The sequence below is a fragment of the Hyla sarda genome, chromosome 4, assembly GCF_029499605.1.
Source record: "Hyla sarda isolate aHylSar1 chromosome 4, aHylSar1.hap1, whole genome shotgun sequence".
NCBI lineage: Eukaryota > Metazoa > Chordata > Amphibia > Anura > Hylidae > Hyla > Hyla sarda.
Genome location: NC_079192.1, coordinates 304,945,463 through 305,089,641, shown reverse-complemented (window position 1 = coordinate 305,089,641; position 144,179 = coordinate 304,945,463). Strand labels below are relative to the sequence as shown.

The 144,179-nt window shown below is 42.9% G+C and overlaps 1 protein-coding gene and 1 long non-coding RNA gene across 4 annotated transcripts; one reads left to right on the top strand and one right to left on the bottom strand.

The window, feature by feature from the left end:
• The first annotated feature begins 45,424 nt into the window (after nt 1-45,424).
• On the top strand, nt 45,425-142,869 carry PPARGC1B (PPARG coactivator 1 beta). 3 transcript variants are annotated; one of them, XM_056574746.1, is made up of 13 exons: nt 45,425-45,511; nt 113,069-113,236; nt 116,370-116,564; nt 118,822-118,935; nt 119,367-120,011; nt 120,174-120,405; nt 122,893-122,929; nt 126,593-126,657; nt 127,926-128,640; nt 129,188-129,266; nt 135,925-136,043; nt 136,145-136,299; nt 137,397-142,868. In XM_056574746.1, exons 1-13 carry the CDS (start codon nt 45,440-45,442, stop codon nt 137,498-137,500), a joined length of 2,700 nt encoding a protein of 899 aa, XP_056430721.1. In that variant the 5' UTR covers nt 45,425-45,439; the 3' UTR covers nt 137,501-142,868. The 3 variants fall into 3 exon arrangements, with proteins under 3 accessions (XP_056430721.1, XP_056430719.1, XP_056430720.1); XM_056574744.1 differs by having other exon boundaries at nt 119,367-120,405; nt 137,397-142,869; XM_056574745.1 differs by having other exon boundaries at nt 119,367-120,405; nt 129,191-129,266.
• Nucleotides 70,647-127,102, bottom strand: LOC130369451 (uncharacterized). Its single transcript, XR_008892759.1, has 3 exons — nt 126,758-127,102; nt 116,722-117,138; nt 70,647-71,283 (listed from the first exon to the last, which is right to left on the bottom strand). It is a non-coding gene; the product is annotated as an uncharacterized LOC130369451 (long non-coding RNA).
• Nucleotides 142,870-144,179: the final 1,310 nt, after the last annotated feature.

Here is a 144,179-nt window from a genome sequence, read left to right as displayed (position 1 = left end):
CACCCCAACACAGTGACTTCACTGTATATTTACTCTATACTGTAACATCACTGTGTGCATTATCTTAGGGGTTATCCCTGTAATGTGACATCACTCATCACTGTGTATTATCCCTGTACTGTGTGCATTATCCCTGTACTGTGATATCACTGTGTGTATTATCCCTGTACTGTGACATCACAGAGTATTATCCCTGTACTGTGACATCACTGTGTGTATTATCCCTGTACTGTGACATCACTGTGTGTATTATCCCTGTATTGTGTGCATTATCCCTGTACTGTGACATCACTGTGTGTATTATCCCTGTACTGTGACAACTGTGTGTATTATCCCTGTACTGTGACATCACTGTATGTATTATCCCTGTATTGTGTGCATTATCCCTGTACTGTGACATCACTGTGTGTATTATCCCTGTACTGTGACATCATTGGAGTTATTATCCCTGTACTGTGTGCATTATCCCTGTACTGTGACATCACTGTGTGTATTATCCCTGTACTGTGACATCACTGTATGTATTATCCCTGTACTGTGTGCATTATCCCTGTACTGTGACATCACTGTGTGTATTATCCCTGTACTGTGACATCATTGGAGTTATTATCCCTGTACTGTGTGCATTATCCCTGTACTGTGACATCACTGTGTTTATTATCCCTGTACTGTGACATCACCGTATGTATTATCCCTGTATTGTGTGCATTATCCCTGTACTGTGACATCACTGTATGTATTATCCCTGTACTGTGTGCATTATCCCTGTACTGTGACATCACTGTGTGTATTATCCATGTACTGTGACATCACTGTGTGTATTATCCCTGTACTGTGACATCATTGGAGTTATTATCCCTGTACTTTGTGCATTATCCCTGTACTGTGACATCACTGTGTGTATTATCCCTGTACTGTGACATCACTGTATGTATTATCCCTGTACTCTGTGCATTATCCCTGTACTGTGACATCACTGTGTGTATTATCCCTGTACTGTGACATCATTGGAGTTATTATCCCTGTACTGTGTGCATTATCCCTGTACTCTGACATCACTGTGTGTATTATCCATGTACTGTGACATCACTGTGCATTATCCCTGTACTGTGACATCATTGAAGTTATTATCCCTGTACTGTGTGCATTATCCCTGAACTGTGACATCACTGTGTGTATTATCCCTGTACTGTGACATCATTGAAGTTATTATCCCTGTACTGTGTGCATTATCCCTGTACTGTGTGTATTATCCCTGTAATGTGACAACTGTGTGTATTATCCCTGTACTGTGACATCACTGTGTGTATTATCCCTGTATTGTGTGCATTATGCCTGTACTGTGTGTATTATCCCTGTAATGTGACAACTGTGTATATTATCCCTGTACTGTGACATCACTGTGTGTATTATCCCTGTACTGTGACATCATTGGAGTTATTATCCCTGTACTGTGTTCATTATCCCTGTACTGTGATATCACTGTGTGTATTATACCTGTACTGTGACATCACTGTGTGTATTATCCCTGTACTGTGACATCATTGAAGTTATTATCCCTGTACTGTGTGTATTATCCCTGCACTGTGACATCACTGTGTGTATTGTCCCTATACTGGGACATCATTGGAGTTATTATCCCTGTAATGTGACATTACTCACACAGACCCTGTAGAAAATTGAAAAAGGGGAAGAGGCCCAAAAAGGCACCTAGTGCAATACCCTGGGAGATCAAAGGTTCCCCCCAAAAAAGTGGGGGTGGGTAAGGGGTCTAATGAATGGCCTCTCTACTGGAGCGTATATTATATACGCATGTAACCTCTATCTGAGGTAAGAGGACGATTCTGTGCAAGCCTGCAGGTGCCAGGATGGATCCAGAGGGAGATCCTGTTGGTAGACTTGGTACAGCGAGGAAAAAGTGACCTTAGTGCAGGCGCTCGGAAGTCCAGAGAGATCTCACAGTCAAGTCATGGAAGTGAATTAAGTTCAGGCTTTATTAGTTCATAGCATCAATAACGAGTTTCGGGGTGTACATAACCCTTCTTCATATTGACAGATTACTCACACAGAAGCCTGCTGGGGTCAGAGGAAAGATTTGAGACAGTTCACTCAAACAGGTTTGCCTAGTTAAAACTAGTTTTAAAGGGGTATTCCAGGATTTTTTTTTTATTTGACTATGCTACAGGGGGTGTAAAGTTAGTGTAGTTCATAATATAGTGTCTGTACCTGTGTGTGATGGTTTTATCACAATTATGATGTAATTTTCACCCCAATATTTATTTTAACAACATACAAAATTACTGTTGTGTCAGATTTTTCCCAGGTTGCAATGCGGACAAGACCTGACTCACTAGTTTATGTTTCAATTGGTGGGGTGGCTGATGTGAGGAAAGGGAGGAAAATGGAATTATGGGATTTGTAGGCAAAGAAGAAAACTCAAATAGGAAATACCATTCACAAAAAGCTAGCCACAGTGTTATGGTAATCTCACAACATAGCCATTTAGCCCCAAGACAAGTGCAGATCCTTCCTAAACATGTCCATTACTGTCTGCCAGGTACATACAAAAATCACCTTATGGTGGATAATCCCTTTAACCCCTTCCTATCTACTACCTACAAGATATTATGGAGACTAACTACCAAGCTAATAGGAGGGCTACCTACTACCTACATAGCTTATATGAGGGTTTCCATTTATGGGACATCTATCTGGGGAATTTACTTTTACATTCATTATGTTTTTTAGTTTTTTTTTACATATATAGAAAAGCCCTTCCCTAATAAAAACTGAAAACATCCCCTTTTTCACATAAAACCTGTCACATGACTTTTAAAATAGTATCGCAATTGGTGAAAAAGTATCAGTACTCATACTCAGTCTTAAAAAAATGGTATAGGGACATCCTTAATAAATAGATTTATTTGGCTTGACTATCTCTCTTACAAGTACAGCGGTCCCTCAACATACGATGGTAATTCGTTCCAAATGAACCATCATTTGTTGAAACCATTGTATGTTGAGGGATCCGTGCTATGAAAAGAATAGGAAGTTATACTCACCTGTCCCCGCCGCTCCGGACCGTCACCGCTGCCCTGGATGTCGCCCTCCATCGTTGTCACCGCGTCCCCGGGGTGTCCCCGCCGCTCCGGACAGTCTCTGCTGCCTGGGATCGTCGCTCTTCATCGCCGTCATCACATCGCTGAGCAGTCCGCTCCTATTGGATGATGGGACGGCGTGCGCGGCGACGTGATGACTACGACGGAGAGCGACGGTGATGCAGGGGATCCCGAAGAGGACGGTCTGGAAGGTCGGGGACAGGTGAGTGATCATCTCCGGACCACATGGGGCACCTTAAACGGCTATCTGGCGGCAGCTGAAGTAGTCTGCTCTGCCGGATAGCCGTTTATGCGATGGCCCCGACATACAAAAGCATCGTATGTTGATGCTGCCTTCAACATGCGATGGCCTTTGAGAGGCCATCGCATATTGAAATTATCGTATGTCGGGGCCATCGTAGGTCGTGGGTCACTGAAGAGAATTTCTAATCTAGAATAATGCCAAAAAAACTACTTCATGTATCAACAAAATTTACTACTAATATAAAGTACAATATGTAGCAAAAAAAAAACACTTTCAAGCTAAAATAAAAAAAACTGTCAATTCTAGTTTTCACAAGTGCATAAATTCTAGTTTGTACAAAGGCATTCAGTAAATATTCTAGTTTGTACGAAGGCGTTTAGTAAAAAATGGTGTTTTAACAAAGGCATTCAGTAAAAACTGGGGCTAGGAAAAAGCAGTCAATTCTAGTTTTCACAAAGGTGTTCAGCCAAAATTAGTTTTCACTGGGGAAGAGCAGTCAATTCTAGTTTTTATAAAGGCATTCAGTCAAAACTAGTTTTCACAAAGGCATTGAGTTAAAACTAGTTTTCACTAGGAAAAACTAGTTATAACTAAAAACTTGTTTTAACTGTAACATATATAAAGAATAATATACTGCTCTCTTTGCTGCACTATTTTGTTATATTATACTCTGAAGCAGGCCATATTACTTAATGTGATATATATATATATGCAGTACAGACTAAAAGTTTGGAAACACCTTCTCATTCAGAGTTTTCTTTATTTTCAGTACTATGAAAATTGTAGATTTACACTGAAGGCATCAAAACTATGAATTAACACATGTGGAATTATATACATAACAAAAAAGTGTGAAACAACTGAAAAAATTTCATATTCTAGGTTCTTCAAAGTAGCCACCTTTTGCTTTGATTACTGCTTTGCACACTCTTGGCATTCTCTTGATGAGCTTCAAGAGGTAGTCACCTGAAATGGTCTTCCAACAGTCTTGAAGGAGTTCCCAGAGGTGCTTAGCACTTGTTGGCCCTTTTTGCCTTCACTCTGTGGTCCAGCTCACCCCAAACCATCTCGATTGGGTTCAGGTCCGGTGACTGTGGAGGCCAGGTCATCTGGCGCAGCACCCCATCACTCTCCTTCTTGGTCAAATAGCCCTTACATAGCCTGGAGGTGTGTTTGGGGTCATTGTCCTGTTGAAAAATAAATGATGGTCCAACTAAACGCAAACCAGATGGAATAGCATGCCGCTGCAAGATGCTGTGGTAGACATACTGGTTCAGTATGCCTTAAATTTTGAATAAATCCCCAACAGTGTGACCAGCAAAGCACCCCCACACCATCAAACCTCCTCCTCCACACCAGCACACCTGTGAAGTGAAAACCATTTCAGGTGACTACCTCTTGAAGCTCAACAAGAGAATGCCAAGAGTGTGCAAAGCAGTAAACAAAGCAAAAGGTGGCTACTTTGAAGAACCTAGAATATAACATATTTTCAGTTGTTTCACACTTTTTTGTTATGTATATAACTCCACATGTGTTAATTCATAGTTGATGCCTTCAGTGTGAATCTACAATTTTCATAGTCATGAAAATAAAGAAAACTCTGAATGAGAAGGTGTGTCCAAGCTTTTGGTCTGTTCTGTGTGTATATATATATATATATATATATATATATATATATAAACTGTGGTATCATTCAAAGATACAATATTGAGCTCAACGATTAGTATATAGGTTTACTCATTGAATTCGTAAGAAATTAACTTCCAGACATTTCTATTGTGTATGATTCATCAGCTACATTGCTGAAGGATACAAAAGTACTCAATATTTTATTACCATACCACAGGGTAGGGTGAAGTACTTTAATCTATTATAGATCTTAAATAACTGAATTCTTATAATTTTATTTAAAAGGGTTTTCTAGAGTTACCGTATACATTTTGGTAATAGCTGATTTGTTTCTTATATATTAAAAAGGCCACTTACTAATCTTTTAAAAAATAAAGCAGTACTAACAAAAAATAAGCAATGTTTAAACAATCTTTTTTTTTTTAAATATCTTATCATTTTGTGGCTATAGTTATTATGCAGATCTATGTGTCTCAATAGAAACTGCCTACAAACTCTGTGTAACCTGTTTCTGCAGACATACTCTGGTTTATCTGTCCTATTCTTATTAACCAACCAAATGTGCATTACAAAGAAGTTGATGACAAAGGGGAAGAAGCATAACCACGGGATCAGACTACACAGAGTTAGAGTTTTCGGTTTGGAAATGCATAAATTCGCAACATAACTGCACCAGCCATCAGATGTTTGATAGCACTGATCACAAACATTTACCACCATGCACAAAGACACAATTGACAGCTTATCAGATACACTTAACAAGGGTTTAGGTTAGGCACAAACTTTTCATTGATCAATAGTACAAGCAAAGCTAAGAATCTTTGTTATATATACCATTAGACCAAAAATTCTCCTATTACAAAGTGTTATCAATTCCATCTGTTGTGTGCATGATGGGCCTGCAATTCATTCTGAGATTAATTTTCAGCTGCCCATACAAGTCTATGGAAGGGGGGAAGAGAGAGAGATCGATCGAAGCTGGAGTGCCTAGAAAGATAGAGACAGCAAAGAGACAACCGTGTTAACCCCTTAAGGACTCAGGGTTTTTCCGTTTTTGCGACATCAGTCATTTTACCCAAAAATCAACGGCAAAACGAAAAAAAAAATCATTGTGCAACAAAATTGAAGAAAAAACGCCATCTTGTAACTTTTGGGGGCTTCTGTTTATACGTAGTAAATTTTTCGGTAAAAATGATACCTTCTCTTTATTCTGTAGGTCCATACGATTAAAATGATATCCTATTAGGTTTCATTTTGTCGTACTTCTGGAAAAAATCATAACTACATGCACGAAAATGTATACATTTAAAATTGACCTTTATAAAATCTTCTGACCTCTATAACCTTTTTTATTTTTCCACGTACGGGGTGGTATGAGGGCAAATTTTTTGCGTCATGATCTGAAGTTTTTAGTGCTAACATTTTTGTATTGATCAGACTTTTTGATCGCCTTTTATTTATTTTTTCATGATATAAATAGTGACCAAAAATATGCTATTTTGGACTTTTTTTGCGTGTACGCCATTGGCAGTGTGGTTTAATTAACAATATATTTATATAATTCGGACATTTCCGCATGCAGCGATATCACATATGTTTATTTAAATTTTTATTGACAGTTTTTTTTTTTTAATGGGAAAAGGGGGGTGATTCAAACTTTTATTAGGTAAGGGGTTAAATGATCTCCATTCACTTTTTTTTTCCACTTTTTTTTTGCAGTGTTATAGCCCCTATAGGGCACACACTGATCTTTTACATCGATCTTTGTTATCTCATAGGATAACATTGATCAATGATTCTGCAGCTTGACTGCTCATGCCTGAATCTCAAGCACTGAGCAGTCATTTGGCGATCGGCGTAGCAGGAGGCAGGTGAGGACCCTCCATGTGTCAGCCAGCTGTTGGGGATGCTGCAATTTCGCTGCGGCGTTCCCGAACAGCCAGCTGAGCTAACCGGCAGTATTTTCCTTTAACTTTAGATGCAGCGATCATCTTTGAACGCCGTGTGTAAAGGGTTAATAGCGTGCGACACTGCGATCAGTGCCGTGCGCTATTAGCCACGTGTCCCGGCCGTTGTTAGAGACCAGGCCAAACCCGCTATGAGATGGGGCCACGCCATGGCCCGCGTTATAGAAAGGGTGCGGACTCAGGGTACGTCCTGCGTCCTTAACCCCTCGAGGACGGAGCCCATAATAACCCTAAGTCACTTTAAGCATTAATAACTCTGGGATGTTTTACTTATAAATTTGATTCCGAGAATGTTTTTTCGTGACATATTCTACTTTATGGTAGTGGTAAATTTTTGTCGATACTTGCATCATTTCTTGGTGAAAAATTCCAAAATTTGATAAAATTTTTTGAAAATTTTGCATTTTTCTAACTTTGAAGCTCTCTGCTTGTAAGGAAAATAGACATTTCAAATAAATTATATATTGATTCACAAATACAATATGTCTACTTTATATTTGCATCATAAAGTTGACATGTTTTTACTTTTGGAAGACATCAGAGGGCTTCAAAGTTCAGCAGCAATTTTCCAATTTTTCACAAAATTTTCTAAATCGGAATTTTTCAGGGACCAGTTCAGGTTTGAAGTGGATTTGAAGGGCCTTCTTATTAGAAATACCCAACAAATGACCCAATTATAAAAACTGCACCCCTCAAAGTATCCAAAATGGTATTCAGTAAGTTTGTTAACCCTTTAGGTGTTTCACAGGAATAGCAGCAAAGTGAAGGAGAAAATTCAAAATCTTCATTTTTTACACTCAAGTGGTAATAGGAGAAAAAGCCTCCAAAAATGGGTAACCCAATTTCTCTTGAGTAAGGAAATACCTCATATGTGTATGTCAAGTGTTCGGCGGGCGCAGTAGAGGACTCAGAAGGGAAGGAGCAACAATAGAATTTTGGAGAGTGAATTTTGCTGAAATGGTTTTTGGGGGGCATGTCACATTTAGGAAGCCCCTATGGTGCCAGAACAGCAGAAAACCCCACATGGCATACCATTTTGGAAACAACACCCCTCAAGGCATGTAACAAGGGGTCCAGTGAGCCTTAACACCATGCAGGTGTTTGACGACTTTTTGTTAAAATCGGATGTGTAAATGAAAAAAAAAATGTTTTCACTAAAGTGCAGTTTCTTCCCCAAATTTACTATTTTTACAAAGGGTTATGGGAGAGAATGCCCCCCAAAATTTGTAACCCCATCTCTTCTGAGTATGGAAATACCCCATGTTAGGATGTAAAATGCTCTGCGGGCGAAATACAATGCTCAGAAGAGAAGGAGCGCCATTGAGTTTTTGGAAAGAGAATTAGTTTGGAATGGTAGTCAGGGGCCATGTGCGTGTACAAAGCCCCCTGTGGTGCCAGAACAGTGGACCCCCCACATGTGACCCCACTTTGGAAACTACACCCCTCACCGAATTTAATAAGGGATGCAGTGAGTATTTACACCCCACTGGTGTTTACATTTTTCATTTTCACGGATCACTGTTCCAAAAATCTGTCAGACCCATGTGGGGCATAAATGCTCATTGTACCCCTTATTACATTACACAAGGGTGTAGTTTCCGAAATGGTGTCACATGTGGGGGGGGGGGGTCCATTGTTCCGGCGCTATGGGGGCTTTGTAAACTCATGTGGCCTTCAATTCCGGACACATTTTCTCTTCAAAATCCCAATGGTGCTCCTTCTCTTCTGAGCATTGTAGTTTGCCCGCCGAGCACTTTACATCCACATCTGGGGTATGTTCTTACTCAGAGGAAATGGGGTTACAAATTTTGGGGGTCTTTTTTCCTATTTTCCCTTGTGAAAATGAAAAATTTAGGGTAACACCAGCATTTTAGAGAAATTTTTTTTTTTTCATTTTCCCATCCAAATTTAATGAAAATTCGTCAAACACCTGTGGGGTATTCAGGCACACTATACCCCTTGTTACGTTCCGCAGGGGGTGTTTTTTCCAAAATGGGGTCATATGTGGGTATTTATGTTTTTGCGTTTATGACAGAACCACTGTAAAATCAGCCACCCCTGTACAAATCACCAATTTAGGCCTCAAATGTATATGGTGCGCTCTCACTCCTGAGCCTTGTTGTGCATCTGCAGAGCATTTTACTCCCACATATGGGGTATTTATGTACTCAGGAGAAATTGTGTTACTAATTTTGGGGGTCTTTTTTTCCTTTTACTGCATGTGAAAATAAAAAGTAGGGGGCAACACCAGCATGTTAGTGTAAACATTTTTTTTTTTACATTAACAGGCTGGTGTAACCCCCAACTTTTCCTTTTCATAAGGAGTAAAAGGAGAAAAATTCCCCAAAAATTTGTAGTGCAATTTCTTCCGATTACGGAAACACCCCATATGTGGCCCTAAACTGTTTCCTTGAAATACGACATGGCTCCAAAATGAGAGAGCGCCATGCGCATTTCAGGACTAAATTAGGAATTGCATAGGGGTGGACATAGGGGTAGTCTACGCCAGTGATTCCCAAACAGGGTGCCTCCAGCTGTTGTTTAACTCCTAGCATGCCTGGACAGTCAGTGGCTGTCCAGAAATGCCTGGAGTTGTTGTTTTGCAACAGCTGGAGGCTCCGTTTTGGAAACACTGCCGTACAATACGTTTTTCATTTTTATTGGGGGGGGGGGGGGTAGGACAGTGTAAGGGGGTGTATATGTAGTGTTTTACCCTTTATTATGTGTTAGTGTAGTGTGGGGTAGTGTTTTTAGGGTACATTCACACTGGCGTGTTACGGTGAGTTTCCCGCTAGGAGTTTGAACTGCAGCAAAAAATTTGCCGCAGACCAAACTTGAAGCAGGAGACTTACTGTAAACCTGCCCGTGTGAATGTACCCTGTACGTTCACATGGGGGGGTCAAACCTCCAGCTGTTTCAAAACCACAACTCCCAGCATGTACTGACAGACCGTGCATGCTGGGAGTTGTAGTTTTGCAACAGCTGGAGGCACACTGGTTGGAAAACCTTCAGTTAGGTTCTGTTACCTAACAGTATTTTCCAACCAGTGTGCCTCCAGTTGTTGCAAAACTACAACTCCCAGCATGTACTGACATACCGTGCATGCTGGGAGTTGTACTTTTGCAACAGCTGGAGGCACACTGGTTGGAAAACCTTCAGTTAGGTTCTGTTACCTAACTCAGAATTTTCCAACCAGTGTGCCTCCAGCTGTTGCAAAACTACAACTCCCAGCATGTACTAATCGCCGAAGGGCATGCTGGGAGATGTAGTTATGCAACAGCTGTAGGTTACGCAACTACAACTCCCAGCATGGTGAGACAGCTGTTTGCTGTTTGGGCATGCTGGGATTTGCAGTTTTGCAACATCTGGAGGGCTACAGTTTATAGATCACTGCACAGTGATCTCCAAACTGTGACCCTCCAGATGTTGCAAAACTACAAATCCCAGCATGCCCAGACAGCAAAGAGCTGTTTGAGCATGCTAGGAGTTGTAGTTTTGCAAGATCTGGAGGGATACAGTTTAGAGACCACTATATAGTGGTCTCAAACTGCAGCCCTCCAGCTGTTGCAAAACTACATATTCCAGCATGCCCAAACAGCAAACAGCTGTCTGGGCATGCTGGGAGTTGTAGTTTTGCAACATCTGGATGGCTACAGTCTCAGACTGTAGCCCTCCAGATGTGGCTAGGCAACTTACCGGCTTCCGTAGGATCCAGGGAGCCGTCTTCTTCTGCCGCACGTCGCACGCGCCGATCTTCTTCTTCCGATCTCCGTCGCCGCCCGCCGATCACCGTCGCCCGCAGCATCCGGAGGGGTAAGTGGACCTTCGGCGTTCGGTCTCCATCATTTCCCCGTCCGGACCGCCTATTGTGGGTGGGCAGGACGGGGAAAACAAAAGTAAACCCCTTCGCCTCCGATTTGCTATTGGTGGTCACGTCTAGACCACCAATAGCAGAGATAGGAGGGGTGGCACCCCTGCCACCTCACTCCTATCGCTTTAGGGGGATCGTAGTTGTCTTAGACAACCGCGATCCCCCTTCTATTCCGGGTCACCGGGTCACCATAGACCCGTAATGACCCGGAATCGGCGCAAATCGCAAGTGTGAATTCTCCCCTGGGCATTTGCACGAGGTGCCTGCCGATAGATATCAGCAGTCACCCCGGTCCTGTCCCCGCGCGGCGGGGACCGAAATTCCCATGGGCATATGGATATGCCCTTCGTCCTTAAGTACCAGGACGCAAGGGCGTATCCATACGCCCTTTGTCCCCAACAGGTTAAGGGGTTAAAGGGGTACTCTGGTGGAAAACTTTATTTTATTTTTTTAAATCAACTGGTGCCAGAAAGTTAAACAGATTTGTAAATTACTTCTATTAAAAAATCTTTACCCTTCCAGCACTTATTAGAAGCTGTTTGCTACAGAGAGTAGTACAAGAGCGGTGTACTAATCCTTCCGTTGGTAACACTTTTGAATGAATAAAATTCACACTTACACTTGGTGAGTGGTTACTAGAACCACTCACACACTTTCAAAAGCCCGTAGATACAACCAGTGATCTCTTATATCAGTCCTTTCTCCGCATCAATCCTCCTCGGCAAGTGACTCGTCACTCCGAATTATATAATGAAGAAACACAAAAACAAATATAGGAGAGAGGACAGGATCGATATTCATATGCAGCCACTTTACAACTTTCCAAGCGCAATTTTACTTACTTCGGCGAGAGGGTTTTTTTCGTCCTTACACCCCCCCTCAATCCGGCTAGCCTTCGAACAAGTTTGTTTCCACCACGCCGTCCAGATATATGGCACACCGTCAATCGATCACTTCTTTTTCGGATCCGTCCCAAATTTTTCTTTAAAATCACTGCAATGCACTTAACTTCATTCGAAATAATAATTTATTTCATAATCCATACAATCCGACGCGTTGCGGGGAGAAAATTCCCCTTCCTCAGGAATGAATGAAGTTAAGTGCATTGCAGTGATTTTAAAGAAAAATTTCGGACGGATCCGAAAAAGAAGTGATCGATTGACGGTGTGCCATATATCTGGACGGCGTGGTGGAAACAAACTTGTTCGAAGGCTAGCCGGATTGAGGGGGGTTTAAGGACGAAAAAACCCCTCTCGCCGAGGTAAGTAAAATTGCGCTTGGAAAGTTGTAAAGTGGCTGCATATGAATATCGATCCTGTCCGCTCTCCTATACTTGTTTTTGTGTTTCTTTGTTTGCTGCAGAGGAAATTCTTTTCTTATTGAATTTCTTTTTTGTCTTGTCCACAGTGCTCTCTGCTGACACCTGATGCCCAAATCAGGAACTGTCCAGAGCAGGAGAAAATCCCCATAGCAAACCTATGCTGCTCTGGACAGTTCCTGACACGGACAGATGTGTCAGCAGAGAGCACTTCCTGTGGAACACAGCAGCTGTTGGGTGTGTCTGACTTCCAGAGTTTTCCAGAGAGAGAGGATTGAAGCAGTGTTTCCTACAGCCTTTTCCCCAGGAGGGTGGCAGCTTCCTTGGGAGAGCCTCCTGCTATGGAGCCCCAGACTTCCACCCCTCGAACTAGGCCAGCGGGGAGTGGGAGTGAGAGAGCTACGGCCGATTCCCAGGACAGGGTGAGAAGATCCAGCAGGCTCCGCAGTAATGTGGAGCCCACTCCCCCGTCCGTCACTGGAAACATCAAGGCGTCCGGTAAGAAGCTTATGATTATGTCTTCGGGGACTGTGTCTGATATTGTGGAATCCCAGCAATGGGGGGTGAAGGTACCAGGGAGTCGCTAGCTACTTTCGGTTCCCGCATGCAGGCAAATCTTGTAGAATATGAGCAGCTGGGAAAAAAGCTGAAAATCATAAGGGAAGACCTGAAGTTTGCTCGCTACCAAACAGATAACTCTGCCAAGGCTATGAGGGCTAAGCTTGCTGCCAGGGTGTGTGAACTGAAGGCAGAGGAGCAGGAGGTGGTGAGAGCCCGAATGCTGATTGTAGAGGGAGCAGGCATGTTTAAAGAAAAATTAAAGAATGAAGACCGCTATAAAACCATGCGGACCCCTGTGAAGGAGGAAGAGGATAGTCAGGGGGAGGAAGAGTGCTTGTGTGTCACAGAGGAGAAGATGGAGGAAGGTGGTGAGGGAGATGGTGGCAGTGAGGGTGATGAGAGTGAGGGGGATGTGTGTGATACCCCGTGTACCCCTAAGACCTCTGTCACCCCGAGTGCGGATTACATCAACCCTGCCCAAGTCGCCTTACCAGCCACCTCTGAGGAAAGTGACAGTAATGATGGCGGTGACAGTGGACTGGTCTGTGGGGGGCTCCTGCGGGCCATAGTGATGTAGGAGTCACCCACTCGTCTGGAAAATTTCAGTTTTGGCCAGGACCTGGGCCCTGAGGAGAGGAAGAGGAAGAAAAAGAAGAAGAAGAAAAAGGCTGAGGAGCAGATAAAGTTTGTTTTCTCTCCTATCCAGCAGTCTGGGCCACCTGAAAAGTTAGTTCAGGCTGCTGGGCCCCCCACCCTGCCAGATTCCGCTTCTGCTGTGGAACGGGACCAGCACGGGGGTACAGTGCTGCATCCAACATGGCCGCGGGTGCTACAGTCACGCGTCCTGCTGGTAGGGAAGAGCAGGACGGGCTAATAGTGGGCAATAGTTATGCGGCAGTTTGCAAGGGGAGCGGTTCCCCAGGTATTGTGGGCAATGTTACTAGCCCTGCGGGGCACTTCCCTGAGAGGGGGGGGGAGTGTCCAGGCACCTGAGGTGTGTGGTGAGATCTGCTCGGGGTGCGGTCCCCTGGGTGCTGCTAGTAGTGTCTGTGCTGCGGGGCACTCCCCTGAGAGGGGGGGGAGCGTCCAGGTGTCAGAACCTGCTGCTGAGCCTGTGCGGTTGGGCGCAGTGTGTGGTGCAGGCACTGCAGGGATCTCCCATGTGAGAGAAGGGAGTCCCTGCATATCAGTGGCAGGAGGAGTGGTGGAGGTGCGCCCGGAGGGGCAGCCTCAGCTTCGGGAGGTGATGTCGGCGGTGACATCTCGAATGGAGGAGGAGTCAGCGTCGCCGACAATGGCAGCCGCCGGTGACCTGAGAATGTACAAAAAGGCCAAGCTAAAGCATGTCCAGGCCAGCCCAGAGGTAGTGGGTGAAGCAGCTGCTGATCCCAAAAATGCTGTCAATAAAACCAATGTTAATACAGGGCGTGTGAAAGATGGGAGTGGTAGTGCTGTGGATGAGAGGGGTGTATGTGGCAGTGGTAGTGGTGCAGATGGGAGGAGTGGTAGTGGTGTAGATGGGAGCAGTGGTAGTGGTGTAGATGGGAGGAGTGGTAGTGGTGTGAATGAGAGTGGTGATAGTGGAGTGAATGAGAGGAGTGGTAGTGGTGCAGATGGGAGGAGTGGTAGTGGAGTGATCGGGAGGAGTGGCAGTGAAGTGAATAAGAGTGGTGATAGTGGAGTGAATAGGAGGGGTGGTAGTGGTGTAAATGAGAGGAGTGGTAGTGGTGCAGATGGGAGGAGTAGTGGTGTGAATGAGAGTAGTAGTAGTGGTGTGGATGGTAGGAATAAGAGTGGCTTTTGTGGCAGTACAGGTGGCCTAGGCGGGGATGTAGGTAGGGACGGTGTCTGGTCCGGCTGCCCCCCCGGTCGTCAGGAGTTATGCAAGTGTGGCGGCTGGGGGTTCAGTAGGATCTTTACCTCCTGCATCTGGTGAAGGTCAGTTGCAACGGCACCTCCTGGAGGCACTAAAGAGAGGAGAAAGGACGCTCCAGGTAGAGGGAAAGGAGATGGACCTGTCTTTTTGGGTGGAGAGACATGGTCTGGGAGCGTTCCGAGAGAGGAATGGGGAGACCGTATGGTCCCTCCAGACACCCGGGCAGGAGGTAGGTCGCAGGAATGTGGCCCGTTTGGTCTGGAAAGGCGAAGATGCGTGCCCCCAAAGGGGCAAGGTGGTGGAGCTTCTTTTCCAGATGGGTTTCAGGGCTGGGGACATCTTTGCCCTGATTCACCCCGTCGGCTCCTCCGAGTTTGACGTCAGTTTTGTTAGGCCAGAAGGACTAGATCTCTTTTGGTCTAATTATGAGCTGATGAAAAGCGAGCCCGGATGGCGAGATTTTGCTGTAAAAGCGGTATCTCGCCAGAGTATGGTAAAGAAAGTGACCGTTTTGACCCGTAACGAGTCACTTTGTTGTTATTACATTATGACCTGGCTGGGCAGGTACGGGGAGGTGACGGACGTCCCCCGGAAGAACTTTGACGAGCACAATATATGGTCTGGGGCCTGGAAGTTTTCCGTTCGTCTCAGGCGTTCAGGGAACACGGTCACCCACATCCCTTCGGCCGCCTTTCTGGGGCGCGACAGGATTCAGATCTTCTACCAGGGGCAGCCGAAGCTGTGTCACAGGTGTGGTGACCCAAACCACTTTAGTGCCAACTGCACTCAGCAGATATGCGCCCTCTGCTGTGGGGTGGGTCATCTGGCGGCCACCTGTGGGCAGATTCGGTGTAACTTGTGTGGTGACTTAGGTCACCCATTCAGCCGGTGTCCACGCTCGTTCTCTAACACTGTGACCGCCCCGGCTGGGGAGAGCCTAACGGTTGCCCCAGCGGGGGAGGGGACTAGTGGAGGAGAGGGGGCACCAAAGCCAGTGAAGGAAAAACATAAGACCCCCTCTATGCGGAGGCGAGAGGAGAAGCGCAGGTTGGAGAGGGCCCTTGAGAATGCCCAGGTGCCAGGGGTGGCTCGGGGTCCCACTCCAGACACTGGCTCAGAAGGAGGTCAGAATAACTCTGAGGCTTTGGGTGGGGCCGAACTGGATGAGGAGATAGGGAGACTGCGTAGGGAAGAAGGTCAAGATGCTCCTTCCTCCAGTCATGCCTCTGAATCCGAAACTGTGGATGAGGAGGAGAAGGAGGGGCAGACATTAAATGGTGGCCAGGAAAAGAAGAAGAGGAGGAAGAAGGGTAAGAGTAAGGCAGCGCCGTCCTCCTCTTCAGTTGTAGCCTCAGACCATAGAAGGAACAACTCAGTCTCTGACCCTCTGATCGTCCTTTTAAATCGATATGAGGCCCTTGGGAATACCATCTCCCCTCCTCTTCTCGAGGGTCCGAAGGCAGTGCGGCCTCCAGGAGGTGCCGAGCCTCCTTCTTCTGGGGCAGTTTCCTCAGGGGCTGAGGTAACACCAGATGCTGGAGATAAAGATCCTGGGATGGATATATCCCTGAGTTTAAAAAGAGGCAAAGGGTCTTCCTCCGATTCAGATGGGGGTGGAGGGAAGGAAAGGAAGAAGGTTTAAGGGGTGAGGCCATCTAACTCAATCACCCGGGATGGCGGCACTCACCCCACTGATGTTGGCATCCATTAACTGTGCCAGCATAAAATCAGATACGGCTAGATTCGCAGCCTTTGATTTTCTCGGCCGTGTTGAAGCCGACATTTTCTTTTTACAAGAGACCAGGTTGTCAGATCTAGCCTCTCTGGTAAAAGCCAGAAGAGAGTGGAGACGCGGTCCCTCCCACTGGTCTCTTGCGGCTGAGCCGTATAGTGGGGTGGCGGTCCTTTTTACCGCTCCTGTTGAATGCAGATGGGTTATTGAGTTAGAAATGGGGAGGTGCCTGATCTTAGATGTCTTCATGAAGGGACAAGAGCTCCGGCTCATTAACATCTACGCCCCACAAACTAAGCAGGGCCGAAAAGATCTCTTTATGAGGATTAAGCCCTTTCTTTTTACGAGTCGGCAAGTGATCTTTGGAGGGGACTTCAATAATGTCACGAGGTCCCAAGATAGGAGAGGCTCCAATGGTCCGCTGACTTGCGATAGTGTGGCACTGATTAGCATAGCTAGAGAAGCTCGCCTAGAAGACGCCCACATCCGGAGCCCCTCAGGCCACACGGGTTTCCCCTATCATCAAGGTAGTCGCAGGTCTAGGATAGATAGGTTTTATTTAAAGGAGGAAGCCGTCTCTTCCGCAGTGTCCGTGGTTGAGGTGGAGTTCTCCGACCACTGTATGATTTTGTTTTCCCTGAATGTTTCAGAGACCCCCCGGATGGGAAAAGGTTATTGGAAGCTTAATTCGTTCCTCCTGGAGGAAGCGGAGATAAGACAGTCCTTTGAGGATTTTCTTCAGAGTCAGGTACCTTTACTGGGCCTATGTAGTAGTAAGTCAGAGTGGTGGGAGATATTCAAGAAGCGGGTTGCGGGGTTCTTCCGCCAGCTCTCGAGCCTCAGGTCCCTGAACAGGTATCGCCTGTATCAGGGTCTGAGGAGGAAACTCGAGCTTCTTGTCTCGACTGGAGGTAGCCGTGAGGATATCTCCAGAGTGAAATCCTTGCTGATGGGGTGTCAGTACGATAGGCACGCATCTTTGGTTTTTGAGAGGGATTTCGGGAAGTACCGCTCGCCCGACCCTTACAGAAACTGTAAGATGTCAGTGAGTAGTAAAGTCATTTCAGGACTGATTGATAGTACAGGATCTCTGAATCGGTCCAGATCAGGGATCTTGGAGGTCGTCAGATCCTTCTACTCGCACCTCTTGGGGAGGAAGGATCTAGATCGAGACAAGATGTCGGCTTTCCTGGCTGAAACCATTCCTGAGCCAGGGGTAGACCCCTCTCTTGATGTTTTGGCAGAAGAAATCAGGGAAGAGGAAGTGAGACTGGCGATCGAGGGGCTCGCCCCTAAGAAGTCGCCATGTCCGGATGGCTTAACATCCGAGTGGTACAGGACCTTTAAGGAGTCTTTAGCTCCCCTCTTGACTGAGGTATTCAATGAGTGTCTCTCCTCGGACACTCTGCCAAATTCAATGAGGAGGTCAGCCCTGATTCTTCTGTCAAAGGGTAAAGATTCCAGCCGTATTGAGAATTGGAGGCCCATAGCTCTTCTCAATACGGACAGGAAGCTTCTGGCCAAGATACTGTTTAATCGGCTGGTGAAGTTTGCACCCCGGCTCCTTTCGGGAGCTCAGCACTGCTCTATTCCAGGCCGAAGCACCCTAAGTGCGGTCCTTAGTGTCAGGGAGGCAGTGGAGCGGAGTAGTGCGGGTTTCTGGAAGGGTTACATGCTGTCCCTGGATCAGGCCAAAGCGTTTGATCGGGTGAACCACGAGTACCTCTGGTCCATCCTCCTGAGATATGGCTTACCGAGTACTTTTGTTAATTGGCTTAAGATCTTGTATGCAGGGGCAGAGAGTTTCCCACTGGTGAACGGTTGGTCTGGCCACTCTTTTGAGGTGGGGTCCGGAGTCCGTCAGGGTTGTCCTTTGAGCCCGCTTTTATACGTGTTCGCAATCAATCCCTTCGTCCGGAGGGTAGATTGTGGGCCGTTGGCAGGAGTCGGGATGAGTCTGGCGGAGCTGGATGTCGCCCAGAGAGTGGTGGCGTACGCTGACGATGTCACCATTTTCGTGTCCTCGCGAGAGGAGGTCGATGTAGTGATGTCGGAAGTGGACCGCTACTCGGAGGCATCCGGGTCTAAGATCAACCGGGATAAGTGTGAGAGTCTCTGGCTGGGAGGGGGAGATCCCACGTTTGATCTCCCGGACACCCTTCCAGGGCCCCAAGAGTCAGCAAAAGTTTTGGGCATCATATTCGGCCAGGATGATTATCCCACCAAAAACTGGGATGGTAAACTCCAGGATGCCGCTCAGAAGGTGGACCAATGGAAGGGTTGGTCTATGACCCTCAGGGAAAGGGTACACCTGATCAAATCGTACCTGCTCCCCTTGTTTATCTATCTGGGCAGCGTATGTATCTTGCCAGAGGCTTACTACTCTAGGATCTACAGCCTGTTTTTCCAACTGTTATGGGGAAACAGGATGAACCTAGTCAAGAGGGAGGTTACGTACCGCACGAGGAGACCAGGGGGTTTATCTATGGTAAACCCTGTGGTGTTCTTAACCAACACCTTCTTGAAAGCTAACATCTCAAACCTCTGGTCAGAGAGGGCTTCTCCGTGGGTACTCTCCTGCAGGGAATGGTTTCGGCCTTTCTTCCGTACGCCCCGTGGATATCTTCCGGCTTACGCTACCCCGACTCTGAAGGCGATACGTCGTTGGGGTCTGGGAGTGTGGGAGATCAGGACCCAGTCAAGGCAGTTCCTTGACAAACGGGTTCTGTTGACCCACTTCCAGAAGCCTCTGGCGCTCAGGGACTGCCCAGGTCGGGATCTGAGGGTGGGGTTGTTCCTTTTAAACATGAAAATGATCCCCCAGAAGTTTTGGGACTTGGCCTGGCGCTGCTTTCAGGGGAAGCTATATGTGAGGGACAATTTGAAGTGTAGAAACTCTGATGACCGGGGATGTCCCCGAGAAGAGTGCAGGGACATGCTGGAAAGCATGGACCATTTCCTGCTTCATTGTCCTTTTAATATAGGGGTTTACAACAGGGTGGGTGCTTCCATCGGCTAGAGTCAACTTGCCGGCCTTACCTATCAGGAGTGGGCTTATGGGGCATTCAGGAACCTGGGTGGCCGAGATCGGGGCACTTTATTCTTAGTTAGTTTAGTGGTTAGGTACTACACGTGGAATGCATGGTGTTTAGTGTCGACTCAACAGAAAATCCTCTCCGAGGTGGAGGTCTGTAGGAACATCACCGGTGACCTCGGGAAGATCAGGTCTTTGGAGTATGGCAGTCTTGGTAACAGTAGGGCTTCTCTCCTATGGAGAGGGTTTTCTTTTGATGTGCCCTAGGTACTAGACCTTTAAGGTAGAGTACCTTTATTTTGGTTAGGGACAGTGTTACAGGGATAGAGATAGGATGAGAACAGGGTTAGTTTGAATGGAGGGATAGGATTAGGGAGAATTGTAGGGGGAGTTAGGGAAAGAGTGTAAAATTATTTTGAATGTATCAAGTCTGCCATCCTTCTCCCTGGTGGTGGGCTAATGCATGTGCACGCTAGCTTTTTGTTTTGTTTTTAAGCTGATATGGTATGAAGGGCTTACAGGCGACCAAACTTGGGCCTAAAGTGGGTTGTGGTTCAGTGTGTATAAGTTTGTGTTTAAGTTGGTTGGGAGGAGTGCTAGGTGGGGAGGGTGTGCTTGTGGGTGGTGGTGTTCATCTTTGGGGGACCTGACATGGGTCAGTTAAGGACTGGACTTTGTGAACTGTAAGAACGGTATGGACTCTGACCCATGGACAGGAGGGGTGGTGTTGGTGAGGGTACAGTTTTAGTGTAGGGTTTTTCCCAGGGTTTTCTATTGATTTTGTAGTTGTTTTCTGTAGTGCATATATTTTGTTTATATTATATTTTATTTATATAGTATATTTAGTAATTTTGTACCTATATTGTGTTATATCTATATTGTTTCATATTGTTTCATGTCATAGCGTTATGGTAACCGGACCAGTTGTTGTGTTGATATGTGGTTTATTTAGTTTATTTCAGTTATTTGGTCTGTTTTATGTTTTCTTTGGTATTTTCATTAGTCCCGGATAGAGGATCCAGTTAATTTGGAGGTTTTTTAAGTGAATGTATGTGTGATATGATTATTTTGATTATTATTACTATATTTATTTATTTTTTATAAAAAAAAAAAATATATATATATATATATATATATATAGAACATCAAAGAAAAAACCAGGGTATTCAGGGACACAAATTTCAAACTTTATTGTTTTAGAAAAAAGGACATACATTTAAAAACATTTTAAAAAGGGGGGTACAAAATACCAAGATGGTCCTACAGATGCACAACCGGAGGTCCATAGAACAAGAGGTTAATCACCAAGGAAATACCTATATATACAGATGGCTATAAAGAGCCTACTTTGTAATAGCAAAAGTGTCCCAGCTAGTGGCTATATTTAGTAAGGTAACAGCCATGTACATTTATACACATAGCAAGAGGTTGTTAGTTTCACCTTCTAAGGACACACCAGGACCTCCGTCACCCAACGTTTCGCAATTAAATGCTTCTTCCGGGGCGTAGTTTACTGTGGGTCTGCCACCTATTTATACACCTAAATAGCCTATCATATGTGTCAACGTAGTATTGCCTCACCTCCGGGTATGCGTCATCCCTGCTTCCTTATTTCGCGCCGTGTCACATGACCCGTCGTGCCATGTGACTGCTTATCGCGAGATCTAAGGGTCACGGGATTCATTATACTATCGCGAGATCCTACCATCGCGAGATCCTACCATCATGTGGTATCCCGCTGCCTGAGCCGAGGACATGTCAGGTGACCATCCTGGTCACATGACACATCATAGATTAAAGCATAATACGGGGAACTAACTCCCAAACCATGGGGACCACATTAATGATGATCTCCCTCTATATTTGTATATATTGGAGACTCCGATAGAGTGCTACCTACAGGTAAAAAAGGTGAAAGTTTAAGAGTAAAAAAGTGCAATAATTGTCGATACCGATAAGTAAAAATGAAAGGTGCAAAAGTGCAGTGTTTGCCGAAATCTTTAACTCAGCTATTGGGACATGTAAAACAGTTATTATAAACTGTAAGTATAATAAAGAATATAGAAAGTATTAAATAAATAAACCAAATGACCTATATATATCATCCTGTGTATTACAACTAATGACCTATTTCATATTATTCTCCCCCTTCTCCAACAATTCATTACTCATATATATCATCCTATATATAGTTAGTATTATTCTCCCCCTTCTCCAATAATTCATTACACATAAAAAATTATTATATACAATACCAACAATAAATTACAATTTCATATTATGTACAGTCACAACCCTATATACAAACAATAGTGACTTAGCACCTATAGAGTTATGTTAAAAGATATGGCTCGCACCACAGGTACAAATATACTCATGGTCGAGTCATATCATGTAACACCCAGTGTACAAGGTGAAATAATTTTATATTAATTTTCTTTTGTTTAAGATGGAGATCAACCCGTCAAAAAGACAGATAATACTCCAATGGCCAAGTTAAAAAGAATGTGTGATGTGTGAGTATCATGGTGATTAAAATAAATGTGATTGTAATTCCACATATAACACATACAAAGACATACAGGGCCCACATTTACACATTAAATTCCACACATCTAAAAGCACCACGTCACAAACAAACAAATAACGACAAAATAATATAAATTACAAAACACCACGTGAGGTACATACCGTGACCACCACCATAGTGAAAAGGCGTGACATATCTTGCGCTGTACTGGAAAGAAAGGGGGAATAATTATTCGTGTTCATAAATATGTTGACATGTTAAAATACCTGTTCTAAACGAGTCACTTGGTATAATAAATAATCCCCATTTGGGAGAAGTGGGTCCTGATATTGAGCATCTTAGATACATTAATACCATATGAAGGAGGGGGGGGGGGGGAAAGAGGAAAAGAAAGGGGAGTAAAAGAGGGGGGAAGAAGAGAGGAAAAGGGGTGGGGGGGAAGAGAAAGGAAGGGGGGGGGAAGAAAGGAGGGGGAAGGGGGGAAAGGGAATTGAGAAAGAAAGCAAGGGGGAAAAAGAGGGGAAGGGGGGAAAAAAAGGGGGGAAGAGGGGAAGAAAAAGGGAAAAGGAGAGAAAATAGAAGGAAGAAGAAGAAGAAAGAGAGAAAAAGGAAAAAAGGGGGGAAAAAGAAGGAAGGGAAACAGGAGGAAAGAAGAAGAATAAAATTACCCCGTCATATGGTGAACAGAACATTAGGGTTATATGGTCCACAGTATATTGCATGAACCCCATTGGGTAATACCAAAGGTGTATTGCAGTTAATCAGGTCATGTATAGAAGTCCCAATTCACAATGCGATATTACATATTGCACTTAATCCATAGGATATATATTGCACAAACGTCCAAAATATTCTTCTTATGATCGCAATTATATGTTTGATCTTGTATAAGGTATATCCCATAATTCAAGGAACCATGTGCCGCACCATCCAAAGATATTCATTACATTAGGCTAATAACTCAATATTCCTAGGTAGAAAGGGAGGAAAAGCAAGGTGTAAATTCAATTAAAATTATTTAAAAAAATGAAAAAAGGTTAAAACCCTATGTCAGAGATCTCACATCGCACCCAAAGTCTACAGAAAGGGGACAAAGCTGTTAACCTCATTTAGGCCTTGGGGAATCATCGTGTCAAGTTGAAATATCCAGCGTGTTTCACGTTGGGCTACCACTTTCTGCCAGTTCCCTCCTCTTGGGCCAACAGGTACATGGTCAATGCCTCTGAATCTCAAGAGGCTAGCATCACAGTCATGTTTGATCTTAAAATGTCGGGGGATAGTTTTCACACATGGGCGAACTGGTTGCTCTAGGGCCATTCTTATGTCAAGCACATGTTCCCGAACCCTTCTACGGAGCGGGCGTATAGTTTTGCCAACATATAATAGCCCGCAGGGACACGTTGCAATGTAGACGACACCTTTGGTTGCACAGTTGATGTGATGTCTAATATCGTATGTGTGGGAGTTTGTAGAGTTTTTAAAGGTAGTACACCTATCCATGTTTGTGCATGCAACGCAGTTACCACATGGATAGCTTCCCATTTTGGGTCCCCTTGAACCAAACATGTAGGGTTCAGATCTAATTGTATAGTGGCTTTGTACAAGTTGATCCTTCAATTTTTTTGCACGTCTAAAGGAAATGGATGGCCTTGCCCCAACAATATTGTTAAGTGTTTCATCATTTTGCAAAATTGGCCAATGTCGGCCCAAGATTTCCCTTACTTCTGCACTTCGTGAGTGAAAATCAAATATGCACCTCACCTGTTTAGAAGGTTGGGTGGCAGATTTTGGTAAGTGAAGTAAAGTGGTCCGATTGCTTCTTTTAGCACGCCAGTATGCTCTGTTGATGACACGATTGCTATAGCCTCGTTCTCGGAATCTAGTTTTTAGGTCCTGTGCCTGTTGTTCAAACAAACAATCGTCAGAACATAATCTCCTGGCCCTTAAAAATTGTCCCACTGGTATATTCCTTACCAGGTGATCCGGATGTGCTGACTTAGCATGGAGTAGGGTGTTAGCGGCTGTTGCTTTTCGATGTAAGTTGGTTTGTACTGTGCCATCTTCCGCCACCTGTATACCAATGTCCAAAAAGTCGATGTTAGTTTTATTGCATTTATATGTAAGGCGTATGTTCAAATCATTTTGATTGAGGTAGCCTATAAATTCCTCCAATTCATTCACTGTACCCTGCCAGACAATCAAAATATCGTCAATATAACGGCCCCACGAGATCACCTTGTCGAGGTGAGGGGCCATGTCCGACGTAAAGAGGGTCCTCTCCCACAGCCCCAGGAACAGGTTAGCGTATGAGGGCGCACAAGACGCCCCCATCGCTGTGCCCTGGCGCTGCAGGTAGAGGACCCCCTTAAACATAAAGAAATTTTTACTGAGAGCAAAGGTAAGTAGTTCAATAATAAATGCACATAAATCCACGTCAGTGTTGTTTGCCTCCAGAAAGAATTTTGTTGCTGCTATTCCATCTGAGTGACGTATAGAAGTGTACAGTGACTCAACGTCACATGTCACTAAGAACATGTTATCTTCCAACTGTAACCCCTCCAGCCTTTTTAGGATGTCATTGGAGTCTTTGATGTAAGATGGTAATAGCTCCACTAGTGGTTTAAGGTAAAAGTCCACTAACCTGCAAGCTGGTTCTGTTAAAGAATTGTTGCCAGATACTATTGGCCTTCCCGGAGGTGTACTCGGGTCCTTATGTATCTTGGGGAGCAAATAAATTGTTGGAATTTGTGGGTGTTCGGGTAGCAAGCCCGCCATCTGTCTCTGAGTTAGGATACCCTTTTCCTTGGCATCATCCAAGATCTGGCCTAATTGTTGCCTAAAGGAGGATAAAGGATTAAATGTAAGTCTCTGATAACATTGAGTGTCCTTTAGTTGTTTATACATTTCTTTTTCGTACAGAACCGTGGGCCATAATACCACGTTACCTCCCTTGTCGGAGGGTTTTATCACTATATTGGTCATCTCTTGCAATTCCTTAATCGCCTTCCTCTGGCAGAATGTCAAATTGTCATATATATATATATATATATATATATATATATATATATATAAAAAGATAAAAAAAATATAAAAAATAAAATGTAAAAAACATATAATAAATTTTTTTTTTTTTTTTGAGGTGTGCTTGCTACGTTTCTGTTTAGTTTTCTTGTTGCGTGTTCCCAAGTATGGATGGTTTTGAGTTATAGTCGGGTAATGATAACTTTTATGTTTATATTTTGACAAGCCAAGTTGTGCTATTTTATTTATTGATTGATTTTTCTCATGTTCATTTTCGGTAAGCGTGTGAGTGTTTGATTAGATATTTTGGGCATATTTTCATATCTTAGTATTTTAGTATCTTAGTAAAGCTGGGCTGGCCGGTTAGGCAGGGTTTTGTTTATGAGATTTTGTTTTTGGTTCTAGAGTATTTCTTATTTATGTTATAGCTGGTTAAGCTTGCTTTGTGTTTTGTATTTGATAAGTTTTGTATTTTTCTAATAAAAAGAGTGTCAGCAGAGAGCACTGTGGACAACACAAAAAAGAAATTCAAAAAGAAAAGAAAAGAATTAGCGTACAGCTGCTAATAAGTACTGAAAGAATTGAGATTTTTAAATAGAAGATATTTACAAATCTGTTTAACTTTCTGGCGCCAGTTCATTTAAAAAAAAGTTTTCCACCGGAGTACTCCTTTATGTAAAAGATCTCACCCCAGGGCTGTATTGCTACTTTATCATGCTTTCTATGCTGCTGCTGCCCTTTAAACTGTGTATAAAGACACAGGTGCAGGATTTCCTTCTCTGTGTGTAGCCAGTGTATGACAGACACCGTAGATGTTAGGCTCCACCCAGGGCCCATTCTGCCCTTCGTACTGTAGAATTACGATGGATTTTACCCTTATGCACAGAAAAAATGGAAATCAATTAAATATCCAGAGCATAAAGAGCATGCTGCAGGCTGTAAATCTGCAGGTGAAATTTGCATCAAAAGTATTAGCTCCCAAAACACTGTTGCCCCAGGAACAGGCTCACAAGTGCCTAACATCATATACAGGTATATAATGGCCAGAAATAGTATCACTTCTTATGCACACACACTGGGCAGTTTATCCTGAAAAGGTATGTGGATGGAGGGGGAAAAAAGGCCATAGACCATGTCCTATACTTGGTTCTGGCAGCTGTTATGCCCAGGGCCGGCTTTTGCGGTGTGCGAGCTGTGCGGCCGCACAGGGCGCCATAGCAACAGGGGCGCCGGGCGGCTGACACAGCTTGCAGCCCCCGTCATATTCTGGACATCCCTGTGTCCCGAAAAATCTTTTCAGGACACAAGGATGTTCCGGTTGCTACCTCTCTGCGGTGGCCCCCGCATTAACTTTAAAAATGCAGGGGCCACCGGGAGGTAGTGCACGCGTGCGCCCATAGGAGAAAAGCAGAGCGGAGCATTGAGGAGGATGGGCGCATGGTAAGTCACCAGCGACACGTCGTCTTCAGTGTTCCGACCTCCGCTCCCCGGTCCCGCGACCTACTGCTATGGCCCATACGCCATAACAAAAGATCATGACCCCGGTCCCCGGGGTCCCCGAACCGGAGAAGCGGTGGTCGGAACACTGAAGTGAGGCAGTAAACAGGCATACAGCCTCCAGCCATACACTATATTGCACCTAATGTGGGGGAACTATACTGCACCTAATGTGGGGAACTATGCTGCACCTAATGTGGAGAACTATACTGCACCTAATGTGTGGAACTATACTGCACATAATGTGGAGAACTATACTGCACCTAATGTGGGGGAACTGTACTGCCAACCTAATGTGGGGGAACAGTACTGCACCTAATGTGGTGGACTGTACTGCACCTAATGTGCGGAACTATACTGCACCTAATGTGGAGGAACTGTACTGCACCTAATGTGGGGGAACTGTACTGCACCTAATGTGGGGAACTGTACTGCACCTAATGTGGGGGAACTGTACTGCACCTAATGTGGGGAACTGTACTGCACCTAATGTGGGGGAACTGTACTGCACCTAATGTGGGGAAACTATACTGCACCTAATGTGGGGGAACTGTACTGCACCTAATGTGGGGGAACTGTACTGCCAACCTAATGTGGGGGAATTGTACTGCCAACCTAATGTGGGGCAACTGTACTGCCAACCTAATGTGGGGGAACTGTACTGCCAACCTAATGTGGGGGAACTGTACTGGCAACCTAATGTGGGGAACTGTTATGCCAACCTAATGTGGGGGACCTGTACTGCACACCTAATGTGGGGGAACTGTACTGCCAACCTAATGTGGGGGAACTGTACTGCCAACCTAATGTGGGGGAACTGTACTGCCAACCAAATGTGGGGGAACTGTACTGCCAACCTAATGTGGGGGAACTGTACTGCCAACCTAATGTGTGGGGACTTATACTGCAAACCTAAGTCTGATTAAGGGGGACTGGTGAAGGGGGGAGGGTCTGATTAAGGAGTGAAGGGGATGGTCTGATTATGAGTGGCAGGGGACTGAGTTATAAGAACATGGGACTGGTGAAGGGGGGGCTGAGTCTGCTTAAGGGGGACTGGTGAAAATATTTGTTACAAAGATAAATACTGACCAAAAGATGGCAAAAAAAATTCTAAACAAACTGAGTGGGAACATAGCCGTACGTGTCATTTATGTATTATTCAGGCTTGATGTGTCTTCCAGAGCAGGAACTGCTCTCTGTTCTAACTTACAGAAGGTGGTCTTGAGGAAACATAAGAAACAGCCTTTCCTCTGTGACATTCATACTGACACAATAATGACATAGTAGAAAAGGACTGCCATTAAAATCGCTTCAGTGTCATAAGGGCTGAAAAGGGTAAAACAATACCTCCTCTTTTGAGCATTGCACAATAGATACCTTTACGAATATGTTGACTATTAAGTAAGACAAAGGTTACTTTTGTAGCCCAGTATTTCTGGTGTCCTGTTAACAACAGTACATATCAAAAACAGGACCGTCAACAAGTCTATGTATATAGTGATATTGCCACAACATATGAAAAGAACTGATGGCTTTTCTAAGAGGATTGAGAAACAGGACATGTGGTTGGAATAAATAGTCATTAGGTCACGTGAAAAAAAACATAAGAGGAAAGTAAAGATCTGAGAGTAATAATAAGAGAAATGAAAAAGAGCAATACCAGTAGAAACATTGATAGGTGCATAGCATCCCAGTCAGAGGCATAGCTTGTAGCTTCGGGGCCCCGATGCAAAATCTGCAACAGGGCCCCATATGCCAATTATTAATTATTGTACTGCTCTCTTATGGGGCAGATGTGCTTTGGGACCCCCTTGGTCCCAGTACCAATTGTCCAGCTACTATCCTTAAAGGGGCACTCCAGGATAGGGGATAAGTGTCCAACCGCTGAGACTCCCCATGTTCTCCAGAGCTCAGCCCCATCGCTACCTGTGTATGTGGTATGTCAGCACGTGCTCCATGCACTGTCTATGGTAGAGACAGAGATAAGGGAGCACAAGGCTCAGATATCTGTGGTGCTCTGGGGATAGAGGAAACTATCAGCAGATATATGTATATGCATTGCATTACTTTGTTACCATACACTGAGGTATACAGAGTGTAAAGGTTTAACATGTGTGCATTACAGTATCAGATGAATGAGGTCTTGGTCATATGATCCTCCCAATCAATGTTTTTTGGAGATGCCCCTAGTCCAGCTTCCCTCTCTTAGGAGAAGGAGTATACCCAAACTTGTTAGTCAGTAGTCTGGGCCTGGCACATTTCAGTGCCACACGTGCCTTAGCTCAGCTTTAGATGAAATCCTATCTCTGTTTAAGTCAGTGTTCCTGTCTTTGCTTTGAGAATAAAGTGCTCAAGTTCTTTGACTCCAAGAAGTTTATCGTCCTCATCAGAATAAGGATGAAAAGGGTTTCTCTTCAACACACTCATCTCTTCAATGGCCAACAGTTGGAATTAGTGCTGGTAGCGTCATGTTATCGAAAGTCATCCTGCCCATGTCCCTATGAAAATTGTGTTGCAAACCAGAGTCATTTGAGCAAAGCAATTCTACATTTTGCACCACTTGGCCAACCTGTGAGGAGTCTCATCAGTAGTTTCAGTAAATTAGACTAAGAACTTTAAGAACTGTAAATATTTACATCTGTATCTATTTCTGCATAAGTCATTACATGTACACACAGAGCCAGTGTGCATACTTATTATAGAGGCTGTGTACTTCACTGCTATGGGGCTCAGAGGACAGCAGGCCTGGTCAGAGACCAAAAACCCCACCCTACAAGCCATTCAGCGCCAACAAGCTGTTGGTATAGGCCGCAGACAGCTTTACGCATTGTTGGCGCTGTTTCATATGGTCTCTCATGCACATGACTGATGGCTTCTGCATGCGGTGCTACCCACACAAAGGGCTTCTGAGGGGGTAATTCTGATTTTTGCTTATTAATTCTAGGTGCACCCCTGGTCAGAGCTGTTTTCGCAGCATGAGGGGGGTCCACACATTACTAGGTAGGTGTTTTTAATTTACTGTATAGCTTATCTGCCTATATTTTCTGCAATCACCCACGAGATTCTTGCCAGGAAAATGGTGTGGGGGCATACCACTAAATGATGACTAGTTTCACGACACAAAGATGCTTCTTCTGGTCAGTAGTACTACTGACCGGAAGAAGCGTCTTCTTGATGTGAAACTAGTCGTCATCTAGTGGTACGCCCCGCACCTGAGAGCTGCGTCTCTCGCTCCTCGCTCATCTAGCTCCTGTTTGCCTTCTTGGAAGACACTTCAATAAACTCATTTTCCTGGCAAGAATCTCGTGGGTGAGTGCAGCTTCTTTACGTTCTTTTGGGATTTTCGTTTGAATCACTAGCTACTTTGTGAAGGCCAGCACCCCCTTCCAGCCACAGAGTATAGAGACTATACTACACATAGCAACCTAGGTGTTGTGAATGCCACAGGTGCAGTGCCTTATTGCCGCAGTGTCTTTAGTCTTTGTCTGTCTATATTTTCTGCTTGAGCCAGGACATCAAACCTGATTTTCTACGCTAGCTTGCAGAAAGCTTTGGATAATGTGCTTGTGCTTACTACACAGGACTGGAAGATGGAGTAGTTTAGCAGGTCTGGAGGCCACTGTTGCACTACCCCCTGCTGTGATAAACCGTTTCAGAAGCTGCTTTTTGTTTATAAACAAGACAGGTTCAACTAAACCTACTGGAAGTGCCACCCCAACGGTTAGCCATCAGCACAAAGGGCTGTCAAATGCTGCAGACACTTGAGACATTTATTTTTTCATTAGTTTAAGATGGCAGTTCCTCAGCATAAGCCATTGTTAGTAGTTCATAATTCGCAGTAGGTGTCAAAGGAGATTCTGGGAAATATTTTTATTGTGTCCAGTCCAAACCACATGCCAAAGAATAAAAGGATTGTCATTCACATAAAATAAGTAATAGTGCAAGCAATGAAAAATGAAGACTTTGTGCATTTTTTGTTTAAAGGGGTATTTCCAGGAAAAAACGTTTTGTTTTTTTTAGATCAACTGGCTCCAGAAAGGTAAACAGATTTGTAAATTACTTCTATAAAAAAAAAAAATTAATCCTTCCAATATTTATCAGCTACTGAAGTTGAGTTGTTCTTATCTGTCTGGAAACATTGCTCTCTGCTGATGTCTAAGGAACTGCACAGAGTAGAAGAGGTTTGCTATGGGGATTTGCTTCTACTCTGGACAGCACTTAGACAGAAAAGAACAACTCAACTTCAGCAGCTCATAAGTACTGAAAGGATTAAGATTTTTTTTTAGAAGTAATTTACAAATCTGTTTCAAGGAAAACTGTCAGATATTTTCTCCCGCATTAACCACAGGTACTGATGGATAGTGCGGGAGATGCTGATTCCAACTAGCCCTACCTTGCCCGGATCCGCCCGGCCATTTGCCCGCAATTGTAGTTTTATTATATGTGTAAATCTTGCTGTACCTGGCACGGGCGGGGCTTCTGCAGCTAACTGGCACTGACGTCAGCGCAGCTTATGAATATTCATCTCCCCTCCCTCCAGTTCTCCCTCTCTTCGCCGCTCCTAACTGAAGGGAGGGGGGATGAATATTCATAAGTGGCGCTGACATCAGTGCCAGTTAAGCTGCAGAAGCCCCGCCCGTGCCAGGTACAGCAAGATTTCCAAATATAATAAAACTACAATTGCGGGCGAAATAATCCTATTTTATTGTAACAAATTTACTAAATTTGTGAATATTATATTTGGAACAACTCAACAAGCCATGTTAGATTGCTGGTGAAAATGTATACAATTTTTTCATCATCAACATACAATATTATGGTTCCGGGACGACCATTTTATATTGAGTCAGTAACTATACCTGGTAGTTGGTCCAGAGTCCCGAAAAGTCAACCCAAAGTGAGATAGCATGAAGAATGAAGGAAAGTGCAGATAAACTGTCCTGTTCTGCAAGGCGTTCTGCAGCACTTAAAGGAAATCTGTCATCAGTATCACCAACACTAACCTGTCATACAGGCTTATGGTGCGGGTGATACTGATCAAAATGATACTTAACACATCTTGATCCATCGCTCCGTTCTGCAGTAATTCTTTTTCTGTATATGCAAATTAGTTGCTTGGGGCATGGGCAGAGCTACGAACCCTGCTTCGGGCACTGTGATGTCATCTTCGCCGGTTGGGCGCTCCGCCCAGTTCCTCCATCTTCATAATTCCCTTCCCTGCTTGCTCGGTGTACGTTACTGTTCGGCACATGTGCCGCTCCCTGGGTACACCCGCATTCAGCGTTCAGGCATGCAAGGACGCTGGAATGAAGGTCAGCCGTATATCACTTCCGGGTGTACCCAGGGAGTGGCACATGCGCCGAACAGTAAGAGGAGCTGAACGGAGTGCCCACCCGGCAAGGATGACATCACAGTGCCTGAAGCAGAGTTAGTAGCTCCGCCTGTGCCCCAAGCAACTAATTTGCATATACAGTAAAAGAATTACTGGGGAATGGAGCGACGGATTAAGATGCGGTAAGTATCATTTTGATCAGTATCACTCCCACCACAAGCCTGTATGACAGATTAGTGCGGGTGATACTGATGACAGATTTCCTTTAAAAACAAAACAAGGGGATGTGTCTGATCATGGGAGGGGGTTGGGCTGCTGAGAACCCCTGCAATCTCCAGTTCGAGGCCTGGCTCTCCCCATTGTATGAAGTGCTATGTCAGCACTCACTCCATGCATTGTCTATGTGGTGTCCCGATACCGTATTGCATACTGTACCTAGTGTGGTGGTCCCCAAAGTCAGAGTAACTACGCTCAGCCCCTAGTCGCCTCTTCTCAACTCTAATTCTATACTGTAAATATATGTATATATTTAATAATACTGTGTATCTAATATAATGTATAGTACTTACCTTGTTTAGCGTCGCAGGACCTTCGGTCATGTGACCATGTTAATATCCTCTATGGTATGTTGGAGGACCTTTGGAGGTCTTTGGGTCACGTGTTACCCACAATCTTTTGTAATGGTGATTGACACAAGTATTGGACCAATTAGCACTAGTCCAGCCCATGCCCATATAAGGGAGCTGTAGCCAATTATCGCTCTCTTGGGTTGCTGCTCTCGTGGATGCCGGACTAGCAGGACAGATGTGCGCAACTTGCAAAGACACGCTAGGCCAGAAAACCTACCGGCCTAAGCTGAACTAAACCGTGAGTTCTAAACTACAAGCTAAAGCTAACGTAACTACTGGACCGCAACTAATCCCCTAAATCCAGTGGAACAGCGCATATTATCCTAAAGACTCTAAACTGCTAAGTCCAAACCTTTGTCAGTCTCCAAAGAAAGCTTGCATGTATAGCAACTGTTCCGGTTATGAAGCTTGCATAAAATCTTCAGTAAAAGTTACAACTGTTTCAGAAAACTGTCCGGTTGTGGACATTCCATTATTCTATACCTCCCTATCGCTCTTGGGAAGAGTGGCGGTAGGACAAGCATTACAGAGGAGCCCTCACCCTGGCGTCACGAATAGCAAGGGTTAACAAGCACCCTTTAGTCACCGCACAGCTACACTCCCCATACCCAACTCCCCCAGGCTATCACATCTACATGAGCGCCATTGATACCCAAGTACAGCACAGGGGCCCTGTTCTCAAGATTGCAGGGGGTCTCAGCAGTCGGACCCCTCCCACAATCAGACACTTATTCGCTATCCTGTTGATAGGGGATAAGTTGTTAAATGGCCACTTTCTGATTCAAAAACTTTTTAAATGCTGTACATCTTGGCAAAACATTTACCTTTCTAATATACTTCATAAGAAATTAAGGTTAATGTTTTGCCAAGATGTACAACATATAAAAAGTTTTTGAATCTGATAGTGCCCCTTTGAGTGTTGAAAAACCCTCAGAAGGACTGTTTTACACAGCTGCAATGAGAACTACAAACCTCAGTAGGTCTTGAAGGTCTGCACTGTTACGTCGAGCGCTCCGGGTCCCTGCTCCTCCCCGGAGCGCTCGCGCCGTTCTTCTCTGTGCTGTGCTGACCGGGAGCGCTGCACTGGTATCACCGGCGGGGATGCGATCCGCGTAGCGGGACGCGCCCGCCCATGGGTCACATCCCAATCTCCTCACCTGCCCCGTCCTCTTGCTGTTCTGTCCCAGCGCGAGGCCCCACTCCCTAGGGCGCGCGCACCGGCTCTTTGAAATTTAAAGGGCCAGCGCACCATTAATTGGTGCCTGACCCAATCAGTACCTACACCTGCTCTATGTGTATAAAAACGCACTTCCCCTTCCTGTCCTTGCCGGATCTTTTTGCCTTGTGCCCTGTGAAAGCGTTTAGTGTGTTCCCAAGCCTGTGTACCCAGACCTTCTGCTGTGGCCCCTGACTACGACTCTTGCTGCCTGCCCTGACCTTCTGCTACGTCCGACCTTGCTCTTGCTCTTGTGTACTGCGCCTGTCTCAGCCGTCAGTTGGGGTTGAGTCGCTATCGGGTGGAACGACCTGGGGGTTACCTGCCGCTGCAAGTCCATCCCGCTTTGCGGCGGGCTCTGGTGAAAACCAGTAACCCCTTAGACTCCGCTCCCCTGGTACGGCCCACGCCATCACCCCACTGACACAGAGGATCCACCACCAGTGTCCTCGCTGCATACCAGTCCGGATCCTGACATGCACTCTGCAGCAGTCAGGACATGTCAGTTCTCCAATACAGGGGGAAAGTAAAACAGTGTGGTGCCAGCTGTTGGAAAACTACAACTCCCAGCATGCCTGGACAGCCATTGAATGTCTGAGCATGCTGGTAGTTGTAGTTTTGCAATAGCTAGAGGCACACTGATTGGGAAACATTGGTGTATGGGTGTATTGTATGTGATGTTTGACATTACATACAGTAAATACCTGCACTGAGGAACTGGGACTGCACTTCTGCGGTGATCCTTACTTCACACTAGAGCACTGGGAGCACTAATGCCTGGGATGTAGGAATGGGAGGGAAGCCCAACAGCCCATTGGATGCCTGCAACGTGAAGGATCATTGTAATAAATTTTGCAAATGCCATGCATCTTTTTTGTTGCATTTTCCAAAAGTATTGCCACTATTTGTTGCACAGTATTACTTTTTACAGTCGCAGACGACAACGTTTTTTAAATACATGGGATAGAGACCCCCCCCCCCCCCCCCCCCCGCACAGCCCTAAACACCCATGTATGAATAAATAAGACAGACAACCTATCGGGATAAAAGGCCATGGCCGTTTTATTGAGGGGATAATAAATACTTAAATTATTTATTAAATAAATAATAATTTATTCATAGATAACTATATATAAAACCATAACTGTATATCAATTAAAACTTCCGTTAACTGAATATATAAACTCACCATAAAAGAAACCAGCTGTCCACCCAGAACATTCTGGGTGACCCCCACTAAATCAGCTGTCCACCCAAACTCGGGTGACAACCCTCAAAAACAGCCGTGACAAGGGAGGGGGTGGGGAGGGCAACTGGATCCTCTTCTTGTCTTCCCAGGAATGATCCCAGTGCTAGCAAGTGTTTGATTATATACACAACCAGGATTCCCGCCGATGCTATAACCGCCAATCAGCTGCTTGCTCCAATCTGCCCAGCAACCACCGGCCTGTAAGAGATCTCAGCACCGCCATGAGTAAGTTATAACAAACCTTAACCCTTAAAGGGGTACTCCGGTGAAAACCTTTTTTCTTTTATATCAACTGGTGGCAGAAAGTTAAACATATTTGTAAATTACTTCTATTAAAAAATCTTAATCCTTCCTGTACTTATTAGCTGCTGAAGACTACAGAGGAAATTATTTTCTTTTTGGAATGCTCTCTGATGACATCACGACCACAGTTCTCTCTGCTGACGTTATAATAATAATAATGCTTTATTTATTGTTGTCCTTAGTGGGATTTGAACCCAAGTCCCCCAGCACTGCAAGGCAGCAGTGCTAACCACTGAGCCACCATGCTGCCCTTAGCATACATCTGCTATGCATCTGCTATGCATGGTTGCTAAAATGGACAGAGATGTCAGCAGAGAGCACTGTGCTCGTGATGTCATCAGTGTTCCAAAAAGAACGGAATTTCCTCTGTAGCATTCAGCAGCTAATAACTACTGGAAGGATTAAGATTTTTTAATAGAAGTCATTTACAAATATGTTTAACTTTCTGCCACCAGTTGATTTAAAAGAAAAAAGGTTTTCACCGGAGTACCCCTTTAATATGCTAATAGGCCTGAATAGCTATATCTGTACTAAAGGCAAGGAAAGGGCAGGGGGGGGGGGTGCCCATACCATGTGGCCCCTCCATTATCCTCCTGGGCCCTAAACATTTGGGGCTGTAGTACCCTCTAAATCAGTGGTCTTCAACCTGCGGACCTCCAGATGTTGCAAAACTACAACTCCCAGCATGCCAACGGCTGTCCGGGCATGCTGGGAGTTGTAGTTTTGCAACATCCGTAGGTCCGCAGGTTGAAGACCACTACTCTAAATTGTTCAATGGTAAACATAATATTACAAAGGATTGCATTTATTGGGTTTACTCAGCACCATTCTAACTCATAGAGAAGCAGGTAAATTCTCTAACCAAGGCTACAGCTCTGCGGCCACTTTGGTCATCCAACAAGAAGTATGTAATGTAATGTTGCACTGAGACACCACATGTAATAACTGACAATGTGGTTGTGTTGTCGATCCTGATATAATGGGACCAAGACATAACAGTTGCCAAAAATCCAAACCTACTAAAATTTTGTCATAATACACTGCGGTGTTGCGTGCAACCTTTGTGCCGTGGGCTGTTTTTTAACAGCAGCAGCAAGTCATAGGTATGTCATACAAAACTGTTTAGGTGCACTTTTGGGATATAAATGCAGACGTGTTTCGGATACAGTTGGCTCCTTAGTCATAGCATGACTAAGGGTCCATCAGGAAGCTGCTGGTTTGGTTACTTGTTTTATACATTTAAATAAGGCCCTGATTCCAAACCAGGGTGCTGTCAGCTGTTTTAAATTGACAACTACCAGCATGCCCGGAAATCAAAGTGTTGTATTTTTGCAACAGCTGGAGGCACGTTGGTTGGGAAACACTGGTCTGAATGATCTCTTCTACACACACACTGAGGGCTCATTGCTTCTGTACAGTCTTGTGTCTTTCCTGCAATAATCGTACTGTAAAATCACCACAACCCATATGAAGCTTTTGCCCTTTTGGGACCAAAAATAAAGAGTCGTGTTAATCTTCTTTGATCATGCACAGTAAATTCACTTCCCTGCAGACAGCGGGCCACATTTTCTGATGACATAAACGCTGTCCTACAACCTGAAGTTCATCTTTGCTATCACACGGACAGCCTAGTTCCAGCAATGTGACAGGGAACTGAAATCTGCATGCACTGGGTCACCATAGAAACCCATGACATCATAATGACATCATGGGATTTCTGTTTTTATGTGGTAAATGGATGAATTGCAAGGAGTTGCTAGCACCCAGTTAGATCACTGCTATAAGTCAGTTGTATAGAGAGAAAAAACATGAGGCACATTTAATATCTTTACAGTATCTTTAGCACAAAATAAAAAGGAGAAATATAAAAGTAAAAAAACAACAACAAATAAACAACAAATAAAAGAACCATATAAATGCCTACCATCTCTAATCTGCTGTTAGGAATCTTCATATTCTTCAATTCGGGGGTAATGTGTGTATCTTCAAAGAACGTTTTCCAGCTCAACTGAAAATGAAAAAGCAATGCATAAAAGGACAATCAAGAGGTAAAACATAAAGGAGGGCTCCAACATCAGGGAAAAAAATATGTATATTGTAGAAGCATATAACATTGCTTATGATAACATCTGCTTACCACTTCTGAAACTACCAAAATCGGTTTGTTTTGAGGATCTTATGGGGAGATTTCCCGTTGACTCCCATGTTTAAAAAAAACATATACTGTTTAATACGGTTTTTCACCCGGACCAAAAACCGTGGTAGGCCACGGTTTTCTGTCCGGAAAAAAAAGTAAAAAACCGTATGGTTTGAAAAACGTAGACAATCGTATAGATTATGGTGCATACGGTTTTGAATGGGAAGTCTATAGGCACGGTTTTCTGTACAGTTGCATACGTTTTTTTTTTATCAAACCGTATGCCAAAATCGTGGTGTGAACCCACCCGAAGCAATGTGATTGGTTGCTATGGACAACTGGTCAACTTTTCCCTCTGCATAGGTTTTGATAAATCTCCCCCTTTCAATTTCCTGTTTGAGCAGTTGCTTAGTGCTACAATTCCCAGAATGCATTGCTTTCCCACAGCCCTTGATTACAGTCCTTCCATCCTGCCCACTCCGTTCCTACAGCACTTCTGCCAGTTCTTCCCCAAAAGCTGTTGCAGAGCATTTCAATTCACAGTAGACTGTTGCACAGTGAGGCTGTAGCTCTCCTGTATTCAATTCCTGTATATTCCTCTGCCTGTGGCATTGCTTAGCACAAGGCAATAAGCTTAATACACACCTCATTCTCCCTAAGGGCAATAAGCTTCATACACACCTCATTCTCCCTAAGGGTATGTTCACACTACGGAATTCCCGCGGAATTCCTTGGTGTGAACTTAACATTAGTGTGAATGGGTCTCCGCGAGACCCGTTCACACTGCGGAATTTCCGCCGCTGAAATTGTTCAGCGCAAAGAAAGAGCATGTTCATTCTTTGCACAGAAGTCCACGAGCACTGCATAGCCATCAATGGTGACAGCGCAGTGCCGTGCGGTCCTACCGCCGCCGCCTGCCAGTCTGAATCTCCGCTCGCTGAATTCAGCGAGTGGAGATTCAGTTCACACTCTGTAGTGTGAACATACCCTAAATGTCCCAATGAAGATATACATGTATATTTGTATATGACAGGGAAATGTAGACGTAGGCTGTAGGGGCTGGATAGAGGTAATGAGATCACGCAGGGCTTGAGCTCAGATATAAGATCCAGCCAAGCCACCTGAGACAGCAGATCATGATGCATTGTCTCAGGAAAAAGGGAGTTTATAGCAACACCACACTAACAATAAAAGAACTACACAACTTCCTGTCAGGAGAAAATAATGCACACACATGCTAAAGCTAGTACAATTTATGATAAAACTATATAGGTACATTATATATCTTAGGTTGATAGCTACTTAAATACAATCTCCTGAAACTGGAATGCCCCTGTAAAGTTCCAGGACCCTAATGTAAAACCTAAAACTTGCTACCTCTGCGTCCTCTAAAGCTACACTTCTGGTTAAATCCACGACACTTGAAAGACTGAGATAACCTATCTACATTTGTATTCTGCATGCAGAATTCTATTTCTCCAGGAGAGGGACAAAAAATCTACCGTGTTTATATATCCTTTTAGGTTTGTTGTATTCGTGGTCCATGTTCACACACACAATTTATTATCTATTTACTCATTTTCTTTCTTCAAAAGCAAGATTATATCTAAACTTTGGGAAAGAATGGATGTAAAAATATGCACAGATCATAAGCAGTAATGTACAAACGTACAGTACGAGGATAGTAAACTAGATATTTAAAAAAAACAAAATTGCTGACAGATGCAGAAATCTAACATTTGTTTAATCCGACATTGATTTAGAAAAGCTGATAATCTGACACAGAACTAAAAAGGAAATGCTGATGATCAGATTTTATTTTGTCCTATTTATTTTATTATATACATGTCATATATATGTCTCTGACCTTCATATATATTTTAGATATATATATATATATATATATATATATATATATATATATATATTATATATTTAGCTTTTACACCAAATAGCCATAACATTAAATCCAGGTGAAGTTAGGCTGGTTTCACATATATCAGGCATCTGGCATAGTTTTTCGCCGGCGTGCACTGGATTGAAACTGATGCTAGAACTAATCCCATTCATTTGAATGGGGCAGTTCACAATCATCCAGCATCTCAATTTTGACGCCGGATGCTTGGGCACGCCGGAGGGCACTGGACAGGGATGCACAACATGCTCCGTTCCCCTGTCGGCATTCCAGAAACAATGGACGTCGGATGCCATACAACTGATGACAACTTGTCATCAGTTGTGGCATCAGTTGTGTGGAGATCTAGGCTGAGTTCACCTATGCTGGATATATGTGAACCCAGCCAGGTAATAGTGATTACTTGAACCCAAGTAAGGCTGCATTCACACCAAGTTATTGCAATACAGTTCCCGTTATACCTTTTTAATGTGAAAACTGTGTAGAACTGTATTGAAAACCGTATGCATTGACTCTCCATTGAAAACCGTATGCATTGACTCTCCATTGAAAACCGTATGCATTGACTCTCCATTGAAAACCGTATGCATTGACTCTCCATTGAAAACCGTATGCATTGACTCTCCATTGAAAACCGTATGCATTGACTCTCCATTGAAAACCGTATGCATTGACTCTCCATTGAAAACCGTATGCATTGACTCTCCATTGAAAACCGCATGCCAAAAGATGCATCAGGTTGTGTCCCTTTTGCATCCTGTACATTTTTTTTCCGTTTTGCATCCTGTTTCCGTTTTGCATCCTGTACGTTTTTTTTCCCATACCCGAAACCGTAGCCTACCACGGTTTTAGGTCCAGGTGAAAAAACGTATTAAACTGTATACTTCATTTTTTTTAACATGGGAGTCAATGGGAACCGTACAGAACAGTATGTGCATACGGTTCCATCCGGTTTTCGCCATCCGGTTTTTGACTTTGCACAATTTTTTTCTTGGAATTTCACTCAAACAAGTGAAACTTTATTCATAATGGAGTGAAAAGTTAAAAACATAATTTTTTTAAACCATATACGGTTTTTAACCTTATATGGGTTAAAATTTGTACCCACGTTTTGATACAGTTTAGTCCACTTTTGAGGAATCCGTTTTTCATCAAAAACCTGATACGGGAACTGTATTGCAAAAACGTGGTGTGAATGCAGCCTAATAGTGATTATGGTATGAGAATTAGAGGGGATGGGCTACATGAGACATCAAGCTAAAGCGGGAAAAATGGGCAACCATAAGCATATGGACGTCTTTGACCAGGGCTACATTGAGATGGCATGACAACTGGGTGAGATTATCACCAAAACAGCAGATCTTATGTGGTGTTATTGGCATTCAGTGGCAAGTGCATTCCAAAAGTTGTCCAAGGGAGGACAACCAGTGACTCCGCAACAAAGTCATGTATGCCCAAGGCTCATTGCTGCACATGGTGTGCAAAGGCTAGTCTGGCTGGTTTAAAGGGGTATTCCAGGCAAAAACTTTTTTTTATATATCAACTGGCTCCGGAAAGTTAAACAGATTTGTAAATTACTTCTATGAAAAAATCTTAACCGTTACAATAGTTATTAGCTTCTGAAGTTGAGTTGCTGTTTTCTGTCTAACTGCTTTCTGATGACTCATGTCCCGGGAGCTGTCCAGCTCCTATGGGGATATTCTCCCATCATGCACAGCTCCCGGGACGTGACATCATCATTGAGCAGTTAGACAGAAAACTTCAGAAGCTAATAACTATTGGAAGGATTAAGATTTTTAAATAGAAGTCATTTACAAATCTGTTTAACTTTCCGGAGCCAGTTGATAGATATAAAAAAAAGTTTTTGCCTGGAATACCCCTTTAATCCTATAACAGTGGTCTCCAAACTGTGGACCTCCAGCTGTTGCAAAACTACAACTCCCAGCATGCCCGGACAGCCGTTGGCTGTCCGGGCATGCTGGGAGTTGTAGTTTTGCAACAGCTGGAGGTCCACAGTTTGGAGACCACTATTATAGAAGGAGGTTATCCAGGATTAGAAAAGCAGCCTCACACCTGTCCTCAGGTAGTGTGTGGCATTGCAGGTCAGTTCCATTGAAGTAAATGGAGCCAAATTGTAATACCACATACAACCTGAGGACAGGTGTGGCGCTGTTTTTGGAAAAGAAAATTCGCTCTGCTTTCTGTTCCTGGATAACCCCTTTAATTTCAGACAGCTTCAGAGGTGTCCACGACAAGGGAGTCTGTTCAGGGGGTCCGTCATAATATAATTTTCTTTTTATATTTTATTATCCTCTTTGCTTTTAAGAAGAATGATGATACCTATTACTCTTTACGCTGCAGATCGATCCTGACCCTGGTAAGACGAAGGCCATTCACAGGCATGGCTGGCAGGTGACACCACAACACAACCATTTCACTGTTGACAAACACCATAGTTACTATTTCCAGGGCATTGTGTTTGTCTCTGACCACTTGACCATTACAAATTCCATTGTGCTGACATATAATGCCATGCTGAGCATGTATACTAGTGGTCTGCAAACTATGGACCTCCAGCTGTTGCAAAATTACAACTGCCAGCTTGCCCAACAGCTGTCTGGGCATGCTGGGGGTTGTAGTTTAGCAACATCTGGAGGTCCAGAGTTTAAAGACCACTATACATATATAGCTACTGTGGGCAGAACATTAATCCCCCAGTGCACCTGCCACAAGTGTCCGGAATAACTAGTTCCAGATATATAACTAGTTCCATTCACGTGTTATATATCTAGGGTTAGTCATATCTTCTAGGTTATGTAGCTGCTGATGTGGTTGTGTTCTATAATATGTTCTGCCACCTGTTATATCACTACTGGGCTCCTCTCTGTAAACATGTGTCATATATATATGATGTTCTGCAGCAGCTGAGTTGTTATGATTGCTATTTATACAGCCTTTTATGATGTGCTGTGCAATGTAATATATTGAACCCTTAAAATATATCCTGCACATCTGCCATAATGTAAGAGGTTCTACATCAGTTGATTAGTGGTGTAGGGGGTCTATATACTGCACAGTGCAATATATTGTATAGCTTGTAGGCTGCTGTCAGTATAAACATTAGTTCTACGTATGAGGTTCTTCAACAGCTGCGGTGTCCGAAAACTTGTATAATGCATTGTGTATCATAGTGTGTTATGCAAGTCCTAGGCTATTGTTCATGATGAAGAGGATCCCTCTAAGGTCTTGTGCAACCAAACATAGCATTGCTGAGACAATGCTTGCCATGTCTAAGAGGTTCTGCAGTAGCTTGAATATTGGTTGTGATATAGAGAACCCTTACAATGTGCTATATAACCAATTAGACAACTACTTGGATGATGCTTGTTATCTCTAAGAGGTTCTGCAGCATCTGGAGTATTGGTGAACCCCCGTAACATATTATGCAACCAATTATATAACAGCTGAGCTGATGCTCGTCCTCTCTAAGAGGTTCTGCAGCACCTGAGCTATCGGTGGTGATATAGAGAACTCCTATAAGGTATTGCACAACCAGTTGTATAACAGCTGAGTCAATGCTCATGTCTAAGAGGCAGCAACTGGGGTGTTGGGGATATAGAGGACCCCTATAACATATTGTGCAACCAGTTATATAACAGCTGAGTCAATGCTCATGTCTAAGAGGTTCTGCAGCAGCTGGGGTGTTGGTGGTGATATAGAGAACCCCTATAACATATTGTGTAACCAGTTATATAACAGCTGAGTCGATGCTCATGTCTAAGTGGTTCTGCAGCAGCTGGGGTGTTGGTGATATAGAGAACCCCTATAACATATTGTGTAACCAGTTATATAACAGCTCAGTTGATGCCAGTCATGTCTAAGAGGTTCTGCAGCAGCTGGGGTGTTGGTAGTGATATAGAGAACCCCTATAATGTATTGCGCAACAAGTGATATAACAGCTTGTTTGATGCTAGTCACGTCTAAGAGGTTCTGCAGCAGCTGGGGGTGTTGATGATATAGAGAACCCCTATAACATATTGTGTAACCAGTTATATAACAGCTGAGTCAATGCTCATGTCTAAGAGATTCTGCAGCAGCTGGGGTGTTGGTGATATAGAGAACCCCTATAACATATTGTGTAACCAGTTATATAACAACTGAGTCGATGTGGCATATCTAAGTGGTTCTGCAGCAGCTGGGGTGTTGGTGATATAGAGAACCCCTATAACATAATGTGTAACCAGTTATATAACAGCTGAGTCAATGCTCATGTCTAAGTGGTTCTGCAGCAGCTGGGGTGTTGGTGATATAGAGAACCCCTATAACATAACGTGTAACCAGTTATATAACAGCAGAGTCGATGTGGCATGTCTAAGTGGTTCTGCAGCAGCTGGGGTGTTGGTGATATAGAGAACCCCTATAACATAATGTGTAACCAGTTATATAACAGCTGAGTCGATGTGGCATATCTAAGTGGTTCTGCAGCAGCTGGGGTGTTGGTGATATAGAGAACCCCTATAACATAATGTGTAACCAGTTATATAACAGCTGAGTCAATGCTCATGTCTAAGTGGTTCTGCAGCAGCTGGGGTGTTGGTGATATAGAGAACCCCTATAACATAATGTGTAACCAGTTATATAACAGCTGAGTCGATGGTAGTCATGTCTAAGTGGTTCTGCAGCAGCTGGGGTGTTGGTGATATAGAGAACCCCTATAACATATTGTGTAACCAGTTATATAACAGCTGAGTACATGTGGCATATCTAAGTGGTTCTGCAGCAGCTGGGGTGTTGGTGATATAGAGAACCCCTATAACATATTGTGTAACCAGTTATATAACAGCTGAGTCAATGCTCATGTCTAAGTGGTTCTGCAGCAGCTGGGGTGTTGGTGATATAGAGAACCCCTATAACATAATGTGTAACCAGTTATATAACAGCAGAGTCGATGTGGCATGTCTAAGTGGTTCTGCAGCAGCTGGGGTGTTGGTGATATAGAGAACCCCTATAACATAATGTGTAACCAGTTATATAACAGCTGAGTCAATGCTCATGTCTAAGTGGTTCTGCAGCAGCTGGGGTGTTGGTGATATAGAGAACCCCTATAACATATTGTGTACCCAGTTATATAACAGCTGAGTCGATGTGGCATGTCTAAGTGGTTCTGCAGCAGCTAGGGTGTTGGTGATATAGAGAACCCCTATAACATATTGTGTAACCAGTTATATAACAGCTGAGTCGATGGTAGTCATGTCTAAGTGGTTCTGCAGCAGCTGGGGTGTTGGTGATATAGAGAACCCCTATAACATATTGTGTAACCAGTTATATAACAGCTGAGTACATGTGGCATATCTAAGTGGTTCTGCAGCAGCTGGGGTGTTGGTGATATAGAGAACCCCTATAACATATTGTGTAACCAGTTATATAACAGCTGAGTCAATGCTCATGTCTAAGTGGTTCTGCAGCAGCTGGGGTGTTGGTGATATAGAGAACCCCTATAACATAATGTGTAACCAGTTATATAACAGCAGAGTCGATGTGGCATGTCTAAGTGGTTCTGCAGCAGCTGGGGTGTTGGTGATATAGAGAACCCCTATAACATAATGTGTAACCAGTTATATAACAGCTGAGTCAATGCTCATGTCTAAGTGGTTCTGCAGCAGCTGGGGTGTTGGTGATATAGAGAACCCCTATAACATATTGTGTACCCAGTTATATAACAGCTGAGTCGATGTGGCATGTCTAAGTGGTTCTGCAGCAGCTGGGGTGTTGGTGATATAGAGAACCCCTATAACATATTGTGTAACCAGTTATATAACAGCAGAGTCGATGTGGCATGTCTAAGTGGTTCTGCAGCAGCTGAGCTGTTGGTGATATAGAGAACCCCTATAACATATTGTGTAACCAGTTATATAACAGCTGAGTCGATGTGGCATGTCTAAGTGGTTCTGCAGCAGCTGAGCTGTTGGTGATATAGAGAACCCCTATAACATATTGTGTAACCAGTTATATAACAGCTGAGTCGATGGTAGTCATGTCTAAGTGGTTCTGCAGCAGCTGGGGGTGTTGTTGATAAACAGAACCCCTATAACGTATTATGTAACCAATTATATAACAGCTGTCGTGTCTAAGAGGTTCTGCAGCAGTGGCACGGGCCGGAGCTGTCAGTGTGCCCTCCCCTTGCCGGCACCCCCTCCCTCTCCTCCTCCTCCTCACTGAGCTCTCTCTCCCCTCAGCCTGGGAGCTGCACTCGCTGAAGATGGCGGACTGCAGCACACTGCTGGATGAGGCGCTGGAGTCATTCGTGTTCAGTTACCTGACTGACAGCCCGGTAAGAGTAGCCCTCCATGGGCACAGCCTTGGGCACGGGATGTGGGGCAGTGTGCAGGGCACCTGTAAGTGATGCATTTCTAATGACAGGTGGTGCCCCCCATTTTCCTCCTGACCCCCCCGTATTCTGCATCCTGATTTGCTGCAGTATATATTCCATGCTGGCACTGTATACCCTTCCCAGTTGGTGCAGAGCCCCCTGTGCCCCTCCTCATGCCGGGCACGCACCGCTCTCCTGCACTCTGCTGCCCCCCTTGAGCATGCTCTGCACCTCATCTCTGTGCCTCACGTGTGCCCCCTCACTGCTCCCCACGTGGAGTACAACCTGTGCCCACTGTGCCCCCCGGCCGGCTCGCCGCAGTGTGGGCACGGGCCGTCAACTTCATTCATTGCCGTCACCTGTTACACGTGGAGTAGCCGGAGCGGTGATGGGACTGGGGGGGGCACGGGGTCCGGGCTGTATACACTGCCCCAAGTGCTCATGTGATCACAGTGGGCACCGGCGTGTGGCACCGGGATCCCATGCGGTTTCTGGAGGGTGGTAGCATGCGGTGCCGGAGGGGGGCGTGTAGCCGGCCTCTTCTATCATTCCCTTTCGCAATCCTGTGCCCATGTGGCGTGCACAGTGGAGGGATTGTGTGGTGCCAGGCATGGCTGTGGGTACCCGACACTTGTATTATGTCCCTGGCACCATGTGCGGCTGCAATCTGCAAGCTATTGTTACTTTGTTGCAAGAAATGATATCCCTCCTCCCTCTACTGACTTCTTCTATAATGTGAGGCTGGTGCTGGGCACTGTGCCAGCCTATAAAAGTAAAATAATGGGGGGGGGGGGGGGGGGGGGCACAAATCATTACATCCTATGGCTTATCATGTTTGCAATATGTTTAAAGCCCCTAAGCCCATTGTATTAAATGTGACTCTCTTCCTATGGCACCTTCTACCTGCAGGGCAGTGCCAGTGTTGGTGGGTTATCCCATAAATGCCAATATATTTGATTACATCGGGTACACACTATTTAATTTGACCCCGTTTTAACGATTATTGATATCGATAAAGCACATTAATCTATAGACCTGTTTGCACTGATCACTGCGCTCTTCTTCATCCTCATTGTCTATACCAGTGGTCTCCAACCTGCGGACCTCCAGATGTTGCAAAACTACAACTCCCAGCATGCCTGGACAGCCAACGGCTGTCCGGGCATGCTGGGAGTTGTAGTTTTGCAACATCTGGAGGTCCGCAGGATGGAGACCACTGGTCTATACTATCTGACCATGTGAAGTCTAAATCACTGGTGTGACTCTCCAGCTCTTAATAAACTACAACTCCCAGCATGCTTTGTGAGCCAACGGTTGCAAAACTACGACTCCCAGCATTGTGGAATGGTGCATGCTGGGATTGCAGTATTGCAGCAGCCTCAGGTTGGAGATATATGCTGTAGAACAATGTTTCCCAAGCATGGTGCCTCCAGCTGTTGCAAAACTACAACTCTCATCATGCATTTCTTCATCCTCATTGTCCATACTATCTGACCATGTGATGTCTCATTCACAAAACTACAACAACCAGCATGAACAATCGTGCAGGATGGGGGTTATAGTTTTTCCACAGCTGGAGGGACTTTGGTTGGGGAACATTGTTTTACACCACTGTCTCCCAACCGGGGTGCCTCCAGCTGTTAGGCTGTCCGGGCCTGCTGGGAGTTGTCGTTTTGCAACAGCTGGAGGCACCCTGGTCTGGAAACACTCTTCTATACCATAAATCTCGAACCTTAGGCTCTGGTAGTTGCAAAACTACAACCCCTAGGATGCATGATTGCACTTTCTGGGGGTTGTAGTTTTAAATCAGCTGGAGAGCCTCAGGTTGGATATTTATAATGTGAAATGTTTTCCAACCACGGTGCCTCCAGCTGTTGCAAAACTACAACTCTTGGCATGCTGAGAGTTGTAGTTGTGCAACAGCTGGAGCGCCGTGGTTTGGAAACACTGGTGTATAAGGCTGCGTTCACACTGCCGTCTAGACCCGTTCTGTTCTTCTCCTGTCAAAAATAAAAAAACTGACTTAAAAAAAACCGGACAGTAACGGATGCAAATGGATGTTATCCGTTTGTATCCGTTTTTGTTCAGTTAATAAACCAAAAAAAAAAATTTTTTTTGTTCTGAGCATGCTCAAAAGTAAAAACGGATGAAAAAACGGATTGAAAAAAACGGATGCAAAAGGATGACATTAAAGGCTCATCCGTTTTCCATAGACTTCAATGTTAAATTTACTGTATCCTTTTTTTTTTTTTTTCTTCCGTTTTTTGGACAGAAGAAAAAATACTGCATGTGCCGTTTTTTCTGTTTTCGTAAAAATAAAAAAAATAAAAGAAATGAGTGCAAACGGATTGTAAAAGAAATCCCATTGGCAAACAAAACGGGGATAAAAAAACGGTGACAGACGGCCGTGGGAACGCACCCTAAGTTGTTACACAAGCTGTCTGTATCTAATATAGAGACAGTATCAAATGTCCACCCGGACTGTTCCACCTGCAACAATAGCGAGATGTCATAAAGAGGAGTTTGTCATCATTATAATCCTATAATCTTATAGGACTGGAATTTAACCTGTAACTGGAATGGAAAGGTTTGTCCTTTTTTTTCAGTTGTTTCGGACCCACTCCTAGATTTGGCTATAAATACTGAGCAGAATGCTGTGTGTGAACAGTGTGCAGTTGGCTGGCTGTAATATGGATGCTTGTTTTATGGACCCCGATGACTGAATTCATCAGAAGCGGAGGTTGTGCACCATAGGCTACTGTATAATGAACGGTGTGAGGTCTAGGTGGTATGTTCCATCTTCGCGCCTATATTCCGGTTATCGGAAAGCGCTATTATTACGGTGATATGCTTCAGTGACAGATTCAGCTCTGCTATGTATGTGCATGGAATGACGCCATTAACACCCAATACTTGCAGTCACTTTAATACAGGCTGTATACAGAAGTGTATGATCAGAAGTAGGTGTGCAATGTTATATAGTGCCAGGCTGCCATGTGAGGTGAGGAAGCGCCCCCCCAGTGCTCGGTCCATTACTATACCCGGGTGTACAGCAGGGATTCAGGGTTGGGGTAGTGCCACTACCTGTCAGTTTCATAACAGCGCTGCAGAGTAGTGGTTATAAAAGCGAGGCGTTCTGGGCATGTGTGTGATGCAGCCTGCTTTGGGCTATTATTATAGGCAGAGAAATCCAGCTATATTGACATTTATACGGGCTGGAGACGTGATTGCATGAATCATCACCACCAAGACTGCCGCAGCCGCTCCAGATAGCATCTTACTCCAGATAGATCAGGTCTTAAGGACGATGCTTGGGATTTATAGGGAATGTTTGGACCACAAATACGGACTGCCCAGGTCATAGGATGCCTCAAGCAATGCCAGATATGCCTAATCTTATTTACTATAAACCCTCATGATTGCACTGATAGGGCCCATTCTATGGCTATGTTCAAACGGCGGAATATCCCAGTGGAATCCATTGCAGAAGAGTACCATTGTTTTTATTAGGACAATGCCACACCGTCCATAGAGATGAATTTCTTTGGCAGAAACTCCCAATTTCTGCCTTCGCAGAAAGAATTGACTATTTTTTTTAATGCAGAATCCACTCGGATATGCATTGCCATCTATAAAGAATGCACATTTTTAAGAGAGCCCAGTGCTGGCCTGTTCTGCTGGTGCCCGCTGTTTGCAGAATGTCCACTGGAAAATTTCCACAAAAAATTCTGCAAAAGTTCCACTGTGTGAACATAGCGCCAAGCGCCATATATATATATATATATATATATATATATATATATATATATATATATAGTATATGTAAAAAGTAGACAAAGTCCAGCACAATATCAGAGCAATACGTGTTGATTTATTCAGCAATCGGCCAACATGGAGAACAGGTGACACGTTTTTGTCAACCGTAAGTAGCCTTAGTCTTAGACCGTGGCCAAAACGTGTTGGCTGATTGCTGAATAAATCAACACATATTGCCCTGATACTGCGCTGCGCTTACCGTGGCCAAAACGCGTTGGCTGATTGCTGAATAAATCAACACGTATTGCTCTGATACTGCGCTGGACTTTGTCTAGTTTTTCCATTTACTCCAAGAGATCTGGGTCCGGTCTCATCCGTGTCCCGGTATAGAGGGGAGGGTGAACTTTTTCCTTTACCCCAGTCCCTATAAGTCTACATTCATATTGCAGCCCAGAGCAAGTTGTATTTACCTATAAATGTTCGATGCAGCATAATTTTTTATTGCATTGATTTGCTCATATGTCAATGTGCGTGTTTTTGCTGCTGGTAAATCTGCACAAAGTCATGTTCTGCGCCCAATTCCATCACCTTATTATCAAGAAAGAGCTATACTCACCCTCCCTATCCCCTGGAACTCCTGTGGTGACACTTTTCTGGTCCTCCACCTCTCCCGGTTTACTGGACCCCTTGTCGACTCCTGTTTTGGCCCTACATGTCATTGCTGCAGACCACTAAATGGGGGACCTACCTGGGAAATGTCGCCAGGGGATCAGTAAGAAGAGTATGCCGTTTTTTTATTTTAACCTTTGCATTTGCTGATTGTGCTGCAGATCCACAGCACTACGGTTTAATCTAAGATTCTCCCTATCCCACCCAATGAATCTAATAGAAAAATCTGCAACGTATCTATGCACTGCCGGTTACTGTTATTCTCCACATAGGAAAATTCCACAGCACGCGAATGAGGTTTAGAAAAATGTGTTTTAGGTGGACAGACAAAAAGCTGGAGGGACCTGGGGTGCATTGTATACCTGGTTCCTAGGATTGATGGCCATAAAATATGTATATACATACTGTAGATCAATGGACTTCCAAATGTTGCAAAACTCCAACTCCCAGCATGCCCGGACAGCCAACGGCTGTCCGGGTATGCTGGGAGTTGTAGTTTTACAACAGCTGGAGGTCTACAGTTTGGAAACCACTGCTATAGATCTAGCAGTAAAATGTAAAACAAAACTGTACAAATGTTTGCCTTGAAAATATACCAGTGGATAGTGATGGCCAGGCGACACCTCTGGGCCATCCACTTTTGAGGGGCAGTCCAAAGATAGCATTGTAAATATGAAGCAAAATCTGCAGGGGCTCGATGTGAGGTAATTTTTTTTTGTAGACTTATTACAGATATTACCCCAGTATCCTAAAACTTCCTAGTGAATCTGCCAGGGGGGAATTCACCTTCAACACTACTGGTACGATGGCACAGGACATGTGTGCCCATTAACACGCATACTCAACATAGTGAATTGTGGTTGATAGCTGCCGGCCTAGACAACTATGAGGTTGACTGGTTTCACGTGAGTGTAACACGGTGCATGTTAGGGTTGCACGTTCTGGCCTAACCAGGAGCGGTTAGATTGGAATTGTGTTTCATAGATAGAATAAATCACATTTAGTCACCATCGATGAGATTTAAATTTCATCACTGACCTCTGCCAGACAAGGAAGTCATGTCCCAATGTAACAAAATTACCTAATTTTGTGTCTGCTTTTCCTATCTAGGGCCTAAGTCTCTTCCCCCCCCCCCCCCCCCCCCTCTCTCTCTCCATTCAAAGATTACAGTGAGCAAAGGTTATGGAGTATATGGTGAAGCTATAAAGCTCACAAACGTAGGTAGTACCAGGAAACGCTAAGACCCGGATTAGATTACCATGCCTTGAGCTGGAGATTAGCAGGGCACTGCCAGTGGTGGGGTCTACTACAGGTTTGTGGCCTAGTTATTTGATAATAGGGCATCTGTGGGACTATAATGTAGACTGGGTGAATCCTCTAATTTCTGTGCAATGTTCATTTCATTTTCATATGTCCGTCTCTCTGTGTAGGCCCCGAGCGTGCCGTTTATTGCTTCTCATCCGCCCAGGCTATAGCCACATGAAATAAGATTAGAGATCGAGTGGAAATCTAACCCTGGATGTTAATCCCTTCACTGCTCTGGTTGAATGGATGTTACAAAAGTGATTAAATAGTCTAAGCCGCCTGGTAAAATACCGTCCTGAGTATGTGTGGTCAGGGGTTGGTTGGTAACGCCTGGGTGCAAGTGTCATAAGGCAAGAGTGGCATGTGCTTCTGCGTGTGTTGAAGGTCCATGTAGTCTCTGATGCAACTGCGTGTAAGGCTTCCTGGAACAGTCACATGCTTTGCTATTGTAAATTATAAATGGAAGGCGTATGCCCTGTGTGCTGCTGACGTCCGTATTACTCCCTCACCAGCCCCCTTTACGCCCGCCCCCTGAGGCCTCCTCCTTACTACTCTAATGTGAATGGAGGCTGCTAGAGCAAAGTCTGCTTGAGTGCATGCTTTCTCTCAGCGATAGGAAGGACATGAGGTGGCAGAGCAGCGTGCTTCCTCTCTAACGTGTTCTGTGGAGGAGACTTTCATGGGCCATTCATGATGGCTTTTGTAGGCCACAAATTTTACGGCTAGTTAAAAAAGAAACCAAAACGTCAACAAATCTATAATAATTCATATTCTGTACGTGTAATGATAAACTTTATTTAATATTGTCCACGAGAATTTGTATGAAAAAGTTTCACAGCTTCTACTTTACAAGAGTGGCAACACCATCGTAATTGCAACCAGTCCACATTAAGGATGTATATATGCAGGTGAATAGACTGATTTACAGCATTTTTATACAAGTCCTATAAAATAAAAAGTTCCTGATTTTCTAGTAGATCCGAGTTGTTGGGATGGAAATCTACTCGGCTAACCTTCAGTCCGCAAGGTGTAGGTTAGCTCGGTGGCACAGAGTTCACTAAGAAATGATTAATCAGCGCATATTCCAGAGTGCGGGCCGCGCATTTATCAGGAGCAAGATACCACCGCTACGAGGCATATGTCAACCCTTGGAATGATTTTACGAGGAGGTAGTGATAATGCAGACCTGCGGGTGCGAGTTAACCTGTAACAGAAGTGCAGTAAGCCCTGTAAGTCTGCCAAAGGGATTTACATTGTGTTTTAATAAATCTCTTTGGAGTTTATTAGTTGGTGGCTGAGGCCCCAGGGCTTATTATTCTGCCACTTATGGAATAATTCACTGCATATTTCTGACATATTGTCTTCCTGACGTGAGTGGGCTATGGTGGGTGGGCATTGCAGTGATTTGTGTAGTGGAGGCTTCTCTGGGCTGTTGGGCTCTTAGAGGTTAGGACAGAGATCTCCAAACTGTGAACGCCAGGATGTCGCATGCCCGGACAGGGTGGTTGGGGTATGGTAGCTACATTTGCCCCCGCGATCTGCTGCCCACAGGTTGACACAGCTTCATTCATGCAGAGAGCTTGGGCGTCAGGCAGGGGATCGCGGAGGTTGTAGTGGTCGGACCCCCTGAGATCTGACACTAAGTTTTTATTAAACTGGACTACTCTGTTAGGTACATTTGACCCATTAAAGTGGTTATCCAGGATTAGAAAAACAGAGTTTTTTTCTTCCAAAAACCGCACCACAACTGCCCTCAGGTTGTGTGTGGCATTGCAGCTCAGTTCCATTAAAGTGAATGGAGCCAACTTGTAATACCACACACAATCTGAGGACAGGTGTGGTGCTGTGTTTGGAGAAAAATTTATTTGTTTTTCCCTTTAAACTCAATGCAGCAGCTGTTGAATGCTGCAGTATATGTCGGCGTATCCTTTTAAAAGGCTGCTCATGTATACCTCTGACATACTTGTGAAATGCAATGCGAACCCAGCCACTGTGGATATCCTAGGGCTGGGCGGTATGGCCAAATATGTGTATCGCAGTATTTTTGTAACTTATGGCGGTTCCATGATATATAACGGTATTCCCCTCCCCCCCCCCCCAAAAAAAGGGCAGCAAAAGGTAAACAAAAATAAACTTTAATAAACTAAACTTTAACGCATGTTCCTACGTTGGTCTTCCTGGCGACGTGAACGCGGACAGCTGTCAGCCTATCACCGGCCGCAGCGATGTTCCGCCTCGGCCGGTGATAGGCTGAGCCCACTGTCATATAAGAAGCTGGCGGAACATCGCTGCGGCCGGTAATAGGCTGACGGCTTTCCGACGATCCATTCCCTAGGAAGCTGGTCCGGACCGACGGGGAAGGTGAGTTAAAGTTTATTTTGTCTACCTTTTGCAGCCCGGGCATAGGGATACAGTATAGAGCAGTGGTCTTCAACCTGCGGACCTCCAGATGTTGCAAAACTACAACTCCCAGCATGCCCGGACAGCCACAGCTGTCCGGGCATGCTTGGGGTTTTAGTTTTGCAACATCTGGAGGTTGAAGACCACTGGTATAGAGTGTCAGCGCCGGCGGCCGCAACAAACAGGAGGACGAGGAGGTCAATGCTTGCGGGCGACATATGTGAGTAGTACCCCGCAGCTGGGCTGACCATTCATTCCTGAGGGGGGAGGGGCCAAACCAGTATTCACAAAAATTCATATCGTGCAGCACAAAAATTTCGGTATTCGGTATGAACCGGTATACCGCCCAGCCCTAGGATACCCCCCATGCCATACTGTGACTTGCAGTATTGTACTATACTCCTTAGTGGATTTCACCTGGTAAAATCTGGAGCGAATCAATATCAGCAGCAGTGTGGCGGGCACTTTCCGGATATGCCCAGCACTGCCATGGCACGTCTTTTTCATTTGTTCCCTGTTGAGTAGATGCACAAAGAAGTAATTTTCACCATCTCCATGTAATTGGCAGCACCCCAGTCTCCTGCTGCTTGCTTCACAGAATGTGACAAAACGGCTGATTTATTAGACTTCTGAACTGACCGTCATTGCCACATTTTCCTGTTCTGCATATGAAATGATTAAAGTTTCTAATACAATCCATAGTTTCTGGCGTTCCTTTCTTTAAACTGTGAATTACAAAACATTAAATAAATAAAATTGTAAAACTATATTGTATTTCAATTATGGTATATAAACCAATGCCATAGAGATTTATTCACTCACTAAACGGTATGTTGAAGTGCTGGAAAATATCTTGTCACATATACTAAAAAAACATATGTTATGGCTTCTTCTCAGCTGTGAACCTTGCCCATGGTTCAGGTGATCCACAGTCTAGTGCTGCTCCCTGGCAGCCCAGACTAGTAGTGCAGGTGGCACAAATGAATAAAAGCTATGTCTGTTCACTTTGCATGGCCCACCAGCTGCATTTAGTGTTTTCTGTATTACTATGCCACTTCCTAAATCCATTTAGGGAAGTCTTTTTTTTTTTTGACAGAGAATTGTGTGATTTCTCTCTCCCTCCCCCTGTACGGTGTCCATCCTCCGACAGGTGAAACGGCGTCCCGCCTCCTCCCTCGGGCCAATCTCGGTCGAGCGTCAGCCACAGCTCCCTCCTCCCTCCTTTGTCATCCTAAAGTCTCTCATCCGAAACTCCGTCATCCCTCAGACAAAAAACTTTCCTGCCGTGTAGCAGAGCCGAGTCAGTGTCAGCTCTCTGCTATACGGGTTCTGCTGTACACGCTATTCAATGTCAGCTCTGCTATACAGACTCTGTAGAACATGTAGTGTCTGTATTATACACGTGCAAGTTTCACAGTTACGACTCTGGTATACAATGCTTTGCAGCGTCGGCTATGCTATGCGGCAGTTGCGTCTGAGGGAGAATTGTCTGAGGCATGACGGCATTTTGGACGACGGAGTTTCGGATGAGGGAGGATGGAGTTGTGGATGACGACTGACGGCGATTGGTCTGAGAGAGGAGGCGGGGTGTTGTTTCACCTGACGCAGGACGGAGTTACTAACGACTGACTATGTCCTAAAATGGACACCGTACCCCTGGTGTCTGCCAGGGGTGCTCTCTCCATTCTGATAAGGTACAGTCTGTGTACTGCCCTTCCTGAAGACTTAGTGGCTTTTTCTTAAAATGTTGCCCCTTTTCTTGCTGGTAGGGAGGGAGGGGAGTGCAGAGAGAGCCAACTGCAGACAAATGCATTCTGCTGTGGAATCTGCCCAAAGCAGTCAGTTACTGTATGTATAGCAGTTGTATAGACTCTACAGCAACATATAAAGTTTGCTGTATATCGGGTAGGGGCTGCAAGCTCTGCACATATCACTTACCTTGGAGGAGCTCCATTCAATCTCTTACTTAGTTTTAAAACATGGGGGGGGGGGGGGGGGGATGTTGCAAACAAACCACAAAAGAAATAAATGGTTGTCTATGAATAGAACACTCCACAGAGACACATAAAAGATCACTGAAGTAACAATGTGGGAGTGGAGTATGTATTTAGAGCTATACCACAATAACATGCACACGACACTAGCAACAAATAGCAAACTGGTTAGTCTATTGCACTGGTTTGCCATTAGAACGTTAAAGCGTTAATGTCATTAGAAACAACTCATTTCATTTAGCTCACTATTGAGACCCGTTGCTATCGTGAGTTATTAGCTGGGGTAGCGGGCAGCATTGTGCTCCGCTCCCCAGCAGGCTAAGAGATCCATACATTTCTTTGCATAGACTTCTATGCAGTGACGGTGACAGCTCTTTCGGCAGGCCAAGGAGCAGAGCGTAATGCCGTCTGCTTCACTGGGTAAGGTTTGTTTGACTGATTGCTTTCTCTCCCGGTCCAACCGTACGTACGAACGTTTGCCTGGTGCTCTGGATAGAGAGAGAAGAGGTAAGCCACTTCCACCAGTGGCTTACCTCCCTAAGAACAAAAAATTTAGATAGTTAAATTCTCAATAGGTGTTGTCTATCTTTAAAAACACAAACTATTTTACTTACCAGGGGACACTGTATCAGGGGAGATGGGAGGGACTCTAATGATTTTGACACATGAGGGGGACACTAATGACTCTGACACAGGGAGAGATGAAGGAACACCAATGACTGATATGATGTCACTTTGTGTGATGTTACGTGTGGCATCCTGGCCCCTAACCTTTTTTTGCTGGCCTTACTGGCTTGTTTATCATTAACTGATGACCCATACATTGACATTCAATGAACGATCTTGTGAATGCAGCGTAACACGTGATGTGTTTAAATGAGACAGTGACAACTTTATCAAGCAGTGACTGGACCTTGGATGCTGCATTACGCCTGCCTGGAGCCCAGTGCCAGCTGCTGGCAAACGTGGAGTAGGCAAGTCTTGAGTCTTGATCTGCTATTGACTCTAGATTAGTAAGTACAGCCCTTTTTTCCCATAGCCTGCACATTTGAATCAGTTTCCCTGGAAGTGGTGAATATTTCTCGGAATACCTGCCCGAGACTTGTAGACCTCGAGCTGATGCTTTCCCAGTAAACTCTGTGACGTTTGAACATATGTGTTCTGTTTTAAGGCCTGAAAATGTACTTTGAGAGCACAGAATCATTCAAAACTTTGCAGAGACTTTCAGAATCCTCCCAACAACCTTTGGTAACAGCTCAGTTACAGGATTTGTAACATTTACTGCAATTCCTTAACTTTGTGACCAGTAACCTTAAAACCCACTTTCAAGGCATTTTACGAATGTTCTATTTGGTAATGTGTTCAGTCCCATTCAGCTACATTAATATAACAACCTTTACTTACTCTTTACTTTATCCTTACTCTTATTTTACACAATACAAGGGTCACAGAGGAATTGTATAATGTAATTTAAAGTTCTTGGCCTCTGGGTGGCGCTATCTTACTGAAGGGTGTTGATAGTTTACCTTACTGCATCTCCCACTTCTGATCTGTTTTATATAGTCACTCTTAATATTGTGTACTCATTGACGGAAGACAAAACAGAAACATTAATTTCATGTCAAAACTCAAAATGTCACAGAATATGATGTCAAGGTATCAATGAGGCAGACGATGGTCTCATCCAGGGCCGGCCCGGAGCGGAGAAGAGGGCCTCCTGGTCAAGATGGATGGCCTGGACCGACTCACCCTCCCCACAGGAAGTCGGACGGTCCCTGCAACATAGATGGGCGACGATGGGCGGCCCGGCCCATCCCCTCGCCTCCCCCACCGGTATGCCTGCAATTTTTTCCCCATCACTCGAGTATAAGCCGAAGGGGACTTTTTCGGCACAAAAAATGGTGCTGAAAAACTCTGCTTATACTCGAGTATATACGGTATCCTTATTACCGTGTACACAATGCCAGAACATTGATCCCACCTAATATTGTGTAGGTTCCTCTTGTGGTGCAAAAACTAGTGTGACCCATCGTGTGTCCAGCATTAGCCCTGAATAAACAATTCTAAAACACTCTTTGTGTTAGTAATAAATTGAGGGAGGAGACATCTTTCCATTTAAAATCTCCCCCCCTCTCCCTCTCCCTCATAAAATTATGTTCATTATACGATAGGGCCGTCTGGTTAATGGCTTTGTGCGCCCTAATGGTGTCTAGTTTATGACAGATCCGACACTTATCAGATGTCTCTTGTATCGGAGAGTGGTAGAGTGCAGTCCAAACAAGCTCGATCTGTTTTCTGTGTGATTAATCTGCATGATTAGTTGGGTACAATGCTGCTATTGGGCTCCATAAATCATATTATTTGTACTAGTAATTGTGAATGCCAGCTGGCAGTATGGGTGTACAGTGTTTGTCAGATGTACACGATGTACCACAATTCTTCTTAATGTAATAAATGGAGATTCGATGACAAATGAGCGCAGCAGTACCCCTTTCATGCCCGGTAACTATTCATGTGCTGAATGAAGTTCAAAGAAGCGAGACACTGATGTTGGTATAGGAGGAAGCGTGCAAATAACTCGCTAGTTATTTGGTAATCGATCTCCTAAATCATAGGCCGGCCCTTTTTTGCTGTAATGTAAACCTTATTGTTCATTTCTATAGGATCTATGCAAGGCCACAGGCCACCGAAACCTATTAATCTGTCACGTGCTGATGTTCGCTTTAACTTTTGGCCCTTACAGCCTATAGGCACTGGGAACGACCTTGGTTAAATAAAATGTAGGTTATTCATTGAAAGCACAAGGGCAGCCAAGCATTTAACAAGATTGGTTCCCAGTGTCCCCCCTGGAGACCCCATGTGCTTTTTCATTTCCTGAAGATCATTAACAAAGACTGGAGAGGGTGTCAGGGGTGAGAGGATAGGTGCTGGCTGGAGCCAAGCACACAGCCTGATTTACCTGTAGGGTGGATGTACTGTGTATGCAAACCAGGCTTCCTGACTGCAAATGTTACTTGTGTCGTTCATTTGAGGAAGTAGTACTGCACGTACTCTGTTTATCTCCAGCCGCAGCAGACAAACCGCATTCAACTCTATGGATTATTATACGCACACTGTGAGAAGAGGCAAGTCTAACCCTGCTGCGGTTCTAATTCTGTCCTACGCCTTCTCGCTCACTCGAGTCCCCATCCTACGCTCACTTTTTATAAAAGCTGCAGCACTAAACGTGAGACGTGCCTACTGTGATATTCTCCTGCACGGACTTGATGTTTGGACTCCATCAGCATTTCCTGGCGAGAATATGACTATTGTACATTTTAATGGTGTTTTCATAACATCCTGGTTTTTGCCAAGGACAAGAAATGCGTTATGGGACATCAGTGGTTTTCATGGTGTTTGATGCTCTTTTAGACATTATACATTAGGGTTTCTTATACTTTTATTGGGGCCTCACCTCCTATGCTCTTACACCATGCTCTTACTCTGGATAACATTAAATAAGTACAAACTGAGTCAATAATGTTGGTAAACCAGAGAAAGGACAGTGCAGTTCATAGACCTTTCTGTTAAAAACTTCCTCTTGGGCTATGCTGAACAGCAGCAAGGGGGCTCCTTATATAGTACTGTATACTGTCCAGAGCAGGAGAGGTTTGCTATGGGGATTTGCTCCTACTCTGGACAGTTCCTAAAATGGACAAAAGTGTCAGCAGAGAGCACTGTGGTCAGACAGAAAGGAAATTCAAAAAGAAAAGAACTTCCTGTGGAGCATACAACAGCTAATAAGTACAGGAAGGATGCAAGTAGTTTAATGCAAGTAATTTACAAATCTGTATAACTTTCTGGCACCAGTTAATGTAAAAAATGTTTTTCAGGGGAGTATCCTAAGCAATGTATAGATTATGGCAAAAATGCCTATATAGACATTTTCTGAACTGATTTACTCATTGTCTCTCCCATTGTTCAGTACAAGGCAGCAAGACAACTCAGGGTCTATATATATATATATATATATATATATATATATATATATATATATATATATATGATGGCCCCGACATACGATAATTTCAACATGCGATGGCCTCTCAGAGGCCATTGCATGTTGAAGGCAGCATCAACATACAATGCTTTTGTATGTCGGGGCCATCTCATAAACGGCTATCCGGCAGCGCAGACTGCTTCAGCTGCCACCGGATAGCCGTTTACGGTGCCCCATGAGCTCCGGTGATGATCACTTACCTATCCTCGGGGCTCCGGCGCGTCCTCTTCGGGATCCTCTGCATCGTCGGTGCTCTCCATCGACGTCATCACGTCGCTGCGCACGCCGTCCCGTCATCCAATAGGAGCAGTATGCGTAGCGACGTGATGACGGCGACGGAGAGCGGGGTTGCCGGGGAAGCAGAGGCCTTGCTGGAGCATCGGCGACACCTCGAGGACGCGGCGACAGCGAAGGGCGGTGACATCCTGGGCAGCGGTGACGGTCCGCAGCGGCTGGTACAGGCGAGTACAACTTTCTCTAACGGTGGTCTACAACCTGCGGACCTCCAGATGTTGCAAAACTACAACACCCAGCATGCCTGGACAGCCGTTGGCTGTCCGGGCATGCTGGGTGTTGTAGTTTTGCAACATCTGGAGGTCCGCAGGTTGTAGACCACTGTCCTATACTTTACATTGCACGGATCCCTTAACATACGATGGTTTCAACAAACGATGGTCCGTTTGGAACGGATTACCATCGTATGTTGAGGGACCACTGTGTATATATAATATATATATATATATATATATATATATATATAATTTTTTTATTATTATGATTATTATTATGGCAGGGCTGTGTAGACTGGGAAGAGATAGTGATGTAGGCTGTAGGCCCTGGTCAGATATGATGATCTCTCCTAGGGGGTGGGGCTAGAGCACAGAGACAAGAACCAGAAGAAGATGTGTCATCTGAGGAGAGAGGGAGGAGCTGGGAGCTGTTTGAAACACAACACTGAAAATGAAAGAACTACACAACTTCCTGTTGAGTATTTCAAACAAAATATGCTGAAGCCAGTATGATATGTGTTAACACTATATTAGTATGTTTATATACCTTGGGGTAATAATTTTATTTAAATGTAACTTTGTAATACTGGAATATCTCTTTAACATTGTTTATTTGTGGCAGGCCTATTCCTACAGGTATAAATTGTGTTGGACATTGCGCAAATGCACCCTCCCCATCTTATATTTTGTGAGAATTACACATACACATACCCACATATAACGTTTGGGTAAGATTACTAAATTCTCTACATCTACTTATAACTCCAACCAAAAAATTTTGGTACTATGCTTCAAAAATTGTCAACTTGCAGGTCAAAAGGACTATTGAGCCTGGACATATTAATGACCTAAAGATCCGCCACATTGTACGCCACCGATTGTCCTCCGAGCCTGGTGGTTATGTATTAGTGGGTTGGGTTCTGTCCATTGTAGCACTAACAGGCTATGAACAGACAAAAAAAATTTCTGCCTGAAAACGTGCCCCCTCCTTTTTCTTACTCTTTTTATCCACCTGCATTTTTGTTATTACAAGTCATGTGATCAAGGATCGAGCCATGCAGTATGGCATTTTGGGGATTTTTATTTTTTATTTTTTTATTGTTGAGAAGTAAAAATGCAATTGTAAAAATTAGGTAACCTGGATCCCTCAACTTACAATGGCCTCAACATGCAATAGTTTCAACATACAATGGTATTTTCTGGACCATTGTAGCTTGAAACCAGACTCAACATACAATACTATGGAATCTGTGAAACGTGTAAATGACTGGAAGAACCGACCAATCAGAATGGACTGGTAAAACCCCTGTATTCCTAAAGTGCATGCACTGACTGTTGTCTGGTAGCGCCCCCTACAGTACAGGGAGGTATTATGTTCTGTACTCTTTACCTGTGCCAGGGTTACCTGCTCCTTTGGAGGACAGCTCCATTTTCCTTTTTTTTAGGACACTGCGTGTTCTGTACAGGACCCTGAAGAAGCTTCTGTCCTCTACATAGACCAGTGTGTCCCAAAGAGGGTGCCTCCAGCTGTTGCAAAACTACAACTCCCAGCATGCCCGGACAGCCTTCGGCTGTCCGGGCATGCTGGGAGTTGTAGTTTTGCAACACCTGGAGGCACTCTGGTTGGGAGACACTGAAATAGACAGTGATTACAGCTCCCAGCAGATCTTTCTTACTTTTATATGTAAGGATTTGCTTTATCTACATTAGTTATCTACTTAGTTTTCTTTAATCCTCACTTTTTCCTATTTTTGGATGACATTTTGGTGGCTTCAGAACCAATTACCAGGTTTCCATAGAGTTCTGGTCTCAACATACAATGGTTTCAACTGGGGATCGACCGATATCGTTTTTTTACGGCCGATACCGATAATCGGTGGAGGTTAGGGCCGATAGCCGATAACTTATACCGATATTCCGGTATAAGTTATCGGCTATTTATCCCCCGGCGACACCGCTGCAGATCATCGATTTAAAGCGGGCGCTTTAAATCAATGCACTGCAGTGGCTTTTGCGGTGCCGTAGGCCGCCTCCGCCACCCGCTTCTCTCTCCCTGCCTGTCTGGGGGTCCTGAGTCCTATCACCGCCACCGCCCCCCCCGACCCGCCGCACCGCGACCGCTCCCCCCCCCCCCGGCACCGCACCTGCCCCATTGCCTCCCCTATCCCTGGTTTTATAATTACCTGTGCCCGGGGTCCACTCTACATCTGGCTCCGGTGCTGTCCTCCTGAACTGTCAATGTGCGCACTGTCGGTGATGTCACGTCGCGCACGTCATGTCACTCGTCATTGCGCACAGTGTAACGCAGGACGCAGCAGGAGCAAGAAGTAGCGTGGGCCCCGGGAACAGATAATTATAAAACTGGGGATGGGGGAGGCAATGGGGGCCATGCGGTGGGGCGGTCGCGGTGCGGTGGGGGGCGGGCATTATCAGCTTATCGGTAAGGTAATTGCCGATACCGATAATGCCCAAAATTGTGATTATCGGCCAATAATATCGGCCATACCGATAATCGGTCGATCCCTAGTTTCAACTTACAATGATCATCATGGAACCAATTAATAATGTAACTTGAGGGACTACTGTACTGCCTACATGGATGCTGTGTGAAATGTTCCGTTCCGTTGCTTTGTACCCTTTCATCTCTTCTAGAGATACGCAATGAATCACACAAAGCACAGGGCACTGTAAAAACTCCAGTGGCGAGATTTCAGGCCATAAGGAGGGTGTGAGAGACTGCTTCCTTGTATGTGGTTTCTAAGAGCGCTAGGCCAGGATTTCCAGATTTAGATTGCGTTCCATTGCTGGCTGAAGTGCTGTGTGACAAGTCTTGTGACTCTGTATCAGACTGGAATGCATGAGAGGGGTTGTAAGGCGCTGCCTCTTCTCTGTAATGCTCTGTTCTGCTGGGAGAGGGGTTTTTGTGATTTCCTTTTAAAGGCATGATTCCAAACAAAGCCCTCCTGATGTTCCTGAGGGGGCGACCCCTCGCATCCTTCTGCTCACTACTTTTAGAGCAGAATTGCACTTTCACATGTGATGTGCTTGAAGTGGGACACTGCAGCCTCCATGCAGCACAATCTGGCTTATTGTTCTGGGCCTCCTCTCTGTCGCATGTGATGGTTAACATATTCCCTTCCACTGCAGAGACATAATACGCAGCTGCATGGATATCCGAGGCGACAGTGATGTGCAGCAGTGTTTAGCATAGAAATGCTGGGGAGCGTGCTTTATATGCACAGCATGTACAATCCCTTCTGCCCCAAGTCTAATATAGTCATTTGCACAAATGTGTCCTTATTGCGGAAAGCTTGCCATGTTTTACATAGCATTAGCTTTGAGGTTTGCCCCCAGGTACTGTCATTTTTAGGGTATATCAAGGGTATCTGGCATGTTTGAAATGCTGAAAAAGCTATAAAATCAGTTAATAATGCGGTCTGCGCTGTATGCTAGTTCCAGTGGAGAGTCATGGGGGTGGTGTCAGGAAGTCTGGTTTTCAAACCCAAATGTACGCACCCCTGACGGCACAACTTCACTACCAGCCACCCCTGAATCTCACATGCGTAGTTGCAGCTTGTAACTCTTGTCATGCGCAGTGTAGCAATGATGCCTTAAAGGGGTACTCCGCCCCTAGACATCTTATCCTCTATCCAAGGAATAGGGGATAAGATGTAGTCTGATCACGAGGGTCCCGCCACAGGGAACCCTATGATCTCCCTGCTGCACTCGGCGTTCGTTTAGAGCATCAGGTGCAGCGCCGGAGGCTCGTGATATCACGGCCGCACCCCCTCAATACAAGTCTATGGGAGGGAGCGTGACGGCCGCCATGAACCGTCCAATAAACTTTCATTGAGGGATCATGGCCGTGACATCACGAGCGGGGCGTGACCGTGATGTCGCGAGCCTTCCGCCCCGCATCACCAGTCAGTGACGGACATCCACGATCAGACATTTTATCCCCTATCCTTTGTATAGGGCATAAGATGTCTAGGGGCGGAGTACCCCTTTAACTGAGGTTGCAAGGAAACTGTGCACAACAGTGTGCATGGTCAGGGGAGGGTTTTCAGACCAGGTTGCATGACCCAGTATGATAGCTACACTGCCCTTATGACTCTTCACTGGCCATTTTCAAACAGCGGGTGCCATTTTATAAATTGACATTATTTTACTATAATAAAAGGCATGGTGGAAATGAAGATGATTTATTAGGACATAGTGTAAGAAGATGTCTGTATGACCATGCCAGGATCATGAGTCGAATGGTTTATCATGACCTTTTTTATAGGGTGTAAGAAGGTTGAATGAATACATTGATCAAACTTCTCTAATACCTTATCCAGAATTTAACTATTGCTACTATTTCACATTTTCTTTCTTTTTTTGTTACATTTGCTCTCGATTCCTATTTGTTGGTGACCTCTGCACAAGTTGAAGGGTCATGTTATGGCCGCATGTGCTTATTATATTACTGGACATTTACTTTGTCCTGTTACTACAGCAAGGAGCAAAAGCATTGTTTTTTCGGAGTTTATAAGCCAACTCCACAAGCCATGTTTTTACTAGTATTTATAGTCCTTTTCTGTTTCAGTTGACCATTTGGACAGTAATGGCACCACATGAATAAGACCTCACCGCTGCCTTAGTCCATGACACATTAGAATCTACAGAGCAGTAAATGGCCCACGAAATAAGAAGGTACATTGATCGGAAGCACAGAATATTCCGACGTCATTTTAGCGTCCTCCATCTCTAAATATAGCTCATGCCTTGAATGCTAAAAGCTGGCGTGATATCACAGCCTCTGCTTCACTGGTCAGTAAAATGAATAGTGAATCTCCTATTCCCTGAGGACGTACGTCTCTTGCACACAGCTTTATTCGCTTTACTTTCCCTGATCACATGACTGCGGCGCTCCTGTCGGGTGCATGATAATGAAGATGGGGATGTACATAGGCTGCTATCTCTTATCTAGCCTTTAAAAGGGCTTCTATTTGGTGTGTCCATGGTGCGCAGGTGGATGAAGCTCAGGCTCAGTCAGTGTGACAGATTTATGTCTAGTTCATAGCCGAGACATCTGGACTACTGAGAGGATAACCTTTAAACCTCTTCTACTTGGGGGTACACAAGGACTGCTACTCTAAAGACTTATATCTAGGGAGATTTGGAAGGCAACAGACATTCCCTACATACCTCTACAAAATTTACTTTATATTCCTGTATTTGGAATGTCACTACTTTCAGCATCATTTTATGTTACCGTATACACTCAAGTATAAGCCGACCCGAATATAAGCCAAGGCCCCTAAATTCACTCCAAAAACCCAGGAAAAGTTATTGACTCGACTATAAGCCTAGGGTGGGAAATACATCATCCCCCCCCTGTCATCATCCAGACCCCTGTCCTTATCACCCCCGTCATCATCACCCTGTCATTTTTATCCCCGTCATCATCCCCCCTGTCGTTATCCAGACCCCCGTCATCATCCTCCCCCCTTCATCATCACCGCCTGTCAATGCCTTCATCAGTGGTCTTCAACCTGCGGACCTCCAGATGTTGCAAAACTACAACTCCTAGTGCTGGGAGTTGTAGTTTTGAAACATCTGGAGGTCCGCAGGTTGAAGACTACTGCGGCCTTCATCATCGTGCAGACCCCCCTTTAGTTTTCTACTCACCTCCCCTCAGTGGGAAGAAAGGGTGAGCTGGTCCGGGCCATCTATGCTGAAGGGACCGTCCGGTGGGGAGGGTTAGTCGTTCCGGGCTGTACATTTTCACCGGGAGGCCCTCTTCTCCGCTCTGGGCCTGCCCCGGACTAGTGACGCTGCCTTGACGATGACGCACAGGGACGTTCATGCGTAGGGACCTCTGCTGCGCACGGACGTCCCTGTGCGTCATCGTCACTAGGCCGGGGCAGGCCCGGTGCGGAGAAGAGGGCCTCCCGGTGAAAATGGACAGGCCGGAACGACTAACCCTCCCCTCCGGACGGTCCCTGTAGCATAGCTCACCCTTCCTTCCCACCGAGGGGAGGTGAGTAGAAAACTGGATGATGACGAAGGCTGCAGTGGTCTTCAACCTGCGGACTTCCTGATGTTTCAAAACTACAACTACCAGCATGCCTGGACAGCCGATGGCTGTCCGGGCATGCTGGGAGTTGTAGTTTTGCAACATCTGGAGGTCCGCAGGTTGAAGACCACTGAAAGGGATTGACAGGAGGAAAGTTCACCCGTGTAAAAGCCGAGGGGGGCGTTTTCAGCACGAAAAATCATGCTGAAAAACTCGGCTTATACTTGAATATATATGGTACATACTATATTTTTACACCAAGATACTAGCCTTTGTTTTCTTTAAAAAAAAAAAAAAAATACATTTTTTTTGACGGATCCAAATGTTTTATTTTATTTTTTATTTTTTTTAAAGCTTGCATTTTTTTGTCCCCATTGATTTTATTGCCCTGCTTGCCTACGTTTGGGCTATTTCTTTAACCTATGTGTGTAATGCCTCGGAATCAAAAGCATGGTGTGCTGCGCTTTTGAGTCTAAGTCAGTACACATATCCATTTGGGGAATAACCCATACATAGTCCCTAGGTTACAATGTTCTAGCCATTCAAGTTAATAGGGCTTGGGCCTGTCCGTGCACATGTATATCTACATCCCATTTGGACAGTTTGCCAATGTGTACGTGCATTGGACGGCACAATCGTGATGGGAAAGAGCCCTTAGATCACTGCACTTATGGAAGATGACCTCTGTGGATTTCTGCATTACTGATGCATAACTGGTGCAAACTGAAATTTGCAGTTTTAAATCCCCCCCCCCCCCCCCCCGTCACAGTAGCATAAAATCTGTTTAATTTGTATAGTTCTGTAATGGGAGGGATAGATGGGATCTTCCCTCATTTGCTGGTAACAGTGAGTTTACCCTTGTGCTATAAACTATCGGTGTTCACTTGGTTAACTGTATGCACACGGTCTATAGCATCTCGTACATCCAGCATTCGATCCAGCAGCGTTCTACATGCTACAAGTCTTTGAAGTTGCTCGGCTATGTTCTCTGGTAAAACAATGCTTATAACCCTTAATGGATTCCATTTTCAGATATCTGTGGCTCCAGAAAAGCTACTTATTCATGCAGGTGAAATTGGCCATTTTCTTCCCTTACACAGTGTACAGAGTAAGGAATCCCCTGAACCTGCTTTGAACTATGTTTTCTATTGCTGGAGGGACTTTATCTTCCTTGTATTTTACAGTACATGGTGGTCTAATCTTTCAGTATCATAGCTCTGTTATGTATGAAGAGTACTTGGAAAGGGATAACTAGTATCTATAATCTGTTATAGGGCTTTATCTGGCTGTCCGGACATGCTGGGGGTTGTAGTTTTCCAACAGCTGGAGACACCCTGGTTGGGAAACACTACTGTATTCCTTTGAGTTGATACCGTTTTTTGCAATAAGGAGTTTGTGTGCTAGAACATGTGAAAGTCCCTATGTCTAGGCAACATCTGCACATACAATGCTTGTAAAAGAGCTACATCCGAGAGAAGCCAAGTTATCTCTAAAAGGGGTTATATACTTAGACAGTCTGTACTTCTTAGAAGAGACCCTTGACAATAAGAATACGTTGGTGTCCCCCAGTGATCAGCTGTAATCTCTGGAGAAACCTGGCAGTAAATGTTTGTCCGAAATGTTCATTCGGTGGCGTCTGAGTACTGAGACCCCCACCGATCCTTGAAAAGGAGAGGAAGCACTAAGCTAAGTATTGTGCCCCCTTTTCTGCTGGGTCCTACTTGGGCTTCCTTGGAGAGGGAAGAGAGCAGTGTACAACCTCATAGGACTTTCTAGGAATCCGCAATAAGGTGGAGATCACATGCTAGAACACATCCATTGTACATGAGTCACTGTGACTAGGCAAGACGTGCATCTAAAAAATTTTAGGTGAACAAAAAAAAAGCAACAGCCTTGGAGAGCAGCCAAGTTATTTAACGCCTTAGAAATCAGCCTATTTTAGACTTTAAATGGGTATTCAAGTGTTAAAAAAATAATAATTATAGGGGTGGGGGGAAAATAGAAGAAAAAGCATTTACTTACCTAGCTCCAGTACCCCAATCTTCTCTCTTCTACTTTATTCCAAAATGAGCCCTTGGGCTGAACCAGCTGTAATCTTTGGAGAAACCTTTTTTTACGTGTTCAGTTTTCCTGCAGTGTCTCAAATTTTTATCGATAGGGTTAGGATGCCAAGACCTTTAATAGTCAATAAAATAAAGGGGCCATCACCCAACTGAGCACTTCTGCCCCTTCATTTTAGCAACTAGAAGGGCCTCAGAACTCGGGCCCACTGGTGAGAACTTCTTAGTCTAAGTGACTTGTCAGAAGTTTCTTAAAAGAAAAAAATTAATAGGTTACATGATGCACAGTCTGTGTAATGCAGGACCGTTCCCCCAAAATGAGAGGTGCTCTTTGTACCTGCTGTTTACTCTAGCCAAGAGATAAAAGGTTATGGCAATGAGTCTTTTAAAGGGAAACTGACCCGCACCAAACCCAATATACTGGTTTATAGTGTGAGGAAACAGCATGAAAATGAGGGGTCGCTTACGTAATTTGGTCCATCGGATTAAAAATTGTGCTGCCCAGTAGCTGCAGCTTGCCGAACTTCACTGTCAATATGCAGTGCTATGCCAGCCCCTGATATTAATATGCGCTGGCAGGCTTTCAGGTCACCAGGATATGAAAATGAAAAAAGTGCATATTCATGTCGGCATATTGTGGCATATAGAGGAGGCAAGGGAGCTCGGCAAGCCAGCTCCCTGCCTCCATTGCACACAAAAGCACAGTAGTAACGCAGCTACCGGGTGGCTTGACTTTTAATCCACTAGACCAAATTATGTAAGTGAACCCTCGTTGTAATGCTGTTTACCCGCACTATAACACAGTGTATTGGATGTAGTCCTGGTGAACAGCCTGTCTGTTTCCCTTTAAACTGGACTACGCTTTGTGTTAACATTTTCAAAGTATAAAAACCTATTAGGAATGTTGCTAAACCATAGTAATGTAAAACACACACTTGGTGCAGGCCCCGATGTAAATGCAAACAGGAGCCTTTTTCAGCTCTATTGGTCTATTTGAATACATTGACATTTTTAGGGTGGTGTTTGCTCTGGTTTATTATTAAGGTTTGTATTAATATTTTCCAGTAGTTCTGAGCTTACAGTGGTGCTACTTGGATATTTGGAAAGTTTCCTAGTTCTGCTGCACAATGTTATTTATGATCATACTGGAGAAACCATTACTCCTGCCAGCCACATTGACTTTAAGCAGTAGCTGGTCTATTACCAAAGCATTTTGAATTCTCTAACCGGAGGCAAATGTTTATTTTCAGACTAGGAGGAGGCATCAATGTGCAGCACACAAAGCTATTAAGCCAGGTTGTTAACATACCCGGGATTCTGAAGACAGCGGCACAGCAGCAGATGATGTCCAATAACTCCTTGTTCTTTTAGTTGTTGTCTTCTAAGTCTTTTATGAGTCTATCTCAAATCTTTCTTTGTCTTTATGCTACATTTTGATACAGTTGTGTGTTTTTGTGTGTCTTATGTTCTAATAAGACACCTTCTAGCAGTTGGACAGACCCCCTCCCACCCCCACCCCACTCAATCTGGCGCTTATTCCCTAACCTGTGGATAGGTGATAAGTGTGTTAACTCAGAATACCCCTGTTAAGGGAATCTGAAAGCTGTATTTGCTGCATAGAGCTTTAGACACCATAGGCTAAGACATTGCCTTTTTATTCATCAGCTAAGTGTCAAGGAGTTGGAGCCGAGTTGCTTAAGTGCCATAGCATGGCATGCCTCTTCGCTTTTCCACTCCTCCCAGCCACTCATTGACTGATATACAAGGCACTGAATTTGCACTACAGGCCCTTCTTTTTTTAAATCTGTGGGGGTCCCAGAGGTTTGACCCCTACTGATCATAAGTTGATTGCATATCCTAGTGATATGCCATCTTTAATATTGTTTATGGCTTAACACTTCAAGAATGTTTTTAAGTTTTTCCAAATGTGGTTACACTTATTGATTCTTGAATATTTTATAAACACCATAACCAGTACTGCAAAGCATATAAAATGTGTTATCTGAACTAAACTTATGGCCGTGCCTGGTATTGTAGCTCGGCTCCATTCACTTTGTCTATGCTGCAACAAAAGACACAAACCATGAAATTGCTCCACTCTTATTGCCGCAGATATGCCACAGATGTCATCGTAGGTTGTCGGGAAACCGCCAGTGGCCAAACTGGCTGTTTTACAAAGCATCCAATCTACTATTAAACCATGTAGCTTTCTGTGCTATGCTATTTACTTAACTCCCATTAACTTTATGCAACTCCCGAGTTACCGAGCCAGCATAGCTCACAATATAGGCCGTTAACAAAACTCCCATTTACCTCTATGATAGCATAAAACAGTGTGATGCCGAGCTGACTTGTATGTCCACTCCATCGAAAAGGAATGCTTCTAATGCCAGGACATCGGTCGACTGCCATTATGTTGTATAAAATCATGTGAAATAGTCTTTACTGGGAATACCGTTTATTTTTTTCATTCATTGTCAGTATTTGTTTCAAGCTGGAGCCAAACTGGATGTTTAAATCTCTGTGGGAAGATTCAGTCTTGGCAGCGTTGAGACGGAATTACTCTCGAACTACATATCGCACTGTACTGGTTATTGGTGCTTAGCTAAAATGTGAGCTAATTGTTATGGAGCAACTGTTCTGCTATGTAACAAGAAGTGACATAAGGCTACGCTAGAAATCCTGGCTGCTTTCAAATGGCACCAAAGATGTTTGCAGGGCAAGTGACATTCTGTTTGGGCAACCATATCTATGCAGTTACAGAAGGTGGAGTGGGCTGGAGCTGTTTGCTGGCTGATTTACACTGCCCCCTTGTGGGTGTATTTACATGTACTTTCTACTGCTGTAGTTTCAAGCTTAATTCCACTTCTTAAAATCCTGGCATTACATATACAGGAGCTTCTTTGTTAGGTTGCCGGGAGGTATTTTTTCCAATCTTATCTGGTAGGACAACAGAGAGCAAAGTTTATTGTTACATTGGTCATATATACCTAAATTTAAAGCTGTGAATACTATAAGCACAAAAAAGTAACCTTTAGTACAAAGTAACAGAAAGGCAATGAGTTTACCCATCCAACCAACAGGACTTTGCTGTCACCTGACACACCTGTTTTATGGATGGCCCTGTATAAAGTTCATGGTGTAGAAGCAACCTGGCCAATTCTGACTTATCTTGATTCCAGGGAATTTCTGTACCTTGCCAAGTGTTATGGAGACGTTTTATAGTTACACAAATACAATTCACAAAAGGTTGTGCTACAGGTTTAGACTAGAGAAGTGGAGCAGTTGTACGGCGTAATATTCCCTCCTCCTTTCCGTTGGTCTCTTGCATTCAGTACAAAAGAAGGCTAGGCAGAGTATTACATCAGAAGTTCTTAAAGCATGTCAAGGCGCATTCATTTTTATTTCCTTAAAGTGGCTACAGTATGAGACTGGATATATATTATGGTGATGGTAAATTTTGAGGGTATAAACTGAACTCCAGGCTTTCGTTTCGGATTGCCCTGGCAATGAGATTCCTCTGTTAAACGGGGATGGGGGTTGGTCACTATTGATATAGACATCCAAAGAGTCTACATCAAGTTGTCTAAAAACTAGATAAAGTGATCAGTTGGAGCTGGGCTACTACTGGGAGCTAGAAGTGGGATTGTAATTTCATACACACAATGGGTGACCTTAGTGTGTCACTGTACAGAGAAGGGGCCACAGTGCCCCATTGGTCTAAGGATTCATTGGGGGGCTCAGTCTAAATATTTTGCTCTTTTCTTTAAGGGGTTGAAAGTATAACTAGGAGCATTAATCTAGAAAAGCACCCACCTTGGCCACTTACTACTTCTCACTTTGTGATGGGGCCAGAGTATAGATTATAGATTAGCAGAAGTACAAGGTTCTTTTTTCGAAGAAACTTAATTGACTTTCTTAGAAACAGGTGATTGCTTCATATTTGGACACTACAGAATTGCACTTTGATCTTAATATTTTGTATTTTTAACACCTTTTTGAAGAATAAATGAATGAAAATAAAACTGGAATTAAGTGTGTTTGAATCCCCCCCCCCCCATAAATGAATAGTACAAGTGCAGATAAGAAACTTCGTAACATGTCTCATAGCAGAAAAATGTCCCCCTCTCCACTTATCACTCTTCTCAGCACTGTTCACTTACTCTAATTTTACTGTTAAAGACACAGATTCAGTTCACTGAGGCATCAGGATACAGCTGCTGCACAATGGTGTAAGGAGAGGAGGAAGCAGCACAGATACATAGGGACACTGCTGTTTTTATGTTATTGCAGTGCTGTGCTGTTCATTACTGCTCTATAATATCCTCTATGTTGCTGCTTCTGAGGGTGTGCTATAGAAACGTAGGAGACAACATATCTACAGGTCTCTGTCTACTGTAGAATTGAGTTTATGGAAAAACTAAGGTAAATTTAACACATACGAAACTCCGGGCAGAAAAATTTCATCTGGAGCTTCAGAGTTTGACTGACTGATTCAGTGGGTGCCAGTACAGTGCAGACTTTTCCATCCTCCTAGACAACGTCTGCGGATCGGATTCCGCCTAAAGAAGGAACAAGCTCTTTCTTTTGGCACTGGAATTTCAATGGTGGAACGTCCGCCTCTGAAATTCCATAGTGTGCACTATTCCATAGTGTTATCCCATTGCCAGCAATTCGGAAATTTCATAGTGTCAACCTAGCCTTACAATTGAAGATGGAGCCCGCAAAGGGGGAAAACTGCTGATAAATGCAGGATACAAATTTTATGCACAGAAATAGTGCTTATTCCGTCACCTAAGGCAACAGTTTCTTTTTGAGTCGTTTAATAAGATTACCGGTATATAACCATAAAGCTGTCTGTAACTGAGGTACTGTGGTTGAGTGTGATTCAGTTGTGTGGGGCTAATCAGCAATACCAGATGCAACTCAGGTTTAAATTGGAGTTTTAAGAGTAAAATGTTTAAAATATTTAAGGCTACAGTAGACATAAAGGAAAGTAAATAGGTAGCAGAAAAAATTTCACCTATAGGTGCTGACTCGCACCTAATTCTGCATAGCTCGCTGACAATCTGTTTTATAGCCTTCAGAGTCATGATGTTCTAACCTAGAAGGAAAACTTTGCAATGTGGTGGAATCGGTGTTGCCCATTATTACAACATTTTCTTTTTTTGCATTGTTTTGAGAAAGCAGAATGAAAGGCTAGAGTTTAGGATATATAGTTTGTAGTCTAGTTTACTTCCAAGGCTGTCTCCAGAGCGGCACACCAGATTCCCAATCGATTATGCAATCAGTAATCTGATCTCTTGTCGTGGTAACATGAAGGTGAATTGTAAGGTAATATTTCAGTAAGGCGGTCTATTTCACCCAAACCAATCCTAACACAATGAACTATTAAAAAGGTACTTCGCCGAAAAACATCTTTTTGTTTTCCAGCGGAGTACCCCTTTAAGATTGGTGCCTCTTCTGTGGGCATAAATGATGTGTTGGGTACCTGGATTTCTGTTTTCTGTTGCGATCTTGAAGCATGGGTCATCTGATATGCCAAACATAGTAGCCTCCTTCATTTCTAGGACTTACCTTATTTTTCATTCCTTCAGGGTTACTATAGCAGATTTCTTGTAATATTGTAAGATATGACTGTGTAAATTTAGTGCAGTGTTCTAAAATGCAGGACTATCTCCGCGGTTCAGTCCGTGCTGTCTGCAGTGTTACCTTTTGATAATGCAAAGCAGCACTTCTTTGTGATTTCCTTTTACAGTATAGCTTGGTGACTGCTGGCGAGCACACGAATCTCTGCATTCCTTCTCCTTGCCTTGTTTGGTCCTCCTTGTTATCCCCTCTGCTTTCTCTCCTAGGCCCAGCCTCATCTTATACACTGTCTGTGTAGAGATCTAATATTCTGTTATGTAAATACTCAAGATGTTTAGTAAATAAATGACAAATAACAATTTTCCGTTGTGTAAAACGTCTTGTCTTTTTGTGTGGTTTTGCATTTTTTTGTGTGCAGGATATTAAGTCATGCTGGTCGTATCCTATACTGTAGGTTCTGCTCTAAGATATAGAGTCCTAGAATGAATGATGATGTGTAGCAGGCTCATTTGCATTGGGGTTATGCTTGTTTTGGATCAATATGAAAATGATTTATACACTGGAGTCTCATAAATCAACAACGGCTCAGTAGGTCACATGCAGAATGGCTTCTCTTTGTTGTTTGGGATGGGGAATGGTGTAATAATACAGCCTTGATGGAGGCTTTATATTATTGTAATTGAACTCTTTATGATGAGAAAATGGTTCACTTGTGAAGATATTGTATGGAGGCACCAAGCAGGCTCCGTGATGTACAATTGTAGGGGTTCTATGTACGGTTGTACATGAGCACGACTCCTTGCTTTGTCATGTGCATGAAGTCTAATACTAACCACATACTCTGCAATACTCTTCTTGGATAGGGACAGGCTTTAGTATATTTAGTAAAAATTATACCAAATAAATAATGCATTAGTTATATGACCAGCATGGGAACAATAGACTGCATTAGTTTTGTGGGTAGTTGCAGTGTAGATATGTTTGACTGGGAAAAATGATTATTACATTTGTTAGTGGTTACATGGCATTTGAGTCTGCAATCTTCTTTCGTTCATTTTTATACCACCCTAGTATTCACTGGTTCCTAGGTTCAGATCATCTCATGCTCGTGTGTAATACATGCAGGGTGTGAGGTCTGTCTGTTCAGGAGTCCACCATTTTCTGTGGGTGCTCTGCTTTCTCTCTATACATGTACACGACCCATGTAATTCTCCCCTGCCTTTTGTGTGCTTTCCACACTATCTACAGCTTGTGAGCTGCCCTCCATGTATGCGCTCCCAACTCCCCATACATTTATCTGTTGTTTATCCCTGTCTCACTCTCTGTAATTATCTCTAACACTGAGAAAAGGAGAATGATAGTTAAATGTTGGAGAGATGAAGATATTGACCTCTTCCTTTAAGGATACTGGCACCGTCCTCATGTAGAATGGAACACTAATATAGAATATAGTTTTATATTAAACATTGGTTGTGTTCCATTCTACATAAGGATGGCACCAATATCCTAACCCAATTTTTTAAGGAAGAGGAAAATATCTTCATCTCTCCAACATTTAACTATTGAAGTACCATTTGGCTCCAGCAGTCATCAGGAGTCATTTGGAGGCAGCCACCTACACCCAGTACAGACATCTAAGCGATTCTACAGGCTTATATTGGTATTGTGCCCACAGACAATACATTCCGGTAAGCAGACTACATATCGGTATAGCCTGGTCCCACCAACTTTACCACACTAGGAAGTGCACCTTTTTTCAGTTTTTTTAATCTCCTCTATAGTTGGAGAATTATGTTTTCTATTGTTCTTATGTTGAACAAGGAGTGTTTGATATTGTTTCTGGCATTGGCTTATCAGTGCACATAGAGCATTACTTTGGCCAACAGTTTCTCTACCGGTCCTGCCATACACACAAACTTTCAGCTCAGCTCATTTATATGTTAAGTGGAGAAAGGAGGGGTTAGCTGCTGCCAGGCTCCTCTGGTGGTGGATATCTATTCGAAAACAAAAGGATAAGACAGTTGAAATGCAACATGCCCGATCCTCCACCAACATCATCTGCTGGGGGAGCTGTGAGGCCCCTTAACATATTAGCTAGTCTGATTGGCTGCTTCAGCTGACTTTTTTTTCTTCTAATGCATATAGGGGCCTTTAGCACTTTCCAGTATTTCAGAATCCAATGTGGTGTCATATTGTCTGCCATCTTGTACGATGTCTAGGTCAGTGCAGACAGAATCAAACAAGAACAGTCATGCCAAGAAATAGTTGCTCGATAAACAGAACCGAGCATAAAGCAAACAAAAACTTGATTTTCTTCATCTATTTGGGATATAGACATTTCCTGTCATTGACTGGCCCTCCTGCTTGTAGTGTGTAAACAGTAGTGTGTGTACACAGTCAACACTATTTGTGTGTGATGTGTTTGCTACTTTGTATACAGTGTAGACATTTACCTGTCTGAGCCAGCAGTCCTGTCAGCTTGATGTAAACTATTGTACGAACCCCCAATGAATTATTAATATATATACATCATTAATGTTCAGCCTGTCCTTTTACTCTTACAACACCAGTATGGAGGGAAAAGGGGGTGATTGTGATCCTGTCTGACAAGTATATAACGTTTACATACCAAACAGAATACATGTGTGAACAATAAAGGACAATTACAGCACAGCAGATACAGACATGTAGATCATATAATCTTTTTGAAGGGTAGCGCTGCCATTGATGTAGCCATATAACGTTCCTATAAATAGGTGTGTGTGTATATATAATTCTTTTTCTGTGTGAATTAACAGAATTTGAACATGAGTTAGTGAAGCAGCTTTCTGGCTCGCCTCTGCCATGTGTGAATGGTGCCATACGTTGCTGATGGAAGGTTTGGCCATGTTGGGAAATAACATTGTTGTGTGTGGAATGTGGGACCCTTCATGTCCTAATAAGAAGGCGAGAGGGGATAATGTGTCTCTTTAAGGAGACCACCAAGCTGGTGTGGAGACTTGGAGACCATGTCATGCTCCATTGGGCAAAATATACAAATGAGCTTTCCTTTAGAAGGAGAAGAGTTTGCTCTCCGGTGCCACTTATCAAAGGTAGATGAAATTGGGCAAGAACCCCAAAACAGCTGTCTACAATTGGTTAACTCTTCCTTTTGGGGGACATTCTGATTTGATGAATACTCTCTCTATGCATATTTCAAGACTTTTCAAGAGATCCAGGATTGACTTGCAGGTACCTCCGTCAAGTGTTACTTAACACCCTTTGATATGAAGGGTCACAGGCCTACCGAAGGTACCTTACTTGTTTTTGGTATTTCTCCTTTAAGTTTTTTACTTATAAAATATTTCTGTAACCTGTAAAAATGGACACAGGGTAAGGCATTAGCATAGCATTTAGCTGTGGGTCTTGAGTGTAAATCTGACCAGGACATGGAGTTTTTCTGTTCTCCCCAGGCACTTCAGTTTCTTCCCAAATTCCACAGACATACTAAATAAATGTTAGATCAGAAGCCCCAATAGAGACAGGAACCGAAGGGATAATCTTCCTATCTTCTATATGTCAATTTACTCTCTTCTCTATGTAAATTCTCAAACATTGCCTGTTGTGTATACAATTCATACAGAAAGTGGCATCCTTTTATATCTTATGGCACAGAGCTTTTAATAGTGCTCTTTCATTCCAGGCCCTGAGCAGAAGCAGCCTGCGGCAATGCAGGTTTTCTTAAGGGATGTGACGGTGCTGTCCTCTGCACGCGCTCCATTGGGCAGCGATAATAAATGAGTTGGCTATATTTAGACACCCAGTGTGTAGTATGGTCACGTGGCTGTCAGCACATTTTACTATACAGTGTATACAATCTCACCTCTGTCCACTGTTCCAGCCTTCTCAATGCATCTTCTGAAAGACATTTACTGTCAGTAGAAAGTAATGTGAAAGCTGCAAGGGTCTACCTAGAAGCAAATGAATGACATTCCAGTTGAGCAAGTTGCTCTTTTCTGCAAGCTCAGCCTGTCATCTAGTTTTATACTGCTTTTATTTTAAAGGTTATATGAGAGGACGCAATAGATTTTTAGCGCATACAACTGTGATGGTAGTTTATTTATTTTTTGTTTAGTTTCTGGAGCCGGCTGATTGTTTTGTGCCTACGTAAAGTGTTGTCAGTGCCAACATTTAACATATGTTTAGTTATTTTTGGAAATGCAAGGTTGTAATTGAGCATCATCACTTTCCCAGCGTCCCCCTTCATTGCAAGCTTTGAGTTAACAAGAATGAATTATTCCCTATCAATCACGCTGTCAGCCGCCTGGATTTGTGTAGAAGATGCTGCAGCTGCTCGGGATCATTCCCTGGTGAAGATCACATTCCAGCATTTTTCTTAGTAGGATCGGGCTGATCACTGATCTATCTATATTACCACTTGTATATCGATAATGATGAACACAATGATGACACGTGGTATAAAATATTTAAAGCTATAACTGTTTTTATGTATTATATTTTCCTTCACACGACTGACTGTATGAGAATGTCATCTGTTCCATCTATAGAGAAGCATTATCATTTATTGAAGACAAGATCACTTATCAAAATATCAGCAGTAATCGGAAACCATGACGCCTTGGTCGGAGGGTCCCATTTCATGACTCACTATCCCAACAAAGGACGCAGGGACAATGACAGATCAAGGATAATATGATAGATGGGGGCGATGGCTGCAGGAATAGTGTGTATTAATTTTGTAGCATCAAGTATTGTGGGAGAGAACAGTCGGTAATGAGAAATGTGCCCAAGGTTAGAGCTATGGTTGAATAGATTAAACAGGCGGCATTATTTCATCTGTGCATGCTTATTAAGTAGAAGAATATGGATATATAGAAATTGTCCTCCATATGCATATCTCAGCTTTTATAGGGGTGCTCCGCCCCTAGACATCTTATCCCCTATCCAAAGGATAGGGGATAAGATGTCAGATCGCCGGGGTCCCGCTGCTGGGGACCCCGGGATCGCTGTTGCAGCACCCCGCTATCATTACTGCGCAGAGCGAGATCGCTCTGTACTTAATGATGGGCAATACAGGAGCCGGAGCATCGGTACGTCACGGCTCCGCCCCTCGTGACGTCACGGCCCACCCCCATCAATACAAGTCTATGGAAAGGGGGCGTGGCGGTCGTCACACCCCCTGCCATAGGCTTGCATTAAGGGGACGGGCCGTGATGTCATGAGGGGCGGAGCCATGACATCACGCTGCTCCGGCCCCTGTATCGCCCGTCATTACGCACAGAGCGAACTCGCTTTGCGAAGTAATGATAGCGGGGTGCCGCAGCGGCGATCCCCGGGGTCCCCAGCAGCGGGACCATGGCGATTTAACATCTTATCCCCTATCCTTTGGATAGGGGATAAGATGCCAGGGGCGGAGTACCCCTTTAAGAGATCCCTTTGCTAGGCCTTAGACAACTGTCTATAGAGAGGTATTGTTTGTTCAGTAATGGAAAATGTCGACCAATGAATGAGTCGATGGACTGTTGTGTCTAGTCACGGAGTTTAACTGGCCCATTGGTGCACTAAAGGATCCCCTGGTGGACCCCAGTTCTTATACAATAATAGGTCCCCATTATTCATCATTTGCAGCATTGGTCACTAGGGTCTATTTCTTAATGAAGTATTCACAAATAACTTATTAGACATTAAAGATAAGGCCAGCAAAAATAACATGGATGTGTTCTGTAAATATAAAGGGGAGGGCCCCTCAAATCATCTCTGGTGCTCCCAAAGAACCCCAGTCCGCCTCTGGGTAGGGCAATCGGCATCCTATAACTTTGACTCTGTTGTGTCAGTTCCTGGTATAGACTGTGATCCCAACTGTGGGCAGGGACTTTTGTACAGCATTATGCTTTACGCGATATCTAAAAAGCAGTTAAAAGAAATATGAATTAGTTTTGATCATGCACATTTTGGTGTCAATCTGGTTTCCTGGTTTTAGACACTATTGGACTCTGTTAGTGCAAACATTGTTTGTTTTGTAATTTGTGCCCCCGAAGCTATTCACTGAGTGGTTTAGCAAGTGCTGGTATTTCCCAGTGAGGGCACTAGGGCGGAATAGGAGCTCAGAATGGCGTATTCTGATCCCTTATTAATTTTGTACTGCTGTAAGCATTCTCCCGGTACATAAGACATGCTGGTAACCCAATCTGGAGGACAATGCAAGGTCTGCCGATTCCACTTTCTTCCCTAGGGCACTCTGTAAACCGCAGACTAAGGTGTTCTTTGCAGTGTATGGCTAGTGCAAATATGCCATACTTTCTGTAATTGTTAAAGCTACCATTCCATTTATAATTTTTTTTTATTTTTTTCTTATAATGTAACTATAGGGAGTAGAGCAAATCCAAAGCCTATCTGTCATAAATTGACATGCTGTGGATTTAAAATCCATGTTCATGGTCCGTTTTCCATGCAAATATGGAAAATGAGGCAACATATCTACTCTGTGTGAACAGGGAGTGAAGCTGCCGATCACATCTAAGAAATGTTTAATAAGTAATTGTTCAATTATCCAGGGATATGTTTTTTAGTCTCTTAGATACTTTATAAAAGCCAAAAGAAGGCAAAATGGAAGATGGAGACATCAATGCCTTAGTGATGTTGGGCATAAAGTCTTTGTAGAGTGCACTCGTCTGACAGTCTCTTCAAGAAAAAGGACAATAAGAAGAAACTGGTTTGAAGAATCTGCAGCAATAGATGTAAGGGATTCATGTCTGACCCTTTTTTTTTCTATTTCCTTTAATTTTTTTTCAGTCACTCTGCTGATAAATTACTCACTTATTTTTCTGTGTGTATTAAACTGAGCAGATAGCATGCACATTATTTAACTGGAAAGCAGTTGTTTGAGGAACGTTCTTTTGATTTTTCTCACATTAAAATTTTTTTCCATCTGAAAATACTCATTATATATAGTCACATATACACCAATCAGCTATATACACTATATATGTTGCGAAAGAGAAAATGCCAGGGAGCCACCTTGTCCTGATGCTCTATGTTCCACCTCTGATACCCATGTGCCAATATGGCTGATTAATGTATATGTATGTAGAACCATTACAGATGGTAATTCCTAAATAGTGGCATTCCATCTTGGAATTTCATAGGAAACTTCACTCATTAATCTTGAGTTCTATTGTCAAGGTCTTTTCTGCTAGGGGCCAAGATGGCTGCAGATCACCTTTTTTAGGTGACTTTTCCAGCAATCTCTAACCTTCTTCAATGAAGTTTCTATGGACTTCTGTGGACTTCATCTGCAGACAGCGCATGTACATTACATACAAATATATCACATACAGATCTATTAGATATTCTGATCAATTCTAGCCACATGATCTTTGGACATAGATGACCTTTTCAGAGTAATTAGTCATATTCAGCTTGATATGTAGTCAGTACATCATTCATCAACATTGTCCCCAAGACAAGCAGCGAAGAAGAGGAGTCGGCACATACGGGACTAAGAGCGGAGAGAAGCACGGAGAGGCACTACAGGACCTACTGACAGCAAAGCCTGCAATGGTGGTGCTCAGCCGAATAGAAGACAAACATTCAGCAAGTCAAAGGAGCAAGAGAGGCGACACTCACCAAGCAGGTAATGTTTATTCATGTAGCTGTGACAAGATACAGGCTACAGGCGGGGGAGCTGCGGTGGAGGACGGGGCTGCCGGAGCAAGTTGTCTTGTTCGGCTCGCGCACTTCCTCTAGCCAAACAGCGTCTGTACATGCCTCATCCCTATTCATAGGGGCGGCGCACTGCAGTCGCATGGCAACCTAATACACAACCTGAGTTTTTTGGCAGTTTTTGCGGAGAGGACTTCTTTCTCACAGTTGACCCTAAGGAAGGTTCTAAGTTGGTTGATGGTTTTGGCAGTTGGGTTGGATGAGAGGGGTCTGTACGTGGTGGTGTCTTCAAGCAGACGTTGCTCCTCAGTGTCATAGGCAGCAGTGGTCATCATGACTGTGCCACCACCTTTGTCTGCTTTGACAATTTTTAAGTCTGGTCTGGACACCAGCCACTTGTGGGCCCTCTCTTCACCTGGGGTGAGGTTTATTTTCATTCGGAGGTAAAGTACGGCTTTTATATCCCTAGTCACCGCTCGAACGAACAAGTCGATTGGACTGCCCATCGGAGTGGGAGGGGAAAACCTTGAAGGATTTCCTCCCTTGAAAGGCAAAATCTCAATGGGGGTGGTATTGTTGTTCGTTTGGAAGCCCAGATCCTGCATCTAGAGGAGCGACTGGCAACAATGAGAAGCATTAACAACATGGGGGGAGAATTATCAAAACCTGTGCAAAGGAAAAGTTGACCAGTTGCCCATAGCAATCAGACTGCTTCTTTCATTTTTCAGAGGCCTTGTTAAATATGAAAGAAGCGAGCTGATTGGTTGCTATGGGCAACTGGGCAAATTTTCCTCTGGACAGATTTTGATAAATCTCCCCCATGGAGAGGAGTCTCCTGCTCACTGAGCAGGCACTTTCAGGAGTAGAGGTGGGGGAGGACAGTGGGACGGAGTTGCAGGACAGTCAGGCAGTTAGCTGGGCTACAGTTGGAAAGCGGGGCAGGGGAAAAAGTGTCAGGGAGGCTAATCCTGAACTGGCACACCCCAACAAGTTTGCCCGCTTGGCAGATGAGGGGGATGCCATTACAGAGCTAGCAGAACTGCAGTAGGATACTGCCTCTGACCGCCGGGGGGGGTCTGCTCCAGTAAGGAGGGAGGGAGGAGTACAGGGCAGGCCAGACAGGTACTAGTGGTGGGGTACTCAATTATTAGGGAGACAGACGGGCGATCTGTCACAAAGACCGGGATCGCAGAACAGTGTGTTGTCTGCCTGGCGCACGAGTTCGGCACATCGTGGATCGGGTTGACAGGTTGCTGGGCGGGGCTGGACAGGACCCAGCAGTCATGGTACATATTGGCACCAATGACAAAGTAAGAGGTAGGTGGAGTGTCCTTAAAAATGATTTCAGGGCCGCAAGGGCCGCAAGTTTAAGGCAAGGACCTCCAAGGTAGTATTTTCTGAAATACTGCCAGTACCACGAGCCGCACCAGAGAGGCAGCGGGAGATCAGGGAGGTAAACAAGTGGCTCAGAAGCTGGTGTAGGAAGGAGGGGTTTGGGTTCATGGAGAACTGGGCTGACTTCGCTGTCGGTTACCGGCTCTACCGTAGGGACGGGCTGCACCTCAATGGGGAGAGTGCAGCTGTGCTTGGGAAGAAGATGGCTAGAAGGATAGAGTGTTTAAACTAGGGACTTGGGGGGAGGGAACCTACAGCAAAGAGGGGGAAGATAGTGTAGATAGAGAGGTGGGAATTATAAATGTACCTTGGGGTGGAGCGGAGGGAGGGGTTAGAATAGTTAATAGGAATAGGCTTCATAGGAAAATAAAACACCCTTGAATCCCATTAACCCCAATAACATAAAAGATGGAAATGTAAAGTGTATGTTCACAAATGCCAGAAGCCTAGCAAATAAAATGGGGGAGCTTGAGGCCTTGATACTGGAGGAACATATTGATATAGTTGGGGTCACTGAGACTTGGCTGGACTCCTCGCATGACTGGGCGGTCAATCTGCAGGGGTTTACATTGTTTCGCAAGGATAGAATGAACAGAAAAGGTGGTGGAGTCTGTCTGTATGTAAGAAGTGGTATGCAAGTCAGTGTGAACGATGCCATAGTGTGTGATGATTCTGAGGAGGTACAATCACTGTGGGTAGAATTACAAAAGGAGGGAAATACGGAAAAAATAATACTTGGTGTAATCTACAGACCCCCTAATATCACTGAAGAGATAGAAGGTCGGCTGCATAAACAAATAGAGAGGGCCACCCGGGCAGATACAGTGGTAATAATGGGAGATTTTAACTATCCAGATATAGATTGGGGTCGGGGGTTGGCTAAAACTACAAAGGGACGACAATTCCTAAATTTATTGCAGGATAATTTTCTGGGCCAGTTTGTTTAGGACCCAACAAGAAGTGATGCCTTGTTGGATCTGATCATTTCCAACAACGCAGAGCTGGTTGGTATTGTAACTGTGCGGGAAAACCTTGGTAATAGTCACCACAATATAGTTACTTTTGACTTAAAATGTAGAAAACAAAGACAGACGGGGAAGGCAAAAACATATAACTTTAAAAAGGCAAACTTCCCTGGGCTGAGAGCTGCACTACAGGACATAGACTGGGGGGAGGTGTTCTCAAATACTGATACAGAAGGTAAATGGGACATCTTTAAATCAACTCTAAATAACTATACAGCTAAATATATACCAAAGGGGAACAAATATAAACGATGAAAACTAAATCCTACATGGCTGACAAATGATGTTAAAAGAGCAATAAACAACGAAAAAATAGCCTTCAAAAAATACAAATCTGATGGGTCAGATATAACATTTAAACAGTACAAGGAGCTTAATAAAATCTGTAAAAATGATAAAAACAGCGAAAATTCAAAATGAGACAGGTGGCCAAAGAAAGCAAAACTAATCCTAAATATTTTTTTAGATATGTAAATGCAAAAAAACCAAGGATAGAGCATGTAGGACCCCTTAATAATAATAATGGGGAGGTTGTCACAGGCGATAAAGAGAAAGTAGAGCTACTGAATGGGTTCTTTAGTTCTGTATATACTAGGGAAGAAGGAGGAGCTGACATTGGCCAGGTCAGTGCTGGTAAGGCTGGGTCCACACTACGTTTTGTCCCATACGGGAGCGCATACGGCAGGGGGGAGCTAAAAGCTCGCGCTCCCGTATGTTACCGTATGCGCTCCCGTATGTCATTCATTTCAATGAGCCGACCGGAGTGAAACGTTCGGTCCGGTCGGCTCATTTTTGCGCCGTATGCGCTTTTACAACCGGACCTAAAACTGTGGTCAACCACGGTTTTAGGTCCGGTTGTAAAAGCGCATACGGCGCAAAAATGAGCCGACCGGACCGAACGTTTCACTCCGGTCGGCTCATTGAAATGAATGACATACGGGAGCGCATACGGTAACATACAGGAGCGCGAGCTTTTAGCTCCCCCCTGCCGTATGCGCTCCCGTATGGGACAAAACGTAGTGTGGACCCAGCCTAACGCATCATGTAATGTAGTGAACTGGCTTAATGTAGAGATGGTACAAGGTAAGTTAAGTAATTTAAATGTAAGCAAATCTCCAGGACCAGATGGATTACACCCAAGAGTTCTTAGAGAGGTAAGTTCAGTAATATCTGTACCCCTGTTCATGATATTTAGAGATTCACTGGTGTCTGGTATTATGCCAAGGGACTGGCGCAAGGCGAATGTGGTGCCAATCTTCCAAAAGGGCTCTAGGTCTTCCCCAGGAAACTATAGACCGGTAAGTTTAACGTGCATTGTGGGTAAATTGTTTGAAGGACTTATAAGGGATTACATACAGGAATACATAGGGGATAATTGTATTATAAGTGATAGCCAGCATGGGTTTACTACGGATAGAAGTTGTCAAACCAATCTAATTTGCTTTTATGAAGAGGTGAGTAGAAGCCTTGACAGAGGAATGGCTGTGGATATAGTGTTTCTGGATTTTGCTAAAGCGTATGATACTGTCCCTCATAGACGTCTGACAGGTAAGTTAAGGTTTTTGGGTTTGGAAATTTTAGTTTGTAACTGGATTGAACACTGGCTCATGGATCGTACCCAGAGAGTGGTGGTCAATGATTCGTACTCTGATTGATTGGTCCCCGGTTATAAGTGGTGTACCCCAAGGTTCAGTACTGGTCCCGCTGTTGTTTAATGTAAAGTTATGCATCTGGGTACTAATAACCTGCATGCATCGTATGTCTTAGGGGGGATTAAACTGGCAGAGTCACTGGTAGAGAAGGATCTGGGTGTACTTGTAGATCACAGACTACAGAATAGCATGCAATGTCAGACTGCTGCTTCCAAGGCCGTCAGGATATTGTCATGTATAAAAAGAGGCATGGACTAGAGGGACAGGGACATAATACTCCCCCTTTATAAAGCATTGTTACGGCCTCACCTGGAATATGCTGTTCAGTTTTGGGCACCAATCCATAAAAGGGACACTGTGGAGCTGGAAAGGGTACAGAGACGTGTGACTAAACTAATATGGGGCATGGAACATCTTAGCTATGAGGAGCGATTAAAGGAGTTACAATTGTTTAGTCTTGAGAAGAGACGTATAAGGGGGGGATATGATAAACATATATAAGTATATTAATGGCCCATACAAAAAAATATGAAGAAAAACTGTTCTAGGTTAAACCCCCCCCCCCCCAAAGGACGAGGGGGCACTCCCTCCGTCTGGAGAAGAAAAAGTTTAGTCTCAAGGGGCGATACACCTTCTTTACCATGAGAACTGTGAACTTATGGAACAGTCGACCTCAGGAACTGGTCATAGCAGGAAAAATTAACAGCTTTAAAACAGGATTAGATACATTCCTGGAACAAAATAACATTAATGCTTATGAAGAAATATAAAATCCCATCCCTTCCCCAATATCGCGCCACACCCCTAATCTTCAATTCCCTGGTTGAACTTGATGGACGTATGTCTTTTTTTCAACCGTACTAACTATATGTAACAAGTCCCTCCATTTTACACCCTTCCTCTTAGTAGGGACCATGGTTGCGTCTCTTTTGCCCTCTGCCCCTCCTGATCTTTCTTCTAAAGGGAGGGGACCTGGGAGTAGATTTTGCTGGCGGTTACTCTGAATGTTGGACATCTCAGCAGATCCCGTAGCATCCGAATCCGAAGTCCAATAGTCGGAGGGTTGTCTCCGGTAGTTACCCTGTCTTTGGTTGGAGGGGTATCTCTGGCATCTGGCTGATTTCTTGGTGTTCCAAGTGAATATTTGGGCTGTTCTATGGGGGCAAGACCATCATGCAGCTCCCAGTCTGTTTCCGAGAGCATGTGCGCTCTATTTCGACAAGGACTGGAGCCCCCACACTGATTTAAAATTTCTAGGATTAGAAAAAGTCCCACCCCTCCAGAACGGAGGCGACCGAGACAGAGTCCTCCTCCAAAGGGAATCCCGATGGATTGCTCGGCTTAATGCAACTGGTAACATCGGGCTAAATGATCACAATGAATATAGGTCTTTTCTTTAAATATCATTCATTAGCTCACATCTATGTAATGTTTGTTATTGCTTTGTACTCACTGTGCTTGCTGTTTGCCTTGTTTGTTTATTCTTCTTTTGAGTTCCGAAATAGGTCACATGACTGCCCGCACTGTCACTTGACTATGTTGTGTATCAGGTTGCCATGCGACTGCAGTGCGCCGCCCCTATGAATAGGTATGCGGCGCGCACAGACGCTGTGCCGGCTAGAGGAAGTGTGCGAGCCGCACTAAACAACTTGTTCCGGCAGCCCTGTCCTCCACCGCAGCTCCCTCGTCTGTATAGCCTGTATCCTGTCGCCGCTACGTGAATAGACATTACCTGCTTGGTGAGTGGCACCTCTCTTGCTCCTTTGACTTGCTGAATGATTATCCGCAAGATAATCAGAGAATCAGATGTTCATAGAATCAGTCTTTTGCTGGCTAGGACCCTGAAGATCAGCTTGACATGAATCCAAAGTGTAAAAATGTAATTTCTGGAGCTGCAGAGCAGGTAATTTCAGAGAGTAGGGAGAGAATACCCTTAAATGCCTTGACAGCAGATATGACAAGGTTTAAGAGTGAAGAGTAAACAGGACGTTGAAGGGCAATTTCCATTGATGTACCTGAAAGCTTCCATAACCGCTAGGTAGAGGCAATGATAATGCAAGAAAATGTAGCAGTGGGCAATGCAAAGATAAGTGTCTATTCTTGTAAGTTAAATGAACGTCATGCCCCCAGGATGAAGAGGCCGCTGGCTCTATATAAGGCAGTTGACCCCCGGCTTCCCTTGAAGAATTTAGAATTTCAAAGTTAATAGCTATCACCATTGAAAGGTGATCATAACTATATTGTAAAGTTTTCAATTATTTTTTATATATTTTACAAGTGTTATACGTCTCAATTACAAGATTCGGTTCAATTACTTATACATGTATCCGCACTAAAGGGGTAAAGTTTCCCCAAGGCCATGCACTGCTGCACTGGGAAGAACACATGCATTGTAATATGCATAGGAATGGAGCTTTCTCTCTAGTGCTATCTGTTGTAGGTAGCATCCCTGCAACTCAATGCTCCGTGCCTTACAGGGAACCTTTCATCAGTTTTATGCTGCCCAAACAGTGGACAACATAAAATGGGTGCAGGCATCTAGGGACACTAGGAATTACTCCGATATGCATGGTTGTTTCAGTAGTCTAAAAATGTTGCTGGGACTCAGGTTACTAGTCATGGGTGGGGGTTTTGGCGGCTGCTTTCCACATGGCCGGCCTGAGACGCGTCACTGGAGGATAGGAGAGCAGCTGCTGAGACCCGCTGCCATGACTCTTAGGGCCTATTCACATCATGCTAACATATACCTCAGTGTACTTGCCATGGGTCCTTTGTGCTTAGTGGACCAAATGTAGTGACTACTATATACTGTTTCTTTGTGGAACTCTAAAGTGCAGCTGTTAAGTATATTGAACGTAGTCTGTAGTGATCGAAATCTAAAATAGCTAGACTTGGGATTTGCTACTAATGTGAACCTGATTATTCCATTCTATTCCTGCACAATTATGGGGTAAGTGACAGTATATGACATGCAAGGAGTGATGGTTATAGATCACATTTGTTCCATTAAACTCATTGGGCCCTCAGTGAGTACACCGTGGTAAACGTTGGCATAACCTTTTGCTGATGTATACCTTGAAAATACTAGTGGACTACACCTGTTCTGTTGAACTCGGTGAACATACCGCAAGTATGTTACAGTATACGCCAGCATTTTGTTTTTCTCCTATGTTGATGTAAAATCTAAATGTGCACGGGAATTGTAATGTGAATGGGCCTTTAAAAGAAAAAAAAGGCAGAAAAAGCAGTGGAATTAAAAAGGCTAAGTCTAATAAGAAAAGGCAGTCATGCAGCGGTTACTGTACATTCTGTGCCAACATCGAAATCTAAAATAGCTAGACTTGGGATTTGCTACTTATGTGAACCTGATTATTCCATTCTATTCCTGCACAATGCATAATTATGGAGTAAGTGACAGTGTATGACATGCAAGAAGTGATGGTATATGACATGCAAGAAGTGATGGTATATGACATGCAAGAAGTGATGGTATATGACATGCAAGAAGTGATGGTATATGACATGCAATAAGGGACCGTACATGATGTGCAGTGACAATATATGACATGCAATAATAATAATTCCTTATTTATATAGAGCACACAGATTCCGCCCTCTTATTGGTCCCTGTCCCTATTGGGGCTCACAATCTAAATTCCACTATCAGTATGTTTTGGAATGTGGGAGAAAACCCACATGAACACGGGGAGAACTTACAAACTCGTTGCAGATGTTCTTGGTGGCAGTTGAACCTAGGATCCCAGCATGATGTGCATGACCTGCAAAAAGTGACGCGCACACACATATATGTCCTTTTTATTCTGTAATGTGGGTATATATCTGGTTAAATCACCAAATGTTTAAATAAGACAAATGTGACACTGCAAATAATATAAAGAGTATTATGGTGATAAATGGGCAAAGAGATGAACCCAGAATGTCCGCCTTCACCCACCCACCCACCCTTATGATGGTTAAGGGTCAGTACATATCTGCTGGCTTGCAGCATGACAGCTCTAAGAGTACAGAGACTGTCAGGTTTAATGAAGACAGAGCCAGCCGGCGAAATACTTCAGTCAGCTAGTTTATCCTAGTTTTGTTGGTTATAAAGCAGCAGAACGATGTCTGGTTTAACAAGCGCAAACTAGAACTGACTGGCTAGTCCTCAGAGTAACATTTTGGGCTTGTTTTACTGAAGGAGATATCAAGGTTGTTACACTATTACCGTACAGTACGGGGTCATAGTGTATAAAGGGATTCTCATGTTTCTCATGTCATGCACCATTATCATTTGATCTGAGCGCTAAGAGCTTGGGAAGGGTGCCTGCAGACAGGGGATTGTTTATGGGGTTATAGATTGTGATTTCACAACCACAGAGTAGTATCGATATAGTAGCTGCAATGTCGGGCAAGAAGGAAGTCATTGCACCAACCTGAACTATCAATGAATGCAACCAAATGCTGGGTCTCTTCATCCAGTCACTGCAGGACAGGACAGGAGTGCTAGTCCCACCTTCACTTACCGGACTTTGTCCAAGCCTGTGTGTCAGCTAGGACAAAGAGGCTTATGAAGTCAGACAGGATTATGTTCTGGATGGTATGGGGACCCCTAGTGGTCTAATTTATTTTTAATTTTTAAAAATTATTATTTTATAAGCCATGGTTTCTATAACCATTAAAAGGAAATAATATTTTCTTATGAAGTATATTAGAAAGGTTAATGTGTTACCAAGATGTACAACATATAAAGTTTTTGATTCTGACTGTGCCCATTTAGGAATTGCTAATACAGTTGGGGCAGGTACAGATTTGCTGCACTAAGTTCTGTGATTGTACTATACATTTGAAGGTCGGTTGCAATAAAACAGGAGTACTTCATTACATCAAAGAAACTAGCATATGGGATATAAATGCCAACACGTTTTGGATTCTATTGGACCCTTAGTCATGGCATGTTTTGCTTTTAAATTTGAATAGGGCAGTGTTCTCAGTGTGGCTCCGGCTGTTGTATAACTAACTCCCCGCATGCTGAGAGTTGTGGTTTTGCAACAGCTGGAATCACCATGGTTGGGAAACACTGGTATAGGGCTTGTAAAAACCCACACACTTGCTGCAGAAACAATGCCTTTCACATCTATAAAACCCATACATGCTGCAGATATTTCTGCTACTGCAAAACATTCCATGTAAAGTGCATAATTTTTTTTTCCTTCTTTCCGCGTACATTTTTTTTCTCCATTCTTCTCCAGATCTCTTGTAAAGGTGTGTAGGAGTGGATGTGTTACAAAAGCACAGTTACAGATTAGTAACTCTTCCCATCCATGTGTGCCTCCTGGGAATGGGAGGGGAGGACAGCTGCACATGCCAGACTCTGCATCTCTGCAGTGCCTGAGAAAGTGGAGCGTGTTATACACAGCACACCCTCCGATGCTGGGAAATAGGGGTTTCAAGGAAGTTCTTTTCCATTGGCCTGCTTCCAAGCTCTGCAGAATTTCTTATCATGGCTCCTTTGTCTTATGATGGCTTGATAGAAAGGTCTTGTAATATATAGCACATCACAATGCAAGATCTGCAAGCAAATGCAGGCTAGGAGTAATATTCGGGGAATACACATTTATTATGGCCGTTCATAGTGTATTGTGTTTTCCAGCTATTCTATGGCTTAAGTGTATTATGATAAATTCCATCTTTTTTTTAATTTTTTTCCAGCAAAGGTTAAATCAGTGAGCTCTCATTTTCCCCCAGTTACAGGCTAGATGTATAAGCACTTCATATACTGAAGGTTAAATGTTACTACTGCTCAGACCCAATTCTTTTACAGCAGAACTCCTTTCAGGATTTATTTTTAAGAGGATATTGATGTTATCTCCGCTCAAGGGCAGACGTGATATTGACTGGTTTCCTTCGAACAGGAAGTAAACTTATGACCAAATGCCCGTATTCCAGATTTGAGGCTTCTTTCCTACCATAGCATAGACTCTGTAAGATGGTACCATGCAGAATAGAACACCTTAATGGTAACTGGTACTCTTCAAGGAAAGCCTTACTGCAGGACCTGTATGATACTAAGTTCTGGCAGGTGCTTAGCTATAGGGGATCCAGAGGTAGCAGTCTCATCGGGCCCTGGTGCCTAATTATAATTGGCACATGGGCCTTGTTGCAGATATCTCATTGTTACGCCCCTGGGTTCTAGCAATTGAAAAGGAGCCTCACTGTGCTATAGTATCCCTTTGTAGACTAAGCCATCCTCCAAGAGGGGCTTTTGATGCCAGTTTCAGGCCATATAGTCCAGTGGTTGGTTCCAGATATGGACCTTCAGCCCATATTCTGACCAGTGTGCTAGCTTATCTGGAATGCTCACAGATTCACCAAACCCGAAATGTGCTATCAGACTTGTTCATCCTGTTTTTTTTTTTAGGCCAGTGTTTCTGAACCAGTGTGACTCCAGCTGTTTCAATACTACAACTTACAGCATGCCCCGACAGCCTTTACCTGTCCGGACAGGCTAGGAGTTGTAGCTTTGCAACAGCTGGAGGGCCACAGGTTGGAAACCAATGTTCTAAGCTGTGGAAGTATCAGAAAGGTTCAGGTGTGAAGAACCTAAAGCCAATTGGCTATGGGAATCTCTGGTTATTCAGTATTGCCGAAGCGTTTCCATGCGGGGCCGGGGTGAAATTCCCCCTTAAGACGCTGAATCTGAAGGCTTTAAATAGTTGTTTGTTTTTTTGTTTTTATTAGAAGCATGATGTAGAGCCCCTAATGCAGTACTTGGCTTGAATCAACTTTACTATAGGGACGTCCTCTATTCCCAGTAGGGATTATAGTTGTTCACCAGCTGTAACTGTGTTCATAAAGGATGGACATATGGCTGCTATGCTCGGATTACTCTTCACCTGTGCTTTAGCCAAAAACTTGACTAAGAAGCAAACTGACTGCAGAAAAGTCATGTGTAAATCATAGATAAGTGTCGCGACTTTGAAAGCCCGGAAATGTATTGTTTTAGGTTGTTGCCTAATGGAGAGGTTTGTGCCACGGCCCTTATTGCACCTGTTTTCCTGAACTCGGTGGGAGAAGGGCTTATTTCTTCCTTCTCAGCATTAAATATTTATACATGGGAGAGCTCTTTCCCCTAGAGAGAGATGTCGCCTGTGCTTATAATTATAATTCAATGGTTGGTGGCATTCAGACAAAGGGCCCAGCAATTCCTATTCACTCTGACATTTTATCCAATACCATAGCGGGAGGTCCCACTGCATTTAGTCAGTCTTTGCATGTGACATTAAAAAGACGACAAATGCCATTCTTCATCTCCACAGTGGCTTATTTTTTATCCAGCCTGTGGGTGTATTAAGTGTTAACCAGACAGGTAAAGCTGAACAGAACAGGTAATACATGTATTTTGTGAAGAGTAGGTTTTGGAGGTATTTTGGACTCTTGTAACTTGATCAATATGGCAAAATATATAGCTGGGGTCTAATATTTCTATTTGAAGGAACTATTGGTGAACAGGGGTAAGTCCTTTGTTGTGATGGAATCCTTTATTTATTTATTTTTTTATGTATTTACTTTTAAGCATCCCTATTGTGGTAAAGGGCTATCCCGTGAATGAGTTGGTACCAAAAGTCTTGAAAGGCTGCTGCTAATCTTTTTTTGCTGCAGGTGTGCTCTGGTCATAATTGGTCCTCTTCCACCTCTGACAGCTGACAATGTAGTCTCTTGTTGTGTGTCCATCGGCTCTCAGCTCAACAGCTGGACATGCCCAGTGGGAAAACCATTTTTACTTGAAAAGCTGCTGTTTGACATATTTAAACTACTTTTACCAGTAGCGGTGAAATCTCTTATCCCAAGTATTTTGCCCGGAAAACAGATAAGTCGTCAATATCCGATTAGTGGGGGTTTAGCACTCCCACCAATCAGCTGTTTGCCAGAGTTATGGGGCCAACAAACAGAGCTGGAAGCAGAGAACTCAGTACATAGTGCAGTGGCAATTCTCATTCACTTCAGTAGGAGATGAGCTGCAGTAACCCAGTATGGCCACTACACAATGTATGGAGCCATCTACTTCCTACTTTTCTTTTTGTGTATGCTCGCACCACAGTTCTGACAAATAGCTGATCAGGTGATCTAGCTTGATATGCCATCATCTAATTTTGTTTGAAAAAAGGGTCACTCATATAGGTATATGTTTCTAAGCCACAGCTGCCCGCACTGTTAGTGGGTTTATGGCATCTATTAGATTCCATGACTGCACAAGTGATTCTTTTGTCTCCTGTTACTATTTTGCTGATTCCAGCGCATAGTTACAGTTGCCTCTCCCTAGTGCATAGTCCAACAAGGATGAATTTCTCGAGAAAATGAGACCGCCAAGTTTATAGTTACGATAAGTCTTAATATAAAAAAAAGGATAATGTGGTGATAAGTCAGTGTTTATAGAGAGTATATTTATTATTACAACGAGATTTATTATGACTTTAGGAATCAAGCTACTATCGTGACCAAATGTTTTTATACTTTTGAGATAAAATATTAACCTGAATGAATGTTTATTCCTCTACTAATAACTTTGACGAATGTGCACTGTCTTTGGTACTAGTAGCTAACCCCTAATACTGGATTTGTCAGAGCGTAAGGGTAATGCGTCCTCTAAGGGTGAGTGTTCAGAGTTCATAGTTGTACTATTTTTATGCTTTATTGCAGCCAATGTACTGCTCTGGTGAGCAGTTAAACCAGCATGGAATTTACAGGATGGTGTCCTTGTTAAGCATTTACTTGCCTGCCCTGCACGAACATTTGGCTAGCAGACTGAACAAACTACAAATGTGCCGATACAGGATCACAGTCTCAATAGCCCAAATGTCTACGGCCTTGGACATTGGCCTTTTCCCCCAACCCCTCTATCTGCAATGTCAAAGCTTTGTGGTCATGTCAGAAGATAAAGGATGCTTTGCTGCCGGTGTTTCGCAGAGGGTTGCTAACAGTCAGTCCTAAGATACTGCATTTACTGTGGTACACCAAATGGTTACATTACAAATCACCATAATGTCTTTCCCATCCTTCATCCGTCTAATGAGCGTTCTTGCTGGGTAATGTGGGCATTTTTTTGTAAGCTTTAAAACCAAGCAGATGGTTTGTAGGCTGCATTAACAAGGCTTTCAGAAAAAGCCGTCCTGGACACTTTGCTCAGCTATACATCATAGTGCTATCGATGATCTGACTTGTTTTATTCCAGTTTCTAGCGGGGGGTAATGTTTGCAGAGCTTTGCAGTCATCAGTACTGGAGTATTAATTACATTGCCTTGCTAAGCTGATTTGGATAACGCACCTTTGACCTACATTGCATGGACTATATGGGTGTTGCCAATGATTACCGTAGGTTTGGATTTTATGCTTGGCTTATGTATTGTCATGCCGACAACATGTAACCAAAATTGTTTCTAAAGTTTCATATTAAGCCTCAAACTTTTAGAACCTTTTAGGGTCTAGTCAGTCACACCTGTACAGTATTCTGCGCATATTTGATGCCCAGGATTTCGGGCCGTGTTCAATCATTCAGTTTACATTGACATCTGCAGCAGCAAATCCTGCGCATCAAATCTGCGCAGAATACTGTACGTGTGAATAGACCCTTAGGGTATACCGTATTTTTCACCCTATAAGACTCACCCAATTTTAAAGGTGCAAAATCTAGAAAAAAAGATTCTGAACCCAACAGTGATCTTCGACCTGCGGACCTCCAGATGTTGCAAAACTACAACTCCCAGCATACCCGGACAGCCGTTGGCTGTCCGGGCATGCTGGGAGTTGTAGTTTTGCAACATCTGGAGGTCCACAGGTTGAAGACCACTGGTATAGGAGGTAATACTCACGTGTCCCCCACCGCTCCGGACCAGTCACTGCTCGTCACCGCTGGTCTTGAATGTCGCTCCATCGCTGTCGCCGCTTCCCCGTGGTGTCCCCGGCGCTCCGGACGTCTTCTTCCCGGGGTTCCACGCTCTCCGTCGCCATCATCACGTCACTACGCACACCGCTCCTATTGGATGACGGGACGGCGTGCGCGACGATGTGATTACGTCGAAGGAGAGCGCCTGCCATGCAGCGGATCCCGACACGGATCAGACACCGAGGAGGCAGGTAATGTCCCTCCCGGTGTCCTTTAAGCTGTTCGGGACGCCGCGATTTCACTGCAGCGGTCCCGAACAGCCCGACTGAGCAGCGGGGTTAGTGTCACTTTCACTTCAGACGAGGTCTGCTTTGATCGCCGCGTCTGAAGGGTTAATACAGGGCATCACCGCGATCTGTGATGTTCTGTAATACCCGCGGGTCCCGGCCATTGATGGCCGCAGGGACCGACCCGATAGGGGTGTATTCGCCGTATAAGATGCACCAACTTTTCCCCCCCAGTTTTGGGGAAGAAAAAGTGCGTCTTATACGGCAAAAAATACGGTAATTACGTGGTACCATACACAACGGTCAGTGGTGGGAGCAGCAGCAGTGCCTTAAAAAAAAAGTAGTATAGAGCACTGCAAACACCTTTTAATAAATGCAAAAGTCCTAGGAACCAGTGATGAATCTTCCCTTTTATCATAATGTATCACTATCTATATTTTAATCCTTGATTGTTAACAGGGGAACTTATTCGTAACTTTATACACTTGAAACCAGAGAGTTCAAACAACACCTGATCCTGCGAAAACACAATTTTTATTTTGTAACCTTAAAACTGACATCAGTAACTCTTTAGACACAGTGATTCCATATACAAGAAAGAAAATCAGCCACAATAGTACATTTTCACAGCAGAGATATTGTTACAATGTATCACATAAAGTGCATTAGTTTAGGGTAAAGGCATTCACAGGTTAATTATATCCTCCCCCCCCCCATCAAGAACCAAGCTATGGCACAACTAGTTATCAGGTCAGTATAGTAATAAGTATCTAACTCTGACTCCATTCTGAGTCTTACCCATATTGGGAGCTGTAGACCGCGCACCACACACCCTTACATACAACACCTTTTATTGTAGAGAACTGGAATCACACATGAGAACTACTTTAGACACAGAGCTTGGCCAATTAATGTGTCCTGATACTATAAAAGCATCATCGTATAAAGTACAGAAATCTGAAAGGCCAGCACCAAATAAAGCTTGAAGCTCTATTCGATTTCTCTGAAACCATACTAGAAACAGCATGGGTAGCAAGTTGGGCTAGATACACAAGTGGCCTGAACTGACATTGGTCAGCCATATTACGGCCATTTTAAGCTAGCTTGGCATGTTTCGGGCTTCAGTTGAGCCCTTAGTCATAGCCTGAATCTAAACTTCAAGTTTTATGGCACGCTGCACTTAAAGGGGTCCTTTTTTATTTTTTTTTTTAAATCAGCTGGTGCCAGAAAGTTAAACAGATTTGTAAATTACTTCTATTTAAAAAATCTTAATGCTTCCAGTACTTATTAGCTGCTGAATACTACAGAGGACATTCTTTTCTTTTTGCAACACAGAGCTCTCTGCTGAATCACAAGCACAGTGCTCTCTGCTGACATCTCTGTCCATTTTAGTAACTGTCCAGAGCAGCATATGTTTGCTATGGGGATTTTCTCCTACTCTGGACAGTTCCTAAAATGGATAGAGATGTCAGCAGAGAGCACTGTGCTCGTGATTCATCAGAGAGCTCTGTGTTCCAAAAAGAAAAGAATTTCCTCTGTAGTATTCAGCAGCTAATAAGTACTGGAAGGATTAAGATGTTTTAATAGAAGTCATTTACAAATCCATTTAACTTTCTGGCACCAGTTGATTTAAAAAGTTTTCCACTGGAGTATCCCTTTAATGCTTTATATTCCTGATACTTACCTGGGTAAAACATGCGCGTCCTCTGTCTGTGCTTCCTGGTAACAGTAGTGATCTGGACATTCTGCTATTTGTCTGAAAGCATTGTAGTGACTTATGATGTTTGTAGTTTGAGTTTAACACGTGTGGAAAAACACACCAGTGCACATTGACAGCTGAAGAATAGTATGCTCACGAGACGGCAGATACAACCCCCATACAGTCCCAGTCCTGCTGAGACTCTTATTTGTCAGCTCCAATAATAGTGGTCACATGTGACCCTCATAAATATAGCTATTCCCTAACATTCATACATCAAGAGGTGTTTGTTTCCGCTATTAAACTTCTGTCTCGAAGGTGATATTATCAGATGATTGTGCTTCCTGTATCTGGATACCATGTTCTGTACAGGCTTAAAATAACTTGGGGCTCAGGAGACATTTCCACAGGAATGTGGAAATCCTATCGCCCGGAACATGTAGTTACGGGTGCTGGGCAGGTGATTTTTTCATAGATTTAGCCAGTGCCAGTGTGAGGTGCAGGAGCGGATGCAGACTTGCATGGGTCTGCACCTCACACCGGCACTCAAGGTGTACGGAGCGAGCTCCTGACTCGAGCCTGCTCCATACTCTGCAGCCCCCAGCTGATTTCAGTAGCTGGGGGCTGCTGCTAATAGCCCAGCATGCGGCGATTGACGCGGCCGGCTATTAACCCTTTAGATCACTGCAGGGGGTGATCTCCTGTGGAAGTAGCTGGAGGGCTTACCTCTGCATTCATGGCTGCCCCCATAGATCTGCAATTGATTGAGCCTGCCTTAAGCAGGCTCAACCAAATAAACACAGATCAGTGGAGTTCAATAGAACTGCATTGATCTGTATGAGGAATCTAAATGATTCCTCCTAAAAAGTGTATTTAAAAAAGAAAGTTTAATAAAAGTTTAAAAAAAAACATTAACCCCTTCCATATTAAAAGTTCATAACACCCCTCTTTTCCAAATAAAAATATGTAAACATAATAAAAATAAACACATTTTTTATTGGTGCGTGCAAAATTGTCCGAACTATTAAAAAAAAAAATAATTTATATCCCATACAGTAAATGGCGTTAAAGTAAAAAAAAAAAAAAACTAATAACAGAATTGCATTTTTTTATGTTTATCATATCCCAGAAAAAGTGTAAAAAAAATTCAAAAAAAAAAAGTGTAAAAAAAAGTCCGATCAATACCAAAATGGTACCAATACAAACAGCATATTACGGCCCAAAAAATTAGCCCTCATATAGCCCAGTATACAGAAAAATTTAAATGTTATAGGGGTCAGGAATTTTTTTTTTTTTTATTAAAAATAAAAAAAATATTATTAAAACATGATGGAAACTAAACAAATTTGGTATTGGTGTAATCAGGCCGACCTGAAAGTATTAACATAATATGTAAGTTTGACCACAAGGTGAATGGCGAAAAAAAGGAAACCCCAAAAAGCATTTTTATTTTTTTTATTTTACCTCATAAATACATTTTTTTTTGTTTCAGCGCATAAGTTATGGAAAAATGAAAGGTATCATTACAAAGTATAATTGGCCCCGCAAAATAAGGACTTAATAAGGACTTTGAAAAGTAAAAGAAGCAATCTGATTGGTTACTATGGGCAACTGGTCGACTTTTCCTCTACACAGGTTTTGATGCATCATGGGCTCAAAGGCTGAAGAAAAAAATCCTGGAATACCCTTGTATGGTCTGTTTACACATAGGGTATCCTGCGCATATTTGATGCTCAGGATTTGAAGCTGCAGATTTTATGGTGCGGAGTTCAATGTAATCTAAATGGCATCAGTTACCCATAGGCTATAGTGACATCTGTTTAACAAATATGTCTAGAGAAGCTCACAGGGTGTTTGTTAAATTGATCCTATGGGTGATAGACAGCCCTGTTGGGCATCCATTCCAACCTCCTTTTATAATGTAAGCATTTCACACTCTTCCTAGTGTAAATGCCAAATGAAGAGGAAAACGTGATCTGAACCTACCCTAAATTCAGATTGCGTTGCCAGAATATTAAGGTGACTACGTGATGGTCACACCCTGTTACAAAAAATGACGGTGATCTTAAGGCATTATCCTTGTGAATATTTATATTTATACGGTAGATAGGTCATAAGACTATCAAGGTGGATCTTCACTGACGTTACAGCTGCCAGACGTCTGGCTGAAGAAATCAGAAAAAAACTTTCTTCCTGCCAAGAAATAGAGATTTCACCATGGCTTCTTTCTCAGAAAAAGGCACCATAGAATTATTTGCCAAGAAGAGAAAACAAATAAGTGTACCTGCCATGCAGACTCCAGGACCTCATACATTGACCTTCTTTGAGACCGACTCTTCTTGTACCATTGACAAAGATCTGTATGTTGTTAAGCCAGCCAATCCGGTTCCAGCTCACGTTACTTTCTGGCAAATTATAGGTTACAAACATCGAGCAGATCACGGCGTCGCTTTCTGCCATCTTCTTCTTTTTAGAACTATTTTTGTTTCATCAGTGGACTTTCTCGCCATGTAAGACTCTGATAGTCCGAATCACTGCCCTTAAAGGAGTATTCCAGGAAATAATTTTTTTTATATATCAACTGGCTCCAGAAAGTTAAACAGATTTGGAAATTACTTCTATTAAAAAATCTTAATCCTTTCAGTACTTATGAGCTTCTGAAGTTAAGGTTGTTCTTTTCTGTCTAAGTGCTCTCTGATGACACGTGTCTTGGGAACTGCCCAGTTTAGAAGAGGTTTGCTATAGGGATTTGCTTCCAAACGGGGGCGGTTCCCGAGACACGTGTCATCAGAGAGCACTTAGACAGAAAAGAACAACCTTAACTTCAGAAGCTCATAAGTACTGAAAGGATTAAGATTTTTTAATAGAAGTAATTTACAAATCTGTTTAACTTTCTGGAGCCAGTTGATATATAAAAAAAAATGTATTTCCTGGATAAGCCCTTTAATATTTAGAATAAAGTTTCCGAATACTTTCCAATGTAGAATAAGATTTATTTGTTCAGTGCCTATATTTCCTTAATACAGATAACTTTACAATATATTCATGTTATTAAAATAGGAAATACTATGAGGGAGATCAAAACCTGTGCAGAGGAAAAGTTAACCAGTTTCCCATAGCAACCAATCAGATGGCTTCTTTTATTTATCAGAGGCCTTTTTAAAAGTAAAAGAAGCAATCTGATTGGTTGCTATGGACAACTGGTCAACTTTTCCGCTACACAGTTTTTGATAAATCTTCCCTTATGTTCTTTGTGGTGTCTAGTGATGAGCGAAGTTACAGTAATTCGATTCGTCACGAACTTCTCGGCTCGGCAGTTGCTGACTTTATCCTGTATAAATGAGTTCAGCTTTCAGGTGCTCCGGTGGGCTGGAGACTCTTTCCTAGGACTGTATCCATCTTTTCCAGCCCACCGGAGCACCTGAAAACTGAACTCATTTATGCAGGATAAAGTCAGCGACCGCCGAGCTGAGAAGTTTGTGACGAATCGAATCACTGTAACTTCGCTCATCTCTAGTGCTGTCTGTGAGACACCATTTTTATAAATGCTGGTTGTATCCACCATTTTGTGACTGTATTTTCAGTCGAGTTTGACAGAAGGAAATAAAAGCTAGCAAATGGTGTCTGCACTATTACCCACTATCAGTTTCCTCACTATTTCTAACCTCTTTATCTCTGTTGCTCCGGCAGAGCTTTCTTGTGATCAGTATAGTATTGCATTGCAATGCTAAGGTCCTTCAGCTGCTGTCTGAGGGAACTAGGCCAAAGTTCAGCTGGGCCATCAGGTAATGCCACGTCAGTGACAAGGGAAAACACACACCACACACACACACACACATATATATATATATATATATATATATATATATAATTTCTTTATGTATGTGTGTATAACTATGTAATATTTGGATGTATATATAGTTCATGGCCTTCACTGTTCTCACTGCAGCGTCATTTTCGCTTCCTTTTCGGTGGTTTACTTCAGGGTTGACATTTATTTGTGGTATGGGCATAGTGGCGGTTGTGGCACTGTTTCATGGAGCCATATATGGCAAAAATGTATATACAGTGGTCCCTCAACATACGATGGTAATCCGTTCCAAATGGACCATCGTTTGTTGAAACCATCGTATGTTGAGGGATCTGTGCAATGTAAAGTGTAGGACAGTGGTCTACAACCTGCGGACCTCCAGATGTTGCAACACTACAACTACAACGCCGTTGGCTGTCCGGGCATGCTGGGAGTTGTAGTTTTGCAACATCTGGAGGTCTGCAGGTTGAAGACCACTGGTATTGGAGGTTTTACTCGCGTGTCCCCGCCGCTCCGGACCGTCACCGCTCGTCACCGCTGCCCTTGATGTCGCCCTCCATCGCTGTCGCCGCGTCCCCGGGGTGTCCCCGATGCTCAGGCAAGGCCTCTGCTTCCCCGGCATCCTCGCTGTTCGTCTCCGCCATCACGTTGCTACGCACGCCGTTCCTATTGGATGACGGGACGGTGTGCGCAGCTACGTGATAACGACGATGGAGAGCACCAACGAGGCAGGGGATCCCAAAGAGGACACGCCAGAGCCCCAAGGACAGATAAGTGATCATCAGCGGACCACACGGGGCACCGTAAACGGCTATCCGGTGACAGCTGAAGCAGTCTGCGCTGCCGGATAGCCGTTTATGCGATGGCCCGACATACAAAAGCATCGTATGTTGATGCTGCCTTCAACATGCGATTGCCTCTGAGAGGCCATCGTATGTTGAAATGATCATATGTCAGGGCCATCGTAGGTCGGGGGGGGGGGGGGTCACTGTATATATTTTTTAATAGCACTTTTATTTATTTAAGATGGAATTCTAAATACCGAACGCTATTACGGTTAGAGTGAAAAGAGGCTGATTTGTAAAAGGCCCCAAGTCCTGCTTGTTTTAGGAGTTGCAGATTTCCCCTGAGAAAGGACAACGTAGGCAAGTGTTTCTTTTGAGTTTAATTTTACTTGTATGTTTCTAGGTTTGGCTTTCATTTAGATGTCGGGTCACCTAGTTTTAGTGGTGGGTATATGTTATACTTTATGTAGTGCTTGTTTGAACCAGGGATGTTTTTCTGCCACGAAGCGATGCACTTGAAGACTCCACAGGACTGCGTGGGTTCTTCTCATCAATTGATTGGAGTCGTACAATTGCAGCTTTCACATTACATTAAAAATGTAATTTAATTTGGTCAAATCAGCCAGGGCATTTACTGAGTAATCTGTATCAGTGCCAAGTGATTGCCTCCAGTGCTCTTATGTGTTCCTAAGAAAAGGGCCACGTGTCTTCTCTACAGGAGCATGTATTGTTAGGGTTCCTTCCCATAGGATGGGGATGCTGCAGAGCGCAGTGTTTAAGAACATGCTCTAGTGGTTCAATAAAATGTCCCTTGTATAACAGATGTATTAGGTAAGGCTCCTTGGTGTTATATATACTCCATTCTAGAGTTGCACAACCTGCTCGTGAGGGTTATGTTAAGGATCACATGCAGATGTTTTAAATATAATCTTTGCAATCGTCAAATAGCAACTGGATATGAAAGGATAATTCTGTCTTAAATAACCACATATGGTTCCAGATGGATAGATAGAATGTAGACAAACCCTATGGCACAAAAATGTTTTTTTTTATTTTTATTCATGTGTGTGTTACTTTATTATTAATCCATTTGTTGGCTATGAGTATAGGATAGAGAACACTTCAGACAATGGTTTCAAATTGGGACAGAGCCAAATGAAATAGAACACCGAGATTACCGAGGCGGGAACTGATAGAAGTCATAAAGGAGTTGTCTAATTTGGACACCCCTGTTCTAGAACTATGCTTCCTTGTGAGTGTCTGTGTCAAAGTGCTGGAATCCCCAGATCAGTTGTTTAAAGGGACTTTCATGTCCCAGAAATTCTCCCATGCCAACAGTACATGTCTGTAAAGGGTAAATGCATGGTTGTGGAGGCATAAATTCCCTTTTTGGTCTTTTATTGTGGACCTCTTCATTTGAATGAATGGACATGGGATTATAGATCACGTTAAAAAACCCTAAACAGTATCTTAATATAGCCAATAAATGACACGTGGACACTGTAAATTAGTTGTGATAAATTGTCAGTGCCAAAGTTCTTAAATATCAATCAATTAAAATCAATAGATGTAACTTAGATGTTCGGCTAGGACCATGTGGTTATTTGACTGTGACACCAGGCGACCACAAGCGTTTACATAAGCTATGATGCAGCATGACTTTATAAAGAAAACGGGAGAGAGAGTGGGGGATGGGCACTATACCAGATCCAGCGTGAAGATAGAGCTATGGCAAGCTCAAAAAAGCAATAAACAGCTGTAAAGTCCCGGTGATCAAAAAGAACATGGGGTGCAGGACACTAGCAGGAATAAGCTATTCCACAATCACAAACAATGTAGAAAGAAAATATTTCGGCACTCACCAAGATGTTCAAATGCAATTCATGCTTTATTCATGGCACGATATGAAGAACAAAGTCCATAAACAGAATCACCCGGGGTGCAGGGAGGGAATGTGGCTACCAGCCGGTAGCCGGAGCAGGAGCGTATCAGCAGAATGACAGCGCGGTTTCGCGTCACAGACGCATCATCCGGTTCCTGAACCGGATGATGCATCTGTGACGCGAAACCGCGCTATTGTTCTGTTGATACGCTCCTGCTCCGGCTACCGGCTGGTAGCCACATTCCCTCCCTGCACCCCGGGTGATTCTGTTTATGGACTTTGTTCTTCATATCGTGCCAGAAATAAAGCATGAATTGCATTTGAACATCTTGGTGAGTGCGGACATATTTTCTTACTACATTGTTTGTGATTTTATAAAGAGGTGATGATAAAATACATAAAGCTCAATCAAAAGGGGTAGCCCTAAAGGAAGCAAGGGTGGGACAACAGAGCAAAAAGCAATTCCAAGGTTAGGAAAATTGACACCTCCCAGCACCATTTTATAGCAAGATAGGTTGGTCAGAAGGTTGCTTATAACAAGGACAGAGTCCGGGGGACTTAAGTCCCATTTGGAACGAACTACCTTAAAACGTAACTTTTAATGAGTGCAACATAAATTAAGACCAGGTGATTGGTAGCTGTTAAAATTGGTATCACTGTATCCTGAAAACATGCATCACTGTTATAAATCCATATAATAATTAGATAGTAAACCTAGGATGCATTGGGGTATACGTGTGAATATACGGGGGCTCAACCCATTCAAAGCAGTATCCAATATAGAAGAAAATTCACTCTGAACAGGTATGTACGTTTTAAAATTGCTTTTAGTAAATTCTTAATAATTAGTACAACCTTGGTGGATGCTCCACTTTTTTCAGTGGAAAAAAGTGGAGCATCCACCAAGTTTGTATGAATTATTAAGAATTTACTAAAAGCTATTTTAAAACGTACATACCTGTTCAGAGTGAATTTTCTTCTATATTGGTCACTGTTATAAATAACAGCACGATTGGAGGTAGGTGGCATGGCCTACAGGCTCTTCCACCACACTGGACCTGTACCCACTACACAAATTATTGTTGGTGGGGCCTACAGGCTCGTATACAGTCACCACCTCTTACGATAGGTATAGAAGTGACGCTGTTAAAAACAGGAAAAAATTGCCCCCTTTTTTTTTTTTAACAGCATCACTTGTATACCTGTCGTAAGAGGTAGTGACTGTATACCCACAGTGGAGGAGCCCGTAGGCCCCACCAATAGCGGGTGGTTCAGCCTGTAGGCACCACTCAGCAATACACTTATACGGTGGAAGAGCCTGTAGGCCCCACCAACAATAATTTGTGTAGTAGGTATAGGTCCAGTGTTAGTTAGTTCCAAATGGGACTTTAGTGCCCCGGGCTCTTTCCTGGGGCAATTGTGATTATGTTGTGATTGTAGTCCCAGACTTAGGGTGGGTTCACACCACAATTTTGCTATACGGTTTCATAAATAAAAAAAAGGTATGCAACCGTACAGAAAACCGTGCCCATAGACTTCCCATTCAAAACCGTATGCACCATAATGTATATGGTTGTCTCCGTTTTTCAAACCATACGGTTTTTTACTTTTTTTTTTCTGGACAGAAAACCATGGACTACCATGGTTTTTGGTCCGGGTGAAAAACCGTATTAAATCGTAAATTGTTTTTTTATTTTTAAACATGGGAGTCAATGGGAACCTTACAGAACCGTATGTGCGTACGGTTCCATCCGGTTTTCGCCATACGGTTATTGACTTTGCACAGTTTTTTTTCTTGGAATTTCAATCAAACAAGTGAAAAAACTTTATTCATCATGGAGTGAAAAGTTAAACGTATACCTTTTTTTCTTAAAAAATGGATGCAACCGGACATAATTTGTACACACGTTTTGATACAGTTTAGTCAGGTTTTGAGGAATCCGTTTTTTTTAATCAAAAACCTGATACAGGAACTGTATTGCAAAAGCATGGTGTTTCTTTGTGTTTTAGTTTATAACCAATGACCCACCTGTCAGTGGGCAGAGGAACAATGCCCCCAGCAGCCACAGTTGCAAAGGGCAAAGGTGGACACCCAGTCAGCTGCTTTGTCCCTATTTATTAACTCGGATCTGTCTGCATTATAGCGATTAACCCTACGTTTGTACAGCAAGTATGTGTATACGCTAGATTTCTATTTCTTTTGCATTTTAAGTGAGTGTGAACGGTTAGTCACAACTTGGTGGGTTATATTGGGAATGCGCTATTTCTGGGTCCTAAATGAGATGAGTGGGAGAATTTTGTGAAGTTTGTCAGCGAGTAAAAATGAAAGGAAGCCTGCTGTGATTTTCAATGAATATATTTGTATAGTTCGTCCAGAAAATAAGGTCCTTCACCGTAAGTCAGGGTATTTGTTATTTTAGATGTGAATTTGTTGCTAGGCATTTAAGTTGTCTTCATTTATTTTTTTTTTTTTTATCTGAACACAATCCAAATTATATTAGGAATTTGCATGAGGTATAAAAAGCAATAAGAATCCAAAAGAAGGGTGTAATTGTGTTTGCTCAGTTTTTTTCCCCCTGACAATCCTATTCCAAAGTCCAGATGAGGAAGCTTGGTGCGTACTGTACAAGCTATTATGAGAATTGTTTCAGTTTGCTAATTCTTTATTCAGAAATAAATGGTAAAATGACGGTGCCCAGATAACACAGCAAAGTACCTAGATTCACACTTGCCATAACACAGGGCAACCTCTTGCGCTTACCTTAGTTGCGTTGCAGCATAATTCAAAAAAAAAAAAGAGGAGATGTCAAAATACATGAAACCATAAGGGGTAAGTATCTCTAAGGGTCTGTTCACACGTACAGTATTCTGTGCAGATTTGATGCGCAGGATTTTCTGCTGCAGATTTCAATGTAAACTCAATAACTGAACACTGCTTCAAATGCTGCGCATCAAATCGGCGCAGAATACTGTACAGGTGTGAATAGACCCTAAAGGAAGAAAGTGGGACAACAGTGTGGCCAGCACTTCCAAAGTTAGGAAAATTGGCAAATCCCTGCAGATATATATCAGAAAAAAGCCACTTTCAGATTGCATTGGAACTCAGTCAGCAATTCTGTCGATTTTAACGGAGTAAAAATAGTGCGTGCTGAACTCCGGTAAAACTAAAGGATCTCCGACAGACCCCATTCAAGTCAATGCAATCCGTCATGACCTAGTGGAGTCTATTGTGCTCCGACTGGTTTTTGGGGCCATTCACTGCAAAAAAAAAAAAAAAAAAAGACAGACAAACCCTTAGGCTAAGTTTCTACTTGGTTTATTTTGTGAAAAGAACTCCAGAGAAAACGCCAGTGCATTTTCTTGCATCTGACGTTTTTTCTGGCATTTTTGCATTTGAGTGGAAATAGCATTTTTGGTCCCTTTGGCGTTTTTTTCAAAAGTTGTTGGGTACCAAAAATAAAAATAAAAAGATGCAGCAGTGATGGAATAAAAATGTATTTAACGTAACGTATAATTTTTATAACAAAATTTTAATACATTTTTAAACAGGGATCAATTTATGTGGGTGGGCAGGGCAGGGCAATAAAAATGTAGTGCGTGCGTGTTTTTCCCGCTCTCAGCGGGAAATATGAATGGTGAGTGGCCGGCCGGAGTACAGAGCAGAGATGCAAGCGCACGAGAAAGCCGCTCCTCATCTCAGGGATGAAGGATGATCGCAGCGGGTGTCAGGAGTGACACCCGCTGTGATCTGTCCTTAACTGCAGGTACTACTACACCCAACATGGAGCACACTCTGCTCCATGCTGGTAGCTGTAGAACCTGCATTAATAGACAGATCGCAGCGAGTGACACTCCTGAAATCCGCTGTGATCCTCCTGTATAATGTATATATGCGGCCGGACGCTCTTCTATGGTCCCCTGCACTGACGTATATATATACCTATTCATATTTGCCACAGAGTTGTGATTGGCTAGACCCATTTTTTTTTCTAATGGTACCCTACAAAATGTATTAAAAAAGGTACATCTATCACTTTTTTGGATCGCTAAAGTCCAAAAAAAGAATAAAAACCGCTTGCAAAAACGCCAACGTTAAAACACACATGTCGTATTTTCTGGTGTTTTTTTACTCCCATAGACTTCTATGGGAGAAAAACTCCACAATTTCAGGGAAAAAAAGCCATATGCTCAACATGCTGCGACTTTGCAAAGGAGCTGAAAAACGCCATAAAGGAGTGAAAAACGCCAAAAGGAGTAAAAAAAAACAACAAAAAAAACGCCAAACTGCTAAATGCTAAGTGGAGAAAGAATTTAGCGATTTCTCATTGATTTACAGCTGACCATGGTGCAGAATTGGCGTTTTTCTTGCCGTTGTGGAAACCGAGCACAACAGCAATGTGAGCTTAGCCTAAGATGATGAGATTCACACTTGTTTTGGATTGGAAAACTGCTATATGCCAAGCGTTTTTGTTGGATCTCCAGCAAAAAGTTGTTTTCAACATATGTATTGTACACAGTTGGGGAGATTTATCAAATACCTGTGCAGAGGGATAGTTTATCAGTTGCCAATAGCAACCAATCATAGGGCATTCTTCATTTCTTAAAAAGGCCTATGAAAAGTAAAAGAAGAAATCTCCCCAAATGAAGCATGGCAAAATGTATCAAAACCTGTGCAGAGGAAAAGTTGGGCAGTTGCCATGGCAACCAATCGGGTTTGTTCTTGAATTTTTCAGAGGCCTTTTTAAAAATGAAAGAAGCGATCTAGTTGGTTGTTATGGGCAACTGGTCAACTTCTCCCATGCACAGGTTTTAATAAACAATGAAAAATAGCCTACATTCTGCTCTTTCATAACTAAAGGACGTTCTCCATGTTATACGTCCGAACATCGTTTTCCTGGTGTTCAAACGTATACATGTGACATGTAGCAGTTTCTGTAGAAATGAAATCATACAAAAGTGGTTGAAAAAAAGACTTTTTAATAGAAGACAAAAACTCTTTCAATACAAGAAAATACGAGAAAAAAATTATGCAAAAAAAAAAAAAAGAAAGAAAGTCATTTCCATTGTAAGCCTTGGATTTTTATCACTGCAGAACTATCCTTTTAACTAAATTTTTCTTTTGCTGCCACAGCAGCCAATATGTAAGATGTTCCTATGAATGACTTTCTGATACCGCAAGCACAATCACAGACAGCACATTGTACAGTCAATTGGAAATATTATATCAAATAATTAAACAAGGTTACATAGTGACAATTTCCTTCAGTTTCTAAGCTGGAGAGAAGCATCATGTCCCCATTTCACAATCGTAATAAACAATAGCAGAAAGAAATACAAGGATTGCACTCACCATCCAAACGATACTTTATTCCTTGGTGTCAGGCATAACAAGCTGGTGCGGGGGGAGGAGTGACCGGGACAGACTGTTTCACGCCACTAAGTGTCGTGAAACAGTCTGTCCCGGTCACTCCTCCCCCCGCCTCCACCCCCCACACCAGCTTTTTATGCCTGACACCATGGAATAAAGTATCGTTTGGATGGTGAGTGCAATCCTTGTATTTCTTTCCGCTATTGTCTTCATATGCTATCGGATCTATGCACCACTGCACCCAACGCCATATACCAGGGACCCCAGTACTACCCACATCACACTTGTTGCCATACGCCTTAGTCTTGCAGTGCCGTACTTTATCTTTTCTTCTTTTGGTTCACTATTGTAATAAATCTTTCAATATAAAGTAAAACTTTGCTGATTAGGGCCAAAATAGGAATCAACCAAGGTAATCAAATGACATGCTGTCATGGTGATAGTACAAAAATGTGCGCTTGTGGGCTCATCTGAATTGGATTATTTATTCCAACCAGTAGTAAGGTAATAATCCAGACTCCCTAGTTGACAGGTACTTATACAAGCTCTCTAAATATAACAATGGGACACGTCATAAGTACATTGATTCATGATTTTAGCTTTTTATCAGACTCGTCAAGTAAGATCTCTTCCTCTATATGCTGCTGATGTAGGTAAGTTACTCCAGAAAACTTGTATCATTTACGTCCCGCTTTACGTAATGCAAACAGACAGTGAGAGTGTAGAGGAAGCAGCCACCACTCTAGGTACCAGCTGCTTTCTGTAATTAGAGAGATATATTTAGCTTGTGTTCCCAGAGCATAGAGCTAAGTCCTACGCACATCACAAGGAGGGAGGAAAGCAAGATGTGATACAGAAGACAGAGCTCGGGCGGCCTCCTCTTTGTGCCGTGCGAATAGTGGAACTCGTTTTAACACCTCTACTGCCAGTGTCCTCCATCTTCATAGTGGTGGGGATAGGATCAGGTTAAAAAGGACAGAGGTGATGCTAGAAGCGTAGCATCCCTGGAAGCGTACACCAGCATTATCCGATCTTCATAAGTAAGATGGGATTTCATGTTAGAGAGAGGCCTCCTTTCACTTTATTAGATTACCAATAATGAAGTGGCCCTTTCTGGTAAACATCAAGTGCATCTTAATGAGACCAAGAGGGATGGCCGTGAATGACAAACCAAACCTGTAAATGGCATCCATTCTCCAAATACCCATTAGTATTATAATGGATATCTGTAATGAATGATATTTAGCAGGTTTGTCTATGTTTTCACCATTTTGTGATTTCATTGCGTCTACATTTTAATAGTTTGTGAATAATAGACATTACTAATATTGTTTACTACATTCAGTGGGATGTTTAGGTCAGATCATACTGGAGCAACAACCTCGCAGGGTAAAGGTTGCCATACATTTTAATAACAAACCACAGAAATGAACATTCAGAATGGCCGACCGTTTGTGTTCCTTATGAGAAGTAAAGGGGCAAGCCACAGCCAGACATGTCAGCCGGGAGTCTATCTCTCTCTAAATAATAGGGCCGGGCATTAAAAATCCAAACACCCTGACCCTTCTTTCCACCATGGCTGCTGTACACATTGGACAGTCAACTGACAGTCTGACTCCTCTCAAACGTGCAGACCGCTTCCAGATAAAAGGAATGGGGGAGATTTATCAAAACCTGTCCAGAGGAAAAGTTGCTGCGTTGCCCATAGCAACCAATCAGATGGCTTCTTTCATTTTTCAGAGGACTTTTCAAAAGAAACAATCTGATTGGTTGCTAGGGGCAACTCAGCAACTATTCCTCTGGACAGGTTTTGATAAATCTCCCCCATTGGATTGCGTTGATCGGTGAATATTAGAAGGAAAGTTTACGTGGTCAAATTGTAAATAAAGGACCACTTAGACATTTGCTGGATTGTTTCTGCGGTTGTTCACTTACATTATTGTCGGCAATACAAGGGTAATTTCTAGGGCCAAATAATACCAGCGATTAGACAAGTTTGCTTGTACGATGATTGATTGTTTGTTGGGTATTTTTACATGTAGCAAGAATCAGCTGAAAATTGCCCCATGTAAAAGGTCCGTAATGTTTGGATCCATAACCCTTTTTAATTTAGTTATACTTAATTTTAACGATACATTCATAGTATGAAAGCTGTAGCTACAAGGGAAAACCACATAGAGTAAAGCGGTCTCCATATGCACAAATATAGCAGCTTAAGTAAACAGCTATGGGTGCATTCATGTGCTTTCCCATTGTAGTGGGCAAATCTATGCTCTTTTATATAATCTATTTCCAATTTTAGAAAACATTATATACATTATGCCTACGCAAAAAAAAAAAAAGCTTTGGAAATGCACCCTGAGGCTGTCAGTACACACTGTCACGTGTATGGTACATGGTGCAGACCCGAGTCAGGTTGGCACTAGAGATTTTCAGAATTCCCCTTGGGAGATGATGATTACCTATTAATATTTAAGTTAAATTCACAGATAGGGGACATTTTGGATTGCTCCTGGTGTTCTTTTTTACGTCCTATATTCACGGGTAGGCATGAACGGTCTTATTTATTCCTAACAACTGTACTACCCAGCAAAACAGATCTGCAATCTTTGTAATGGCAGAGCTCCTAAACTGTCCTGTAAGTGAGGGTGGTTCATTTGAATATTGGATTGAATCGATTTTTAATACTAGGTCCTACAATCCCTATATTTTCTGATCTAATATGAAGGGACAAACTTAATTTGAATTGATCTTCAATGTCATTTTTATTTTTTTTTCCTCGGCTTGCTGAAATCAAATTTTGTTTTCTTATCTTGGCACAAATTCATGTAAAATGTATATTTTTAGCAAAAGATGGGAAAATGAATTAAAGATCATAAAATGTTGTAGAATTACCTGGGGAAAAGATAAGCTTTCCAGCAAGCACTGACCATTATTCTATCACACATTATCTCCGGGGAGAGATTCTGTACAAAGTCTAAAAGAGAACAGATGTTTTAAGAGGTTTGCCTTGTCCTATCTTTTGACATGTCATATGTTAAAGGAAACCATTAGTGGGTCCATGAGCGGTGTTGGCACAGCCAAGACATTGTTGCTTTGGAAGTAATGGTTTGGTGTTGTGCCAGCAACGTTATCTGTGCATGTGGCCAGAATTTGATTTTCTTGGTGGCCATTCAGTGAAGTGTTGCTAGGCTATGTTATTGCTATACTAGCAATATGATATGAAGGCAAATGGTAAAGAATGGTCTTCCAGTGTTCGTAATAGTTTTCTATTTTAATGCTGGGAATAGGTTGCATAGAATGTTTCCAGCCTGACAAGCTGACGACAGAAGCATTCGGGACCTTTCATGTCCACACAGCTGTACTTTTACCATTGGTTAGTGTTATATTGCAAACCTTCTCGGAATTTAGCGTGACATTCGGCACCTCTGTTCTGCAGTTCCATCATGAAGTTATATGCATATCTCGTTAGAAGGTAGTGGTAGACATAATGTTCTATACGCATGGCATAGAGTAGCACGTGGCAAATAGCTTTTTAAGTGCAGGCTTGACCATGTATTATTATTTAATGTTCTAGATGTTGGAGGCCTACAAAGCTATTCATTTGTGCTGCCAATAATGGGATTTTCCTGATGTCCTGTAGTGCAAGTCATTTTGTTTATCCTCATGTGTCCTTTGCTTCTCTTTCAGGTGCCTGGTGAGGAGTCTCTGTCGCTGGATTTTCCTGAGATCGATCTTTCCCAGTTGGATGCTGGAGATTTTGACACTACCAGCTGCTTTAATGAGTTACAGTGGTGTAATGATCAGTCGGAGAATGAGTCCAGCCAGTACAGCACCGATGACTCTGAGCTGTTTCAGGTGACTACAACCTCTTCAGATACCTATTTATGGCATTAGTATGTACCATGGGAAGCATTGCGGTCCATACAGCTTCTAATGCTTGCTAACAGTCCTGTACCTTTGCTTAAAAGGATCATGGACTAGTTGGCAGTGGACAACTCTTAAGGAGCTGCCATCCTGACCAGTGTCTCATGTACCAGGAAGCTTGGCTTAGTCCCTTTAGTCACTTTTTTCCCACCAATTAGTTTTTCCTTATGTTTGTATTTCACCTAGGACTTTTGGATGTATTTTTCCGCCTAGATTTAAGGCTCTCATTTGTTAGCATGGATTTAGAGTCTCTGGGGATCTGTTAAATGCAGAGGACAGGATGTTTGGGAGTTTGTGTTTAAACACCTCCGATGTCTCAGACTGCAGCAGCGTCGGTGAGAAGACTAAGGGGATTTGGGAGCTAGGTTACCAGCAGGTTAAAGCAAAAATGAGTGCAAGAGTCTGGAAATGGCTTAGATCTTATAGTGAAACTGCAGAGGAGGCAGAAAGCTATTCCTTATTATGGAAAGATCAATCTTCATATCTTGCTACACCCAGAGTCCACATTAGATGGCTCAGTCATTTGGGTACTAGTAGACAGAAACATGGAACAGTCTGGAAGTCAACATAAAACATAAATGCCCCGCTTATTTCACAGCAGTTTTCAGCCACTATTTTTCATGATCTAATACATTGCCATGACAGCACGCCTAATACCAACAGCCTATAAATCTCTTGTTGTGGGTGAGATGTCTTTTTTTAAGAATAAATTCTCAAAGTGATGTATTTAGACATTGATTTTATCATTATTATGTTGATCAGACCATAGTGTGTAGCCAGCTCTAAACCTGAATGAAGTGTATATGTCCTCTTTTATAGTCTAATCGTATCTGATGTTGGGCTAGTAAAGGTAACTAAACCGAAGATATCATTGCACAAAGCAAACAGTCTCCAGGGTTGTCTGTAAGCATAATATGTAAAGCCTTTAGCACTTTTTTGGTTTCTCCACATTTTTCTTACGAATGCAAAAGGTTGGGTTTGTTGGTCATTACAGTCAGGGTCTACCTGGCATTCAGAGACAAAGCATTCTGAGTCCTTCTCCTTTTATCAAGGCTATGGTTTATACACTAAAATTGGCTTTACACATTAGAGATCTGTTCAACCGACAGCTCCTTCTCCAAACCCCTCATACACATGGATGTTGGGCTCAGCCAATCGTGAATGTACTTTCACGAGGAAGATGGTGGTAAATCGCTGCCAGACACCTCTGGCAGTGGCTTATCTTCCTGACAACAAAAGGATTGGGCATGTTGAAGTCCAACTGCCTATTCCTCCTGTCCCTCAAAATAATCTGTGAGAGGAGACTTTGAGGGCCTTCAGGGTTTCAAAATGTAACTATGTCACAAAAGAGGATATACCGTATATGCATTATAATATTCCCATTACTGAATGTACTGATCTTGATAGGTCGGGTCCCCAAAGTAATACACATGGTTATCAATGTGTAAATATGGCATCTAGTGAAGATATCCTTACCTGTCTTTTGGTGGAAAAACTCCTCTTGATATTACACTGCTCAAAAAAATATAGGGAACACTAAGATAACATATCCTAGATCTGAATGAATGAACTAATCGTATGAAATACTTTCGTCTTTACATAGATGAATCTGCTGACAACAAAATCACACAAAAATTATCAATGGAAATCAAATTTATCAACCCATGGAGGTCTGGATATGGAGTCACACTCAAAATCAAACCATACTACAGGCTGACCCAACTTTGATGTAATGTCCTTAAAACAAGTCAAAATGAGGCTCAGTAGTGTGTGTGGCCTCCACGTGCCCGTATGACCTGCCTACAACGCCTGGGCATGCTGCTAATGATCCGCCAACTCATGGACAGTCTGTGATTTAACGTGTCGTTGGTGGACGGAGCAAGACATGATGTCCCAGATGTGCTCAGTCTGGGGAATGGGCGGACCTTCCATAGCATGAATGCCTTCCTCTTGCAGGAACTGCTGACACACTCCAGCCACATGAGGTCTAGCATTGTCTTGCATTAGGAGGAACCTAGGACCAACTGCACCAGCATATGGACTAACAAGGGGTCTGAAGATCTCCTCTCGGTACCTAATGGCAGTCAGGCTACCTCTGGTAAACACATGGAGAGCTGTGCGGCCCCCCAAAGAAATGCCACCCCACTGACCCTCGCCAAACCGGTCATGCTGGAGGATGTTGCAGGCAGTAGAATGACTGACTGTCACATGTGCTCAGTGTGAACCTGCTTTCATCTGTGAAGAGCACAGGGCGCCAGTGGTGAATTTGCCAATCTTGGTGTTCTCTGGCAAATGCCAAATGTGCTGCACGGTGTTGGGCTGTAAGCACAACCCCCACCTGTGGACATCTGGGCTCTCATACCACCCTCATAGTCTGTTTATGACCGTTTGAGTGGACACATGCTCATTTGTGGCCTGCTGGAGGTCATTTTGCAGGGCTATAGCAGTGCTCTTCCTTGCACAAAGGCTGAGGTAGCGGTCCTGCTGCTGGGTTGTTGCCCTCGTACGACCTCCTTCATGTCTTCTAATGTACTGGCCTGTCTCCTGGTAGCTCCTCCATGCTGACAGACCCAACAAACCTTCTTGCCACAGCTCGCATTGATGTGCCATCCTGGATGAGCTGCACTATCTCAGCCACTTGGGTGGGTTGTAGACTCTGTCTCATGCTACTACTAGAGTTAAAGCACCGCCAGCATTCAAAAGTGACCAAAAAATCAGCCAGGAAGCATAGGAACTGAGAAGTGGTCTGTGGTCACCCCCTGCAGAACCACTCCTTTATTGGGGGTGTCTTGCTAATTGCCTATAATTTCCACCTGTTGTCTGTTCCATTTGCACAACAGCATGTGAAATTGATTGTCAATCAGTGTCGCTTCCTGAGTGGACAGTGTGATTTCACAGAAGTGTGATTGACTTGGAGTTACATTGTGTTGTTTAAGTGTTCCCTTTATTTTTTTGAGCAGTGTATTTAACTGTTTATTTTGGCAGTATTTCTTCACTAAATCGGTCACAAGTCAATGTATGGACATGGCGCTTAACAGATCAATGTCACTGTTTCTCTTTTCAGATTGATGGGGAAAATGAGGCCTTACTGGCGGCCCTCACACAGACACTGGATGATATTCAGGAAGATGATATCAACTTGTCAGCCTTCATGTCCTCCGGAGATGGGGACTTCTACCCCGTACCCGCCCTTTCGCCAAAACCCAGCCGCCCAACTGAGTTCCCTAAGAGTCTAGAAACTGAAGATGAGCTGTCTATAGTAAGAACCACTTCCTACTGTTTAAAGTGGAAATGGATGAGGCCCTGAATAGCCGCCTGCATGGGTATGATAGGCACCAAAGGTCTGAATTTTTTCATTTAAGGCTTTAAAAATATACAAAACTCATCCATATGTTGTTTGTGTAATATGTACTTACTAGTATCCAGGACACAGATGTTTTCTTTTAATGGGCAAACTGCAGAATGTCCAGAGTACCTTGGTAGATAAGAGGCACTGGACGGGCTTCATATACCCTAGAGGTCATGCAGCACTGGTGACACATTATTCTTTTGCCAGGAATACTATTAATAGTAATAGTATTCCGCAGCGCTGTACACTCAAATTCTTTGATTCTTTGACTATAGAACTAAGCTTTGGATTTTATCTCCATTCTTATTTGTAAGAAGCCGCAAAAGTTTCCATTGCATTCCATTACATGTTATAGTTACCATAAACCTATTATCATGTCATAAAACTATATGAGAGCCATACTAGATACATTTATTATGTTTTTTTTCTTACTTTGCATTTTCCCCATGTTGTGGTCTTGTTTTTTCAGTAGATATTAGCATGACTGCAAATGACAAATATTTTTTATAGTTATATTAATTTCCCTTAAAAAAAAAAAATGTATGTCCTTGGTGTGTTTTATTGGAGATTGAAGTAAATTTAATAATTTATATTGCCAATATACAGTGTATATATTCTTCTTATGACACAGTTAAAAAATATAAACATTCATGTTAAAATGACTACCGTGGCTCATGAATGGGAACTGGATTCATTTCATAGATGAAATTAGCATAATATATATATTTTTTATTATGTTTCAGTTTATTTTTATTTTTTTTCTTTATCCAGAGTAAGGAAATTCCATATAATCACCCAAAGAAAAACATTAGATATTTGTAATAAGTATTTTGAATATATAAATTTTATATTGTGATCTCAAAGTTTTTATTGCAGGTGACAAACTTTAGCATTAAGTTTTTATTTTTTTTTTTTTACAAAAAAAAGTTGATGTTTGGTGGTGCATGGAAGTGATATCATAAGTATACAGTAAGGGCAGGGAAACCACACACTAGTGCAGGCATAGGCAACCTTCGGCACTGCAGATGTTTTGGACTACATCTCCCATGATGCTCTTACAGCCAAAATGCTGCCAAAGCATCATGGGAGATGTAGTCCAAAACATCTGCAGTGCCGAAGGTTGCCTATGCCTGCACTAGTGGGTTCATTGCGCAGAGAGATCTACTGATACTTGCTTGTGGTCCACCAAACAGATTATGGGCCCCATTCACATGAGGCTTCAAGGCTTCTGTCAGGCTGTACCACAGCAAAAAGTATTGCCAATGTACAACCCGATGTGTTGCCAATGGGCCCATATACTTAAATGGGACAAACGTAGTCCAGTTCTTCAATCCAGTTCTCAAACATAGACACGGTCTGTGCAGTACTCAAAAATGTGGTCCAATAAATGGCCTGAACATAGTCACAGTTAGACTGTTTTGCCCTTGTACAGCCTGATGGAAGCCCCAAATCATGATGTGAATGGGGTCTAATTGGAAAACACATCCAATAGCAACCAGGTGACAACATCAATATCTCATGGGATATTTTGGGAGGTCATACCATAAAGTCAGTCCCTTGTTGAAAATGTTTGCAAAGGTTATTGATTTTTATTTTATTTGGCTCAATGAGCCATCATTCAGAACTTGGGAATACCTCTTTACTGGATGCGGTTTTGTCTATTTCTACAGCATCTATTTCATATTTAAGATTGTTCCAACTTATAAAAAACATTTTATTGGAAAACAATATGTAGATAAATAAGTAAAAAAAATTCATGAATACTTGATTTTATTATAAAGCTGTTCGCCCACTCCTGTCATTATAACAAGTTAGAAATCCTGGTTGTTATAAATGATATTTTTTATGACACTGTTCACTTTAGAATTAGAATAATATAATTGGAGAAAATGACATTGATCCCTGTGTAAATCTTTCTACCCCCAACGTGTCCTGATACCTGTGCAGTGCACTCCTACTACAGGCATTAGTGTCAACATGAGGTGTTATGCTCAGTTTAATAGAGTGCACATGGTGTCTCTACATGTGCTACGTACAGAGGAATGTAAAGAACACTTATATATTTGATGCCATGCTCGTATTTAAGTGGTGTGTTTATTATATGTACTGAAGCTTTTAGCATTTTCCATGTATAGTCTCTGATGTGTCTTCGCTTGGTCTTTTTCAGCTTAAGAAGTTACTTCTTTCTCCAGCACAGACACCCACTGGTTCTGATGCACACGAGAGCAGCTCTCGACAAAAAGGAACCTCAAAGGTCCGTCTTCAGCGACAGTGTTTAAAGGTAAAGCCAGCCTTTGTACGTTCTTAATAACATTGATGGTGTGATGTATCCTATCCTATGTGTGTATGGCCAGTTATTACCAAGCCAGTGTATTTATTACAAGTTTGGTCATATGTATGTGTACACAATACTTACTATGCATTTAAATGGTGTCCCCAACTCATCACAAAGTAAACACCTGTCTACAGGACAGAGGATAACAAACTGATTATGAGTAAGGAGCTGTCCCCCGAATGGAACATACTGCCTGTTCACTGCCAGAATTCCATTCATTCTCTATCAGTCTTCTGGACACTGCCTAGCCCAACTTTGCAAGCTGGGAATACTTCTACCTGCGTAGTTGTATGGGGGCAAGGGGGATATGGCCAATGTGGCCAAAGATGCTGGATAATCCGAATCCATAAGGTTTCATAATGGAATTTGTCTTGCAGGTGGACAGTTCACAAGAAAAACCTACTAGCATTCCTCAAGCACAGGGAAGAAGCTGTAGTGAACTACACAGACATTTGGTATCAATCACACATGTCCCTCCACCTACAGCTAAGGATGAAAGCAATAAAGAAGTACATGATTCAGTTGAAGAGGAGAACAGCGAAGATGAATCTGGGAGTTCCTCACCGTTGTATGCTTTTCAGGGTCAGGATCCACAGTTCACCTGTGAGAAGGAAAAGAATGCGGTAGTAGACCTCATCCGGTATATGCACACCTACTGCCTTCCGCTCAAAAAGCATCACAGTGATGAGAAACACCAGCAATCCAGCAGTCTCTTAAAGAGAACTAAAAGCGATTCAACGCAAGCTGTGCATACTTATGGAAACAAAGTAAACTTGGCAAATGCCAAAGGGAACTGTCTCGCATTGGGCATGCTCAAAAGGACAAAGCGAACCTGGTCAGGGTCCTCAATTCTAAAGGAACTCCTTGCGAGAGACATTTGTGAGGACGTAAGCAAGCCATACCGGCTGGTCCAGCCAGTATATGCAGCATTCTCTCATTTATCTTGTAGCCGTTTGCCACAAGATAAAATAGAAGGGCGATTGAATAAGGGGATCAAACCTGCATTGGAGAAAACTGAAAAGGTATATTTAGCTCTTAAGAAAGACGGTCAATGTACGGGAGCAGATGCTGCTCAAGAGCAGATGACCAGTAAATCTGCTTCCAAACAGGAATGCTCTGTTTATGTCAGACGTTCAAGCAGACTAAACCCAGAGTTCTGGTTTAATGATGAAACTTCTCCACAGACATGTACAGCACGGACAGACTCCGACAGCCAGCACCCAGCAGCACAGAACCTCTGTTTGACAGTGGAACCTTTTGTTGATGAAGAACAGGTTGCTGAAATAGAAGTTGGAGAGTCGACTGAAACAAATGGCCAAACAGAACTGGACAGAGCTCTACAGGATCTGGACAGCCTTCAGAGTGATGCCCTAGAAGCACATACTGACATTGCCAACCAGCCATATCATCCTCCAGGTAAGACAGACCAGAACACATAGTTGCTAACAGGACACAAAAAGGCACCACCTGTGTAGTTGAGGACAAGTGCAGTTCATACATAACATTGCGGCTCCCTAGAAGCTGAATATCATCTGTTCGGGTGCCGTCACCGTACGAATATGGTATAGAAATATAAATATACTGTAAGAAAAAAGACGGAGCACTCACTCAGATGTGGTTGCAGTGACTTCTTTATTCGTTCATTCGAACTGGCAGGAGTACAGCAGTGCGGGGAGGCTGGTGGTGGAGACGCGGGGGTATGGAGTGATGGGCCGTTCTCGCGCCAAGGCGCGAGAACGGCGCGTCGCTCCATACCCCCGCGTCTCCACCACCAGTCTCCCCACACCGCTGTACTCCCGCCAGTTCGAATGAACGAATAAAGAACACAGTCCAAAACAGTTTGTGCCCGGCACTGCACCTCCACTATTTAACTATTTCCGCTAGGCTTGTCCAACACACAGACCCTCTCGGTGCTCACATACAGAAGTTGTAGATGTATACCAAACATAGAAACGTAGAAATGAAGCACTCACCAGGTTAGAAGGTAAATCGCCAGCTTCTTTTATTTCATGTATAGCTTACAGCGATGTAGTTGGTGCGTGGTAGAGCGGACAGGTGTAGCAGGTGGGGGAAAAGGAATGGGCGACGGTCCGTTCTCCCTCGCACCAACTACATCGCTGTAAGCTATACATGAAATAAAAGAAGCTGGCGATTTACCTTCTAACCTGGTGAGTGCTTCATTTCTACGTTTCTATGTTTGGTATACAGAACGAATAAAGAAGCCACTGCAACCACATCCGAGTGAGTGCTCCGTCTTTTCCCTTACAGTATATTTAAACCAAAACACATAGATGCCCATTCAAGGGTGGTTATATGCTGATGGTCTGACACAGCAGTATAATCCCTACTCCTTGTCACACAGCCCCAGTTGTCTGCCGAAAAACCTTCCCTTTCTGCCCCATTGTCACATAAGCCAAATTTTGGGACAATGACGAGAATTACTGACTGGAATCCAAATCTGCCCTAAATGAAGGCAGGGAAAACATTTCCACCAAAAACAAAGGCTAACTGTTTTACCGGACTAGTATCACCAGTTATGGCTATAGGTTCTTCGATGGTCTGAAGAAGGTTCATTTCTAGAAATAGCATTGTGTTCTTATTTATGGATGGCAGAAAATAAAGCAGCATTGTTTGAGCAGCTATATCCATGTGCCAAGTCTCTCTTACATTCTGTCATAAACTATGATTGGTGGGGGTTCCGGTGCTGAGACCATCACAGATGGCAAAAATGGGGAGGCACTAATGTTTTTAAAGGAGTCCCTTTTTAGTGATCAGTTGACTGGAGACACTCCCACGTGCCATGAAATGTCAGACGTTTGTTAAAGGGATATTCCAGGCAAAACCTTTTTTTATATATATCAACTGGCTCCGGAAAGTTAAACAGATTTGTAAATTACTTCTATTAAAAAATCTTAATCCTTCCAATAGTTATTAGCTTCTGAAGTTTTCTGTCTAACTGCTCAATGATGATGTCACGTCCCGGGAGCTGTGCATGATGGGAGAATATCCCCATAGGAACTGCATAGCTCCCGGGACGTGAGTCATCAGAGAGCAGTTAGACAGAAAACAAAAACTCAACTTCAGAACCTAATAATTATTGGAAGGATTAAGATTTTTTAATAGAAGTAATTTACAAATCTGTTTAACTTTCCGGAGCCAGTTGATATATAAAAAAAAGTTTTGGCCTGGAATACCCCTTTAAAACCATAATTTACCATGTCCTAATACCCATCTGTAATGTACACAAGGACCTGATTATTGCTTTTCATGCAGTCTCCGCTTATAGAAGCGTAGTAGAGGAAATCCAGTCAAAATGATCTTTACGTACCTTACAAATTAGAAGCTCACATTAGTGAAGTCTGTGATCTCGGGCCACCAGTGTTTTCCAGAATTAAAGGGCTCTATAGACCACTGGTACCCATTTTTGCACTGTGTAGACCAGTGTTTCCCAACCAGGGGGCCTCCAGCTGTTGTGAAACTACAACTCCCAGCATGCCCAGACAGCCAACACTAGTATTCAGAAATGAGATGTGAGCAAAGGTCCAGTGTAGTCATTGACAGCATGCTTCAAATTTTGTCAGATTTTTAGTAGTTGCCAAAGGGGGTTGTGTGTTCTGTGGATATAGTTCATAATTATAGGAAAGGATTTGCTGGTAACCTACAGTGGCCTGTATTGAAGCCTAGAGCTGTGTGTTTTTAGAATACACATTTTCTAATCATTTTTTATAGAGTCTAGGTAATTGGTGGTTCAGCATCCTAGTCAGACCTGGTCTTATCACTAATGCACCTTCGTTTTCTACAGGCTGTAGCACCATCCAGTGGGGGAAATTAGTATTGCACATATCACCCAATTGCATTTCATGATATTTCAATATTACTATAAATTTATTTTTATCCTTTCAGATAACACCTGTCGTTCTTCATTGTCTTTGACCGAAACGTAAGCACTTTTTACATTGCTATAATAGATACAATATTTTGTTATTCTTTTCAATGAGCCTGGATTGCATTTTTTTTTTACTGGGTAACGTAGTTTAGTCGCACAGTAATCAGAGCCTTTAATGTTAAATTGCATATGTGTGTTCTTTACGAATATGTCACAAATATATGTTTATGTATGTACACTGCTCAAAAAAATAAAGGGGATGCTTAAGCAACACAATGTAACTCCGTCAATCACACTTCTGTGAAATAACATTGCCCACTCTGGAAGCGACACTGATTGAAAATCAATTTCACATGCTGTTGTGCAAATGGAACAGACAATAGGTGGAAATTATAGGCAGTTAGCAAGAAACCCCCCAATAAAGGAGTGGTTCTGCAGGTGGTGACCACAGACCACTACTCAGTTCCTATGCTTCCTGGCTGATGTTTTGGTCACTTTTGAATGCTGGCGGTGCAAGCTCAGGTAGTGCAGCTCATCCAGGATGGCACATCAATGCGAGCTGTGGCAAGAAGGTTTGCTGTGTCTGTCAGCGTAGTGTCCAGAGCATGGAGGCGCTACCAGCAGACAGGCCAGTACATCATGAGACGTGGAGAAGGCTGTAGGAGGGCAACAACCCAGCAGCAGGACCACTATCTCCGCCTTTGTGCAAGGAGGAGCAGGAGAAGCACTGCCAGAGCCCTGCAAAATGACCTCCAGCAGGCCACAAAGGTGCCTGTGTCCACTCACAGTCAGAAACAGACTCCATGAGGGTGGTAGGAGGGCCCGACATCCACAGGTGGGGGTTGTGCTTACAGCCCAACACCATGCAGGACATTTGGCATTTGCCAGAGAAGACCAAGATTGGCAAAATCGCCACTGGCGCCCTGTGCTTGTCACATATGAAAGCAGGTTCACCCTGAGTACATGTCTGGAGATGCCATGGAAAACATTCTGCTGCCTGCAACATCCTCCAGCATGACTGGTTTGGCGGTGGGTCAGTAATGATGTGGGGTGGCATTTCTTTGGGGGGCCGCACAGCCCTCCATGTGCTTTCAAGAGGTAGCCTGGCTGCCATTAGGTACCGAGATGAGATCCTCAGACCCCTTGTGAAACCATATGCTTGTGCGGTTGACCCTGGGTTCCTCCTAATGCAAGACAATGCTAGACCTCATGTCGCTGGAGTGTGTCAGCAGTTCCTGCAAGAGGAAGGCATTGATGCTATGGACTGGCCCGCCCGTTCCCCAGACCTGAATTTAATTGAGCACATCTGGGACATCATGTTTCGCTCCATCCACCAATTGCACCATAGACTGTCCAGGAGTTGGCCGATGCTTTAGTCCAGGTCTGGGAGGACATCTCTCAGGAGACCATCTGCCACCTCATCAGGAGCATGCCCAGGCATTGTAGGTAGGTCATACGGGCACGTGGAGGCCACACACACTACTAAGCCTCATTTTGATTTGTTTTAAGGACATTACATCAAAGTTGTATCAGCTTGTAGTGTGGTTTTCCACTTTGATTTTGAGAGTGACTCCATATCCAGACCTCCATCTCCATAAATTTGATTTCTATTGGTAAGACGAAATTATTTCATACTATTAGTTCATTCCTTCAGATCTAGGATGTGTTATCTTAGTGTTCCCTTATTTTTTTGAGCAGTGTATGTGTATATAAATTTATTTGTGTGTGTATATATAGATTCACACACACAATGTAGTTTTCACACCAAATCGAGTTTTCTTCCATCAGTCTGCACTTAATACTCCGTAACTCAATACCATGCCCTGTTTAGCAAAGTGTAAATAAAATGTTAGTTTTTTTTCAGTGGCTGAGACAAGGAGACTGGTCAGGTTTAAGTGAATTCTGAATAGAGAAAAGTACAGAGATATTCTTAATGAAAACCTGATCTAGAGTGCTAGAGAGACTATGTTGAATGTTTACCTTCTAAAAACACAATAACCGAACAGCCTAGATAATTTAGGAGGGACGGAAAGACAACTTTGTGAATGTTTTTGAGTGACCCAGCTAGAGCCAAGACTTAAGCCCAGACTTGAAACCAGTTGAACATCTCTGGAGAGACCTGAAAATGTCTTCCACTGATGGTCCTCATCCAACTTGCTTGTAAGGATCTGCAGAGTTGAATGGCAGAAAATCCCCACATCCCGGTGTGCAAACCTTGTGGCATCATAACCAAGGAGACTGGAGGCTGTAATCACTGCCAAAAATGCTTCAACTAAGTACGACGTAAAGGGTTTGAATACTTATGTCACTGCAAGTTTGAAATTTTTCCTTCTCAATACAATAGCTAAGATATTCGGTTTCCAAATTCTTATTATGAGGTATTGAGTACAGACTGATGGGGGGGGGGGGGGACTTTCTAAAGGCACTATGGGGGAGATTTATCAAAACCTGTGCACAGGAAGAGTGGGGCAGTTGCCCATAGCAACCAATCAGCTTGCTTCTTTCATTTTTAAAGAGGCCTGTGAAAAATCAAAGAGGCGATCTGATTGGTTGCTATGGGCAACTGGAGAACTTTTCCTCTGGACAGGTTCTGATAAATCTTCCCCTATGTGTGTGTATAAATGAATAACATATATCATATATATATATATATATATATATATATATATATATATATATCCCTAATCCCTATCTGCAAACTGTGCAAGATGGCGTTTTATTCCTAGAGCACATGTAGACTCAGAAAGCCTGAGGCCTTTGCTACACTGCAGTTTTTTTAAGCACTACTCATTTATTTTGATTGATCTTAACTATCAAGCTGCAGGGCAAAGTCATACATCGAGTTGTGTGTAATCTTCTGGACAGCATCTGTGTCTCAATAGTTAAAATCAGTCAATGGTTCTATGAAATGTCAGTAGCCTAGGCCTAACAGCTTGGAAAACTTTGTCTATAGATGAAGAAACCTGAACTAGGTTGGTTTATTGGGGTTGGATCCACAGCGGATTAAAGAACCTTTTCTTTTTCAGTGTATTTTTAACAAATGTTTCATGTTCTGCACATTTTATGTGGTATTCCGGTGCACGGAGTGAAGTTCGCTCCATGCCAGACGACAGGAGATGCATAGCGGAGGCTTGGGACATCACGGTCACGCCCCGCTCTTGACATCACGGCCATGCTCCCTCAATACAAGTCTATGGGAGGGGGTGTGACGGCCGTCATGCCCCCTCCCATAGACTTGCATTGAGGGGGCGTGGCTGTGATGTCACGAGCCTCCATGCGCTGCACCCGACGCTCTAAACGAATGCCGGGTGCAGCAGGGAGATTGTGTGGTTATCCCCTATCCTTTAGATAGGGGATAACATGTCTAGGGGCAGAGTACCCCTATAATCGGCACAAAATCTGCAGCAAAAAGTGCAACATTGAAATCCATGGTGTGTCCATTCTTTTTGCCGCCCCACTGTGGATTTACATGAGCTTTGTTCTCATTGAAGTCACGAGGAGGTTAAAATGTAAATCATTGCAGATTTTGCAATGGAAAGGTTACAGATTTTTTTTAAAGTTAAAATTACATATCTACAGCAATAGAAAATCTGCAGCAGATCCATCCTGTGTAAAAGTAGCTCAAAAGTGGTAAAACCTTTTAGTTTTCTTAGCTCATCATTTGGCAAAGCTGGAAATATTTACAACAGAAGTAAATTTCTCTTTGTTATTTGGCAGCAATTCTCCATTTGAAAAGAGGACTTTTGAGGAGGGACTTACTGTGGAGCTGTGTGGGACTGCAGGTACTGACTGCATTTTGTTGTTATATGTCGTTAATAAAGGTGTGCTTGTAGTAAAGCCTGCGGGATGAGTTGTATAAGGAAGTATATAAATTGCACTTACCTAAGGTAGTTGTATAGTTGTTTGTAAAGAGTTAGCAGCCTTTGGGTTCATTCGATTCCTGCAGATGCAGGTTGGTCAAGTGAAATGTTGCAGTGTTGCAGGTCAACAGCTTGTAAAATGGACATTACCAAGGCACTTCTCCTCATTGAGTGATAAATCCAAGTATGAATAACTATGAGCTATATTATTATTTAAAAACAACACATTCGAATACTGAACGGATTCTTCATCAGGCAAGTAATAGTGTCAGCAAGATATATACATATATAAGTTCTATCATTACTGGGTTACAACCAGTTCCCCATTCTAGCTAATATGAAACAATGATTCCTGGTTTCATAAACTCTTTGTGCATATAGGGGGAGATTTATCAAAACCTGTGCAGAGGAAGAGTGGTGCAGTTGCCCATAGCAACCAATCAGATTGCTTCTTTCATTTTCCACAGGCCTCTAAAGAGGCCTGTGGAAAATGAAAGAAGCAATCTGATTGGTTGCTATGGGCAACTGCACCACTCTTCCTCTGCACAGGTTTTGATAAATCTCCCCCATAGTCTCTAAATCAGACATGAACTATAGACATGACAGATGACTAGTGTTGCTCGCGAATATTCGCAATTCGAATATTATTCGCGAATATCGCATATTCGCGAATTTCGCGAATATAGCGCTATATATTCGTAATTACGAATATTCGTTTTTTTTTTTTCTTCTTCACAGTACACATCACAGTGATCCTCCCTCTCTGCTTCCAGCTTGTGTGGTGTAAAGAAGGCTGTAATACTACTGTGTGAGACTGGCGTGCGAAAATTCGCATATGCGAAAATTAGCATATGCTAATTTTCGCATATGCGCATTTTCGCGTATGCTACTTTTTTATATGCCAATATTCACATATGTTGATTTTCGCATACGCGAAAATAAAACGAGAATATAACGAATATGCGAATATTCGCGAATATATGACGAATATTCGTCCATATATTTGCGAATATTCGCGAATTCGAATATGGCCTATGCCGCTCAACACTACAGATGACATGTGAAAGGAAAAAGCACCAGTTAAACCTAGCATTGTTAGACCATATTTTTTTTATTTTATTAATCCATAAGCGATACACCATTTGCAACACAAGACTAATAACATTTGTCCTTTTTTTTTTTCCCAAAAGGGTTAACCCCACCAACCACTCCGCCATACAAGCCTGCAGAAGAAGACCTGTACAAACCAGAGATAAGTCAGGAATCTGTAAATAAAGGTTCTCTTATTACCTTGTCTCTAAAAGAAGAGGCCAGCGAAGTCCGTCTGTCTGTAAATAGGAAGCTTGCAAAGAAGCAGCCAGAGAGGACTGAACTATACGCACATTTGAGTCGTACACAGTCCGTTCCAGCAAACTCTCCCTCACAGGGAATTAAAAGGACATTTTTCCGGTCTTTTGGAGACCATGATTATTGCCAGGTTAACAAGTCAGAAACTGTATTCCAAAGGAAAATACTGAAGCCTCTGGATCTACCAAACCATGGTGAAAAGAAGAAGAAGCAGCCTGAACCTCCCGTGCTCCAGAGGAAAGTCACTGAAGGAGCTTTGACACAAGACACCAAGGTGTTAAAGGACCATGAGATTCGAGCGAGTCTCACTAAGCATTTTGGTTTTCCAGATAGCACTCTTAAAGAGGAAGAGGATAATGTTACATGTATTAACCCTGAGTATGACTCAGTTTTCGAGGACAGTGACAGTGACTGCAGCTCTCCCGATGAGGCCTGCCTGTCTCCTCTTAGAGCAAAATCATGTTCTAGAAGGAGCCCCCAATCCAAGCCACAGAGCTATCGGCAAGGTCAGGCCGCTGCTAGAATTATAAGTTCATCCGACAGCAAGAGGACACACAGGTATACTTGTCCATTATTGAAACAGTATATACAGTAGACTATGACTTCACTGTCCATATAAATGACACGTTTGAGCTCTTGTTGCTCTAGGATCACCTGTAGAATGTATTAGAAATAAAAACATTTTCCTATCTTTTTTTTTTTTTACATTTTGTTCTAAGGGAATATATATCGAGATATCTTCTAGTGAAAATAGTAAATCAAATACTCTCCAGGTGGCATCTCTACATTCTGCTTACCAACCAGATATATTTTGCTAACAATGCTTAGGTTGCAATAGCATTTCAGGTTACTGTATCTTAAAGCTTTCTGGTGCTGATTCTTGGGCTGGCTGCTTAGTCTCTGGTCACAGTAGATGAGATGGCCCAGGGGTTTTCTGCAACAGCAGGAGTAATGCCTTTAAATTATTCATTTCAGTGACATTTACTTTATACATAATATGCCATATGGCTTCTCTGTCAGTGCTGACAATAGGAAATCAATGTATGAATATATACATACAACATTACAGATTTTTATTCACCTGTTTCTTGTATATTTCCTTAAGCAGATGTGAAAGCAATGAACAGAGACCGACTGGAAACTTGAGCCAGAGGCAAATCCAAAGGAAGAGGCAGAATGCAATTGTGAGTAGTGAATCATCCTATACATTCTAGTTTAAAATGTACTTTTCATTTGCAAAAACCTTTTTTTGTAAGATAGATAATATTATATGTACATTTGTAATATACGTTGGTTAAACAATGTGTATATTTTTGGGTGAAAAAATCCTGTCCTTGCTGTGTCTCTGGGCAGAGACCAAATACAGGAAGTGTGGACAGATAAGCAGGGCTCTGTACACTGAGGACAAGCAGGGCTCTGTACACTGAGGACAAGCAGGGCTCTGTACACTGAGGACAAGCAGGGCTCTGTACACTGAGGACAAGCAGGGCTCTGCACTGAGGACAAGCAGGGCTCTGTGCACTGAGGACAAGCAGGGCTCTGTGCAGTGAGGACAAGCAGGGCTCTGTGCAGTGAGAACAAGCAGGGCTCTGTGCAATGAGGACAAGCAGGGCTCTGTGCAGTGAGGACAAGCAGGGCTCTGTGCAGTGAGGACAAGCAGGGCTCTGTGCAGTGAGGACAAGCAGGGCTCTGTACCCTGAGGACAAGCAGGACTCTGTACCCTGAGGACAAGCAGGGCTCTGTACCCTGAGGACAAGCAGGGCTCTGTACCCTGAGGAAAAGCAGGGCTCTGTGCACTGAGGACATGCAGGGCTCTGTGCACTGGGGACATGCAGGGCTCTGTGCAGTGAGGACAAGCAGGGCTCTGTGCAGTGAGGACAAGCAGGGCTCTGTGCAGTGAGGACAAGCAGGGCTCTGTGCAGTGAGGACAAGCAGGGCTCTGTGCAGTGAGGACAAGCAGGGCTCTGTGCAGTGAGGACAAGCAGGGCTCTGTGCAGTGAGGACAAGCAGGGCTCTGTGCAGTGAGGACAAGCAGGGCTCTGTGCAGTGAGGACAAGCAGTGCTCTGTGCAGTGAGGACGAGCAGGGCTCTGTGCAGTGAGGACAAGCAGGACTCTGTACCCTGAGGACAAGCAGGGCTCTGTACCCTGAGGAAAAGCAGGGCTCTGTACCCTGAGGAAAAGCAGGGCTATGTACCCTGTGGACAAGCAGGGCTCTGTACCCTGGGGACAAGCAGGGCTCTGTACCCTGGGGACAAGCAGGGCTCTGTGCACCGAGGACAAGCAGGGCTCTGTGCACTGAGGACAAGCAGGGCTCTGTGCACTGAGGACAAGCAGGGCTCTGTGCAGTGAGGACAAGCAGGGCTCTGTGCAGTGAGGACAAGCAGGGCTCTGTGCAGTGAGGACAAGCAGGGCTCTGTGCAGTGAGAACAAGCAGGGCTCTGTGCAGTGAGGACAAGCAGGGCTCTGTGCACTGAGGACAAGCAGGGCTCTGTACCCTGAGGACAAGCAGGACTCTGTACCCTGAGGACAAACAGGGCTCTGTACCCTGAGGACAAGCAGGGCTCTGTACCCTGAGGAAAAGCAGGGCTCTGTGCACTGAGGACATGCAGGGCTCTGTGCACTGGGGACAAGCAGGGCTCTGTGCAGTGAGGACAAGCAGGGCTCTGTGCAGTGAGGACAAGCAGGGCTCTGTGCAGTGAGGACAAGCAGGGCTCTGTGCAGTGAGGACAAGCAGGGCTCTGTGCAGTGAGGACAAGCAGGGCTCTGTGCAGTGAGGACAAGCAGGGCTCTGTGCAGTGAGGACAAGCAGGGCTCTGTGCAGTGAGGACAAGCAGGGCTCTGTGCAGTGAGGACAAGCAGGGCTCTGTGCAGTGAGGACAAGCAGGGCTCTGTGCAGTGAGGACAAGCAGTGCTCTGTGCAGTGAGGACAAGCAGGGCTCTGTGCAGTAAGGACAAGCAGGACTCTGTACCCTGAGGACAAGCAGGGCTCTGTACCCTGAGGAAAAGCAGGGCTCTGTACCCTGAGGAAAAGCAGGGCTATGTACCCTGGGGACAAGCAGGGCTCTGTACCCTGGGGACAAGCAGGGCTCTGTACCCTGGGGACAAGCAGGGCTCTGTACCCTGGGGACAAGTAAGGACTCTGTGCACTGGGGACAAGCAGTGCTCTGTGACATGCTCACAAAGCTCACAAAGCAGGCTGATTGACAAGCCAGTAGCCCTGCTTGTCCTGTCCACACTTCCTGTATTTTGTCTCCTCACAGAGACACACATGCAATAGCTGCAGGGACAGCATTTATTTAACACAACAATATACACATTTTAATTAATGTATATTACAAATGTACTTATAATGGTATTATCTACATTATATAAAAAGTTTCTGCAAATGACAGGTACACTTCATCTATCTTTATAGACTAATCAGCCTTCACTTTAATGCATCAAAGCAAGGCAAAAGGCACACTTTGTAATCATTCTATAGAATCCCAAAATAGGCCGCATCCACCAGCTTAAAAGCTTAGTCAATGTAGTAGAACTGCATTAAATGCATGGCCTTTGACTATACGTTATAAAGCGTATGATTCCCCTGGGTTACACCGATACTGCTGACTATCTTGTATTTTGCAAATGCTTTTACATTGCAAAGATGTTGTGTGCAGGGTCAGGCTGTATTAAAGGCCCAGGGAGTATAGCCTTCTTGGTAAGCAGAGTAAATGCTCGCAGGGTTAGTGAACCTTTCTGACACAGCAGCTTCTGATAAAAGTTCTCCGTACATCAGGTCACCCAGCAGCGAAGAGGAAAACTGTGAAAGTTATATATGTGGCCTCGTGCTTTAGATCATTTTTGCAGGAACTGAGAGCCTAATGCATGTTGTCAGTGTATCTATCACGTTTACCTACAGAGCAAAAGGGAAGAATTTTTGAGAGATTTGTTGCAGAGATTATATATATATATATATATATATACACAAAAGCACAGCCATTGCTTATGTACAGGCCAGCTTTTGGTTGTTCTCTGCTGCTTATCTCTTCAGTATTGTGGTGAAACCCTGATAAATGATGCCGTCTCTTACTAACACTGATATTTTTTGTTTGTTCCAAGGGACATTACTTCAATGCAGTTACGGGAAAGATTGAGCAATTCTATGATAACTCTCATGCATTGAGCCATATGCATCTGAATACTATCTGCAACTAGAGGTCTGCTTTAAATTTTCTGCACTGCGCTGGAGCAATAAACCCTTAAATGAAAAGGGGCTTTATGAATCAAAATCCCCTTTTAAAGTCAACTGTAAATATGAAATGGCCACTTTGTAAATAACTTAGGGTTACCCATTTAAAAAAAATAATAAAATAAATAAATATATACTTTACTTGCCCCAGTCGACACAGCGTCATTCATGCAGAGATCGTGGGGGGTCCCAGAGGTCTGCCCCCCTCGATCTGACACCTATTCCCTATTCTGAGGATAGGGGATAAGCTTTTTTTTTTTTTTCCTATCTAGACTAGACTACTTCCTTATGGTCTTCTTCCAACATCATGTACACATGCTGTAGAGTCTACAGTAAGTTATTTCCAATGTACAGTGCTCCCTCAACTTACAATGGCCTCAACATACAATAGTTTCAACATACAATGGTCTTTTCTGGACCATCGTAACTTGAAACCAGACTCCACATACAATGCTACAGACAGTCCAGATCTGTGAAACTTGTCAATGGCTGGAAGAACCGACGAAACAGAATGGGCAATTTACTGGTAAAACACCTGTAGTACTGAAGTGTATGCACTGACTGGTGTCTGGTAGCGCCCCCTACAATACAGAGAGGTATTACATGTTCTGTACACTTTACCTGTACCAGGGTTACCTGCTCCTTTGGACACCAGGTGAGGGCGGCTCCATTTTACTTTTTTTTATGACATTGTATGTATTGTACAGGACCCTGAAGAAGCTCCTGTCCTCTACATAGACCAGTGTTTCCCAAGCATAATGGAACCAATTAATATTGTAACTTGAGGGACCACTGTATGTAGAAATGGTCCGCATCCCAATCTTATAGCATGCTGAGTGTGAGCAGACCATTTGTACATATACCACAGACTACCTAAGGACAGGTATTTCCGGAAGAAAGAGTTATGTTAATAGTTCTTTGCGAGAAAACAAATGGCATTTTTGTAGCCTTTATACCCTAATTGCCTTAATACATAATTTTTATATTCGCAACATATTCCGCAGCATTTTACAGTACCGTTGATAAAGACAGAAAATGAAATTGCCAGAAAGCCCTGAATATCCATAATGAGATAATAAAAAACAATACCATAAGAAGAGGCCTTGAAAGTCTGCTTGTATTAACGCTGTACAAAACTGCAATCCCCAGGATTCACGATCTCTATAATCGTTTTATCTCCAGGAAAAGGGAACTATATTAAGAAGTGGGGTTGTGCTTACTTAAAGTAACTAAAATCAGCCTTTTCTCCATTAAGTGCTCAGTGAACTGAAAGCTATTCATGACATTGGTGCTAGCCAAAGGCAAGTGTCAGCAGAAATGAGAACATGCCATGTATTACCCCATCTCCATTCTGATATAATCCTATAAATAGAGCCTGTCAGTACGATAAAATGTCTTCATTAAAGTTCAGCTTATTTAAACTTTTTTTGCACATCTCATTTATTATTGGTGATCTATATATCTAGCAAATATTGAATCTGAAATGGAGACACTGCTATGAAAGATCTAATCTATACTGGTATTCCAGACTATGGACCATTACCAGTCCTCTATTTCCTGACATAGCTCTTTGTATTACTGGAGTCTTGTATACTATTCCTGTTTACAGATTTAACTTTCATGCTTACAGTGCTTCTGTCACCTAGTGTGCATAAAACTATCGACAGTGTAATAGCTCACTGTCACAGTCAGGAGTCGTTTCATACCTTTATATATGAGAGACATAACATGGCCCCATGGTCTGCTGCGCCAGGGACGGCAACGTCTTTCCTCTGTGATGTTGTGCGTACTCCATGCTTGACTGACACACAGGGCTCGCTTGCAAGGGGTGACCCGTGTGAAAATCCCTATGCACTGTGAGTAGTGATTTGGACACGCACATCCCTTACTTGTCATACTCACTGCGCATGCGCCGCAATCGCTATTCACTGAGCATGCTCCGGTTTCCACACAGGTCTTCCGAGACGGGGATGTGACTTCACGCCACGCCCCCTCCATTAATTTCTATGGGAGGGGGCGTAACGGCTGCAACGCCCCCTCCCATAGAAATGAATGGAGGGGACGTGGCGTCACGTTCCCGTCTTGGAAGCCTGGAGGTTTCCGAAACTTTAGACGCAGCTATGCATAGAATGCGGGCTGCTGCAGGGAGATTGCAGGGGGTCCCAGCGGCGGGCCCCCCACGATCAGACATCTTATCCCCTATCCTTTCAATAGGGGATAAGATGTTTTTGCCCGGAATACCCCTTTAATAAGTATTAAACTGTGTTGGTGGAATTATGCACTTAAAGCGTACCTGTCAGATCCAAAAAAATATATATATAAATGATGTTGCTGAGTACCTAATCCTGAGCATGTACATCAAATTTTTATTCCTCTATTACCTATATTTATTATTAAAAAAATATCTATTTTCATTAGCTCACAGTTTTGGAAATCCTCTCAAGAAGGGGGCGTGTCCCCCCCCGTGTGGTGGTGGGAGGTGATTGGCGTGTCTGCTCATGCAGCCTTGTCTATGACTCATTGACAAGCCTGATGCTGCTGCAGAACTGGTTAGTTTCCTAGTAACTATGGGACCATTAATGGTGGGATTTTCAGGAGCCATTTTCTTTATTAAATAGTCAAAAAAATGAAAACAACCATATTATAAAAGGATTTTAGTTTTCATCAGTAACAACATATAACATGTTTTTGGATCTGACAGTGCCCATTTAAAGAAGTGACAGATGCCCTTTAAGTATTAGTCAAGTAATAGAACAAAATTCCTGATAAACTGTAAAAAACTAAACAGATAAATTTATCTAAAAAGTGACACTGCTGCTATTAACACTATAATAACAGAAAAATTTATCTAAAAAGTGACACTGCTGCTATTTTTTTCTTTTTAACTTAAAGGTTTATTCTTAATGTCATATTGCTTTTTTATCTTTAATGAGCATATTGGAGTGCCTTACTGATGTAGATTGATTGCCCCCTCCCTTGAATCCTTGAATCCTCCATAGAAGGAAAAACACGAAGTTCACTTCTTACTCCACTGCTGCTAAGATTAATGGACCGCGATGTCCTTCAAAATTACACCGCCACCAGCCAAAATGTTTCCAAAATTCAATAAAGGCAGAGCGCTGGCTACCTTCTTACATTCTTAATGCGTCTTTCATAATTGAGCAGATTGAAATAGGATTTGTTATTTTTGATTTTGGGAAGCAAAGATCAGCTGATCATATTAAATACATAAAATATGATGTAATATGATAACTCCTTCTACGTGGAAAGAAAATACAGTCCCAGATTTGTCAATCTGCCTGATACCAAAACTGTATTTATTATCCATAACAATCCATCACACATCAGCTTTTATTTTACCGGAGCTTATTATGAAATGAAAGCTGAGCTGTAATCGGTGGTCATGGGGAAAACCAAACAGTTTTGGTTTCATGCTGTCATTCTGGACCAATGTGTCTACATAATAATTGGTGCCATATAGTCATCAAAACTGGACAATCGCTGGCACTGAAGCGCTGTACTGAAATGCTTCTACCTAATATTGATTGTTCTTTGATAACACTGAAGCTTTATGCTAATTCACACGACTTATGTTCTCTTCTGTCTACAGGATGAAGGGCGTCTCATCTGCATCAGAAATCTCTCAGGCAGCATTAGTGCTAATGAGTTGAAGAGGAGGTTTGAGGTTTTTGGAGAGATGACTGAATGTCTCATTCTTAGTAGACGCAGGTAGGTCCCCTAAAGGTGACACTGTGCAGGGGCAGTCTTTAATCCACTATATGTATGTGCTTTGTTGCAAATGGGCTTATCCTTTCTGTATTGTATTCCAGGGGTGAGAAATATGGCTTAATCACGTATCGGTTTCACGAGGATGCTGCATTGTCTTTGAAGAAGGGCCCTTCCCTGAGAAAAAGGAATGAGCCCTTGTTTCAAATGAGCTACGGAGGTCTTGGGCATTTTTTTTGGACCAAATACACTGATTTAGGTAAATATGAAGGTCATGTAAGTTACAGTGTACATGTTTGTGGAAGACATATGTCGTGTGTATGAGTAGCTATTGCCTACCTAGGTTTACATATGACTAGACCTAAAATGTTCTTAATTGGGCAGAAAATGCTAATGTTGTGCCTTTTCTCACACCTATGATACATCTGCATTTCAGTGTATACTAAAATCTGAATTTTCCCCAATGCAACTAACCTACAAATGCAGCCATTGCTAAACCTGTGGCAGTGGTGTGACATTGAGAGGTGACAGCTTGCCAGCTCAACTGCATACAAATTGTCTTCCACTTACTACTGTACCTCCTATTACACTTTTGGCATAGAAAGCTACAGAAAAATAACTTACAGGAGCAGAGACTCCTGTCAAAGACAGGAGTCCCTGCTCCTGTATGTTCTGTTCAAGGCCAATGAAGTACTACTCAATTGTAAAAAAAAAAAACTATCTTGTTTGTAGACTTATTTAGCATTTTGCCTACACTTATCATTTTAAGGGAGGCTGCTGCTTAGTTTACACTGCAGAACTTTCATTTACAGAATTTCCAGTGTAAAGAGTCCACTGAATGAATAAACATTATTTCAATGGAATGTGCAAATTAAGCAATGGAAATTAGAATTTTTGCTGCTTTATTTTACCGGTCAATTGTGCGCTAAATAAGCACTGATTTGAATTGCGCCGATCCACCAAGGAAATTCAGCAAAGACGTACCCTATAGCTTTCAAAAAAATTGATAAGTGTACGTGCAAGCTGTGTTAAGTATTTAAGTTTTGAGTTTTCATCATTTAGATCAGGGTTTTCCAACCAGTGTGCCTCCAGCCAAAGGCTGTCCATGCATGTTAGGAGTAGTAGTTTTGCAACAGTTAGCAGCAAAAATGGTTGGGAAACACTGATCTAGATGTAAGAAATGTTTCAATTTTCTGGCTGAAAAACAAAGTATTAGAAAGCTGCAGAACTTTTGCTTACTAAGTGATTTGACGTTAGTTACCCTAAGCTAAAAAAAAACCACTAGAATGAGCCATTTTACACCTCTTGATGGACAGCTGTAACGTTTATTTAATTTTTACATGTTCTGATCTTTAGATTCAAATGCAGCGGAGCCATCGACAACTGTGATGAAGAGCAAGTACAAGTCCATGGATTTCGACAGCTTGCTGAAAGAGGCACAGAGAAGTCTACATCGATGACAGCCTTATTATAGAGGAGTACCTCAATACCTCAGTCAAGGCACTTCCAACATGTTTACGTTTTCGAAACAAAGTGGAATACAGATACAACAGACTTTATCCTTTGAATTGATGTTTACATTGAACAAAGCTGCTTCTGTATGTGATCTTCCCATGGTGTTGCTGTCTCACTGCCACATTTGAGTATCCTTGCTTTTTTTTTTCCGGGTGCGTCTATAAACATAACGTCCTTACCCCTCCCCTCGTGGTTGCAGCTGTGTTCTCCATAACATTTTTTTGTCTGTAGTGTGTAAAACAAATCACCACTCAAAAAAGTCTTTTGTGAATAGAGTCTGGATAACTAAACTACTTTTAATAGAAAGATGTATATTCTTTAAAAAAAAAAAAAAAATTGTATTTATGGTTCACATGTACTGTATTTCATATTGTCGTCTGCTTCATTTTGAACTATGCACTCTAGTGAGGTGTTTGCAAAAGATCCGATTTAATCCTTGTACATTATGAATCCTTATGAATCATTGGGCAAGAACTGCAAATCTAGAACACCGGGCATTGAAAACTATATAGATAATCTTGAAACTGAAGTCAAGTCTATATGTGTCATATATTTTAGTAAGGACACTGGATCTCACAGTCTGGAGACCGCTCTGCTGCTTGTTTTTCCTCCTGCGTCTCCCCATTTTTTTCTCTTCCTAGAACTGTTAACCTTCCCCCATTTTTTTTTTTTTCCCCCAAAGCCAGATTGGAACTGGCACAAAAGATGCAGAGTATTAATGAATGAACCGAATACTTGTCTATGTGAAGTTCACATTCCTTTATCAGAGTTGATGTTGAAGATGAGAACATTTGTGCAGATGGCATCTGTCTGCCAGGCCTGTCAGGAGAATGCAGGTTCTGATCAACACTTTAACATCTGGTATTACTTTGCACAATAGTAAATCGGATAGACTGACATGCTTGCAGAACTTGACTTTGCAGTTCAGGTGTCCTAAATGTACCCATAAATCCAGTATTCCCCATGTAGGGTTCATGTACTTGTCCTGTATCCTAATGTGTGTACAAGAGATAATGTTTCCTTTCATCTACTTTATGACTTATTTCCAAAGATTACCAAGGAGATTCTCCTCCTTCTCACTTTAGCGTATGCATTGAATTTGTGATATCATAACGTGATTGACAGCAATACACAGCTGGAATAATGCCCGCCATATCCTGCCAGAGACAGCAATGTTTCTGGGTTAACATTTTAGCTTAGTATAAAAGCCATTCTTTTCAATGACACAGGAGTGTTGTAAATAGCGCCATCAATACTTGGGAACTGGGACTGCTGAAGCCGTTATGTTTACCAGGGTAGCATAGAATGTAGGATTAAGCCATTACGTGTAGTTTAGGAGACATAGCCTTACTTCTTTAAATAGTCACCGGTAGATACCTCCGGTCTTATTTTTTTATGTTTTGCCAAAGTTTCCAGCAGCTCCAGCGAAACCCCAGGATTGAACATACCTCTTTGGCAAACACCTTATTGTAGATCTGCCTTTATCTGTCATAGTATTCCCATACAACAATGATGTTTACATGTGATTGCTATATAGTTTACTGTAGAATATAATATAAATATTATATATATAAATATATAAGAATATGATGTTGCCCTTAGGGTGAATCGTTACGTCCTGTGCTGTGCCGATAGTTTTGAGAACAGTATGTGGAATATTCTCTGAATAGACGTCTACAGTTTACACAAAGCACATATGTTGCATTGGGGATTCAAGTTTGTAAGGGTTAAAGTTAAATTATTCTGCTTTCTAGCGGCGGTTTCAGTGACAGGCGGGTGACTCCTTGTAGCCTATACGTGGCCGGTGAATCTCCTGCTTCTAATGTCCAGTAGTGCTTCCTTTTGCTGACCAGCTTTGTCTGGCTCTCATTCTGACAGAGGACATGATGGCGGAAGCTTTCGTGACTATTTAGTCATAACTTCGATTGGAGAACTGTAAGAATTTATTTCCATGAGGCCTTTAGATATTATTTAGCGAGCTTATTGTCCAGCACTTATGCAAAGCGTACACGCACAGGTAGTCTCATTGCGGGTCCACCAATAGTATCTATGTTAACAGACCATTGCTTTTCTTTTTGTTTCTTTACGTGGCGTGCACTTAACACTTATGAATGTATTTTATGGTAGAATTTGGCCTGTGAAAATAGTGACAAGAATTTTATAGTCACAATTGTATTTTTAACATGAATTCATTTATGCGATGCGGGTAGTCCATTGAAATTTGGTTATAGAATTTGTAATTTATTGAATTGGGTTGGGCTTTTTTTTTGTTTTTTTGTTTTTTTTAAGCAACTATAAAATGAAGTATAATAAAGTATATTCCCTTTGGAAAACTTCCAAAGAAAAAAATGTACCCATGTGATAGGTCATAAAAAGAGGTGTCCAGCCCATCAGATCGTCAATTGGTTTAATGTAACACTGGATACAGTGGTTAATTCTTAATAAACCACTGTATCCAGTGGTCCAATGGTTAATTCTTAATAAATAAAAAAAATGCTTAGAATGGTCATTCATTGCCAGATTAGAAACCTGTTGTATTTACTGTGTAGCATATTTTTACAGTTAGTATGATTAGCTTTATGGTGCCCATACACATTGAATTAAAATTGATGAAAAGAGATCATTTCAACCAAAACAATAGATGGTTGTGTGAAATTTTGCAACAAATGTAATGGTTGTCATTGTCGTCGTCTTGCTGTTAAAAAAAGAAGAAAAAAAGTTCCCCAGTAAGATGATTTGCCCATCGCCCAATGTCATTGGTCATGTTTGACTGGATTGAAGGAATTAATTGTCCACTATGGACTGAAATGTGTATGGTTCATTGGCAAAACATCTACCATACAATGATTCACTGGTTGTTTAACCATCAGCTGACCGTGAATACAACAGAAATGTAATCCATAATTTTTTTTGCCATAACACTAACCTTAAAATACCCTGATGACTAAAGCTGTTTAGTTTTAGGATCTTTTTTTAAGCCAATATTTTCCTTAAAGGAGTACTCCAATTATCCCCTATTCAAAGGATAAAGGATGTGTCTAATCGTGGGGGACCCAGCGTTGTACTCTTATATCTCCGGCTCTCCCATAGAGATGCATGGAGGGTGGGTGCCGACCCTCGCTTCTTGCACAAGGAGTTTCAAAGTACCATGCAGGAGATCGCAGGGGGTCCCAGCTGTCGGACCACCCTCGATCAGACACTTATCCCCTATTCTTTGGATAGGGGATGCATTTTCCTAAATTGGACTAACCATTTAAACTTTTTAAAGTCTTTCAGTGCCACCCAGTTTAGAGTTCCTATCTTTTACACTAAATATAAGGACTTAAGCCATGTTTTATGTTTTGACCCAGTGTTCGGATTTCGAGATCGTATGGTCCTAGACCAGATATTTTATTAGAATTATCTGTAACTGCTCAATGTATTTAAAATTTGTGATCCCTTAATATTTAAAAAAATAAATGAAACATTGGGAATAAAATTTGCCCTATATGTTAAATAAATGTCAGGATTGACCTAATGGGTAACATTTATGGTTGAAATAAAATACTTGAGGATAACCCAGTCGTTGTAAAATATCCATCTTACATTGAATATAGACAACATTGATTCACTAATAAGGTTTAACAATACTATTTAGGTGTAACCTGACTATATAGGATTGTCTTGAGAGACTTTTTGTCTTGAGAGTCTACATAATTCTATATGGGTAGAATTGACCCTTATTTCAGGCCAATGCTGTCAGCATATAGTCATGTAGGATGAATTGAAAGGCACTCAGGGAAGCCATAACAATGAGTATGTAAAAAGTAATTAGTTTTGTTCCATCAAGAACAAGATTTATTCGCTACTTATCTAGGTATATAAATGCACCTTGAAGCTGCATATGGCAAAAGTGGAGTATTTTATAGTTAATTGTTTGGGATATATCATTTTGGTTATTCTTCTCGATTATTAGGCCAATTAATTATTTTTTTTGTCCAATTCTAGAAAAAGTAATACGATTGCTCCATGTCACCTTAAGACTAAGATTTGTAGGAATGGTTACTGACTGAGCCAACATTCGTTTGTAGATCTTGTGGCTCAATAATATTTTTTCCCTTTTAAATGGCGAGTTTGCTTTACAAAGAATTTGAAACCCTTGTTAAAATAAATAATACTTTGTGGACTAGACCATCTTTTCATACTAGTGAGGAATAGCTAAATTTTTCCCCAATTTTGATTTTCTGTCTGTTATTTTGATGTGGTGGTGTTTTTGTTTGTTTTTTGTGTGCACAAAATGTAAATCATTTTTACAGATTTTTTTTTATTTCTTTTCACCATATGCATAGTTTCCTGATTTGTTTGCCATTTTTATAAATGGGTGTATAATAAGACCTTGCCTTGTTTTGCTTTCATCATTTATCCTAAGCAATAGTATAGAAGAACAATCCATCCATTTTTTTAAATTTTTTTTTGTGTGTGTGTGTGTTTTTTTTTCCTCTACTTGATGTTTATATGACCGGCTTTACCTTTTTGGAGGCACCTTGTTTAGCTTCTAGTCACAGCTATCTAATGGACCATGTTAACAAAGCTGCTGATTTGGTGCTTTTTGATGGATAGGTATTGCTCCCGGGCTTAGAATCTAGAACGTAGTAATCTAGATAATGGTGCATGGGTCATTACTACTTATAACATGAGGATATTTTGTGTATAATTTATGCATTTCACTAGGAAGGTGTATGGGGTCTTGCCTCATCACATCAGCTGTGTTATTTATAATTACAGGATAAATCTATTTTTTTTAAAGGACCCTTCTAATCATTGAATTAATGGTTAATATGTATGAATGATTTGTTTGTTGTTTTATTCATGGTAGAGGGTTTGTTTTCTTTTTATATTTCACTTTTTAAATTTAGTTGTATCTTTATTTATGTACTATACATGTATCTTCAGATGGTATGCATTCTTATGTCATTTCCTTTTTTATTTTTAGTGTGATTTAACTGTCTACCTTATAAAGAAGAGAATGTTTTATTGTATTTTTACATTGTCAAATCCTATAGTTTCGTAGATAATAATTTAACCAAAATCGCTCAATGTATTATCCAGTGAGTATAAAATATATTTTAAATTGTGTAAATACTTTCTGGACTGGCTTATTTTACTTAAACTATATTCCTCTGGATAAGGAGTTTCTTGTTTACATTACAAAATTAACTGTAGAATCTCTACATTCATGTACTGTAAATAGCAATTGTGTTCAGCCTACGAATAAAACTAAACCGTGGATGGTAAAAGTTTAACCACTAAATCTGTGTCTTTAGTTTTACGTCTATTTTTGCATTTACAAATTGTAATAAAAGAAAGTTATAAACACTAGTGAAAAAACTAATATTGTACCATCTAACAAAATATCAACACCAGTACATTTTTCCTCTCATAACCCATAATGACAATGCATGTTATAGGCTGCTGTTTGTTCTTAATCATACATTTTCGCCTTGTCGATGATCTCGCAAACCTTGATTATGGAAGACACATGGGTTACCATTGCAACCAGGTTTGTCCCCAGATTTGTCAACAGCATCTGCATTTTTGACATGGCCTAATGGAAAATTTCAAACTACAGTTGGGCGAATTCATAAACATATATATTTTGTGCACTACAATTCAAATCTAAACCTGCCTACCTTTCTTAAAGGGTTACCCCAGTGCCATAAAGTTAAACCAATTTGTAAATTCCAATTCAAAGAGAGACAGCTCCGGCACAGCTCAGTGTAGGCGTCCCATTCACACTGCGGAATTTCTCACCGCTAGGAAAACACAGTCTATTAGTCCTGATACAAAGTATTCGGTGAGTGTGAACTGTGTCAAATACTGGTGGTGCTACACGTGGTAGTAGAGTCAATATCACAACTTCTCCAGAGAACAAAGAAACGGAACACTCACCTCCAATTTGAAGACACAGATGCAACTTTTATTGAAACTCACAGATTACAGGACACATCAGGACATCGGCGGGAGGGCAGGTAGATGGAAGACACAAGCAGGGGGTATTCTCACATCACAGCCGGCGACAGCACTGTATCGCGCCTTAGCGCTTCGTCAGGCCCCTTGTGTGATATCACCGGAACAGGTAAGTCTATATAGCAGGACAGGGCGTGTTTCAAACACAAAACCAGAGAAAAGTTAACCCTTTCCATACCAAACTCACAAACACCCTAGAGTGTAAAACAATAAGCTAAAAACACTTACAAACAATCTATACAATAATACATATTTCAATTAAATCTGCTAGAGAGATGGACAGGATACATTAAAATTCATAACAGCGCTGCTAGTTCATTTTTATCATTAAGCCCTAGAGACCCGGTGGCATCCAGCCGGAGTATCCACCGGGCCCTCTTTGCGCATCAAAAGTGTATGTCTGTCCATCCCCCTGCAAGAACTCTCAACTCTTTCCAAAGCAGCAAAGGATAAATGGTGGGGTCTGTATCATGGCACTCAATCATGTGGTTAACTAACCTTACTGCACCTACCCCTGTCCTCAGGGAATACAAATGTTCCCTTATCCTATGAAAGAGCGGACATTTGGTTTTGCCAATATAATAAAAATCACAGCTACATTTTAGGCAATAAACCACA

Coding starts and splice junctions, on each gene's coding strand:
- PPARGC1B (XM_056574744.1), top strand. CDS start 45,440: ATGGCGGACTGCAGCACACTGCTGGATGAGGCGCTGGAGTCATTCGTG. Junction 120,406..122,892: donor CCAGCCATATCATCCTCCAG/GTAAGACAGACC, acceptor TTATCCTTTCAG/ATAACACCTGTCGTTCTTCA. Junction 126,658..127,925: donor GGAGCTGTGTGGGACTGCAG/GTACTGACTGCA, acceptor TTTTCCCAAAAG/GGTTAACCCCACCAACCACT.